Below are 144,179 nucleotides of genomic sequence, written 5' to 3' on the forward strand. Positions count from 1 at the left end.
AGTTCAGTTCTAGTTCAGTTCTAGTTCAGTTCTAGTTCAGTTCTAGTTCAGTTCTAGTTCAGTTCTAGTTCTAGTTCTAGTTTAGTTCTAGTTCTAGTTTAGTTCTAGTTCAGTTCTAGTTCAGTTCTAGTTCAGTTCTAGTTCAGTTCTAGTTCAGTTCTAGTTCAGTTCTAGTTCAGTTCTAGTTCAGTTCTAGTTCAGTTCTAGTTCAGTTCTAGTTCAGTTCTAGTTCAGTTCTAGTTCAGTTCTAGTTCAGTTCTAGTTCAGTTCTAGTTCAGTTCTAGTTCAGTTCTAGTTCAGTTCTAGTTCAGTTCTAGTTCAGTTCTAGTTCAGTTCTAGTTCAGTTCTAGTTCAGTTCTAGTTCAGTTCTAGTTCAGTTCTAGTCAACGCACTAGATTCACATACCAGTTACATAAAGTCAGCTGCCTTACTGTCTCCCTAACTGGTTACTTGGTCAGCTACATAACATGTTATTTGAACATGTACGAATACTAAGTGACCTCAATTAGTCAGTTGAAAAGACATCCAATAATCAGTCAGTCCAATAACCGATTGCTTATAAACAAACTTCCTCCGACAACTCTCCGATAAATTACTTATGGTGGGTAAAATAACTATTTTCTAAAATGCAGTACAAATAAATGTTTACAGTAACTACACCTTAGGTTACTTAGAGACACTAAAGTGGCAATTGTCTTCACACTGGATTACATGGGATGTCTAAAGTAACCAATTGACTTCTCTCTGCTTTAGAAAGACCACATACGTGTCACAGACCGCAAAAAATATAAATTGGAGACAGCCAAGTGATCAGACATTAGCAACAATTACTGGCTATAAGAGATACATTGACTACTTCTCTAACTGCTGGGTAATGCAACGTTGATTTTTGCACGTTTTTCGACTTTGTCTTTTTTTTACACACAAACGACGGAGTCGTCTGTTCGCAGCAGAGCCCTGGGGGCAGACCCAATTTTTCGATATCAGCAAATTTGTTGTTGCTTATAAAATTGTTGTAAATTTCGTTTATTTTGCTAAGTAGTTTAAAAATGTTTGCTCTCTGTTTACTGTACGATCAATTGAGGTGAATTTCATTTTATTTTATTGTATTATTGTTTATCATTGGCTTTAATTTCATGTAAACAAAAAATGCAGTAAAGTTAAATTTTAAAATAAGAACAAGAAATAAGTGGTATAAACAAAAGAAAATCCGACAAGATCCAATGAACTTTTAAGAAATTGAGTTTTAAATAAAATGTTTTTTAATAGTTTAAGTGCTACACTGGAAGTGCGGATTTTTCTTGTTAACTCCAAAAATAAGTACATATTTGGGTTAAGAATAATTTTGTTTTAAAATTTATATCATAAAAATTAAGAAAAATATTATAAGAAAGCTTAAGACATCTGAAAACACGAACTTGATCCTCAATATTTTTGGCGATCGTATTTTCAGAGTTTAACATTTTGAGTTATTTTGGAGATAGTCTTCCTTTTATAGCAACTTTACTATCCTCATTTTATTATCTTTGATATATTTAACCATTCATACTATTTAAAAATAAATATATTCTAATGTTAATGACCTTCCTTGTCCCCTTTCAATGGTTGTATTACCAATCTAAATACTTAAGTACATATTAAACTTTACGCAATACCTTTAAAAGTTTTGAAAATAATAACAAAAAATGAGCGAAAAGATTTGCATTTTCAATCACTCTCATGATATGTTTGTCATAGAACTCACATTACCGTAAATCACATGCGATTCACGCAATAAAACTGAATGTTTCAGTCAATGATCACAGATAAAATATTGATTTGTATTAAATTCAGCATGGAAGCACTCGAATACATTATTTGTATATTTTTTTATCTCTTGCAAATATTCCACAAATAAAAAAATAAAAATATAAAATAAATCTAGGTTGAATTCAAATGAAAGTCAAATAGATATTTAAATTGAAATTGATATAAACAACATCGACTAGATAATGATCTATCTATAAATATAGGGAATAATAAATGTAATAAGATATTAATTGCATACATTTTTAAAAGTCTGAAATAGGAGTACAAAAACGGAGTGATTTTTTAATCTGGGGTGTATCAAAAACTGGCATCGCATAGATTTATTTTATAATTGGGAGCTACATAAGCACTAATTTCAAAACAATTGCTAGCTGCGATATTCATCTAAAAACAGGGAAATTGTGTACCATACGAATTGAAGTTTCCATTACGAAAACCCAAAGCGTACGAGATCATACGTTAAGTCCGGTCAACCAGCCGAATCGACACCAAATCCAAATATCCATGGCGCTAAGTCCCCTTCTACAATGCAGAAATTGAAAGGCAGACATTTTTCTCATTCTCTTTTGACCTAACCTAAACCTGTGTAATACACACTCAACCTCTTGAACCCCTTGCCCACAAACTTCGTATGTCTGCCTTTCAATTTCTACATTGTAAAAGGGGACTAACGTAATGCTCTGATGGGAGCAAAAGGGTACTATCTATTACGCGCTGCTAAAATCTGGCCAGACCATCACATGGAACCTGTACCGAACGCCACTGATTCGTTTAAAGTGAGCATTTGCCGAAAAACGCACAGAATATGGAAGTTTTTCCTCACCCGCCTTACAATCCAGACCTTGCCCAGTCCGAATACTATTTGTTTCGATGCAGAACACTCTCTCTGGGATACGATTCACCTTAGAACAGAGTATTCGAAACTAGCTTGATTTGTTCTTAGCGTCAAAAGATGAGCAGTTCTTTTGATTCGGAATCCATATGTTGCCAGAAACATGGAAAAGGTCATAGTTAACAATGGCCAATACATTGAATAAATTTATATTGTAAAAATTTTTTAAAATAAAAGCTAAATAATCCTCGCATTTTTAAGTCATACACCCAATAACTAAGTTCCAAATATCGTTCGGTTTCGGTAACCTCTCAATGAGTTAATTTCTAGTTCTGTTTTAGTTCTGTTCTGGTTCTATTCTGGTTCTATTCTAGTTCTGTAGTTCTGTTGTAGTTCTGTTCTAGTTCTGTTCTAGTTCTGTTCTAGTTCTGTTCTAGTTCTGTTCTAGTTCTGTTCTAGTTCTGTTCTAGTTCTGTTCTAGTTCTGTTCTAGTTCTGTTCTAGTTCTGTTCTAGTTCTGTTCTAGTTCTGTTCTAGTTCTGTTCTAGTTCTGTTCTAGTTCTGTTCTAGTTCTGTTCTAGTTCTGTTCTAGTTCTGTTCTAGTTCTGTTCTATTTCTGTTCTAGTTCTGTTCTGTTCTAGTTCTGTTCTGTTCTAGTTCTGTTCTAGTTCTGTTCTAGTTCTGTTCTAGTTCTGTTCTAGTTCTGTTCTAGTTCTGTTCTAGTTCTGTTCTAGTTCTGTTCTAGTTCTGTTCTAGTTCTGTTCTAGTTCTGTTCTAGTTCTGTTCTAGTTCTGTTCTAGTTCTGTTCTAGTTCTGTTCTAGTTCTGTTCTAGTTCTGTTCTAGTTCTGTTCTAGTTCTGTTCTAGTTCTATTCTAGTTCTGTTCTAGTTCTGTTCTAGTTCTGTTCTAGTTCTGTTCTAGTTCTGTTCTAGTTCTGTTCTAGTTCTGTTCTAGTTCTGTTCTAGTTCTGTTCTAGTTCTGTTCTAGTTCTGTTCTAGTTCTGTTCTAGTTCTGTTCTAGTTCTGTTCTAGTTCTGTTCTAGTTCTGTTCTAGTTCTGTTCTAGTTCTGTTCTAGTTCTGTTCTAGTTATGTTCTAGTTCTGTTCTAGTTCTGTTCTAGTTCTGTTCTAGTTCTGTTCTAGTTCTGTTCTAGTTCTGTTCTAGTTCTGTTCTAGTTATGTTCTAGTTCTGTTCTAGTTCTGTTCTAGTTCTGTTCTAGTTCTGTTCTAGTTCTGTTCTAGTTCTGTTCTAGTTCTAGTTCTGTTCTAGTTCTGTTCTAGTTCTGTTCTAGTTCTGTTCTAGTTCTGTTCTAGTTCTGTTCTAGTTCTGTTCTAGTTCTGTTCTAGTTCTGTTCTAGTTCTGTTCTAGTTCTGTTCTAGTTCTGTTCTAGTTCTGTTCTAGTTCTGTTCTAGTTCTGTTCTAGTTCTGTTCTAGTTCTGTTCTAGTTCTGTTCTAGTTCTGTTCTAGTTCTGTTCTAGTTCTGTTCTAGTTCTGTTCTAGTTCTGTTCTAGTTCTGTTCTAGTTCTGTTCTAGTTCTGTTCTAGTTCTGTTCTGTTCTGTTCTAGTTCTGTTCTAGTTCTGTTCTAGTTCTGTTCTAGTTCTGTTCTAGTTCTGTTCTAGTTCTGTTCTAGTTCTGTTCTAGTTCTGTTCTAGTTCTGTTCTAGTTCTGTTCTAGTTCTGTTCTAGTTCTGTTCTAGTTCTGTTCTAGTTCTGTTCTAGTTCTGTTCTAGTTCTGTTCTAGTTCTGTTCTAGTTCTGTTCTAGTTCTGTTCTAGTTCTGTTCTAGTTCTGTTCTAGTTCTGTTCTAGTTCTGTTCTAGTTCTGTTCTAGTTCTGTTCTAGTTCTGTTCTAGTTCTGTTCTAGTTCTGTTCTAGTTCTGTTCTAGTTCTGTTCTAGTTCTGTTCTAGTTCTGTTCTAGTTCTGTTCTAGTTCTGTTCTAGTTCTGTTCTAGTTCTGTTCTAGTTCTGTTCTAGTTCTGTTCTAGTTCTGTTCTAGTTCTGTTCTAGTTCTGTTCTAGTTCTGTTCTAGTTCTGTTCTAGTTCTGTTCTAGTTCTGTTCTAGTTCTGTTCTAGTTCTGTTCTAGTTCTGTTCTAGTTCTGTTCTAGTTCTGTTCTAGTTCTGTTCTAGTTCTGTTCTAGTTCTGTTCTAGTTCTGTTCTAGTTCTGTTCTAGTTCTGTTCTAGTTCTGTTCTAGTTCTGTTCTAGTTCTGTTCTAGTTCTGTTCTAGTTCTGTTCTAGTTCTGTTCTAGTTCTGTTCTAGTTCTGTTCTAGTTCTGTTCTAGTTCTGTTCTAGTTCTGTTCTAGTTCTGTTCTAGTTCTGTTCTAGTTCTGTTCTGTTCTAGTTCTGTTCTAGTTCTGTTCTAGTTCTGTTCTAGTTCTGTTCTAGTTCTGTTCTAGTTCTGTTCTAGTTCTGTTCTAGTTCTGTTCTAGTTCTGTTCTAGTTCTGTTCTATTCTAGTTCTGTTCTAGTTCTGTTCTAGTTCTGTTCTAGTTCTGTTCTAGTTCTGTTCTAGTTCTGTTCTAGTTCTGTTCTAGTTCTGTTCTAGTTCTGTTCTAGTTCTGTTCTAGTTCTGTTCTAGTTCTGTTCTAGTTCTGTTCTAGTTCTGTTCTAGTTCTGTTCTAATTTCTTAGTTATTCCCATAGGTACATACCCCCAAAAAGTTAATTCAACTTTTTGTTCCTTTAGCTGAATATTTTGTATTTCCAATAATTCCGCCCATATTTTGTTATGACGGAGAAACTTCAACAAATATCCAATAGATATAGAATAGACATTGTATTTGACTTTCAAAATTCTTTGATTTATTACCAAGCCGAAAATGTATAGACAATTTGTATAATGTTTTTATTACTCGTATTTTTGTTTTTATTTTGTTAAAGTTTCGCCTCTCGTCTTGTAAAAGAAGACCTCTGCTGACTCTCAATATCAAACACAACAATTTCTCAACACGAATGAAACACACAGACAAAATAAAGGTCACCTTGGAACGCCGCATAGAGTAATGGATTCCAAAAAACCAGAAGAATATTACCAACAACAACATCAACAGCAAATATCCAAAAACGTGCGTTAACTGAATGCATTAAACGACGACGACGAGTACGTTAGAATGCCAACCAACCCAGTCATCAAAACCAACCACTAACAAAATAAATTTCAACAACAACTAACTCATTTGTATGATGATGAAGCAGACAAAACAATTTTCATTCAATTCTAAATAAATTTCGTCATCATACTAAACAGTGACGCTGGCGTCGCAGTAGAAGCACGAGCAGCTGATGAGTGTTCGTACGGTGGAGCAGTGGGGGTACTGAGCAAGAGAAAAAAAAAACCACCACTAAGAAAGTGTACGAGGAGGATGATGATTTTGTTCATTTGTTGTATATAAATAACGGCAAAACCGGCATAATTTCAAATTAACAAAAAGTTAGTGAGCGAGAGTGTAGTAAACGAACAAATCAACAAAGTTTACTTCCAGCAAAGCAGCAAAAAAAATAATAATAAAAAATAAATTTCAATAAATATACTTGTGCTACAACAGTATTTCACCACAATTTTCCTTTTGGATTTAACAAAACTACAACCGACAGTACGTTGTCAAACGGCTAACAGAACAGACGTTCTCCTTTAAAATATCTAAATAAATTTTTGGAACTAAACTTCAACAAAAAGTGAGTTTTTTGGGAAAATAGAAAAAAAATATTTAAACAATTACAATTAAAAAAACTACTAAAAAAAAGAAAATAATTAGAGAGAGAGTTTAATAAATTTAATTGCATGTGATTATATCTTTTGTTTTGTGTTATTTGTTATAAAAAAAGTGATGTCATTTAAGTTTACAAAAAAGATATGAAATAAAAAGTAAATGTTTTGAAAAAAAAAAACTGTGTCAAAACCCAGGCTAACAAAAAACATATACATTTGTGTTTAATATAATTAAATGTTAAGCAATTAATATTTAATTTTATTAAATTCTGTCAAGCATTTAATGTGATTTTTGTCAAGCATTTAATGTGATTTTCTTTTTATTTGAATTTTGTAAAAGTAACGACAATTCTGGGAATTAATATACATACACATTTTTCGTTATAATATACTGGATTATTTAGTAAATCGTGTTCATCATATAACAAGGCTTTATTAAGGACTAAAGTTTATGGTACTGTGCATAAATTATTATAGTCTGGGTTTTTATGAAAAAAAAATGGTATTCCATATGGTGATTTATTTTTCATTGCTATAGATTTGCCACATTCCACCATTACAAGTAATCTTTTATGCTTTAATCTGACCTTGAAGAAGGTTTCTTACGGCTTAGTCTTATAAACAACATGAAGCAAACATATATGAATTGTATGAATGTTCAGTTTTAACTTTAATAAAAATAATAATTAAAATAAAAATAAACCTTTATACAAAAGGTAATTTTTTCAGGGAATTACCCATGTTCCACATCAATATTCAATATCGTAATGAAAATAACCTCTATATTTTAAAGCGACATCTGTGAACCACCCATATAACTTATTGCTAATACAATTCATAGTTCTGATTACAAAAGTCTTATACTTATAGGCATTGCAGAACAATTTCAGTACAGTATTTTTAACATTTAAAAATCAGTAATTTTAAGCTTAACTTCATTTGGGATTTAGAACCATTCCAAAATCAAAATTTTATATTTTGATTTCATTAAACAATTACAAATAGGGAACTGTACAGAACTAGTTATGGAAATGGTTCTTTGGGAGCGGTTCTCGCATAAAATGAATAGTAACTTTAACATGGCTTTTAGTTCAGTTCCCTTCCTAGTATAAATAGACTCCCTTAAGGCACTTTGAAACATTTCTATTCTGTTTGTGTGATTAAAATGATTGTTTTTTTTATCATATTTGAGGAGCCGCAGAACAAAAGGTACTTTTTTGAAAATTTAAAAATTTGGGGAAATTGATTTTTTCTACAAGATTTCAACCCAAATATTATAAAAATAACAAAAAATCTATTTGTAAAAAAATTCGAAAAAGTACCTTTTGTTCTGCGGCTCCTCATTTGTCTTAAATTCACAGATTTTGAACTACTTATTTTTGTTTCTTTTCAAGTAATATTTAATTGAACATTTTAGTCTGAATTCTCAGCACAAAAATCTCTAGAAATAAAATTTTCTATAATAATTAAACTTAAACCTTTAAATCTAGGTAGTCAGTGAATATACATATTTAAAGTTTTTAAAAAATCTTCTCGCATACTGGGCAATATGTACATTTTTACAGGCCCGCAATTCAAATTTGCGCAACAATTTAAACTCTCAAACTTGAACTCACATAATTAAATGAAAATCTATTGAAAATTCAGTGTCTTTGGAACAGAATGATGAATAATTAGCGTTGTGTATCGAAAATATTATCCAGCAGCAAGAATATTAACAAAATCGTTTAGACTATGGTTTCCATCGTTTGTTCCAAAGATTTCATATTCTTTAGGAGTTTTTAGAATTTAATTGTATACAATTTTAAAAAAGTATTTTTTAAAACATTTATTGTATTTATTTATTATAAATTTAAAATAGTGGGTTTATGAAATATATTGCGCAAATTTGCACAAAATGGATCAGACCAAGTCGAAGCTACCTGCACACCATGAATTATATGGGAAAAAAGGTCGAAAATTGATTTCTAAAACTCTATCTGAAAAAAGTCTGTATGACCAGATTCTTCAAAAACTGATTAAACTTTTAATTTGATGATTTAAAGCCTTGATATATTTTAATTAGTATTGAACAAGTTTAAAAGTTTTCATAAATTAGAAAATGTCTAAATTTTGGTTTCATCTATAAAACCCTACTTTACACTATCTCAGTTATCATCTAAGTTGTTCTTGCTATTTGTTTACTGTTTCTAGTCACTAGAGAGTCTAGTGTAATGGGTAACTTTAGAAAAATGTCAACTTAATAGTAAACGTTGATAAACAAATCAGCTATATTCGAGCGATTAGCGAGGAATTAGGAATTCGTTACAAATTTTCATATTATGAAATATTACATAAATTTTAAATAGCCAAATATTTGCATTGAAATTATCTAAAATTTATGATAAAAATTTGAGGATTTTTACTGGAATTCAAGTAGAAAGCAAGTGCAAAGCAAGTGCAATTCAAGCTTTGAATTAGAGTCAATCTATTGAATTATAGTTGTAGTACACTTTATATCAATAGCATTCTCCAGTAAAAAGGAAACATAAATTCAAGCCATACGTTTTTTGTTTGAAAAATATTTAATTTTTATAAATATTTTTCAAGTTTAAAACATAATTATATTTGCATCAAGTCAATTTGCAACAAAATTTTTAAGTGCTTGGACTAATTTTAACGAAAATATTTTTTTTTTTTAAATTTTAGCCAATTACAAGCAATTGTTTCAATAAGTATTATTAAGCTGAATTGAATTATATACTTCAATATCGAAAATAAGATTTGACACGCCTCTTCGCCCACCACCAAAAAGTCAATACAATAAGTATTAATCAGGATATTGAGCCCGTTTAAAGTGTCAGAATATCAGTATGATTTGACACGCCCCTCCGCCTACAATAAAAAGGGAATTTTAGGGTGGTTCGCAAAAATAGGCCTTGATATACATTTTTAGAAACATTTTCTTGTTGTGCATGAGTTCTTCTAACATTGTCATATATTTGGCTAAATTTCAACTAGTTCAAATAGTACTAAAATATCGTAGTTTCTCACTAACACTTATTATAAAACCTGTCATACTGACAGCTGATCAAAATGTTTATAACAAATTCACAAATTCAAATATTTATCATAACAATTAATGACGTTTGTTGTCAAGACAAAGTTTAAGTAACACTTATTATAAAACCTGTCATACTGACAGCTGATCAAAATGTTTATAACAAATTCACCCCCTGTCTATACTTCACAAATATTTATCATAACAATTAATGACGTTTGTTGTCAAGACAAAGTTGTCTGAGCAAAAGCACTAACAATTTTGTCATAACGAAGCAATAATACTAATAAATGGAGACCTTACGTAATAATTTTTTATCTTGACAACTATTTTGAAGTTTATCATGATAAAAATTTGTCAGGTATAGACAGGGGGTTAGGCAATAATATCTATATTTTTTTTATACTTTCCATTTTCATATATATATTTGGCAAAATATCAGTAAGACAAAATAGTTCTTAATCATATATTCTTTTCACAGTGGATCCTATGGGTTTTTTATATTCTTTTAGTCGAACCTGTGGATTTAGTCCTGCTGAGTAATTTGTTTTTGTATATGAACTTCAGTAAAACATTGTTCAAAAATAAAATTTTTTCTATTAAAAATAATATTAATTCATTGTTATTATTTCGACCTAAAAAAACCAAGAAAATTCTTCTAAAGCTGCTTAAAAATTCCATTACATTTCAGCTTCTCTTTCCTTCCTACTTCTTCTTCTATACTATTTTGACCAAAAACTTTTCTTTACTTCCCTTAAATCAAAGAAATACGCCACAAATTTTAAAGGTTTATTCACCTTAACATAACCTTGCAGCAAAAGAAAATTGAACAAAAACTCACAAACAAATTTTACTTTCGTAGCAGTCATGCGCTTTTAATATTTAAAACCCCGGAATATGTACAAAAACCAGCTGTTTTCCTGGTTCATAACAAAACAAAATCAAAAATATTTGATTTAGACTTTGACTTTGCTGCAAGGTCATAGTAAAAACTTACAATTAAAGTACTCAACTTTAATAAAAATTGAAGTACCCCCAGTAAATAAATACTTGTACCTTGTTTTTTTTTTAAATGCAAACATTATATGTTTTTTTTATGCCCTGATAAGATAAAATGTCATCGAAGTAGTTTAATACGAGTATTAACAATATTGTTAGTTGCATATTTTAATCTATAGGGATTGGCGATAATTTGTTATGGTAGTTTATTATTAATCAAATATTTATTGATATAGAGACATAAATGTTTTAATATTATTAATAGTAATTAGTAGTAATTATTAAGAAAAAAAATATTTTTTTATATAAATAAATACAGTAATAATGAATCATTTATTTTTAAATAAAAAGGCACGTGAACAAAAATAAATATAAAATAACCATTAATCATAATAAAACAGTAGTAAATAATAACTTTGGTACTTGGTACTATAAAGACATTTTTAACTCAATATTTGGAAAATATTTCAATACAATTTTTTTTTTTAAAAAAACATTGAATATTTAAAGTTTTTCAAAGTGAAGCGATTACATTTATTCAGACATTTGTATAGTATTTCCATTTTTTGGGTTTTTTTTAATTTATGTGTCTTTAATTTAATAATAATTTAAAGTCATTTAATAAAAATTTGTTAAGTCATTTTGGTATTTTCTCTTTACTTATTATTATTTTGATAATATTTTATCTATTGAATGCGTATTCTTTGCAGGGGTATTTGTGTATCTATGCGTTAAAGTTTATTTGTTGTGTGTTGTTTTTCTGTGTGTGCTTTTTTGCTGCTGGTATTATTTTGTAGTCTACAGAATTCCATTAAATTAACCTTGCTGAAGGTTATTTTAACATTAATACAAACTAAACTTTGCTGCTATAAAAACACCCCTCCCTGTGCTCTTTTCCATTCCAAAAACCCTCATAAAATATCTATTTTGAAAATCTTTATTTTTGGCTGTCATTTGTGTGAAAAAAAACAATTCAAAATAAATGGAACACGCGTGATGCTGTTTATTTGGATACAAAGTTCGCTGAAAAATTATTAATAATTTAATAGTTTTCTTTTCTTATTTAATAATAACAAAATAATTTGAATTAGAATGATTGCTTTAACAAATGATCACTCTAATTCAGGCACGAATCCTGGTCAAGGGGGAGGGGGTAAATAAAGTAAAATTTATTTGACATTTTTCTTTTTTTCCTTTTTATATCCTTTACCATGAGTAGCAAAGGTTAAGATAATTTTGTCATTCCGTTTGTTTTCCTACCCTACTCAGTATATACATATATTCTGGATCGTTATAGATAGCGAATTCGATATAGCCATGTCCGTCTGTCCGTCTGTATGTTGAAATCAACTTTTCGTAGCCCCTAAATAATTAACAAACAACATCAAACATCAATATATTCGGAATTCTCCCAGCTCGAGAAAATATGCCCACAAATGGCTGAGAAATAAGGAATATACCGGGACAACCTCGATTTTTGGCCTATTTTTGACTTAAATCTGGATAACCAGTCTTTAATATAGGCAATATGGATACCTAATGATATTTCGAAGTCCATTGCAACGATGTATATAAGGCTATAGTAAGTTGGACCTACAATGGGTTAAAATCGGGAGAAATATTTTTTAACCCGAATTTTTTGTCACCAAAAAAATTTTTGTCATACATTTTTTTCATTAATAAATTTCGAAAAAAATTTAAAAAAAACTTTCGAAAAAAATTTAAAAAAAAAATTCGAAAAAAAATTCAAAACTAATTTTCGGAAAAAATTTTACTTAAAATTATTTCAAATTTGTATTTTAAAGTGGCATAGACTGAATATAGCTCTATTAAAACTTTTCGGTTTTGGGTGCGAAATTTCCTTTTTTCACATCCTGGATCCGCGCCTGCTCTAATTGTTAAATTGTTATTCCCGATCCGAATTATAGTTTGTAGTAAATTTAAATATTAAAACATTTTCCCATTTAAACTAATAAATCTCCTTTCAATTTCTTTCATTCTCTTACAGCCTAAAACAAAATGGCCACCGTTAAGGAAAATCTCATGAACCAAGTTGCCGAAGTATTGCCCTCGGGTGGCAACAAGGTTACCATTGTTGGTATCGGTCAAGTCGGTATGGCTTGCGCTTTCAGTATTTTGGCACAAAATGTCTCCAGCGAAGTCTGTCTCATGGATGTGTGCAAAGACAAGTTGATGGGTGAAATGATGGATTTGCAACATGGTTCCAACTTCTTGAAGAATCCCAAGATCACCGCCAGTACAGATTATGCCGATTCGGCCAACTCCAGATTGTGCATTGTCACCGCTGGCGTCAGACAAAAGGAGGGCGAGTCTCGTTTGTCGTTGGTACAGCGTAACACTGACATTTTGAAGCACATCATTCCTAAATTGGTTGAAAACAGTCCCGATACCATTCTTTTGATGGTCTCCAATCCTGTGGACATCATGACCTATGTTGCCTGGAAATTGTCTGGTTTGCCCAAGAACCGTGTCATTGGCAGCGGCACCAATTTGGATTCGTCTCGTTTCCGTTTCTTGATGTCTCAACGTTTGGGTGTTGCCCCTACCTCTTGCCACGGCTGGATTATTGGTGAGCACGGTGATAGCTCCGTGCCCGTATGGTCTGGTGTCAACATTGCTGGCGTGCGCTTGCGTGAATTGAACCCCAGCATTGGCTCTAGCGAAGATCCCGAGAAATGGAATGAGGTGCACAAACAAGTTGTCGATTCAGCCTATGAAGTCATTAAGCTAAAGGGTTATACCTCCTGGGCTATTGGTCTCAGTACTGCTTCCTTGACTTCAGCTATCTTGAGAAATACTAGCGCCATTGTTGCTGTTTCTACCTCTGTTAAGGTAAGTTATTAAACTTTTATTATTTATCTAATAACATATTTAATAATATCTTCTTTCTGTTTCTATTTTTAGGGTGAACATGGCATTGACAAAGATGTTTTCCTTTCTCTTCCTTGTGTATTGAACGCCAACGGTGTTACCCATGTTGTCAAGCAAATCTTGACCCAAACCGAAATCGATCAATTGCAAAAGTCAGCCAACATTATGTCTGAAGTACAAGCTGGTCTTAAATTCTAAGTTAATCACAAACCCAACCCAAAAACCTTTTAGTAAATTAGAAACAAAAAAACACAAAAATACAACTCAAAGATTTATTTACATGAGTATACAAACTAAACTGTATCTAACTAAAATGTTCTTTAAGGAATATAAATACATATTTTTAAGTTTTAAATTTTATTATTTTTATTATTTATAATTTTTATTTGCTTAAGTTTTCTTTGTATTATTATTTCTTAATTTAATTTTCAGTGTTAAGAGTTTTTATCATTGAAAACAAATAAATTTTATGATTTTCTTTTAATTTAACAAACAAATGAATACATTTTTGGTTTCAATTTTATTTTTATTAAACAAATTATTAAGAAATAAGATTTTTAGTTTTGTCTTAGAAAATTGTCGTTTAGTAAAAGGGAAAAAATTAAATGTACTATAACTCAACCGTTACTACCTCATTAGCAAATTGTTTGAATCAATTACCGAGTTTAAGTGATTAATTCTCGGTGTAATTTGTTTCATTAGCTAAATTTTCTTTATAAAATAAAAATTACAACAATTCAATTGCATGTAATGTTAAAGTATTGTATTTAAAAAGAAAACATATTTAAAAAACGTATTTATTTCCAAGAATATGCACTAAAAATTAATAAAATGATAGCACATATGTACGTAAAAATAATGTAAATATTGAAATTGTTATTCAACGAAATAGAAATAGAGGTATATTATTGGAAATATTATGGTGAAAGGTTAAATAAATAAAAACAAGTCACAAGAAAAGTATTAGTACAAAAGGGATATAAAGAAAGAGATATCTCTCTCACGTCAGATATCAACTAAAGCATAAAAGAATTTAACCTTCCCAGATAAAGATCTGCCATTTCGAACTAACTCCCGAAGAATCATCCTCCCTTAAGAGAATGTAGACAGTTATTTCAGAGATTAAAAATTATCTCCTCATCTTCCACATCATGACAGCTTATGCAGCAGTTAAGCAAGTAGTCAGTAATTGTCACTAATGTCTAATCAATTGGCTGACTCCAATTTATATATTTTTGGTGATTTGACACCTATGTGCTCTTTGTAGTGCAGAGAGAAGTCAATTGGTTATTGTAAACATCGCATGTAATCTAACGTGAAGACAATTGTCACTTTAGTGTCTCTAAGTAACTTAGAGTGTATTCTCTTTGAACGTTTATTTTGCTCAGTACTTTAGAAAGTAGTTATTTTATCCACCAGTCTTAATCTATTGGAGAATTGTCGGAGGAAGGTTTGTTTACAAGCAATCGGTTATTGGACTGTCTATGAGATGTCTTGTTAACTGACTATTTGAGATGTATTAGCATCCGTACATGTTAAATAAACAGTAAGATAGCTAGTAATGTCACTGATTCTGTGCAATCGATATGTGAATCCAATGTGTTGACTACTTTGGAACAGCTATCAGACAGTCTCATTGTAATCAATGAAACTGTACTTTTCAGGTCGTATTATCTGTTTATTACCGATAATAAGGACTGAAAAGTACTACTACTGAAAGACATCCTGATCCTAAGGTAAGTCACACTGGAATGAGCTCAAAAGTTTCTTTGATAACTTGAATTGTAAACTATGCTTCCTCGACGATAACATTGACTCAGCTGCCGAGATGGTAGTGAACACGATTCTGTTGGGGATGTAACTCTTCATACCAAGAAGCAAAATTTCCAGCAAATCGACGGAAAAATGTTGGTTTAATAGAACTTTTCGTGAGGCAGTTAGAACTAAAAATATGATATTACGCAAAATCCCCATACTGATCAACACTGTAGACCGGCACGTAATGACTATACGAACATACTCGATCGCGAAAGGCTTAGCTACGAACATGGCATACGAATTAGAATACTTTGAGCCCCCAAAAAACAGCAAAAGTTTTTGGTCCTTTGTCGAGAGGATTCGGAACAACACCGGTGCTTCAATTCCTCCTCTTCTTACGGGGGATTGTGTTATAAACAAAGCTAAGGAAAAGGCAAACCTTTTTTCAGGGTTCAATTTTCTCGTTTTATTACTAGTTTCCTTTATGGAATATATGGAGAACTTCGTATTGAACTCTGGATCCCCCAGGGCTCTGTTCTTTCTCCTTGCCTTTTTTAATTTTCATGAATGATTTACTAACAATCACTTCAAATCCAATTTATTCTTTCGTGGATCACAGTAATATCTGTCACTCATATTCATTCACAAGAATGAATATGGATGACTCGATAAATCGTGACCGTATAACAATCTCCAGATGCGGTGAATTGAACCGAGTTAATTTTAATTCAAAACTCTGGACTGTCTATTGACACAGAAACGTCTTGAGATTTCACCATAATCAATTCTTGGTATGGGTAATGCAACTGTTGGAGTTTCAGATAACCTTTTGGTTCTAGGTACGAAAATACAGTGTGACGTCCGTTGGAATCATCATATATTCTATGCTGCGAAGGAAACTTTCAGGTGCTTGGGTTTCTTGAGACGGTGTCGGTCATATTTCTCCCCTTCCGAGCTTATACAGCTATATACAGCTTCATTCGTCCTAAAATGGAATATAATTTCCACATATGGTCCGGAGCTGCAATATCAAGTCTAGAGCTGCTGGACCGAGTTCAAAAAAGAGGGGTTGATCTTATAGGTGATGAAACTGTTACCCGGTTTATCGATACTTTAGAACATCGTCGGAATGTGGGCAACTTATCCTTATTTTACAGATATTACAACGGGTATGGCTTAGCAGACATAAGTAATCTTATACTTAATACGTGCACTTCCATTCGGAGCACACGACTATCACGCAGATCGTGCGACCATTTGCTATAAATTTGAGTATCGAATACTACTCCCTCTTACCTCCTTCCCATAACTTTATTTCCTAACACCAACACAATGCACTACATATATAGGGGTATCCCCTGAGTGTTGGTTATACAAAAAAATCAAACAAACTACGAATCATCATAAATAAATTTTATTATATTACACTAAGACCCATTTTCCAAATGTTTGACACTTGGTTTTCATAACGATATAATATATAAGGTTACTTTAACATAAAAACATATCTCGAGAAAATAGGAATCTAACAATTTACAAAATTGTTACCTTTAACACTAAATCCTTCAGCTTATTTCCTTCTACTTCGACTAATATACTTTAAACCCTGCTCCCTTAAAGTAAACGGCGGATAAGGTTGTGTAACACAAAAATATAAACCTCTAGCTGTTTCCGGATAAATAACACCCATATCTAAAGTATTCGTATAATCACAATTTTGTTCTCTAAACTGTAACCAACTTTCACATTTCACCGCGGGTATGCGAACTTCCTCAACCAATGCCTCCATAAACAATAGGAAAGGATACATATGACTGCATATGGATGTTTCACAGCCTGGCTGAAGACGTCTCTTAGGATAGTAGCCAATACCATTAGGATAGATGTCTATGGTGCCCATAGGATTGCGTACACCAAAGACATTGCCTTCGCCATGTATGACCACCACACGAGAGGAGACATTGCGACGTACATACAAATCATTGGAGCCGCAGATATACGAACAAGGATCTATGGCAATAAGTTGTCCTATGTGTGAAATCTGCTTGTAGTTGTTGAAATATTCCTCAGAGTAAGTGGAAATACCCAGAGCCGCCACATTGGCACCCACCGAATGACCTGCTACTGTAATATCCTTAGGATCTATGCCATTTTCGGTTAAAACAGCCAAGATTTTGGAAACAAAATAACCCTGCAATGACAGATGATGTCTCAGAGCATAGTACAGCTGCTGTATATCCTTGGCAAAGTTCACTATAATAACATTGAGTTCACGTCTTCTAGACTGCAGCATATGTAAATGGGATTGTATGCTAAAATAACTATCAGCCGCATAGAAACCATTGACATATAGCAATGTCTTGCGTTTGGGATTTATATCAAAATCCCTTAACTCCGACAAAGCACGTATGGGCAGCTCCACACTTTGATTATTTAAAGTCAAAACATGTATAGTGGTATCACTGGGATTGATGCCATCAAACAAAGACATGACACCCTCATCTACGGGAGCTTCACCTAGCATAAGTTTAAAAAATTTGATAAATAATTTTATTTTGTTAAGATTTTTCTAAACTTACAAAACGCCTTCCATCCTTGTGCAAAACTCTCCGTTAATATTTCTATATTCTCTTGCTGAGTCTTTTCAATCGATTTACTGTTTGCTGTGACAACGATCGTTGTAAAATAAACTAAAATTTTACATGTTTGCCACATTGTTGGGTTGGTTGTCTCTCTGCTGCTCTTTGATCTTGGTATGCGGCTTTGTCGTGTTGTATTAAAGAAAAGTTTTGTTTCAAATTTGTCTTTATACATCAAAATCGTATTGATTGTTGTAGGTTGTTGGGTTTTTAGTTGTTTCTGCAGTTATCTTTATGTTTTATTAAATTTTATCACGTTTTTGTGTGGTAAAAATCTGATAAATTGATATTTACATTCGTTAAGTTTTATTTAGTTGTATAATAATGTTCCGGTTTTCTTTGGATAAGAACGGCGAAAGAGATTTGGCAGATAGGTTTTTAATTTTGCTAATGTTTTATCTCGTTTGACTGTGATTAATTGGTTCATTTTATTTTTTAACTCTGATTAAATTTTAACTTTCAAATTGAATCAAAGTTTAACGCAGCAACTCAGTCGACAGAAAATACTGATAGAGGTAAGACATCAATGGATATAATGTTGAAAACACTTTAGTATTTATAATCATTTGGGTAGTTGTTACCAACGTAAGGTATCAGGAGATGGCTTTGTGTTGTAAACATTTATATATTTTTAGGTGAACAAAATTTATTTTTTTTTGCAGTTTTTTGGAAAAAAAATTTTGAATTGTTTTTTTTAAATTTTTTGTTTTTTAAATTTTTTTTGGTGAAAAAAAATTCGGGTTAAAAAATATTTTTTCCGATTTTGACCCATTGTAGGTCCAACTTACTATGGTCTTATATACTTCGTTGCAAATGTCTTTGAAATATCTATCATTAGATATCTATACTGTCTATAATAATGACTTAGTACTCCAGATACATATAGGTCAAAAATCGAGGTTGTCCTGGTTTTTTCCTCATATCTCAGCCATTTGTGGACCGATTTTGCTGATTTTAAATAGCAAACTTCTCGAAAGCATGTCTTACAAAATTATCCCGAAGATATCAGGGGTCTTCAGAAAATTCATTTCAACAGACAGACGGACCGACAGACACACGGACATGGCTTAATCGACTCCGCTATCTATAAGGATCCAGAATATATGTATATACTTTATAGAGTCGGAAATGAAAAATTTAGAAATTACAAACGGAATGACAAACTTATAAATACACTTCTCACGAAGGTGAAGGGTATAATATAAAGAAATATGAACCGGGTGTTATAGAAAATAATGAAATATGAACCGGTTCTTATAGAAAATATCGCAATAAGAACTAGTTCTTATAGAATATAATAAAATAAAAAACAGTTCTTATAGAATAATTGAAATAATAACCGTTTCTTATAGAATATAATGAAAAAAGAACCGGTTCTTATAGAATATAGTGAAATAAAGATCGGTTCTTTAAGGAAACATTGAACTAACAACCAGTTTTTATAGAAAATATTAAAACAAGGCTTCGTAGAGCCGATCTACCATTCCGCTAAGAATAGGTTCATTTATCAATCAATGCTCTTGTTAGAAAGCAATTAGTTTTAATTTTAGTTATATGATTTAAATACCTATTGTTAGGCCTAATAAATTAAAAAAAAAAATTTCATAGAAATACATATGTACATAATTATATTTGGTAAAAAGTCATGTTTTTGAGAACTGAAATTACGGAATATAGTTTTAAAAATAGTTTTTATCTAAATTATCATTTCTTTTATTGTTTTCTTGGTTAGAAGCTAATTTTTAACCGTCAACTAAGTGCTTAATGTATTAACTATTATTGCCGCCTAAAAGTATACTGCACTAAACAAATGAGAACAGTTTAACAACCACAACAAATCAGCTGTCAAAACAGATGTTTAATCACAAACACTCACACACACAACAATACTGCATCCAAACACTCTCTGTTAAAACTAAAAGTTCGTTGGTATGCCAAAGAGGGAGACACATACAATGTATTAACGGCCAACAAAACAAATGCATTTAAGCCAAGATCTTTATGCTCATTTAGAGCTGTACTAAACCAAAAACAACAATAACAACAACAACTACTACTACCACAACAGCTAATAAAACAACAAAGACTAACAAAAAAAATACTGCTTAATAGCTGTTGCCAACAGGTTAATAACGATATTGTACATACGATTTGAGCACAGTTTCGGCACGGGTTTCAAACGGATGAGTTGTCTCAACTCTACAACTAAAAACAAAAGCGGATAAACTTGAAACCCCCCATTTAAATCAAAAATTAAAATAAAAAACAACAACAATAAACCTAATTCAACTGAAAAAAAGTGAACATTATTGGAAATAATAAAACAAAAAAATACCTAATAATTTTTGTGTATAAACAACAAGAGAAACCCCCTAAAAATACAAAATAATAAAGAAAAAATTGTAAAAATACTGCTGCATATAATTATTTAAATCAGTAAAAAGCTTGTTTTTTATTAAAAATAAATTATAAATGAAAAAGAATTCAAACAGAAAAAAAGTGTAATAAAAAAAGTAAATGCCCTTGTAAAATAAAATTTAAAAGAAGTTTAACAAAAATATACAGATGAAAAAATAAGAGAGAAGGAGAGAGAAAAAGAGTTAAAGTTAAATTAACTGAAATGAAATAAACGGAATTGTTTGTAAAAAACTAAAAAAAACAACATTAAGTTACTAAGAAATACTTAACAAAAGTTTGCAAAAGAAACCATTTAAAGCCAAACCAACGAATTATGCAATTTTCGGTTTAAATCATTATAATTTTTCGTAATTTTTGCATATTTCTTTGGTTTTTAATCTGCTTTACACATTTTAAAGAATTTTTTTAGAGAATATGCTAATTTTCAATTCGATTTCTTGTATAAATTTAAATCTTTGTTTAAAATAGGTATTAATAATGGACTTTCATTTATGACTCTATACCTACTTTGTGATCGATCTCGTTTTTAATTCAAATTTAAATAAGTTTTTTTACTTTCGTTTGTCTGTTTTAAACTTTTTATATTTTTGTTGTTTTATTTTTTTAGTTTCAATATTTTTCACACATTATTATTAAGTTTATTTTATTTTTTTTTGTTAAATTGTATCGTATCGAATTGTTTGCTGTTGTTTTGTTTTGGAAACAGTTGAAATTTATTACTCTCTTGACTTTCGTTGGTAGTTGTATTAGTTACGTAGCATTTGTTTAAAACAATTCAAAACTTTAACAAAAAAATTAAAAAAAAACTATAACAGCTAGTATAAAGTATTATAAAACAAAAAAAATAAACTTTATCCCACCTAAAACTCAATAGTTATTTAATATTTCTCCCATTGACTTGATCAGTATAACCCTCACACAGTGGGCGAAAATAAATTAAAACAGCCAAACTTGAAAAATACTTTCTACGAGGTTAATACTGCAAGTCTTTAAAAATTGCATTCAAAATAACGTTTTACATGTTATCAGTCGAAATTTTTCTTTGAGAACCTCAAATACAAATGATAAAATTATTTTATCAAAATGGGTCTTCTGTTGGGGAAGCGTTCCCCGTGCTACACCCATTTTACAAACAAAATTCTCGAATTTGGGACAATACCAATCCACATGAAATTTAAGAAAGTCCAATGCATCGCGGGCAGTCCAATTGGAAATTCCACACGAGCGATTTGAGGGCATGGTCTTATCACGTGGAGGTGATGTGAACTGGCCACGATTTGACCTCGTTGGCCTTCTTCTTGTGGGGTTTTCTTAACTACAGCAGTCCACAAAGCCAACATAACTCATGTCATCGGTCAAATTTAGACTGATTTATGTGGCAAAGTTATGGAAAATAGGACATTTCAGATTCGCTGACATTTGCACGACCTTTGAAATGAGTAAAAAATGTCGATGATATCTGAAACACACACTTTGTTTTATTTAAATTTAAAGATAGGAAACGCTTAATTAAATACCCTTTAGATTTTTTATATTTTTTTCAGAAGAATCCATTCCATGTTGAAGGGAAGTTCGAGTCTGTTTTCATACTTACCGAACGCCATTTCGTTTCCTATTCACGAGATGTGTACTGCTGGCCATATTTATATGGCTGTCTTGTATGGTTTCTCTATGAAGCTAGTGTCTAAAGATTTCCTTATTAATGGTTCCGATCTGTCCATCAAATGACTTCTGCAGTAGAGTTCTGAAATGTGGTTAGATTTGACTACTCAATATTATATTTTCAATACATTTTTTTGGATACTCGATAGTAGTCAATACTTTTTAGATCTTTAGTTAGTTGTACTTTTTTACTGAAAAACATTTCAGGATTTTCTTCCTCAGGTGCGTAGAAAATTGATGGAAGTGTTCTGGGGAGTTCTCAAGGAGAACGCAGGTCCCGTCCTCAGTGTGATGATGTCGGATGGTATCGTGGTCGGGTGAAACTGATGGCCTGTTCAAACTCAGTTAGAAGGCGGATGGAGCTAGACTGGTAGTGGTCTCTGTTGGCGATATATCACGAGGCCATATGTCCACTGCCCTTGTTCCCGACGAACTAACCAATCCAGATGAAATACTGGAAATCCTTGATATTGGGTATCCTAACAAACTAATAGACTAGCATAATACCAACTCTATCAGTTTGTAGGGTGTATCTTCGATTCACACCAGAGGCTCTTGTCTGTTTCACTACAACGAACTTATATTCCTATTTGTCCTGCTCAATAAATTAAATGGACTTCAGGTCAATGCTTAAAAATCTTTCTAGCTAATCAAAAGTCAAATGTTTGAATATGCAGCATGCACTTCTCAGAATGCTTATTCGTAGAGCCTTTTTCACTCTAAACGAGTTACTAGAAAACGTGGGTTTCTGAACGTATTAAATGGTGTTTCAGAAGTCTTTTAATTCTTGTACTTGATATGTGGAAAAAGGAGCCAAAGCAGATCTGCGGTTTAGAAGACTATTTAAATAAATGTCTGATGTCATTTTGGGGCAAACAAAAGGACCATTCTATGTTTCATACATTTTTGAGCACTCAAATAGCTACATAACTGAAACGAACTGAGAGAGCTCACAATATCGTGATGGAGAATGATACAGTATAGTATATTTATTCGAAAGTCACGAACTCGCTTTACAAAATTAATCATCAACTGATATTTAGAACAAGGTACAATTAGCATCCTTCGAGGTAAAATTTCGAGTCCGTATTTTTCGATCTACAATTTTTCATAGGTTTTATATGGGATTAAGTTCTGGCGATTGGGCGTAACACGTAGAAATATGTTTTGGGTCATTGTCGTGCTAGAATCTCCAAACTAGAGGCATATTTTCATCTGCGTGGATACATAACATCGTTTAAAACGGATCTGTATCCAATTTCAATCATAGTATATTTTATGATATGAAATGGATCCTTACCTTTCCCTGAAATTCAGCTCAAAACCATATTAATGCCACCACCAAACTTGACTGTCTTATTTGTGTACACGTGGTCCAGTCTGCTTCCCTTCGGCCGTCTAACAAATGTTCTTCCATACTGCCTCTCAACCTTCATAGGGTCTTCGGGTCAAATTTGACCAATTTTGAAATTAAAATTTAATTTTTTGTTAAAAGTGAGAGGTTGATATTTTATGAATTTTATTTAATTTCAAATGTCAACAAATACGTTAAGTTTTTTAAAAAAAAATAGGCCAACAAAAATATCTATTACATTTTTTGCACTTAAGGTCTTTGGGTCATATTTGACCTGGAGCAAAAATCTTGAATTTTTGTTACGCGCAATTAAGTTGAATGCTTTCAGAGCTTTGGTAGCACTAATACATATACTTGTATGAAAACTGGCATACCAAAGCTATGTTTTTCTTATCCTTCATAATGTCTTCGGGTCAAAGTTGGCCTAACTAAAAAATAGATATTTATACCCTACACCACATAGTGGGGAGGGTATTATGCGTTTGTGCAGATGTTTGTAACGCCCAAAAATATTAGTCTAACACCCACCTTAAAGTATACCGATCGACTTAGAATCACTTTCTGAATCGATTAAGCGATGTCCGTCCGTCCGTCTGGTTGGCTGGCTGGCTGGCTGTCCATGTAAACCTTGTGCGCAGAGTACAGGTCGCAATTTTGAAGATATTTCGATGAAATTTGATACATATTATTTTTTCGGCTCAAGGACCAAGCCTATTGAAACTGGCTGAAATCGGTCCATTATTTCACCTAGCCCCCATACAAATGTCCTCCCGAAATTGGACTTTATCGGTCATAAATGTTTAATTTATATATGTATCTCCACAAATTCCGCTCCAAATAAGTTTTATATACACAAAATTCATGTCACCAAATTTTGTTACGATCGGTCCATAATTAGTCATAGCTCCCATATAGACCCGCATATAGATCCTTAAATCCGCTTAAAAATGTTGGTAAACACACAAAATTCAACATAGTTAACTTTAATATACACATAAATCACACGACCTAATTTCATGGTGATCGGTCCATAATTGGTCATAGAACCCATATAAGGCCCACCCGAAAATCACTCAAAAATATAAATTATTTAAATCTTAAAAGAAAAATTTTTGTTGCTCTTTTACTTAGTGTAGGGTATTATATGGTCGGGCTTGACCGACCATACTTTCTTACTTGTTTTGTTTGCAATTGTTTTTTTTTTAAAAAGCCTAACGTATTTGTTGACATTTGAAATTAAATAAAATATATACAATTGAAATTTGAAGATCCTATGAAGGTTAAATTTTATGTATTTGGATTCATCATTTGAATTTATTTTTTGCGAGACGACAGCAACCAAGACCAGCTTCATTTGGCTTGCGGCTAATAGTCCAAGAAGTAATTTCCAATTTTAGATTATTGATAACTCAGTATATTTAGGTTTAAATAGTATCGAATATTCAAGTAGAAAAATGCATTGGCCTACTGCAGTTCAGTGAATCCACATTGAAATGATTTGACACTAACAAATTGATATTATTAATATAACATAAATATTTTCCAATCAAACTTTTTATTAAACGCCTCACTGTGGCCTAAAACTATCTCACCAAACTATCTATAACATAAACCTTAAATATCCATACAAAACGAGAGATACATACATGGATTTCTGTATATAATATTTTTTTATTTTGGTTTAAGCCATACTCAAACTATTCGATACTATTGAAAATCTAGCTAAAGCGGAGAGCAGTGCATGTCACAAGTATGCAACATTAATTATACAAACTTAAATTATTAAATCAATAGAGAATTATTAACATAATAATTTTTTAAGCTTCTCTTTCTCTCTCTCACTCTCTCTCATATTCCATATCAATTCAATATCATCATTGTATTTGTTTTCCCAAATAAATTTTCTTTATGTGTTTTAATTATGTAGAGAAGTGCAGGGAGAGTGTGTGTATTAAAAAAAAACTGATCACCAGCCATAGACAATTTAAAACTATTGTTTAATAACAACATTAACAACCAAAAAAAAAAAAGATCGTTAAAACATCGATCGTTCGATTGCGTTGTTTTGCGTTTTATTACATGTTCAAAGCAACAACAACAACAAAAAGCGGTAGTAGCAGCAAACGTAAACAACAACTACATCAACAGAAATTTCATATTGTCTGGCTTATGATTTTATTTTAGCCAAAATTTTGTTTGAAATTATTTATAAACAAAAAAAATATTCAATTCCACACTGAATAAAGTGGAAACAAAATTTAAAAAATAATTAAAACGATCTGCTTGATCGCATTTAAAATAAAATAAAGTGTTTGTCTGTCGTCGTCGTGTTTTTGTTTTAAGTAGTTTTTCGGTTTTAACAAGTGGCTGACTGGCTGTCTCACTGTTTGAGTTTGGCTTTTGCGGTTTTTCTTAACAATTGGCTTTATTTAAAAAATAATTTATTAAAGGTAAGTGTTTGTTTGCATTGCAAAATAAGTGTTTGTTTTCCATGAATTTTGCGGTTTTTCTTACTTAACACCGTCTCATTTAGGGCTAAACTTTGTTATAGATCTTTCTAATGTTCTATATATTTTATAATTCAAATTCAGTGCTAAAAATGGGAAAAAACTCCCTGAATATATAATTGCAATATTATTTTTCAGTATTTATTACATACTCACACCATTATCCTCTATTAAAGATTAAATTTGATCTTTGGATCTTAAAAGATCACTTATGTATTCTCTACAAATTTCGAATAGGAAATACAAATTGTATTTAAATATTTAACAAATCCTGAAGTTTATAGTGTATATAAAATTGCCTAAATTATTTTGCCAGCTTTTAAAAATCACCTTAATTTATCTACTTTTTAAACAAACTTCTTTCCAAATCCCCACAATACTCCATAATATTGTTTGTGTATTGTTGTGATAATTTTTTTTTAAAATTCTTTTTGAGTATTAATAAAATCAACAGAAAAACACGAACAAAGAATAACAAATACTCTATAAAATTGTTAAATATCTAATTAACAATATTTTCTGAAATACTCGTGCTTTAGTTAATATTTGTTTATTTAAATAACATAAACTTGTTTAAATAATCGCAAAATATTGGCAGAAAAAAATAAAACAAAATCGGTTAAGTGACTGACTGACTCTCTTTTTGGACATTTTATTCGCAAAATTTTATGCATAATTTAATCATATAAATAAATATACAAAAATCTTTTATTGATCTTTGAGCTTTTTAGTAAGAAATCTTATTAAACATCTTAATACTGCCGCAAGGTTTCAAGGTTTTCTACAACTTTAAAATTACGTTGAAATATTAATATATACAAACATTAATATAAAAGAAAGATTTTTAAGGGGATTTACCCAATAAATAAATAGCGGAGGAGTCAGTAAATGTGTTTTAAACTTTACATTTCTATATAAATATATTTTTAAAGAAAATTAATATTTTTCTTAGTAAAATTGTGAACTTATTGCTTAAACAAAATGTTAATTTTTAAAATAAAATTATTAAAATAAATATTAAAGTTAATGCTACGTTTAGGGCACTGCTACACGTTCAATATATCTAGCCCTTAGCGCCAAATTATCGTAAGCGACATTTTCTAAATTTTTTTTTTATTGCAAAAATTAAAATTTTATGGACCGACTGATGTTTTCGCGTTCTCAGAATAACTTCAAAATTATAGGGGGTAAGATTTTATCGTAAGTCAATGTTTACATTTTACAGTAAACGAATTTTATCGTAAGCGACACATAGTGGTATAGAAAAAAATAAGGAAATAAATCTGTATGATTGTTTTGATTGGTTTGAATGAAATTTCACATGCGCAAAGAAGAAGTGCTGTAGAGTTTAAGTTCTGAATGTGGACCTCATGGGCCCACCAGGAGCGCGACCAATGGCCCTCAAAGTAGGACACCTCGGGTATGTTACATTTTTAAAACAATCCTATTTCTTCGTTTGTGTTCCGATTTCAAAAAAATTACATATATACAATCTTTTCATCGAGCGCTACAAAAAACCTAGCTATAAATTACCTCTTATATCTTAGGAGATATTCGCATTTGAAAATTAAATGTTCAATATTTTTACCCAACCTACTCCAGTTTTTTGATAACAGCGTATCCAAACATTTTCCGATTTTCTCCAGTTTTTCTTCATTGTACTAACAATATATGTATGTGTCAAACAGAAAATGAACTGTTTAAAAATAATGACTAAGTCCAATGTTATATGCATTTGAATTTAAAAAATTTTAAAAAGCCAATTTTTCGCTAATTTTTTGGGAAAAAAGAATTTTTTTTTTTTTAAGTTATCACACAAAATTTCTAAGAGGATGTATAAGGAATTTATACTTTCTGAAAGCTAAGTTTTCATAAAATATTTTAAATGAAAAAAAATTTAAAAATTTTTGTTACCGAAGGGACCAGATCCATTAAAAAAACTCCTATTTTTTATTTAAAATTAAATTTTAGGGCAAAAGTTCTCAAATCGCATATTCGATATCAAAATATAATAAACGATTTTGGATGGCCCAATATGCTTTTAATTATTTTGTAAAGGATTCCGATAACTCCGACCCTGTTATGGATATTATAGCCAAAAAACAGAAAATTTCCATTTTTGGAATTTTTCAACACTTTTTTGGGAATTGCGGGATTGCTTATAATAAATTTCAAATTTCGTTTTTATTTTTCCATTTTGAATAGAAAATTTTACATAACTGTGAAATTTCATTAAAAACTATTCATAAATAACAATTTCATTTCAATTCGAAAAATTTGTATTTATGCAAAAATTCAATACAAACATTTTTTGTCATATTTTCCAATAAAGTATTCCATAAATTTTTAAGTGTCAAAAGTTATAAAAAATAGACAAATAGCTTGAACGAAATTATATTATATCGCATCATAACATTTTTAATTCTATGTATAAATTTCAAAATAATCGAAAAAACCTTCTCCTGTAAAATTTGTGTTTTGTCGCTTACGATAATTTGGCGCTAAGGGCTCGATATATTGTGATGTTTGGATCGCGATCCATTTTAATTAATGGATCGTGCGCGTATGCTACATGTTCAATATTTATCGCGTCAGTATTTACATCATTTTTGTGTTATGTGGGTTGATTAGAAAAGCAATGTATCGCGAGTAGATCACGAAGTATGCACAACGTTCAATATTTATCGCGTGATCTATGATCCGCGATCCGAATTTCAAAATATTACTTATTTAAATATATTATTGTATATCAAAATATTATTATTTAGTAAAATGTTTAACTTTCTTATTTGTTTAATTTGTTGTACTGCGTATCGCTAATATTTTTATTTTGTTTTTTGATTTTTTCAAAATTTTTGGTTATATTTTCCAACATTTGTACAATATAAATTTATTCAAAGTATTGCTATCTATGACCATTTCATTCTGGATTCAGAGCCAAAATAATGCCTTATCTTTTGAGGCCAAATACGAATCAAGACAATATCGGATACTCTGTTCCAAAGTGGAGCGTATCCCAAGAGCGTTCTGCAACGATCGAAAAAATATTAGTCGGGCGGGTCACGGTCTGGACTATAAGCGGGTGAGGAAAAATTTCCCAATCAATTTTTTCAAAAAATACATTCTTTTTAACAGGTATTGTAACATGTGGCCTAGCGTTGTCTTAATGGAATGTTATGGAATGTTGCAAAATCGTCATGGTCTCTCGGTTTCAATTCGTATGGTACGAATTCAAGTATTTGCCGATAAATTAGCTTCAAGTAAATATTAAAGTTCAAGAACTTTTTATCATTAAATTGTATATTCGTTATAATTAAGACTTTTATTTTCTTTAAAATCTTTATTTATTGTAAATTATATTAATCATACATTAAATTGTATAGATTTTTAAATATTTACGCGGGTATTTCCATATGCGCAGTTACAGCTATGAGTAGGTAAAAATTCTCAAGAGATTCGAGTTAAATGCACGCCTAATTAGAATAGCATTTTTTTTGTTTTTGCTATATAAGCAAATATTAATTAAGTGGTAAATAAATACAAATATAAATTATTGTTAAATAAAAACAAACAAGTGAAAAGGTGCTTTCGTGAAATAAGAATTTTGGGAAATAAAAAAATTTTGCAAAATTTTATACATTCATGGAAGCACCTAAGACAATAAAATAAATGAAAGCAAAAGCTTCCAAGTGAGAACTTTTCATGGTTGATTAACGTTCATTACTGTCAAGTTGAGTCGAAAGTACTCCGTTTTGATTAAAATCGGAGTACTTTCCAATGCAATAGTAGTCACGTTATTGAAAACATTCTCTTTGTCTATGAAGGTTGCCATTTTACCTTTATATTGTTCAAATTCAAGAGATCTCCACATACTTAGCTCTTGCAACCTCAATGTAGAGCATGATGACTACTTGAAATCCTCGCGGTGCCTTCTAGTCGTTGGCTTATATGAGAGTCGATGAGTCTTTCAAACATTTTAATTTGAAAGAATAAAAGATTTATTAGACTAAAGTCTTTCTCATGACTTCTTTTAACCATTAAAAAAAAAAAACAAGTAAGAAAGTATAGTCGGTCACCGACCATATGATACCCTACACCAATCTAATTATGGACTAATCGCAATAAAATTAGGTGGCATGACTTCTGTATATATGAAACCTATTTGTGTTGAATTTTATTAAAATACCAATATTTTTAAGAAATCTACACTCATTAAAATGATTTTCGGAAGTGCGCATTATATGGGAGCTATGACTAATTTTGGACCGATCATCACAAAATTTGTTGAGCCGAGTTTGACTTATATAAAACTAATTTTTGCACAGTTTGGTTTGGATATCTATATAACAAAGTTATTTATGAGAGCTTAACTTTTCAGATAGGGCAATCGTATGGGGGATAGGAGAAATAATGGACCGATTCTTACCAAATTCAATAGGCTTCGTCCTTAGTGTAATAGAAGAACATGTACCAAATTTTACCGAATTATCTTTCAAGTTGCGACCTGTAGTTTGATTACAAGGTTTACATGGACGGACGGACATCGCTAATCCTGAACAGATTGGTATACTTTAAGGTGGGTGTTGGGACAATATTTAGGCATGTTACAAACATCAGCACTAACCCAATTAACCTTCCTCCAGTTGACCGGAACATTGTTAAGAGAAAGGCTGAACGTTAAATTACCGCGAAGCCAGGGGATGATAAGAGAGAGGATATACTTTTAAACAAATCCACGTTTTTCTTAAAGAAACCATGATTTTTGTATGGTGAAATTTCACTTAGAGAGAGGTCCGTGTGTGTTTTATTGTGTTTAATAATATAATTGTTTCTGTTTTCAAGACGATTATTGATCATTCCCAAATATTCAATAGTTAGAACTCAATGAAACCGTTCAGTAAAAACTGAATATGCTCATGCAAATGATTAGTAAATAAGCAGTTTTCTATTAGACAATAAATAAGTCATTACACGACTAATTCCACAAAATGCAGTCGGTATGTAGTAGTTATTGAAAAGTATATAAGTTCAAGTCATTGACAAGTTTTTTCGAAGACTTGCAATACTTATATTTCAATGTTAAGTTTCTTGTTAGTTAATAATAGAAAAGAATTTCGAATACAAAATGTCAAAGAACAAGTTCTTAAAAATTGTTTATAAATACTCGTATTTTAATTAAAACGAATTAAATTGTGTTCGTCAGCATTACTTTTACCTAGTGTGATTTTAAATTAACATTAATGAAATGAATACGATCATAATTTACTGTTAGTTATGAATAAATTATTATTGATCTATAAATTATGGGATTTTGAAAAAATTTATGGTTACAAATAATTTTATTTAAAAACATCCAAAAAAAACTACAACATTTCTGTATAATTTTCTTAGAGGAAATAAAACATTAACATTAACATAAAATTTTATGCAAATAATAATTTATAAATTTTTCAAATTAAAAAAAAGAAACTAACTAGTTTTATAATAATAAACAACACGTTTTTAATCCCTTTAATTAAAATTAAAACCATCATTAGTTTTTGTTTATAATTTATAAAAATTTGATATCGTTATATAGTAATTATTTACGACTGATGGGGTTTTTAAACTTAAATTAATTTTCATCATGAAGTTGAAGGTAAAATTTATAAAAAAAAAATAATAATAATTTAATTCCACAAAACAACATTTTTAAGGTGTGCGAGAGTAGTATGTAGTTAAAAACAAATTTAAATCATTTGAAGAAGATGCTGACTGATTTCAGTTTAAATTTAAATATATTTTTTTGTAATCTCAATACAGTGTTTTTTTTTTGTTAAACTCTATTCATAAATATCACGATCTTAAATTTTTATGACTATTTTTTGTTATTTTTGTAATAATTATATGATTATATGCTTAAATTGTTTTTTAGCTTAAAAAAATTAACTCATTTTCGTCGTGTGTAATTTTAATGTCACCATAAAAGTTTTGTTTATAAAAAAACAAAAAAGCATGAACAAAATGAAGTGTAAATTTTTAGGTTTGAAAAATGAGTTTGTATCTGGGTTATCACCAACGTCAACGGCATTGTCACAATATTTACTTGGGCTATTTTTCTGTTTTATAAAATTTAGTTTGTACTGTCATTTCCGTTTATATTTTTTACTTAGTTTGCTTTATTTTGCGAAATGTTTACATTTTTTTACTTTCATTTAACTCTATTTATTGTGTACATTGTGTACATTACGACCTTAACGCTAATGATCTTATTTATCAACTTCTTTTTTTCTTTGATAAATGATTCATATTTTTGTCTTTGTTTGCTTTAAAGAATCTGTTTAAATATACAGCTAAAGATTCCAGTAGCAGTTACAGTGAGTGTTCTGTTTTTAGTTAAAAAAATCATAAAAGAAAAATAACAAAGTCGTTGTTATGATCGATTAATAGTGATCGAAAGATCAGTAGCAGAAATTGAAAAGAGTGGTTTGATAAACTTGAAATACAAACAATGTGTTATTGAATACTCAGAAAAGTAACATTGCAAAAATTGCTCAAAATATAACTGAAAATTGTTCTACATCGAAAAAGTTCAAAAAGTGTCAGGTCTCTGTACACTGTATATATTCCAGGTAATTTTGAATATAGTCTGAAAGTTTTTCTAAAATCGAAAAACTCTAACCCTTAAATCGAAAGGTCAATTTTTTAAATATTTGGAATTTCTCATGGAAACTTAGCGAAATGTTATTTATTTTTCGGCCGATTTTGATGAAACTTAAAAAATATATAACACAAAGTCTAGTATTTACAAAAACAGCAGAAAAATTAAAATTAAACCTCAATAGCACTTGGGGTTAAAATTAAACCAAACTTCTAAAACCATAAACAAAATTGTAAATTTCAATAGTGCTGATCAAAAATTGTTTATAGGAAACAAACTCTAAAATATTGTATTGTGTATTAGAAAATATTACTACTAAAGCCACTTTGAAAATGTTCACATTTTTGTTTAATTTTGACCACACATTTTTCAAAGGACAAAATATTTCATTTATACCTGATTTTTTCTTTAATAACGTATTTAATATTTTATTGAGGATTTTTGAATAATAAAATTGATTTTAACCCTTTAGTGCACTTTTGATTTATTAGATTTAAAAAATAACTAGAATTATTCAGTTTATTTAATTCTGAAAAACATTAAAGTTAGCACGATTCATATTGACTGTGTTTTTCGTGATTTTAAAAGTTGAGGTTAATTTTAACCCCAAGTGCTATTAAGGGTTAATTTTAATTTTTCTGCAGTTTTTGTAAATACTAGACTATGTTTTATTTTTCTTAAGTTTCATCAAAATCGGCCCAAAAATAAATAACATATCGATAAGTTTCCATGAGCAATTCCAAATATTGATAAAAATTACTTTTGACCTTCGCTATATAAGGGTTAACGTTTTCCGATTTTAGAAAAACTTTCAGACTATATTTAAAATTACATGGAATATAATATTCTGAATAGCTTTTGCTTAAAAATCATAACAATAAAGAAATTCGGCTCATTCGCCAAAATATGGCCAAAAAAATAGTTTTTCTCGAAAATCTCAAAATTTAAATCGCAGGTACCTCCTATAGAAAAACTATAGGAGGTATTTTCATATTTTTATTACCTATTATGTTCTCAATAAATCCCAAAAAATTTTGAAATTTGTTTAACAAAATTTTTAAAATTGAAACTGCCTTTAAAAAAATTAAATTTTTGGTCATACCTGCGAATAGGTTAAAGGTATCCTACGAAGACAAAAACTCATACACAAGTAAATATGGATATATTTTAAGTAAAAATGTACTTTTATTTTAATATTTATCAAAATATGTTAATTTTGTTTCTACATTTCTTGTTCTAGTGGCCTGAGACACGTTAATGGCCTGGCGATTTTTTAATAACTTTAACATTTTTCAACCAATTTTTTTTTTCATATCTTATTAGAACGGCAATTACGTGTACGTTTCGATTCTTTTAAATTAAATTGCAAAAGTAATTATTTAATGCCAACATTTTTACAAAAACTGAAAAAATTGCATCATCCTAATATTTTACACAACGTGTTTCTACAATACATAGAACCATTCTAGAGGGGGACGGTCAAAATTCGCAATTTTATTTTTTTGGAGCACTATACTGTACAGACATCAGACTTGTCAGGTCTCAATAGAAACAGGAAAACAGAAAAAAACATCAGGTCTCAGTGGAGACAGGAGACTTTTTCTCTATAGAAAAATATTTCTCTAAAGAAAAATTTGTGTATTTTTCTGCATAGAAAAAAGAGGACAAGGAGACTATTTCAATATAGGAAAAGTGTCAGGTATCAGTAGAGATAGGAGACTTCTTCCACATAGAAAAAGCATCAGGTCTCAGTTGAAATAGGAGATCTAGAAATAAAGCACGATCTAGAAATAAAGGTGAATAATCTTCAATGCTAAGATGGACCGGTGCTAAAGTAGAGACAAATTTTACTGATTGCCGGGAATCAAAAATGGTCGGGAAATTAAAAACCCTACCTGAGAGTCTCAGGTAGACAGGAGACTTTTTCTACATTAAAAAATGTTATTGCCCAGAGCAAATCAACAATCATATTTTAACTTTATCTAGTAGACAATATCACAAGCTACTATATATTTTTTAAATATTTCCTCAAACTTTTATGGTTTGCTACGATTTTAGCAAATCTATAAAATTCAACAAATACGTGATTGTATTGAAAAGTAGTAAATTATTTACCATAATTTAATAAGTAAATTTATAAAACAAACTACCATAAATATAAACATATGTATAATACAATAATTAAATGAATTAATATATTTTTTTATATTTCCAAAACTTTGAAAAAAGATCAGGATTTTTAAAGAAAAAAAATTATATATGTTTTTTTTTAATTTCAGCAATTTTATTTTATAACTAATTAATGAAATAATTACACAATAATCTATAAAAAAAACCAGTAAGAAAGTATAAACAGTCAAGCCCAAACATATAATACCCTACACTGATTAAATTAGCAAAAACATGTTCCTTTTTAAATCTCAATAATTTATATTCGTGAGTCAGTTTCCGATTCTGAGTCGATAGGTATAGGTGGGTCTAAGACTAATATTTTTAGGCGTTACAAACGCATTATACCCTCCCCTCTATGGTAGTGTAGGGTATAATAAATACTTATTTTAAGAGAGTTATTATTTTGAGATCATTGCAAGTGAATTTTATAATTTTTTATGAATGAATTGTAAATTTCTTAGGAATTCTATTTTTATAGTTATTAACTACATACCCCAACAACTTTTAATTGTTTACTAATTATATTATGTGTTTTTTTTTCTCTATAATTTCAGCTAAAAGCAAAATTAGAAAATTGGTACCAGTCTAGAGCCATTCACCAAATTCAATGGAATAAACCCCTCTTTTTTATTAATAAACAACAACAAAAATTGCAATATTTACAATTTTATTACAACAATAACAACAAATAGCCAAAGAAACTTAAAACACAACAAAATAATCATGAATATTTTTTCAAAAACTCCCGTGTAATTACAACGTGTTGGAATTTTGGTTTTTTTTAACTACAACACAAACAAATTAAATAAAATAAGTATTAGAGGAATAACAAAAAAACAGGGAATTAATAAAACAAATAAATAAATTATTTAGAGAAACAACAAAAATGCATGACGTTAACAAGATGGCATAGCAATTTCAAACTCCCAAAACCAAAAGCAATTGAAATAAAAAGTGTTTGAAAATATTTAATAGCCTGGTTAAAAAGGCACGTGTTAACGTTTAAAACAAAATCATATTTAAATCAATTAGAAATCTCTAAAACTTTGTAATGTCTAAAAGAGTTTGATGGTGGGTAAACACTTGTCCAAATTCAGTTCAACAGTGACAGTTAAAAGTGTAACAACAACAATAATCACATCATGACAGTTTCCTATGCTGGTGAAGTGCCCAATGGCAGTAGTTTTGGCTGTTTTTGGAAAATTCTATGGAAGTAAGTAGTTTTAAAGATTTTTATCTCAATTTTTTTTTCCTTAATTCTAAATACATTATTTATTACTTTTTGCTAGTATCATTTGTAAACAATCTTTAAAATTATAAATTTATTTTTAAACAATAACTCATTTGAAATCAGTTAAATATAAAAAAAACTTTATTTATTTAGAAAAACAATTAGTTATAAATAAAAAAAATCAACATACAATTAAACTTTTACTACTTACCAATTTTATGTTTGTTTTTGTGTTTTCTAAAAACAATTACCAGTAACCGCTTTTGCTTTTAACATTTAAATTATAATTGCAAATTTGTTGTTATTTGTTTATTTAGATAAATAACATCATTTTAAGTAGCTATTGTTTTATGATACTTACAACAAATTGTTGCATCAGTCAAGAATGACGTGACAGGCAACAGCAACAGCATCATCATTTTTATTAACATTTTATGAATTAATGCTAAAAGTATGAATGAATTTAACAAAAAAAAAAATTTATAAAAATTCAATAATTAATTTTGACCCTAAAAGGCTTTCAAGGTAAAAAAAGTATATACATTTTTGAATATATAAAAGTGTGTATTTCAAAAAGGTCAAATATACCTTAATTTCAAATCCAATATCAAAATCTGTTTAAAAACAGATTTCGGCTTTGATGAATCTTATATACCCTTCACCAAATTATACTTTAAAATAAACAAAATTTAAAAAATGTTTATTCAAAATTTAAAAAAAAAAAAAATGGTCGAAATTGTTTTTAATTTTTATTTCAAATTTTTTTTTTTAAATTTATTAGTGACAAAAAACTTATGACAAAAAATGTTTTTGGTGAAAAAAATTCGGATTAAGAAATATTTGTCCCGATTTTGACCCACTGTAGGTCCAACTTACTATAATAACCTCATATACATCGTTGCAATGGACTTTAAAATATCTTTCATTAGATATCCATATTGTCTATATTAATGACTTAGTAATCCAGATATAGATCAAAAATAGGCCAAAAATCGAGGTTGTCCCGCTTTTTTCCTTATATCTCAGTCATTTGTGGGCCGATTTTGTTTTTATACCCTTCACCTTCGTGAGAAGGGTATATATAAGTTTGTCATTACGTTTGTAATTTCTACATTTTTCATTTCCGACCCTATAAAGTATATATATTCTGGATCCTTATAGATAGCGGAGTTGATTGAAATCAATTTTCTGAAGACCCCAGATATCTTCGGGATCCAAATCTATAATAATTCTGTCAGACATGCTTTCGAGAATTTTGCTATTTAAAATCAGCAAAATCGGTCCACAAATGGCTGAGATACATATGAGGAAAAAACCAAGACAACTTCGATTTTTGACCTATTTTTGACTTATATCTGGATTACTAAGACATTAATATAGACAATATGGATATCTAATGATAGATATTTCAAAGACATTTGCAACGACGTATATAAGACCATAGTAAGATGGACCTACAATGGGTCAAAATCCGAAAAAAAAATGTTTAACCCGAATTTTTTTTTAAAAAAAAAAATTTAAAAAACAAAAAAAAAAAATTAAAAATTTAAAAAAAATGTTTAACCCGAATTTTTTTTTTTTCACAAAAAAAAATTTAAAAAACAAAAAAAAATTTTAAAATTTAAAAAAAAAATTTAAAATTTAAAAAAAAAAAAATTTTAATAACAATCGAAAAAAACAACTGAAAAATTAAATTTTGTTTACCTAAAAATATTTAAAATTTTGAAGTATAATTTGGTGAAGGGTATATAAGATTCGGCACAGCGGAATATAGCACTCTTACTTGTTTAAATTGCAACCGAGCCAGAAGAATTCGCGATATATTCAGCGTTTGTGTGAACTGGTTCTGTTTCTGTTTGGCCGGAAACCTATCTGTTCATCACGTAGATTGTTCTCCATTTTAATATGAAGCCTTCCCTCAATTATGACTGCTAGTCTCCAGTTGTAGCTATCTTTGAAGTCGCCACATTTCGGTAACTTTCTCCTCCCAGACTAATCTGATATGCGGTCGTAGAAGTTCAGCTGTGATTTTGATGTCAACCCGAAGAATTTCAGCTGGTATTCCATCTTCACCTGCGACTGTGTTAATTTGTAACTATCCGATGGCCTCCTTTATCTTATTTATACTGGGGGCTGCTTGATATTCTTAGGATATTTTCTGCAGGGCTGTTGTTTTCAATTTCGTTGTCCTTAGTTGCATCTGTGGTGACGTTATTAATTTCTTTGAAATGTTCTCTCCATCTATGTGCCTGTGCATCATTGTTTGTTAATAGTGCACCACTGCGAATGGTTGGTAAGACAGTTTATCGCCTGGTGTAGTTTTCTCATATTTCATACACAGATATATATTTGCTATTATTGCTGCATTGGGACAGTTAAATTAGGTGATCTTGGAAGCAAATTCTACCTGCAGGAACTACATAGTCTCAAAATACAATTCTTAAATAAAGACTGAAGAATCTCGTTCATTATGACATTGTCGGGCTTTCTCGTTTGAATTGTGGTGTTGCTCGGCATAGGTTAGGTTATAAAGGTAGCCGGTTTTGCCAGCTCTCTTAGGTCAATGAATTGGTTTCAATGTGATACCCTAAAGTATCATGTTCAGGTCCTTCACATGTCGGAAAGTGGTTCAATGCCCAACCAACCCGACGCACGAATAAACGCAACAGCTTCCTAATGTCCAGTCTAGGTAGATCCGCTAAACCAAGCATAAAAGTACTAAACATTATCGTAGTCCGTGTCCCCGATAGAGCAGAACAGGAGGTATTCAAACGTTTTCTCCCCGTCTTCGTCATGAGAGCTTCTACAGAAGTCATTATAATGAGTGTTCAATCTCCTAGCTGTTCCCTGTAAGCACGGCTTAAACAATTCGTAGCCGCGCTCCTAATACCCCCATATGGGACGTTGATATATGATGGTCGTAAACGATCCATGTAAGCCTCGATAACGAGCAATTTGTCCAGCTAGACCATCTGAGCTGGGCAGACTCGAAAAATTTGAGCTGTATGAGTAATTTACAACAAGAGAGCGGTATACCGACCAAATGATCGATCTCGTCGACTTGCAGACGTGAGCCTGTTTTGGCCAGTTCATCCGCGATACTATTGCCGAGTACACCAGAGTGATTCGGGACCCAGAATAATTCCAAGTATCGCATTAAGAAACTCCCGGCGTTCATATACCAATATGGATGACGTATAGACGTATATAGATCATAGAGCGGGTTTACTGTCAGTACAAATTCGAATACTTTATCCAGTGTTCCGCCCTTTTGATGGTTGAAATCTCAGAGTGAATTACACTACATTGATCATTGAAGCACATCCCCTTTTGGAAACGGGGAATATAGAAGCTCCCACCCACCCCAATCACACTTGTATATATAACAAACGTGTCCGTAGAAGAAGGTGAACCGCCAGAATGGTACAATTTCTTTCAGTACTGAGCCTTTTGGTCCAATTGTTTAGTCATGAGATCAGCTGGTAGCCAGTGCAACATACGAGATGTAGTGCTGCGCACTCATATTCATTAGTGCAGAGATTCGCAGGATTCTCTCAATCATCCCTCAATAGGTTGATTTACTAGTTTCAGGAATAAATAGTAATAGCTGCCTAGACGTTTGGATATTCAGGTTCCAGGATAGCTTGATGTATAAAATGACAGCCAATTACTTCGCACTATCCGAAAGCCTACGTTCCATCCCGTTAAGGCCGGGTAATGGGATCCAGGTTATGTTGTACCTTCTTGAAAATAGCAAAATCTTAATGGTAAGATTCCACAGAAGTGGCGATAGAACCTCTCCCCACGAGTTCGACAATCTGAAAATAGTTGCATAGAAAAAATAATGATTCTATTAGTCAGAAGTTTACCTATGAAACAGATGATAGACTGATCTATATCCAAACCACCCAAAGGCGTAAGAATCTTTTATATCGTCACATTGTTAAAGGCCCCTTACATATCCAGAAAGACCAACATGTTCGGCATGTTTTGATTAAAAATAGTTGTCATCGCTGTATAAAATTAATTCTGCAACGATCTCCTAAAATGTGATAGTCTAAAGTGTCTTTTTGAAGTATGCTCCCCAGTTAATTACCCACTAACATGCCAAGGATACAAAAAACCAAATCTCTCGATCTGTTTAAACAACAATTAATATTTTATTTAAAGTTTGTTCCCAACAATGTACATGCAATTATTTTCACAAAGATTTATTACTAAAAATAACAAATTTAATTTAAACAATTAGACGCGTCTTACATTTATGAATATTTGTAGAAACATTTTTGAGATGACACTCGTTAAGTTTTGTGATATGTCAGTTATTAGACATGTAAGACGCATAAATGTGTAAACAGTGGCAAGTAAATAAATATGTTTTACTAAATAACTTTTAAATTACGTGGGGAAATGTTTAATTTTAAACAATACAATAAAATTTGATTATTTTATAAAACAACTATAAATTATTTAATAAAAAAAGCATCAATATTTGTTTTAAGATAAAATAGATGTCATTGGTTTAAAAACGCCATTTATTAGTACTAATTTTAAACATTAATTAAAAATCTAGAATTATTTATTTTATTTGTTTTAAATCTTATACATTTATCTTGTTATTCCAACTCCTGCTGGGTTCATTTAAATATCAATAAAAATTTTTTTATAAAATTTGCAAAAAACATGTATGATTATTTCTGTTTTAAACTACAGCTAAATTTAAAGTGTTAAACCTAATAATAAATTAAACTACAATTACCTTAAATCAGCATTTAATCACGTTTCTTGGCCAACGAAAATATTTTCTAGTCGTTGTTAAATGTCCGATTCTGATATTTTTCTAATTTATTTTCAAAGAAAAAACACATTTTTTTCCTACTTAAATAAACAAATGAAAGGCAATTAATTCTAAACAATGACCGCACATTTACACAAACATAATTATAATAGTTTTTTTTTAGTTTTTGTGTTATTTGTAATTTAATTTATTTGTTTCTAAAAATACGGGGAATACTTTGAAATAAAAAAGGTGCATGTGTTAAACATGCACCTTTTTAAATTAAATTGAGATGTTTTGAGTGAGAAAAAACTTTGCTAATAATGTGGTAAATGTTTTAAATTATGTGTCAAATAAGGGGAAATTGTTAAATTGCAGGCGTTTAAAATAATTTTCAAAATATTGCCAGGAATATTTAAAGCGCCGCTTACGTAATTAAAATGTGAAATTTATAAGAACCCCACTACAGCTTGCATTACCAAGTAACCAGTGGTATTTAGTGGAATTTTTATTATATAAATTCATTTATTCAAGAAAATTATGTCGAAAATAATCAATTGTGTCTTAACTTATGAGCTTTTTTGTGTCCTAGCTAAATTTCTTAGTAATGCATATTCAACATGGTGATCTATTGTAAGGAATATTCTAACATTTTCAGTGTTGTAAAGAAAACTCAATTTTACCTAAATTAGTACTGATCACTATTACATATCGAGTAATAAAATAATAAAATTTTGTGATAATAACCATAGAAAATTAAACATGGCCCTAATATACTTAGCTTAGTTCAAACAAAATTTAAATATGTACTTGAGTATAATTTACATAGACATTAAAAATTAATCACCCTTGCTAATAATTAGAATAATAAACTAGGTAGAGAAAATTAAAAAAAAACACAAAATTTTCCCAGTTTTTTTAGTATAATCTCCTAAGATGGAGAGTATTTTTGACTTGCCAATTAATAATCAAATTAGTTAATCTAAATATAAATTTAATTTAACGTTAATTCACTATGATGTTTTTGGTATCTAGTTTAAACTTCATAGTATTGTCATACACAACGTCACACAGTGCTATCTGGTCCGATTTCAAAATCATGTTGAACGAATCGTAAAAACGGACATAAGCATTAAGAAAAATTAAATTTGTTACCACCCTGTAGAATACAAGGAGATACCGGATATCAAAGTCGACCATTTCTGGTTAAGAAAATTTTGTACAGCTTGTAACTTGTACAAATATGGACATATTTCAAATTATAGGGTTTTTATATTGGGTGAATGACTTAAAAATGCGGGATTTATAATGGATGATGTATCTTTTGAACACGTTTTTTTTTCATTTATGACATATCTGTCATTTATTCTCACTTAGTTATTGACCATTGAGGTGTAAACAACAACGTTTTTGTCGAATTTTGTACCAACGAATCGTCATATGCTGGAAGTTTTACTTTACTTCCTTAATTTGAAAAAAAGCTTATGGTGAATGTGTTTCATCGGTTTCAACGTGCGATATATGGTTCGTGCGGTTCAGATGTGGAAGACAAAGATCGCCCAGGCCAGCCAACAAAGTTTGAAGACCAAGTATTGAAGATTATTGTCAAATTCAACAAGAACTTTCAAAATCATTGAGAGCTACTCTAGCAGCAATACCTTTGAGAGCAGCAGGATTCATCCAAAAGCAAAGAAATTGGGTATAATACGAATTGAAGCCGAGAGACCATGAAAGACGGTTTTGCATATCCGAAATGATGCTTGAACGCTATAATGGAAATCATTTTTGTACCGAATCATTTGCGATGAAAAATGGATTCATTACGATAACCCGAAGAATAAGATTCATAACGTATGTGAAGCCCGGCCAACCAGCCGAATTGACACCAAAGTCAAATATCCAGATTAAGTTAATAATCTGTTTTTGGAGGGACTTATTATGAGCTGCTGAAATCTAACCAGACCATCACAGGGAACCTGTACCGAATGCAACAGATTCGTTTGAAGTGAGCATTTGCCGATAAACGCCCAGAATATGCGGCCAGACATGAAACCGTAATATTCCATCATGACAACGCTCTGCCACATGTTGCAATACCTGCTAAAAACTATTTAGAATGAAGTGGTTGGGAAGTTTTGTCTCATCCATTATAGTCCAGATTGTGCTCTATCCGACTACAATTTGCAGAACGCTCCCTGAACGGAGTATCCGATTATTCGGACAGCCCATGACGTCCGAATATGAATAGTGCATCATTTTCCCCACATTCTCCCGACTCCTCCGCAATCACCTGACATGAATCCCATAGAAAATCTGTGGGATAAATTGGCCGAACGTGTAGGAAAGCACCATATTATTAGTAAGACTCAACTTAAAGAAGTCCTGTTACAAGAATGGCAAAAAAATTGGTCGATTCAATGCCAAGACGATTAAAAGAAGTCATTAAAGAGATAGGCTACTCCACAAAATATTAAACTATTAAAAAAAACTATTTTCCTATTAAAAATTAGAAACTGTGTGAATATTTTTGTCCCCTTAAAATCGAACTTCGAAACATTAGTTAAATTTTTTTTCTGAAATGTGCCAACTTATGTTTAGTTTTTCCATATATTTCAATAAGTTATATGTAAATAAATATTTTTTTGAAACCCGTACGAAAGTTGTGGCCTTCGTTTAAAAAATATGGAAGATTAAAGATAAATGTATATGCTGTGTGAATATTTAAGTCCGGCACTGTATGTTGCCAGAAAGAAAAAGTCCATAGCTAACAATGGCCAATATTTTGAATAAATTTATTTGTACAAATGTTTCAAAATAAAAGCTAAGCATTTTAAAAAATTGCGTATTTTTAAGTCATACACTCAATTTTCTTTCTAAATGACTTAGAAATTCACTATTTTCGACCATTGCCTGAAGTAGGGTACATGTCCATATCGATTTAAAGGTTTCTTATTAGTAATTTTTGAAGACTCTTCTTAGCAAATATGTAAAAATATTGAAACATTTTTTTTAAAATCTTTGAGAAATATTAAAAAAAAATTAAGCTCCATTTTGGTCAAAATTTAGCCAGTTTTATTACACTCACCATCATAAAAGATGGGGGTATATTGTTATACCCTTCACCATGAGTGGCATGGGTATATATAAGTTAGTCATTCCGTTTGTAATTTCTACATTTTTCATTTGCGACCCCACAAAGTATATACATATATTCTGAATCGTTATAGATAGCGGAGTCGTTATAGCCATGTCCGTCTGTCCGCCTGTGTGTTGAAATCAACTTTCTGAAGTCCCCAAATAACTTACATACACGAATGATACATCAATATCTCCGAAATTCCGGCTCGGTTGCTATTTAAAATCGAGAAAATCGGTCCACAAATGGCTGAGATATAAGGAAAAACCTCGATTTTTTACCTATTTTTGACCCATATCTGGATTACTAAATAATTAATATAGACAATATGGATATCTAATGATAGATATTTCAAAGACCTGTGCAACGATGTAGATAAGGCTATAGTAAGTTGGACCTACAATGGGTCAAAATCGGAAAAAATATTTTTTAACCCGATTTTTTTTTCACCAAAATTTTTTTACACTAAATATTAAAAAAAAAAATTTAAAAACTAAAAAAAAAAATTTTTAAAATTAAAAAAAAAATTATAAAATTTTAAAAACAATTTCGAAAAAACAACTGGAAAAAAATTAAAATTTTGTTTACCTAAATATATTTAAAAATTTTATTTTAAAGTATAATTTGGTGAAGGGTTGATAAGGTTTGTTTGGAAAATATCGCTTCACAATTTCACATAGTCTCCATTCAAATGTACCCCGGAATACTGATTGAGCTTGTCATAAATATATTGATTATGCGGCAATCCTGAAACATTTTGCTCAACTAAGTTCTAAGTACTCTGAAATTATACTGTAAAGTATGGCGATCGGATCGATAATCGGGCAACATTTGTCCCTAGTCCCCATATAAGGTCCCCCTCAGAAAATGACTTGAACATTCATAAATGATTTATAATTATTAATATAGAGATGAAATGGGACAAAAACCAGTTTTATATGAAACTAAATCTTTCTACCAACTTTTGTGAGGATCGGTTCATAATTGACACTACCCCCATATAAACCCTATATCAGAAAACAAATTGATGGGGGCTAAACAAGATTCGGCCCAGCCGAATATATTAGTCTTACTATTTAAGAATTAATGTGTTTTGTTTATTAATAGATATCTGTGGAATTTTAACAAAACAACTGGTTTAATATATCTGTGGAGTTTTTACAAAACAACTTAAGTGGAATTTTAAAATTTTTCAGTAGAGCGTAAAAACTGTATAATTGTAAAAGCTCTCAAATAATTATACATAGCTTTCGAAATCCTTTAAGGATATTTATTGATCAATTCAATAGTTTTTTCGCTCTCCAGAAAAATTTGAAAATTCCACTTAAGTTGTTTTGTAAAAACTCCACGGATATATTAAAACAGTTTAAATTAAAAAGATAATTATGAATAAATCACAGAATTTAAATACACCTTTCAAGTGAAACCATATTTTGAGTGAACTCTTATATTTTTCATTTTTTTTCTCGAGTTTTAACAAATGAATAAATAATTGTATCTCTAGTTAGCGGAAAACAATACTGCAAATAATGACTCATATTTAATATAATAAAATAAAAAGTGTATTAAATAATGAAATAATTAAAAGAATCAAATGCAAATAAACTTTGTGGAAAAGAAAAAAAATAAAAGCAGAAATAAAGCAATTATTAGTAATTATATTTTAATAAAAATAAAATAAAAACATTAAAAAGGAAATTTAAAAAAGATTACATAGACTCTATTTGATATTTAGTTAAAAACAAAGATTTGCAAAATTTAATAAATATTTCATTTGATTTAAGTTTCGATTCAATTTAAAATATTTTCATTTGACACCCTTCAAAAAGTAATAAAATTAATGATCGATTTGTTGCAAACAATTTTTATATTTTATAGCTTGTTTTCTTTTCATATTTTGCAATTTAAATATTATATTCTAATTAATGTTTTATTTATTTTTCTTTTCTTCTCTTTTTCTGAATTTGTTAATATTTTTCAGGTGGCGTGGCAGTGTCTATAAATTAGTATGGCGTGAATTAGTGGCGTATTTATGTTTATATTATACTATAAATTTTGTATATAGATTTGCTTTAACCGAACAACAACAAAAGTAAGTTGCAAATTTTCAAAATAAATAATATTTAAAATGAAATTAATCATTAAATAATGATCAATCTTTAACATTAAAATGTTTGAACTACAGAATTCATCGGTATTTTTAGAGCCAGTCTGAGGTATGGGAATCATTAATTTAACTACTATTATACTGAGTGATAGTTTCATAAATCTTGAGAACTATTTCCCAATATAATGGGAGTAAAATTCAAATGTTTACAATTTCACACTGGGCGGTAACTGTAGTGTTCCATATATTTCATTCTGTTATATTTCTAAGAATAAATGAATCGTATTTCATAAAACTATTTACTGTTTCTTTACTTTTTAGAATATTTAATAAGTTACGATCATATTTTGGTCAACAGGGCGAAAGTATACCCATGTCGTTTGTGCTGGGTTTCTATGTGAATCTGGTGGTGAAACGTTGGTGGGAACAATATAGATTATTGCCATGGCCCGACACCTTGGCTCTATTTATAAGTGCTGCAATACAAAATTCAACTGGTGGAGTAAATGTAAGTTGATGCCTACATTTTAAAATACAAAATAAAACGCTATTTCTTGTGTTAAATTAAATATATAAAAATATAATAAAATATTTTACTAATTTTCCTTAATTTTCTCTTCAATTTCTCCTTTTCCTCTAGAACGAAACCGGCCGCCTGATGCGTCGCAACATTATGCGCTACATGGTGTTGGCCTATGTCATTACATTACAACGCATCTCGTTGCGTGTCAAACGTCGTTTTCCCACCACTCAACATCTCGTGGATGCTGGTCTCATGCACGAGTCCGAAATGAAAATCTTTGAGCATTTAAATGCAAAAAGTCCCATGTCCAAATATTGGATGCCCCTGGTTTGGGCTACAAATATTATAAATCGTGCTCGCAAAGATGGTCTCATAACGTCCGATCATATTGTGCAAACGATCCTGATGGAATTGTCGGATATAAGACGACGTTTGGGTGGTTTGATCGGTTATGATACTGTGTGTGTGCCATTAGTTTATACGCAGGTGAGTTGGAGTTGTTAGTATAAAAACTCGTTTTTAGTATAAAAACTCGTTTTTAGTATAAAAACTCGTTTTTAGTATAAAAACTCGTTTTTAGTATAAAAACTCGTTTTTAGTATAAAAACTCGTTTTTAGTATAAAAACTCGTTTTTAGTATAAAAACACGTTTTTAGTATAAAAACTCGTTTTTAGTATAAAAACTCGTTTTTAGTATAAAAACTCGTTTTTAGTATAAAAACTCGTTTTTAGTATAAAAAAACTCGTTTTTAGTATAAAAAAACTCGTTTTTAGTATAAAAAAACTCGTTTTTAGTATAAAAAAACTCGTTTTTAGTATAAAAAAACTCGTTTTTAGTATAAAAACTCGTTTTTATACTAGAAACACTCGTTTTTAGTATAAAAACTAAAAAAAAGTTTATAGAATATAACCGGGTTTTAGTTTAAAAAAAATTTTTAGTTTAAAAGCAGTTCTTAGTGTAAAAAATATGTTTAGTATAAAAATTATTTTTGGTATAAAAACTATTTTTAGTATAAAAACGGTTTTAGTATAACAGTTTTTATACTAAAAGCCGTTTTAGTATAAAAACGGTTTTTAGTATAAAAACGGTTTTTAGTATAAAAACGGCTTTTATTGGATCTAGGACTTTCAGATGCGTAATTTTTAGCTTTTATTTGTTCAATATAAATTTATTCAAAGTATTGGCCATTTGTTTACCATGTTTCTGGCACATTATGGATTCCGAGCCAAAAGAACTGCTCATGTTTTGAGACCAATATCGAATACTCTGTTTCAATATGAAGCTTATCCCAGAGAGCGTTCTGCTTCTATCGATACAAATAATAGTCAAACGGGTCAAGGTATGGACTATAAGGCGGGTGAGGCAAAAATTCTCAACCACTTCTTTCTTAATAATTTTTAACAGGTATTGCAATATATTTCCGATCGTTATAACAATGGAATATTTATTACGGTTTCATGTCTGGCCGCATATTCTGGGTGTTTTTTGGCAAATGCTCGCTTCAAAGGAATCAACGCAACTGATTCGTTTGAAACGAGCATTTGCCGAAAGGTACAGGTTTCCTGTGATGGTCTGTTCATATTTCAGCAGTTCATAGTAGAAATTAAGGAAGTAAAGCAAAACTTCCCGCATATGACTCTTTGTTGGAACAAAATTCGAAATTTTCGAAGCAAAAAAAAACTTTGTTGTTTACACTATAGTGTTCAATAACTAAGTGAGAATAAATGACAGATATTTACCCTTCAAAATGATGTATAACAAGGCGAATTTATACAAGGTGGAGTCAGTCAAACAGCTGATAACTTTTTTTTCGCTTTTTGGTTCTAACAATTGTCAAAGCTAGTTTTTATATATTTAAATAACTACATATTCTAAGCTAATTAACAAAATATTTATTGTTTACATAAATAAGTAAAGCCCTCACTATTCAATAATCTATACTATATTAAGTTTAAATACTTATTTGTTTAATTTTTCATTCTAGTTTTTTGACATTTGTTAAGACCAATTGTTGTTTTTGTAGAACTGACACCACCTTGTATGAATTCGCCTTGATGTATATGTTGTTAAAAACAAAAACCGCGTTAAAAAGATACGCCATATATTGTAAATCACGAAGTTTTCATTTTGTAAACGAAATGTGACTAAATTCTAGAGAATATTGGGATTTTTTTTGGAAATTTTTATTTAATTCATAAAAGGTTTTTCTCTTTTTTTACACATATTTGTTTTAAATGTGCTAATTTTCTAAAAAACTAAATATTTTTTTTAGTTAAATGACTCATGTTTATCAGTCGAATTAACACATTCATTAAATTGAACCGCGTTATTGAAGATTTTGTAAAATTACGAAATTTGTTATTAAAATAAAATGATTAGAGTTACAAAAAGCTAATATTATGTATTTGTTATTAAGAAATAGTTATTAATGTAAACTATCAAAAATAGTTATAAAATTATAGATTTTATTAATATGTATGTATATAGGAAATATTTTTGAAGTACATATGTATATGAAAGTTTGTTAAATTTTACTATTTACCCAAAGTGGAAGAGATCAGATCAGATATTTTACAGATTTACGAACTAATGGAAAATACCGTTACTGCTAAATACCATTAATGCAAACTGAAGTTACCTTTTAATCTTATGTTTGACCGTATATATCAATCATTCGTAATAAAATTGATTTATAATTAAATGACTAATATTACTTATTTAATTTAATACAATGTAATACATTGTTTAATTGTTATTATTTATTTTCATTTAAAATTTTCTTTACAGGTTGTAACATTAGTTTTATATACATATTTCATTGCCGCCTTATTGGGGCGTCAAATGTTACCCGATATGCCAGATCACAATGGCCGAAATGACTACGATTTATATTTTCCACTGTTTACAGCGTTACAGGTAAATAACACTAAACTTAATTATACAAATAAACAAACAAATTACAAATGAAACCGCAAAATGAAACCAATATCAATTTAATACCGCAAAATATATATTTAGTACTCAAATGTACTAAATACAGTTGCGTACTTAAATCTAAAATAAAAACAAAAAGTACTTAATACTTTATGTAAAGTGAATTTGGCCAAAGAGTTTGTTAAATTCAAATAAATGCATATAATAAAGGTAGAGTATTTTAAACACAAAACTAATTATTATGACAAATGTGAAATTAAATTAAAATAATTTAATAAAAATCCAAAAAATGCCAGTAAGTAAGAAAGAAAAGAAACACTTTCTTTGTAAACCATGCACGATTTTTAATGTGGATTTTAATTTAAATATTATATAATCTATAAAGTACTTAGTTGAATTAATTTTAAACACATTTTACTTTCCTCTGGCTGTTTTGTTGGTTGGATGGTTGTCTGTGGTATGACAAGTATTATGAAATGTTTGTTAAACATAATTTTTTAGAAAACCCAAGTATTTTTTGTGGCTATATGGCAAATTGCTTGTAGTCGTTTGTATATAAAAACCTTTGTAGTTTTCGTTGTAGGATTGTAATGAACAGATTTTGTACCTTGTTTAAGATATAAAATTACATAAAAATCGAGAGTTTCAGTTATTAAATTTTGTTGAAGTTTTTTATGTATGTTGTAATTTGAAAGGGTTTTGGCCGATTTGCAAGGCTATCAATACGCATATCAATAAAGAAATTGTACCACAGGATGGCTTAAATTCAGGTATCAGTTTGAGTTGTAAGTTATATTGTTATTGACAGCTTTTCCCAGCTAAAAATCTCAACTGTCAGTAGTACCTTAACTCCGCGAAACGTATTGAGTCGGCTTTCGCTTGATCAGCTTTGGAAATAATTACAAACTGATTGCCAAGGTGATGGCTTTGTTGTCCAAACTGTTCCTTTATTGAAAAGTAGTTTTTGTCGGAACGAACAAATGTTGAATTTTGCACAAAAGTTTAACTTGCTTGTAGACAAAACTAGCTTAGGTTAAAAGAGGATCTCACAGTTGACCGATGATCATTTGTGACTTCTCAGAAATTTATAGATTCTTTATCAGTAGTTAAGATTGTTTAAGAATGAAATGTCATTTAAAATTCCTCTTGTTATATCATGTTTTTCTTTTTACTTTCTTTCTCCCAAAGGTTGTTAATAATAATAAACCTATTTTCAGTTATGGTCCTTCCAACTTTTTCTCTAACATTTCGTTTTAGTCCAGACAACAACCATTACTGTTAATTAGAGTTGCCAAGCGGAATTATACATTGATACCGTTACAGGTCAAGTGCATGGAAAATTCCAAAACAGTTTTAATTTGCAACTAAATCTAATACGAAAAATCTATATACTATTCTAAAAAAAAAAATATAATTAAAAAATTAATTACTTATATTTGTAATTTAGTTTTGTAAACAATTAAAAAAAAATACAGCAACAACTGCACATTTGTTATACATATGTACGAATATATTGAATTTTTTGCCCGTCATCCATAACAAATACCAATAGCCAAATATGGAACAACAACGTATCACGTGGGTTAACCATAAAAAGAGAGATTGTTAAAAAAAATAACAAAAACTTCATAAAAGTCAAATTGAACATTTGTTTGAAAAGAAATAGGCAAACAGGGTGGCTACAACATATTCCAACAAAATAAGTTATTAATTTAATAACAAAATAATAATAAATGTAAAATTTATTTTTTAAAATTACTCCTACCCTCTGTCTATACTTGACAAATATTTATCATAACAATTAATGACGTTTGTTGTCAAGGCAAAGTTGTCTAAGCAAAAGCACTAACAATTTTGTCCTAACTAAGCAATAATACTAATAAATGGGGACTATACCTGATAATTTTTTATCTTGACAACCATTTTCCCGTTAAGCATGATACAAATTTATCAAGTATAGACAGGGACTAACAGAGATTTTAAAACTCTTAAAGATAAAACTTACACTGAATAAATTTTAATTTCTTGTCTCTTATTTTTGCTGTCACTGTGTTATCGTTAAAAGCTTAGCTTTTTAACGAATGTAACGGCTGGACTTGCAACGTTTATTAATTTCCCCATTATTTTTATTTTTCTGGTATTAAACAAATCTGTTTGTCACTAATTTGTTTGTTTTTTACAACATTTTATTTTTTTTTAGCGGGATTCATTGAATTATGACTTGTTTAAGTAAATTTATTATTAATATATTTCAGTTTTAATTATTATTTTTTTATCTTTCTAATATATTTTATTATTTTTTAATTGTTTTGAACAGTTTGTTTTTTATGTCGGTTGGCTGAAAGTTGCTGAAGTGCTAATCAATCCATTTGGTGAAGATGACGATGATATTGAACTAAACTGGTTAATTGATAGACATATTAAGGTAAGTCATTTTCAAAGTTGAACACATATGCAAATTAAAAACAAATATTAAATGAATTTAAGGAAAGTAAAAAGAGTGTAATCTTTGATAAAGTGAGAAATTAACAAGAAATGTTTTAATATTTTTATAATATTTACATGCATAATTTTTAATGCATTTATGTCTGTGCATAAATGTCTGAATTTATTAAGAATGATTCGCATTTCAAGCTGTTGTTCATGCTGTATCAGTTCTAGCCCAATTTTGATATTTTCTGAATCCACAACTAATTCGGGATGACCTCAACAAACTTCGTTCGGAATTCGCAAAACCAGCGAAACGAGTGCTTTATCGACAAAATTCTGCGCGAATTGATTCACAGTTGTCAAGTAAATCCAACGTCGAAACGAACAAAAGATCAAACGATTTTTAAATATGTCATTTTGAAGGGTACATATCTGCTATTTATTCTCACTTTATTATGGGAAATTATAGTGTATAAAATAAAGTTTTTTTTTTTTGCTTCGAAAATGTCGAATTTTGTGCCAAAAAGGCGTCATATGCGGGAAGTTTTGATTTACTTTTTATACCCTTCATCTTCGTGAGAAGGGTATATATAAGTTTGTCATTCCGTTTGTAATTTCTACATTTTTTATTTCCGATCCTATAAAGTATATATATATATATCTGGATCCTTATAGATAGCGGAGTCGATTAAGCCATGTCCGTCTGTATGTTGAAATCAATTTTCTGAAGACCCCTGATATCTTTGGGATCCAAATCTTCAATAATTCTGTTAGACATGCCTTCGAGAAGTTTGCTATTTAAAATAAGCAAAATCGGTCCACAAATGGCTGAGATATGAGGAAAAAACCAGGACAACCTCGATTTTTGACCTATATCTGGATTACTAAGTCATTAATATAGACAATATGGATATCTAACGATAGATATTTCAAAGACCTTTGCAACGTATATAAGACCATAGTAACTTGGACCTACAATGGGTCAAAATCGGAAAAAATATTTTTTAACCCAAATTTTTTTCACTAAAAAAAAAATTAAAATTTATATTTAAAAAAATTAAAATTTATATTTAAAAAAATTAAAATTTATATTTAAAAAAATTAAAAAAAAAATTTTTAAATTTAAATTTAAAAAAAAAAAATTTTTAAATTTAAATTTAAAAAAAAAAAAAATTAAAAAGAACAATTCGAAAATTATTTTTTCCAAAAAATTAAAAAAACTACAAAAAAAAATAAATTTTGTTCACCTAAAAATATTTAAAATTTGTATTTTGAAGTATAATTTGGTTGTTTAATTTGAAAATATTAAAGATTAAAGCCCAATCTTATGGTGAACGTGTTTCATCGTGCGGTTTAGAAGTGGTGATTTTGACACGGAAGACAAATATCGCCCATTACAGCCAAAAAAGTTTGAAGACCAAGAATTGGAGGTTGTATTACTCAATGAAGGTTTTTGTAAAATTCAACAAGAGCTTTCAAATCATTGAGAGCTACTCAAGCAGCAATTCCAAAACTTTGAGAGAGTAGCAGGATTCATCCAAAAGTAGGGAAATTTGGCTGTAAAAGAAAATCAGTTTTGCAACGAATCATTACTTGCTATGAAAAATGAATCCATTACGATAACTCGAAGCGTAAGAGATCGTATAATATTCATGGCGCTAAGTTATTGTTCTGTATTTGGTGGGACCAAAAGGGTCCTATCTATTATGAGCTGCTGAAATCTGACCAGACCATTACAGGGAACCTGTACCGAACGCAACTGATTCGTTTAAAATGAGCATTGGCCGAAAAACGGCGAATGACGACTACTCTTGAATTCGCAAAACCAGCGAAACTTGCTGTCCCGCTATACTGCTTCCTCGCTAAATGTAGAATCGAGTTGAATGGAACACAGTTCCAAAGACATAAGGGGTCAAACAAAAATATTGATGATCAAATCACTGATCTCATTACTACCACAAAACATTAGTAGTAACCCTCGTATATATATAGAAATCATTGCTTTACAATGTATCCAAAATAAACATGATCTGTCAACGTCAATAAACTCAAAATAATACACAATGTTTTGAAGCATTTTACATTCATAACGATCAATAAGGTGTATCTTTTAATCGTATCTGTAGTAAAATTAAACACAAAACATCTGCTAAAACAAAAAAATAATAAACAGCAGTACATTTTTTATGCACAATTATTTATTGTGCATTCAATATATTTTATTTATTATTGACTTGCTTTTTCGCCAAGTCTCTCTTACTCAGTTAATCGGTCAGTCAAGTCTGGTTAAACACAACAACAAAAAAGTTTAAATCGCAAAAAACCTGTTCCTTTAGTTACTGTTTTTCACTTCTTCTTTTTTGAATTTTCTGACAAATTTGTCTTAAACATTGCAGTTTAAATTGGAAAAAAAAATAAATTATTTAAAAAAGATTCTTTGTTTTTGTGCTGGTCTTTAAAACTAGAGTTTATTTTTAGCACGTGCCACTTAGCAAACAACAACATAAACTTTAAAAATCATGACAAATATTAAACAGCAACAATGCGGGCTATAAAATACATTTTGGTATGTGGTTTTAAGAAGTTTATTCGTACAAAGCGGCGATGATCATGATGATGTCAAAGTCTGACTTTTACTAGTTGGACTTGGATTATTTGGGAAATAAAATATGTTGATTGATGTGATGAATAACTGTCATTTTATATGTTAGAGTATTGAATAGGTATCATGTGGATATTTGTTAAACATTTTTAGGAATTTTAACATAAAGAAAATCTTTATTTAATGTGAAACCAAAACAAAAGTGAGTTTGTAACCTAAAGAATACTAACCCAATTCAACTAGAGGTTATTTTGGTTGAAAGAGAGTTTAAACTTAAGTTTTTAGTAAAGAGTTTAACTTTGTTTGACCTCATCAGTTTAGTTCTTATAATTAGTGTAGAATTTGTGTTTCAAATAGTTTACATTGTTTACATAATGTAAACATTATTGGTAAATATTGTTTTAATAGTAATTTTCAAACATTATTTTTATTTTAAATAACAAGTATTTAAAATTTTCAATTGTTGACATTGTTTACCTTAGGTAAACAATAGGTAAATAAAAGTTTACATCTCAGTATTACATATTATGAATATTTTCTAATATTTTAATTATTTACATTGTTTACCTTATGTAAACAATAGGTAAACTTTGTTTAATTTAATTACATTCATAAATTTTAATGTTTTTTCATATAAAGTAAATAATATTAAATTAACGTGTTTAACTCATTTCGAAGCTTTTCTAAGGAATATATTAGAATATTTTAATTCTTTACATTGTTTACCTTATGGAAACAATATGTAAACATTGTTTAAAGTTGTTATATAAAAATTTGTTAATGCTTTGCTTCATAAACTAATGTTTTTTCAATAGTTTACATTGTTTACATAATGTAAACATTGGGTAAATATTGCTTAAATAGTAATTTTCAAACATTATTTTTATTTAAAATCACAAGTATTTAAAATTTTCAATTGCTGACATTGTTTACCTTAGGTAAACAATGGGTAAATAAATGTTTACATTTAAGTTTTAAACATTATAAATATTTTCTAAGGAATATATAAGAATATTTTAATTATTTACATTGTTTACCCTGTGTAAACCAGAGGTAAACATTGTTTAATTTAATTAGATTAATCAATTTTAATGTATTGTGTGTTAATTTACACGTTTTACACAGTTATAATGAATATATTAGAATATTTTAATTCTTTACATTGTTTACCTTATGTAAACAACATTTAAATATAAAATAATGTTTTTCAATAGTTTACATTGTTTACATAATGTAAACATTAGGTAAATATTGCATTTTTAAAATAGCAATTTCAAAACGTTACTTTATTTAAAATCTGAGGTATTTAAAATGTTCAATTGCTGACATTGTTTACCTTAGCTAAACAGTAGGTAAATAATAGTTTACATCTCAATTTCAGGCATTATGAATATTTTCTAAGGAATGTATAAGAATATTTTAATTATTTACATTGTTTACCTTATGTAAACAATAGGTAAACATTGTTTAATTTAAATACATTAATCAATTTTTAAGTTTTTTGCGTGTTAATTTACACGTTTTACATATTTCGAAGGCTTTATAAGAAATATATTAGAATATTTTAATTATTTACATTGTTTAGCTTATGTAAACAACATGTAAATGTTGATTAATGTTGTTACATTAAAATTTGTTAATGTTTTGATTCATAAACTAATGTTTTTTCAATAGTTTACATTGTTTACACAATGTAAACATTGGGTAAATATTGTTTAAATAGTAATTTTCAAACATTATTTTTATTTAAAATCAGAGGTATTTAAAATGTTCAATTGTTGACATTGTTTACCTTAGGTAAATAAAAGTTTACATCTCAATTTCACGCATTATGAATATTTTCTAAGGAATATATAAGAATATTTTAATTATTTGCATTGTTTACCTTATGTAAACATTGTTTAATTTAATTACATTCATAAATTTTAATATTTTGTTTCATAAAATAAAATTTTTTTCAATAGATTCTCTACATAATTTAAAGATTTACATATTCTTAATAATTAATAGTAAATTAACATGTTTTCAACATTTCGAAGGTATTTTATGGATAATATGTGAATATTTGAATTATTTACCATATGTAAACGATATGTAAACATTGTTTAATGTTGTTATATTAAAATTTGTTAATGTTTTGTTTTATTAAAATTTGTTTGTTAATGTTTTGTTTTATTAAAATTTGTTAATGTTTTGTTTTATAAAATAGTGTTCTTTCAATACTTTACATTATTTACACAATGTAAACAATAGGTAAATAATGATAAATTACAGATTTCTACATATTTTAATTATGCAGAATTAAAATATGAAATATTTGTAATTGTTTACATACGAAAATAGTTATTTTACAAAAAATCTGTATACAAATGTTTAGAAAAATATTATTATAATTATTTACTTTACAATACATTTTTTTAAATTTTAAATTGTATATGCATAAATATAACTGTTTTCAATACTTTACATTATTTACACAATGTAAACAATAGGTAAATAATGCCTTATCAGCGATTTTATGGATTATAAACAATAACAATTCTGACATTGTTTACAAATAATGATTTATTAAAGATTTTTACAAAGTATATTTATGTAGAATTTTAAAAATATATAGTTTTTATTGACACAATGTAAACAATTCTGAAATAATGTTTTACTCATGATGGTTACAAACTTCGAGGAAAAATGAATAAACGATGGATATATAGTTAAATCAATTGTTAACAATAATTACATTTTAAACATATTTCAAATAAATGATTTCATCATCAACAGATCTTCATTTGCCCAGACTCTTAATGATAATTAGCTTTAAGCCCTTAAAAACCAACTGATTTTACATTTTAGATTTAAACACACTTAAAATACCGATAGCCCTCTAAAACGTTAAGGTCATTTACGTGAATAAAGATTTCAATTTGATATGTAATTTGAAAAGTGTGCTAAAAACATCAGCACGAACTTTTTTAAAAAATACTCTATATAACAAAGTCGTAAAATGCCAACATTTAAAATCAAATAAACGTAATTAATCAGTTCAGTTTTAATTTACACACAATGGCCAAAAACAAACTTTATAGATCAATTTATACTAATAAATGTTTAAAAATAAACTATTTATTTAGGTTTATGGCAACAGTTTAATAACCATTATAATAAATTAAATTATTTTTACATAAAAAAAATTTACAAACGTAACAAAAGTTGAGGTAATTTTTTTTTTAAATTTAAAATTAAATAACAACTTTAACTGATATATGATCATTATGGCTTTTAGTCACAAACTACTAAATGTTGAACCTTTAAGAGTAGCTATTTGAAAATTGAATTGAAATGAAGTCATTTTAAGGCTATGGATTTTAAAATTTAAACTAAACGTAGTTTGTTTTGTAGGTAATTGATTTTTTTTTGCCACGGTTGCAATTAGTTGCATCGTTAAATTTCATTTCAATTTCCAAGGGTGTAGACTAACATTTTTAATAATTGTGAATATTACTATTTAGAAATGGCTATTTGAATAGTTCAATTTAAATAAAAATTAGCTGTAATAGGTAATAAAAATAGTCGTAAATTTATTAGTAATTAGCGTAAATTAAAGGTATTAAAAATACGCCTTAATTTTAAAAGCAAAGGGGACTGACTGGATTTCATAAATTGCCAGTAAATGTTGAGTCACATAAACAAGATCAATCTAAGATCATTCATATTTTTCATATTTAAGGAATAAGACCAATCTGTAATCACCTGTATTTTTCACCTAAGATCGATCTGTGATCACCGATGTTCCTGACTAGATATCGATCTCTGTATTAAACAAGTCAAAAGGATCGGAGATCATTACTAACTTGTAAATATTGTTTTTTAAGCCCGATAGAACTTGAAATCGTAAAAAATATCACAAAAAAGACAAATGTAATCGCAAACATTTTTTTTGTTCGTAAGACCAATAAATGGCATTAAAATTTTAAAATGATTTCGGTCATATGGCCACCGGAACTGTTCTTGACGAATCGCATTCTGGATGTCCAATTTTGGGCCACTTTTTCGAGAATTGCTGAATGAATGTCATGTGCAATATTGGAGTCCAAGGCGTCAATTGTTGCTGGTTCATCAGCACAAACCAGTGACTTTACTTGGCCCATAGAAAATAACGGAGATGTGTCATATCTCACGACCTTGGATGCCAATTTCTCGAAATCAAATTATCGCTAAATTTCGATTTCAATAAATCGATGGTTGCGGTCACCGTATGACACGTTGAAACCACATCTCGTTCGGATCAATGTCATCCTTATTTTCAAACAAAAAATCATTGATCATGGTGCGGTAACGATCTCCATTGACCGTAACGCGAGATCCGACATAATTTTTTTAAGAAAAAAGTTACTATAAGCGAATTGATGACTGATTTTCAAAGTAAATTTTAATAATTTGGTAGCGTAGTTCAACCTTCAATCTATTCATGATCATAAGTATACTGATCATAAATTTCAAATAGTGAGCGAAGCACAGTGGTTTAGAAACGTATGTTTTTTTTGGAAATAATTCGGTATCTCGGGAACTATTTGGGATATTGTCATTAAATTTGACATGGTTAGAGCTGAAGTGATTTCGAGTTGATTTACAGTATGAGGGCCAGTGAGCCCTATCAAAATTGGTCACCTCGGGTTTTAAATTTGTTTAAAAATTCGACAAAAATCCATTTATGATCCGAATGAGCTGAAATTTAAAATATAAATAGTCCTTGAGAAGATCTACAAAAATATACCCTTTCACATGTAGGTTATCTCTTTTAGTTGAAGAGATATTAATTTTTTTTATTCAAATTTTGTTCGACCCTTTTTCGGTTTTTTTGCGGTCCTGCGGAGGGTAGATTTTTTTTTTTAAAAAAATCATCTATATTGGAGATAAACTTCTAAATAAAATAAACAGTTATCTCGTCCCTATAAAAAGTTACAAGCATCCAAAGTTGGAACATGGAAAAAGGACGGTATTTCTTACGTTTTCTCCCAAAAATTCCCTATATTTTTTTCTTTTTTAGAAAAAAATTTTCTTCGGTATTATATAAATTATGTATATGGTACGGAAAGAGAACTTAATGCAGAAGCATGTAAAGTAAAATTTGGTTCACTTTAGCGGACATATTACCCCCCAGACCTAACCAAACTTGGCCAATTTAAAAAAAAAAGTTTAGGTTTGAGTAAAAAATTCTAAAAACGCAAAGCACCGATCCTCGAAAAAGTTCCATATTTGTATAAACCCATATGTTTTTTTAAATACATACAAATTTATTTTACTATCACACGGTAAATAACGTCACAGTAGGCACTTTTCTAAAAGAACTCAGATTTTGGAACATATTTCCCCCTTTAAGGAATTTTGGTATTTTTAAATAATAAATTTCAAAAATTTTAATGCCATTGATTTAAGAGCATTTGGATCTGCATTAGTTCTAAATTTTGTTATGTTACCTTTAACAGTTAAAATTTTACATTAATTCAAATTTTATATTTTTCTTCATGGAAAATCACCATATTATAATGTTTTTAGTTTTTAAGGTAAATGACATCCCAAAAGTTTATAAAAATATTTAGTTTTAATAAAGTATCAATCTTTAAGTCCTAAGGTTTCCATTAATACCAATTACTTGTATAAAAAGCCCTTATTTACTTTACAGAAGCTCCACAAACCTGCTGCCCTTTCCTAAATTTTAAAGTTTAAACTTTTCAACTCCCCTAATAAATATGAAATTTTTAAAATCATTAAATCATTTGCAAACAAAAACAATCGATTAAACCGCCAATTTGCAATCACAAACTTTGCAATGTCATTAAAGTAGCGGTTAAAATTCTTTTATATTTAAAAACTCAACAAATTATTTGGATAAAAAACACTGACAAAGTAAATTATTTAACAATGCAGTCAAGGTTTAAACTGCGTAATTTATCTAATACTTATTTCTACGAAAATAAATCTGTATAGAAATAGTATAAAATTAATTAAGAATAATTTCAAATAATGAAATTTACAAAAACAAAAAGTAATTAAGATGCAAAACTTAACAAAAAAAAAACAACATATGTCAAACATTATTGATTATACTCTAGCAAACACTTATCAATCTAGCATATGTTTAAAAATAAATATTGAATTGTACTCGTAAATTCACTGAAGGACAAAATATGTATATAGGTCTGGCATGTTGTTGAGTTAAATTTAAAATAAGGTTCATGAATTTTATAGCTTTTAATAAATAATGAAGGTTCTTTTTATAAATTTTTATATTTTGCAAAAATTCACACCTTCATAATACAATGAACAAATTGTTAAAATTAAACAATAATAATATTAATATTTTTATCATTATTATCACAATAAAAATAACCGCATCAGCTAAATATGACGTCGACGTCAACGTTACCGGTTTTATGCGGCCATAATTTTAGCTTATTGCCTGTTTGTGCTGGTGTTGGCATTTAAACAAGGCTAAAATTTAAGTACCCCTACAAGTTTGCATTAATTTTTAATAATAATTACAATTAAGCAACAATAAATTATTCATTTAGTTATTAAATTTAAATTTCTTAATTCAATTCTAGGCCGCTTACATGATTGTCGATGAAATGCATGAAGAACATCCCGAACTGTTGCGTGATCAGTATTGGGAATGTGTGGTTCCCAAAGATCTGCCCTATACCGTAGCCTCGGAACACTATCGCAAAGATGAGCCCAAGGGATCGGCGGAAAATTACAAAGTGAAAAAAGAAGATGCCATGTATGCAAATATTGTGCCCGGTGGTGGAAAACGTGTTATATCCGATGATGTTTATGCTGATTATGTGGGTTTTCATTTAGATAAATTAAAAATTCTTCCTCAATTTATATTTATTTTTAACTCTAGGAAAGTGTTGATACACCCATGGTGGAGCGCCGCAAAAAAATGTGGTTTGTACGCCAACTGTCACGCATGGGTTCGATGCGCAGCCAATCGACCGCCTATTCATCGGGCGGTATGGCCTTTAATCGCAATCGTTTGAATTCTGTGTACTCGAGCCCAGAGTCTGGTTTACCCATGACTATTGTGCAACAGCAGCAGCTACAACAACAGCAGCAGCAACAAAATGCTCAGCAACAACAGCATCAACTGCAATCAAAACCAAGTTTATACGATAAGTTCGTGCATCGTAAGTCTCTGCGAGCTCACAGACAGCTGATAAAGCAAAGTAAGTGGTGTTTTGCTTAAAGCCTTTTTGGGTAACTTTTATTTTAAGGTTATGGTAACAGTTTTTGGAGATCAAAACCCCCTGTGTAACTTTTTTAAAAAATTATTAATTTCTTGTTTTTATTTTTAATACTAAGCATTAATTCCTTACTGTTATACCCTTCAGTAAGCAAAATCTAGTAAAAGTCTTTATTCCAAAAATGCAGGAATGAAAACTAACAAAACAGATATTCCACACAAATGTAGTTACATGACTGGTAATTTGGGGATAGAGGACTAGTAAGCTCTTAAAACAATTGTAACGTGCAGTTACAAAAGTAAAACCATATATTATTTTATTTATGTTAATAATTCCCAAATAGTTTATGTGAATTTTAATACAAGACATCTAAGAAAAACATGAACAAGAAAGCAAGAATCGAAGTCTCGATCTAGTTATATTTTGCTATTGGTTAACAAAGCATAATTAAACGAGGCAATAATTCTTACTTCGTACTAATACCGTAGTTAAAATCAGTAGTTAGCCGACCGAGAGCCGAAGCATTTATCTCGTCGCATTATACTCATTTGTTAATCATAGCCAACTAGTTGTAGTTAGCCACAGAGAGCTTAATAATTTATATCATCGGATTGCATCCATAAGCTATATTTACCCATAATTAGTCGTTAGCCGATCGAGAGTCGAAGCATTTATCTAGTCGTATTGTAATAATTGGCTAGCCTTAACTTTTACAACCAACAAATTCAACCCCTTTGATTGCATCCGTTGCATTTACTTTCCAATAATAAGTCGTTAGCCCACCGAGAGCCGAAGCGTTTATCGCGTCGAATGCACTATTAGAAGTTTCGTCCATTAACAAACATACCAGGCGGCTCTGTGGAAAAGAAGATTTCAGAGGAAACAGACCTTTGAAGAACCTGGTCAGACTAAGCATAACCCGAATGGATACAAAAACTGCATCACACAATTCACACAAATTGTATTGGAAACAAAAACAAACAGGAAGGAAAACAGTTATAGTTATAGAACTAGTCACTTGTGGAAGGGGACGGGTTCAAAAGTAAAATTTTATATGAAAAGTGCTAATGATTTTAACTTTTTTTTTACCAAAGACTGCAAAATGTATTGGTGTGTGACCTCAAAATATTGGATTTACAAAATCTTCTTTCAAGATCTCTCAGCTTCAATTTGTATGGTACCTAATTTCCCTGCTTTTGGAGAATACTGCTGCTAGCAAACGGTTTGAAATTGTTGATTTTGCAAGCTCTTGTTGAGTTTGACAACAATCTTTATGGATTTATGGCTCCAGTTCTAAGCTTCGGTAAGCAATCAGTGTGCTTCAGCGGCACTATTTTTCAAATTAATGAAGTAAAGCAAAACTTCCCTCATATGTCGCTTTGTTGGCACTAAATTCGACATTATCAGGATGAATACCATCTCTCCTAGGTAACCTTTTTACGATATTCACTCATGACCCGAAATCAAAGTTGGGAGTGGGGAGGTATTTATACAAAACGAGTGAGGCGTACCGAGTATACATGGATAATATTTGGATTACACTGCCACTGAATAGGCCTCATTGGAATCACTTCACTTGCTCTTGAATGATGAGGTTAACCAATTGATTGGAATACAGCTTTAATCGTGCAAATGGATTCATTTAAATTCTTACTTAAAAACACCAGTTCCACGGAAAGGTCCTAATTTTCTAAGTGTGATCGTCATCGATCTGCATCACTGATACAAATTCTGCGCGATTGACTATAGAATGTGGTTGACCAGGAATCATTTTCTGTTCGGGTTGAATTTTCCATATAATGCCATCTATAGGAAATATGCGGCCAGATATGAAATCGTAATATTTCATCATAAAAACGATCGGCCATATATTTCAATACCTGTTAAAAAGTATTTCGATTGAAGTGGTTGGGAAGTTTTGCCTCACCCGCCTTATAATGCAGACCTTGCCCCGTCCGACTACTTGTTTCGATCGATGCAGACCGCTCTCTCTCTCTCTGGGATACGCTACACTTTAGAACAGAGTATCTGAAATTGACTTGACTCGTTCTCGGCTTCAAAAGATGAGCAGTTCTTTGGCGGAATCTATATGTTTCCAGAAAGAAACCCAATATTTTATACATTATTGATTATACTTTCCAAACAGACAACTCTTTCATAGTTTTAGCTATCAATATCGATGGTTACAATTGTTAACATCTCGAAACTCATTTTTTTAACTTGCGAATCTTGTCAAAACGTTTGGAATAAAAATTAGATGTTGTGTAGTGAGAATGTGTAGGAATTATAGTAACCCTAAATGGGTTGAACAACAAAGTTGAAAACAAATTTTCAGTTAAGAGGTGTTAAAATGTCCCCATCGTTATGAACTACTCTCACAATTGCAATTAAAAATCTTAGCTAAGAAAGGCTAAGAAGACAAATAGGAAATAGCCAATAATAAATTTCAACTCTTAAGTAAACATTTATACTCTTTTATCAAAAATTCAAAATTTTCTTAAATCCAAAATTCTTTTTGCACTATTTCATTTGATTTTTATTTTTGGTTTTACTTTCATTTTCTTCCCTTCCCTCTAAAAAAAATTGTTCACAATGTAGACTCTCGTATGAATGGTTTAAGTGTAAATTCTTCAAAAACTCGACCTCGTATACCTACTCCTGATGTTACCAAGGAAACTTTGGATAAAGAAACGGCAAATGGTAAATTATAAAAAAAAACATTTTCTTAACATTTCAAAAGCTTCACCTATATTTATTAAGCACATAAATTGAATTTAAAATTAAATTAACTTTAAATCAAAACAAAAATTCCAAAATCAATGCACTTATTTATAGCAACCAATGCAAATACAGCGGTTATTATGACACCACCTTTAAATACACAAACCACAATGTATCCTTATACAAGCACAACAATAAATAATGGTCAAGATGGTCAAGTGTTGGGCACATTATTATTATCACCGATTAAAGAAATGGATAGTTCATCATCGAATAACACTTTGATTCCAGGACATCCAAATACAGCGGCACTGGCCCAGGCAGTATTACCCACAAATTTAACTAATAGTAAGTTGAAGCACTAAATAAATAACTTTGCTAAAATATGTAATAAACTACTTTATTTTTCTTACAGACATTCCTGTCACCTCCAATATAACAACGTTATCTTTCCCCTTCACGGTTACCACCAGTCCTACCGACACCTCAGCTACTTTAAATATTCTACCCATCTCCTCTTCACAAATACCCACTATAACTACCACTCAGTCCAACTTTGATGGCAATGATGTCTTAACCTTGTCCATACAAAGATCGCCCTCAGCGGTTTCCATAACCGATTTAAATTTTAACGATAAACTCGATAACAATAATACCGCTACGGCTATGTTATCGGTGAAACCATTAAATGGCGGTGCTAACATATCGCGCAATAACAGTTTCAATGGCAACTTAAATTTAAATATTTCCGATTCATATCTACTAGAACGTAGACATTCAATGCGTTCAGAGGGTCGACCCGACTCCATCGACAACACACTGCAGAATAATGCAACAGTGTCGCTAACTCAAACTGGTAAAGATAAAAATCCTATAAATACTACAAATACCGCTACAGCCACCTCGGCACCATCTACACTGGCTAAACGTCCGCCGGAACAAAAAACCGGGGAGGTTTATGTTTAATAAGTATTTTTAAATTAAATTGTTATGTTATAAATGTATAGAAAAAACCGTTAACTAAAGCCATTCATCCATCCATTTAAAAAAAAAATATATAGTTTTAAATTACTTATACATTAAATAACAAAAAGGTTGTGACAATGAATCTTAAATTATTATGTTTTTTTAAAGAAATATACAAAAATGTATTTTTGTATTTTAAATTTTAGTTGTTTAATATCCTTGAGAAGGATAATAATGTTTATATGTAACTATATATATTGTAATAAAGTTAATTGTATATTTAGAATAAGATATTATAAATGATTTTTTAATGCGTTTAGCTAAAAAGGTTAAAGGAACCTAAGGTTTGTGGAAAATAGTTAATTATCTTGTCTCTGTTTAATAAAAATTTAAATCTGAACTTTTTATGGAAATAAATGCAACTGATAACAGATTGAGCCTGTTATCCCTAAAATCACAATATTTACGAAGTTATTAAGATTTTAGATATTTGAGTTTTTTATACTAAAAATCGATTTTTGGTATTAAATAAGAGTGATCACAGATTAGAGTGCCAAAAAACCGGCAAATATGAAAAACCGGGAAAACTTAGATTTTTCGCCTATTTTTGATCTATATCTGGATTACTAAGTAATTAATATAGACAATATGTATATCTAATGATAGATATTTTAAAGTCCATTGCAACGATGTACACTCAGGTCTCGTTTTATGCGAAAGATGCGTTCCAAAAAAAATCGCATAAAACGATACTCTAGCTTCATATAAAAACTAATGATTCGTTCCAAAATTCTGAAAAACCGCATAAATTCAGATTTTAATTAAAAAATCAGAACAAAATCGCATAAAAAAATCAACAAAAATATATTTATTTAATTTACTTAAATAATAAAAACAAAATACGTTAAAAAAATCAAGTAAGAGTGCTGTACCGAATCTTATATACCCTTCACCAAATTATACTTCCAAATTTTAAATATTTTTAGGTAAACAAAATTTATTTTTTTTCCAGTTGTTTTTTTTCATTTTTTGGAAAAAAAATTTTTTCGGTTGTTATTTTACATTTTTTAATTTTTTTTAATTTAAAAATTTTTTTTTGTTTTTTAAATTTTTTTGTGAAAAAAAAATTCGGATTAAACATTTTTTTTCCGATTTTGACCCATTGTAGGTCCATCTTACTATGGTCTTATATACTTCGTTGCAAATGTCTTTGAAATATCTATCATTAGATATCCATATTGTCTATATTAATGTCTTAGTAATCCAGATATAGGTCAAAAATCGAGGTTGTTTTGGTTTTTTCCTCATATCTCAGCCATTTGTGGACCGATTTTGCAAAATTCTCGAAGGCATGTCTGACAGAATTATTGAAGATTTGGATCCTGAAGATATCTGGGGTCTTCAGAAAATTGATTTCAACAGACGGACAGACATGGCTTAATCGACTCCGCTATCTATAAGGATTCAGAATATATATACTTTATAGGGTCGGAAATGAAAAATGTAGAAATTACAAACGGAATGACAAACTTATATATACCCTTCTCACGAAGGTCAAGGGTATAATAAACAAAAATATTTATAATTACAGAAAAAGTGAAAATGATCCAAAAAAAAAATGAGCTAACACATTTTTTAAGGAAATTCTGTAAATATGCATGATTAATCTGAATCTCTGAACAATTGCCTGCATCAGTTTGGAATTGGTTCAACGTCAATCACTAGATGATATATATTGTCATCATATGGTATATCATTTTCATCACTAGAATTAATCTAGTGAATAGGGGACGAAATCGAAAAATTTTTACGAGCTTCAATTGCCTCTTTTCTTACAAAATAATTTCTCATTAAACTTTACGATTTTCAATTTTTAAGTTGCTTATGCAACTCTTGATATTCGGAAAACAGATCAGTCAGTCCGCGATGAATCTTTAATTCTCTTTCCGTTTCTGAATCTATGTATATTAAAAATTTGATTTTGTAAAAAACAAACTATAACCATTATATCAGTGATGCAAAATTTGGTTTAATTTATAAATGTTAAAAAGGTAATGCCCTTAAGGACTCGGTTATGTAAATGAAGAATTAAAAAAAAGCTTTAAAAACCATCTAAAATTTCAAAATCTTTTAAAATTCAAAAAAAAAAATTTAATTTAAAAATCGCATAAATTTGAATCCGCATAAAACGAGTGTATATATGTATATTAAACTTTAAAGTCCATTGCAACGATGTATATAAGTTGTAAGTTGGATCTACAATGAGTCAAAATCGGGAAAAAAATTTTAACCCGAATTTTTTTTTCAATAAATTATTTTTAAAAAAATTTTTTTTTTTAAAATTAAAAAAAAAATTGGAAAAAAACTTTTTAAAAAAAATTAAAAACCAATTTCGAAAAGAAAAAATTTTAAAAACCTTTTTTATACAAAAATTTCGAAAAAAAAATCATATTTAAAAAAAATAATTATTTTTAAGTATAATTTGGTGAAGTGTATCTAAGATTCGTCACAGCCGAATATAGCTCTCTTACTTGTTATACTAAAAATCGAGATTTGGTATAAAATATGAGTGATCAGAAATTGAGCTTGCTTTCCCTAAAATCGCTTTATTTACGCAGTTATTAACGATTTAAGATATTTGAGTTTTTTTATACTAAAAATCGATTATTGATATGAAATATGAGTGATGTCAGATTGAGCTTAGTTTCCTTAAATTCGTATTATTTACGAAGATATTAACGAATTTAGATATTGTTTTTTGTTTTGTACTAAAAATCGATTTTTGCTATGAAATATGAGTGATCACAGATTCAGCTTATTTTCACTAAAATCGCAGTATTTACGAAGTTATTCACGATTTAAAATATTTTAGTTTATTATACTAAAAATCGATTTTTGGTATGAAATATGAGTGATGTCAGATTGAGCTTGCTTTCCTTAAAATCACAGTATTTACGAAGTTATTCACGAAGATATTTGAGTTTTTTTATACTAAAAATCGAATTTTGGTATAAAATATGATTGATCACAGATTGAGATTGTTTTCCATAAAATCGCAGTATTTACGAAGTTATTAACGAATTAAGAAATTTAAGTTGTTTATACTAACAATTTTCTCTAAAATCGCAGTATTTACAAAGTTATTAACGATTTAAGATATTTGAATTTTTTATACTAAAAATCGAATTTTGATATGAAATAAGAGTGATCACAGATTCAGCTTGTTTTCACTAAAATCGCTGTATTTACGAAGTTTTTCACGATTTAAGCTTGTCAGATTGAGCTTGTTTTCCCTGTTTACAAAGTTATTAACGATTTTATATATTTAAGTTTTTTTACTAAAAATCGATTTTTTATGTGAAATAAGAGTGATCACAGATTCAGCTTGTTTTCACTAAAATCGGTGTATTTACGAAGTTTTTCACGATTTAAGAAATTTGAGATTTTTATACTAAAAATCGAATTTTGGTATGAAATAAGAGTGATCACAGATTTAGCTTGTTTTCCCAAAAATCACAGTATTTACGAAGTTATTAACGATTTATGATATTTGATTTTTTTTTACTAAAAATCGAATTTTGGTTATGAAATATGAGTGAACTCAGATTGAGCTTGTTTTCCCTGAAATTGAAGTATCCTGACATTTCGTTTTTACTTGTAATGGCTACTGTGAATCTTTCTTTATGAGCAATGGGATGTAATTGTCGTTACATGTAACTAGTTTGTAATGTCTTATCTGTAAATGGACGGTGTTAAATTAACGATTTATTTGGTAATAAGCGAATTTGCTTTATTGTTTTGACCCAATTAGAAATTTCTCTAATTAACCTATTAAATTTCAAACGTACAAGGACCGACCGACCCAAAATTCAAATTAAGTTTTTTTGGAATAATACATAAATCAGTACTAAATATAACTTGACTACGTAAAAATAACTCGAAAGTAAACAAAATGTTTATTAAATTAACTATTACGGAACAAAATAGATTCTACAAAGAATTCCATATTATTTGTTTTTTTTTTTGTCATCGGTTAATATGATAAAAGTCTAAACTAATAGAATTTGTAAATTAGCATATTATTGATTGATTGATTACAAAATCTACTAGATAGATATCAGCGAACACTAAAGTAGGGGTCAATTTACTGATTGATCTAAAATAAAACTGAAAAATCAAAGTTAATAAATGACACCACATAAACTTTTCAACCATAAATACCCGTACGTACGAATATGATTGGTTTGATTGTGAATATGTGAACATGAATCAGAATTTGAATTTAGCATGATGTTTTGAAAAACTCTCTCTCTTAAATGAAATTCGAAATTATTTTACTCTTTTAATGATCGTTAATAGTTATGTGCAACTATACTGCGAGTTAAATAAATAAGGTTAATTTAAAATCATGTTTAATCATATAAGTAAGTATTATGTATGATAAATAAATTTACACACAACTAGTCAAGTTACTGGTTCTTCAGGGTCTAGATGGTGGGTAAAGTTCTAATATCCAAGGGACTGAGCTGACCAAAATATACTTATTCCGGTTTGGATACTGGTCACAAACTGTTATTTAAATCAATATTTTATTTACCAATTATGACAACTAAAAACCATGTAATAGAAAATAGTTTCAAAATATTCTTTTTAACCCTTTTCACACAACGTTCAGTGCACTTGTACGACACTTAATTTAAAAATGAATGCAAATCAATTAAAATTGTTCTTCATACATACAGTTTTCATGTACAACGTTTCTGAGATCTCATTCTGTATGAACATTTAATTTAAACATGATCATTTATAGAACAGTTCTCAGTTGGTGTTGGAGCGTCGTGTCGTGAAAAACTTTCAAAACGTCTTCGAAAACCTCAATAAACGTTATAAATTGAATTAAAATTTATTCGCTTAAAGGATATGATAAAATACAATATAAAGGATTAAGTGGTAGTGTCTTACAAAAATTAGATAAAACGAATCCTTACAAAAGTAAATACTAAAGTGATAATATTAACAATATGTAGTAAAAAAAGAACAATTTTTATTTAATAATCAATTCAAACCATATTAAGACAAAGAACTTTACAAATTTAAAAAAAGTGAAATGTTAAAGGACTTTTTCCAACTACATCATTTAAATCAGATCAACAAAGTTTGGTTATCCTTTAAATTACAAACTGTCTAGAAAACTGTTTTTCAAATCGATAAAAATTTTACAAATTTTTTTTTATGAAACTGGAATACAAATTGAAAACAAGTGTAATTCCAGCCTTGAATCCAGTGTCAATCAATTGAATTATAGTTGAATTACACTATATCAATAGCATTATCCAGTAAAACAGAAACGTAAATTCAAGCCACATGATTTTTGTTTTAAAAATATAAAAGCATTCAAGGCAAATTCCAAGAAAATGTTCAAGTGCTTGAGTTTTTAGGTCCTTGGTAGACAGACCCTAAAACAGATAACTTATTTGGGTCCGATAGTGTCACCTTACAATACATGAGTGGGGACATTAGGGTGGCCCTTAATAAATGAAAGTTGGATTTTGGCCATTCTCACCCCCCAGTATATAATAGTTCGCTATCTCTCCATGAAAAATTCCAAATATTGAAAAATTTGACTTTTGACCTTCACGATTTAAGGGTTAACGTTTTCCGATTTTAGTAAAAGTTTCAGAGTATATTTAGAATTATCTATACTATAATATTCTGAATAAGTTTTGCTTAATATTCATAAGAGTAAGTAAATAGAGCTCATTCGCCAAAAAATTGCCAAATAATTGGTTTTTCTCGAAAATTTCAAAATTTAAATCGCAGGTACGGAAAAACTATAAGAGATATTTTCATATTTTTTTCACATTTTTATTCCCTATTATATTCTTAATAAATCTCAATGAGATGATCAAAAAATTCTGAAATTTGTTTAACAAAATTTTTAAAAATTTGAAAATGGTGTTTTGAAACTGCCCTTAAAAAAATTTTATTTTTTTGTTCATACCTAAGAATAGGTTAACGGTATCCTACGAAGACAAAAACTCATATACAAGTAAATATGGACATATTTTAAGTAAAAATGAGCTTTTATTTTAATATTTATCAAAATATGTTAATTTTGTTCCTACCTTTCTTGTTCTAGTTGCCTGAGACACGTTAATGGCCTGAACGACAATTGCGTACACATTTCTATTCTTTTAAATTAAATTGGAAAAGTAATTTTTTAATGGCAAAATTTTTACAAAAACTGAAAAAAATTCCTTTTTTCCCCTTGTAAATGCATCTCAAAACTTCAGAGGGCTTGCGGCACGTCTTAACCCCAACCGATTTACCTAAAAAATTTTCAGGATGATGGCCAAAATCCAACTTTCGCTTATTAAGGGCCACCCTAGGGGACATATACACTAGAAAGATTATATTCTAGGACAGATATCCTGCTTTTTTTCCAAAAAAATCCCTGAAATTTTAGGAAATTACTTCATATGTTTTCTATTTGAAGTTTTAAGTTTTGTGAATAGTTAGTTTAACTTGAAGTTTGTTTTTGTTTTGTTTTTGTTTTCGAATCATTAATTTTGCAGTAAAATGGCATTGATTTGTTAGGGCATATTTCTGCATATTTTGTTATATATTACAAGGGCGGCTCAATAAGTCCGTGACTTTTTGAATGAAACACAGGTTTTTGCATGCAAAATCATTTAATTTTTCAACACAATCTTCTTTGAGCTTTATGAACTTTGTCCAATGTTTCTCCAATTTGTTTATCCCTTCCAAAAAATAAGATTGGTCAAGGTCATCAAAATAGGCAATTGTATGTGAGATGAGTCAAATCACTTTCAGCCGAGCCATTTCCTCAGGTGTGGAAACAAGAAATAGTCACTTAGGGCTAAAGCCGGAGATTAGGGAGGATGAGGGAGAAATTCGTAGCCTAATTCAGGGATTTTGCCATGGAATCTGAACATGTGTGAACCCTTGCATTGTCTGGTAAAACTAACATTGTTCTTGCCCATATGCGGTCGTTTTTTCAAATCCTCATTAAGTCGACCAAATAAGTTGTTTTACCCTTTTGAAGGTAGTCAATGTGGGTACCGCGTGGATCCCAAAAAACTGCCACGACTTTATTGGCTAACAATACCATATTTGCCTTCTAGTTGTAATACTAGTTGCTAGAAACTCTGTTGTGTAATTTTTGAACATTGAACGATCCACAGTTAATTCTTTTATGTTTCTTTGCGAAAATATAAATCCATATTGCATCAAAATCCGCCTCAAGTACTTGAAAAAATCTTCACTATTATATTTAAACAAATGTAGATTGAACGACAACTGGATCTTCGCTCCAGAACGACCCGAGTCTCATTCGTACGATTGTCAACACAGTGACAACTGTTCATACCTTTCGACAACACACTGCCATTACAGCAGTGGCTCGGCATTACCAACTTAATAGGCCAACTTGGGTCTGAGGATCATGTAGTAATCAGCGAGGATTCATTTGTTTTCTAAAAGAGATCCCAGTTTCTTCATGGACACTGAAGTTTCGACGGATCTTCAGTTTAGGATTTTCATTCTAAAACAGCAAATGAAAATCACTACTTTCAATTAGTGACATTTACCTTTACATTCAAGACTGTTCGTTAGAATCCGTTAAATTGTTTGTTTAATATCTTCGTTTTACTTTATTGTACAACTAACGTGATGTAAATTCTAATAGTCGAATTGCCATTGAATCACCACTGGTATCATATATTTATGGGAACTGATCTAATTTTGAGATAAAAATCCCCAAAATCCCGAAACAACCGCTAATCTGGTTGGTCTTCATAGAACTGAAGAGTTGGTGGATAAGGAATAGGTCACCAGGAATAATTGCTGGATAACCACATCTGAGTATAAAGCGCACCTCATTACTTTCCATATTGGTGTCTGCGATAATTGGAAATTGATTAATTGGATATTCCGTCAAACAATAATTATTTCTGTAGGAGTATTGAATTAAGATTCAATACTTTTATTTTAATGCTATTGAAGATTTAAATATTTACTTTTTGCTAGATCTTAATAAAGGGAGATTCAGTAAACAAACAAAACTATGGCGAAAATAAACCAAAAGACGATCAAAATTCACAGCTCAGTGGTCGGCACAAACATAACTGTATCTAATGTTGCATAAAACTAATTGTTACTTATATGATGTAGAATATACAATTCAATTTCCTTTTGATAATTTTAGAAAGTTTTGTTGACATTCGTGTTTTATGCATCAAAATAGTCGATCGCGTTCGGCCCTTGGTGGCTATGAGTGCCGACCACTGTGTCAATGTAACATTATTGAAAATTAGCAAACTTTTTAATCATTTAATGGAGTTGACTTTCATTTACGTAATATAAGTAGTTTGTGAGAATTCTACTCAAAATTGCTTTTCAACGTATTACAACGGCTAAGACATTTTTTGTCAGATTCTGTAAAATGTACGCGAGGCATCCTAGAACATTTGTATGAAAATCACTTAAAAATATTTAAAACACTAAGCCATTTTGTACATTATATGAAACTCAGCATTTTACTAAAAATGAGAAAAAAAATATTTATAAACTTTACATACTTATTAAGTCAGTACCACATCAAAACTCAATATAGGATTATTAAAATAAAACAAAAAAATATAAGCCAAATTTAAAAGCTTAAGCAAATTAAAAAAAAAAGATATTATAACCTAAAAGGTCACTTAAAACAAACTGAAAAACAATAATTGAAGAACATCAAACGCAAATAAAAAATTTAATAAAATACATTTCAGACACTTACAAAATAAATAAATGATCGTTATTCATACATAAAAAAAACATACGTAATACATACTCTCATATTCTACGTACATTCATAAAGTTTAATTAAATTAACCTCTGCTTGAACGAAAAAAAAAATGTGTTAAAAATATTAAAACTATTGAATATTTGAAATAATTGAATTACAGAAAAAGAATACTAAAAGAAAATTGATAATTGCATTTCTATTTAAATGTTTAATTTTTTCATGTGCTTCATTGTAGTTTCATAATGGATCGTGAGGATTCGTCCATATCCAAATCCTCGATGGATCAACCTATGGCTGAGGGTCTGGAGCCATCGAGGCCAGTTAGTTTTTGGAGTTTATTTCGTTTCTCAACACCGCTCGAAGTGTTTCTTCTGTTTATTGGTTTTATAATGTCGGCCATTAAGGCCTTAACACTACCGGCCGTGGTCATTATTTATAGTGAATTTACTGCCATGTTGGTCGATCGTACCTATCGTAATGGTACGAGTTCGGAGACGTATGCTTTGCCATTGTTTGGAGGTGGTAAGACACTGTAAGTAATAATTGTGTTTTGAAAAATTGGATTCGGTACAGTATACGTTTCCTAATGAAACTTTCCCTATTATTTAAAATATTTTACAGCATTTATCCCTTTTACGTAATAATCTCTAACATATACTGACAGTTTTCATAAACATACATACCACTTTTTTAACAGTCGATATTAGTAACGAACAACCATACATTGATATAATTAGTTTTAATCTCAATAGGATAGATTAGGTTATATAGGGAGTCGTCTAACGTCACAGGCTTTGGTGTCTAACTGCTTCATTTCATTATTTCCGAATGTAAAATTACAACACCCATTAGCTGAGATGGTACAATAGCAGCGGAAGAGCTGCATCGTTATCCACATTAGTCCCAAGAACTTACTCTTCTCAGCAACATATTTGTGATGCTGACCATGAGTAATCCCTACCAGTGCAATCGTAGGTAACTTGGCCATATTAATCTCTAAGACATAGTCTACCGCAGACACGCATAAGTTCCGCTCGATAATGAGAACTATACAATAGTAAATTGAACTTTTTTATTTTTCTTCCAAGACCAGCAATCAAGGGATGACCTCTACTCATGCAAAGCATTGTGTTGGGACTAGGAAAATAGGTTATGGGTGGTTGGAAAGAGGGAGTAGTGTTTGTGGATATTTGATTTGACTTTCCTACATTGAACATTATGGAAACACTTCAGCGGGAAGTTTGTTCCACATACGCCCAGTACGGCTAAGGAGCGAATTTCCCCTGTAGTGTGTTGTTCGGTAAATCCTACACGATTTATTGCAGTTGTTTTCGCGTCTCCCCATGTAAGATTGCACTGTCCTAGTTCTTGGAGTATCGTGCATCTCCATGTATTCTTTGGCCGACCACGGCTTCATGAACCTTGAGGTTTCCACTCTAGCGCCTTCCTTGTTATATTATCAGGATTCTATTTACACCACCTATATCCGAGCGTATGACGATTCACCTCCATTTCCTACGTTTTATTTGTCTTAGTATTGGTTCCTCGTAGGTAAAGTTCCAGAGATCCGTGTTGGCAGAATATTCTGCATATGATTCTAAGGCACTTGTTGATGTAGTTATTGCGTGATGGTGTTCGATACTAACCAAGATTCACTTCCGTACAACTGAGCTGTGAGTTTCTCCATACTGGTTATAGTCTTCCGAATGTCGCTCTCGCTTCATTGAGTCAGTTATTTACATCTGGTTCAGCGCCGTCATACTCCGATGGTACTATACTGACTAGATATCAGAAGCATTCTACATGTGTATTAAATAAAAATCAGCGGGTATCAGGAACAAGGATCCTAATTTCATCAGAACACATTCATTGTAGTACCGATATAATAGCTCCAGCGAATCAACCTTTACTCCGTCGAAAAGCTCCAAAATAGTCTTTGAAGCACCAGTCCATATATAGAAAATGTATTCCATTTACGCTCATATATAGATGAAGATTAGCTGGAGTGAAGTAATTTCTACAGCTTTTCAGAAAACCGAGACATTTGAATGCTTCTTTCGAAACATGACAGAACATCAAGAGCGTCTGATTCCACAATATTTAAACCATGAATATTTACAAATGAAGCGAGTCAAATTTTATCCAGTTTCTAAAACCGATGAATGTAAAAGCTTTTATATTCTTATCCAGTCCATTTATATCCGTTCATGTTTGGTATTAAAGAGTAATGGACATTCCATCCATGTCTATCAATTTGAAAGTATATTCCTGAACAATAAATATCAAATTATTAGTGATGAAACTCTGCGGGAAATTTTAGACAATTGTTCAAAACGTAGTAGTTCCCTAACTTCTGAAAATAGGCGTAGTAAACATAGCTATTAATTGTGATTGTTTAAAAGAGGACTCATTACATGACTGATCCAAAATGGTTAAAAAAGAGACAATTTATCGAATAATTTATGCATCAGAGTTATTTCTATGTTTTCTTGGAACAATAATTAACTGCCTGTTTCTCTAAATGCGAACGAAAATTTTCTTTCGTATTTTATATTGAAAACAACAAAAAAAATTAAAATTTATTTGTTGTTTTCAATTTAAAATACGAAAGAAGACGTTCGTTCGCATTTAGAGAAACATGAAGTAAGACCAGTATTAATGTAACCAACATGGAACAAGTTCGTTATGATCTGATCAATTGTTAAAGTGACAAACCCCCTTCATTAAAGGGTGTTGTAGCTTAATTGGTTAGCTTTTCATCATTAAGCGTGATATTGTATTTTCCCAGCTTGAATAATGCGCCTACTCGCCACCAGAGGCGCTGCAACCTGTATTAATAACATACATAACGCGCAATTACAGAGTTGTCAAACAAAAAGATTTTCTTCTCCTTTCACCACCTTTCCTTCTACAATATATCACCTTTCCAAAGAAAGCAACATAATTAATATATAGGCATTAATTGCTGATTATTACTTCTCTTTTCTAACGCACTTTCTTAAACTCTTCCTTTACCAATGTCACTTCTAAGTCTCTGTGGATGTTTTCATTTTTTATGTTTAAGAAAGTCCGTGAGAAATATATTGTAAAGCTGCGAAACCATCCCAATACGCTTGCAAGACAACATGTGCAGATCCAAACCCGATCCAGGCTCCGTAGAGTTGAAGAGCAAATAGTTTTAATTTTAGTTATAAGATTTAAATACTTATTGTAAGGTCAGACAGATTCAATAAATCAATAAAGCGTTAAAAAAAACTTCTCTTTTAACAATCTATGGTCCCTAACTTACAAGTCACGTAACTAGTTTTGTGCAAGTTTAAATCGATCCCACTTTTTTAATCTATTAATTCAAGACTTTGATTCTTGTTCCCTTGGTATTAGTATAAACAAAACAAGTTCGTTTAAAGTAGATCTGAGTATCTCAATTGACCCCTGAAATGACAAGCTCATGGTAAACTGACAGGTCTCCTTTCCATAAAGTGTTAGAACTAGAACCCCCAAGTTGTTCAAGTTTCCTTCCCTCTAGGTCAGTAACAGTTTAAGTCGATCACGCTTCTTTTAATCTTTTATTTTTAAATCTCCTTAATTTCTCAGATCCTACGAATCGGAGGAGGTCAACAATGCAGAACTCTACAATGATTCAATATCGTATGGCATCTTACTTACAATAGCATCGGTCGTTATGTTTATATCGGGCATATTCTCCGTTGATATCTTTAATTTGGTAGCTTTGAGACAGGTAACACGCATGCGCATCAATCTATTCCAATCAGTGATGAGGCAAGATATTGGTTGGCATGATTTGGCAACCAAGCAAAACTTTGCCCAAAATATGACAGAGTAAGTAAGAAAAACTCCTATTTAATAACAAGTAAATACATTTTGATTATTTTTCAAGTGATGTGGAAAAGATACGTGATGGCATATCGGAAAAAGTGGGTCATTTTATATATCTAGTAATAGGTTTCCTTATAACAGTAGCCATTTCATTTGCCTATGGCTGGAAATTGACATTGGCCGTTAGTGTTTATATACCCATAGTAATTGTGCTTAATATAGTGGTGGCCAAGGTAAATATAGATTCAGGTTACCTCTTTCCTATTAATATTTATATAAATTAATATTTTCAGTTTCAAAGTAAACTTACAACTAAAGAACAAGAGTCTTATGGTAATGCCGGCAATTTGGTGGAGGAAGTCTTAAATGCTTTGCGTACTGTGGTATCATTTGGTGGTGAGCAAAAGGAATCGGAACGTTATGATAACTATTTGGTGCCGGCACGCAAAGCCAGTCAACGTAAAGGAGCATTTTCCGGTTTAAGTGATGGTGTATTGAAGAGTATGCTGTTTCTTTCCTGTGCTGGAGCATTTTGGTATGGTGTCAATTTGATTATTAATGATCGTGATAAGGAGGAGAAAGAATATACACCAGCTATATTGATGATTGTAAGTAAACTTTTAAATATTTTAAGCTATATCTTTCCATTACTTGTTCTTTTTATTAGGCCTTCTTTGGCATTATAATTGGTGCTGATAATATAGCCAGAACTTCACCATTTCTGGAATCATTTGCCATGGCTCGTGGTTGTGCCACCACAATTTTCAAAGTTATTGACTCGCAATCTAAAATTGATCCCATGTCCACGGATGGCAAAATTTTAAATTATGGCCTACGAGGAGATGTTGAATTTGCCGATGTATTCTTTAGATATCCTTCACGTCCCGACATTATTGTACATAGAGGTTTAAATATTAAAATCAGGTCTGGAACCACAGTGGCTTTGGTGGGTTCTTCGGGTTGTGGCAAATCTACCTGTATACAATTGTTGCAGCGTTTTTATGATCCCGTATTTGGTTCAGTGTTGCTGGATGATTTGGATATACGCAAGTACAATATACAATGGTTGCGCTCCAATATGGCGATAGTGGGTCAAGAGCCGGTGTTATTCTTGGGAACAATAGGTAAATTTTGAATACATTACCTTTTGTAATACGGGTATCTTAATATATTAATGGTAATTACAGCTGAAAACATTAGCTATGGCAAACCCAAAGCCACACAAAAGGAAATTGAAGCTGCCGCCAAATCGGCCGGTGCTCATGAATTTATCTCAAATATGCCAAATGTCAGTAGGAAACCTCTTTGGAATTATTTAATTATATTAATTTATTTGAATTACTCCTTATAGAGCTACAAAACCACCATTGGTGAACGAGGCTCTCAATTGTCCGGAGGACAAAAACAAAGAATTGCCATTGCTCGTGCTTTAATACAAAATCCCAAAATCTTACTGCTTGATGAAGCCACCTCAGCTTTGGATTATCAATCGGAGAAATTGGTGCAAGAGGCTTTAGATTTTGCCTCTAAAGGCAGAACAACTATAGTAGTGTCGCATAGACTTTCGGCCATAAGAGGAGCTGACAAGATAGTTTTTATACACGAAGGCAAGGTATTGGAAGAGGGTTCCCATGACGATCTTATGGCTTTGGAAGGAGCCTACTACAATATGGTCAAGGCGGGAGAGATAAATGTGCCAGAACCTGAAAATATGGAAGATATTGAAGAAGCTAAAAGTAAGTAGCAAAAATTTTAATTGCCATGATTTGATTTTTCATGAAATGATTTTCTCTCCAGGAAACAGTTTAGCTATTTATGAAAAATCCTTTGAAACTAATCCCATTAACTTGGAGAAGAATCAAAAGAATAGCATACATTTGGATGAAAGCGAAATAATAATGAAACTCCAGGTACCTCAAGAATCAGCCAACAAGTCCGAAATCAAACCAAATTTCTTTAGAACATTTGGTCGCATTTTAAAACTTGCCCGTCCAGAGTCTTGTTTTATTGTTATGGGAGCTATTTGTGCCATAGGTTTTGGTTTTACCTATCCAGCCTTTTCTGTTGCCTTTGGAGAGTTCTATGCCGCTTTGGCAGAAAGTGAAGCTCAAACTGCCATAGATCGTACTGCAGTTCTTTCAATTTGTTGTTTGGTATTGGGTGTTTTAACCGGTTTGGCATGTTTCCTGCAAACATATCTCTTCAACTATGCTGGCGTATGGTTAACCACCAGAGTAAGATCCCTGACATTTAAGGCAATTATGAGACAAGAAATTGGCTGGTTTGATGAGGACATAAATTCTGTGGGTGCTTTATCAGCCCGTTTGTCCGGGGATGCTGCTGGGGTTCAGGGAGCCATTGGTTATCCTTTGAGTGGGCTTATACAGGCATTTTCGAATTTTGTAATAGGTCTAACATTGTCGTTCTACTATTCCTGGAAATTGGCTTTATTGTGCATGAGTACTTGCCCCATTATTGTTGGCTCAGTGATCTTTGAAGCCAAGTAAGTGTAAGGGAAACATATTTAAATCATAATTCCTAACTACAAAAACAATTGCAGATTTATGACCACATCTATGATGCGTGAAAAAGTGGTATTGGAAGAGGCTTGTCGTATAGCCACCGAGGCTATAGCTAATGTTCGTACCATAGCGGGACTGAGAAGAGAACAGCAAGTTATTGATAAATATAATAAGGAGATACACAAAGTAGAAGTTTTAATAAGACAAAAACTTAAATATCGTGGCTTAATTAATTCCTCTGGTCAAGCTTTTCTATTTTTTGCCTATGCAGTAGCCCTATGTTATGGTGGAGTCTTGGTTTCAGAAGGCAAAGTACCTTTCCAGGATATTATTAAGTAAGTTTTCTCATTTTAACAATTATATCACGGTAATAACAGAACTTTTTACTTAAGGGTTTCGGAAGTCTTACTATATGGTTCTATGATGTTGGCTCAATCATTGGCTTTTGCTCCTGCCTTTACAGCCGCCTTAGTGGCCGGCCATAGATTATTCCAAATTTTAGATCGCCAACCCAAAATCACCAATTCAGCTTTACCAGCCAAAAACACTTTCGCCAAACAATTAAATCTTTTTGAAGGAGTACGCTTCAATGATATTGAATTCCGTTATCCCACAAGGCCAGATGTTAAGATTTTAAATGGTTTAAATTTGGAAGTATTACATGGTAAGACGGTGGCATTGGTAGGACATTCCGGCTGTGGTAAATCTACTTGCATACAATTGCTGCAACGTTATTATGATCCGGATAATGGCACCATAGTAAGTATGGAAACAATAAACATTACGAACATAATGTAATCTCTTATCATTGCAGCACATTAACAATGACGATGTCAAAACCGATTTAACTTTGGATACTCTGCGTAGTAAACTGGGCATAGTATCACAAGAACCCTCACTGTTCGAGCGTACCATAGCCGAAAACATAGCCTATGGCGATAATTCACGTGATGTTAGTATGGCAGAAATTATTTCGGCCGCCAAAAGTGCCAATGCTCACTCCTTCATTATGGGTCTTCCCAATGGCTATGACACAAAAATGGGTGCTCGTGGCACTCAACTATCGGGTGGCCAAAAACAACGTATTGCTATAGCTCGTGCCTTGGTCCGTAACCCCAAAGTTTTGCTACTGGATGAGGCCACCTCAGCTTTAGATTTACAAAGTGAACAATTGGTACAACAGGCATTGGATGTGGCCTGTTCGGGTCGTACTTGTATTGTTATAGCTCATCGTTTATCGACCGTACAAAATGCCGATTTAATATGTGTTGTACAAAATGGTCGCATTGTGGAGCAGGGTGCCCATCATCAGTTGATGGCTAAGGATGGCATATATGCCAAATTACACAAGACTCAAAAAGATCATTAAATGTAGTGAAGCAGTAGTAGCAGCAGCAGCCATTTAGAGTAATTAATAAGAATTTTAATTGTATTATTTTTTAACAAACCAAAAGACTATATAATAAGAAAAGTGCACATTAAGTTTTGCAAATAAAACATTAAGAAACCGAAAGAAGAATATTTCAATTAATAAATTTAAGATGTGTTTAATTGGGTATTTTATTCATAAAATCTTGATCAGTTATAACAATAGGCCTAAATGGGGTGCCGCAGAACAAAAGGTATTTTTTCGCATTTTTTGACAAATTGGTATTTTTATAATATTTGGGTTGAAATATTCTAGTTATTTCATAATGAAATAACTCCCAATTAAACAACTCCCAATAAAATTTTTGTTGGATTTTATTTCAATTAATTTTGGGAAATATTAGTTATTTAACTGTAATGGGAATTATTTCATCGAAAAGAAAATATCTTCATATTGGAAGTTATTTAATTTTTTGATACACCCCAGAGGAGAAAACCAATACAAAACCACTTTTCTGAGCGTAGCTAGTTTTTGATACACCCCAGAGGGGCCACGCCACACATTGGTTGAAGAGTGGCCGAAATTCATTTTTTTCATATTCGCCGATTTGGATAATTTTTTGGTATTTTGTTGCCAGATATCTGAATATTATGATTCCGTAATATTAGGCTGATATATTTATTATTTGTTTGAACAGACACGATCGAAGTTCATATATGTTTGCTTGTTTAAAATGGCATACAAATTTACTGTATGTTCAATCTTTTGGTACAATCACAGTAAACTTATCATTTGACTTTGTTGTATATTTTCGTAAATGACAATTGCCATAGATGAGATTTGCATTAAAAAAAGTTGGAAAAAGTGCCATATAAAAAATTTCGTAGAACAAAATATAAACAACATCAAAATTTCAATGTTCATCAATTTCAGTGGACTACATCTTTTTAGCGCTGTGGAGCGCTGTTTAACAAAAGATGTCAAATTACAGCTTGAAGTCTCAGCTAAAAGTTAAACAAAATTCAGCTGCTCCTACCTGCTCCTTTCCAAAAAAAAAAACATTAAAAACTATTAAGTGATATAGTGATAAAGTAACAAAACATGATTTTTCGTTCATGCATGTTGTTGTTGCCATAATTCTTTAGTTGTAGGAAGGAGAAATTTATTTCGTTTCCTGGGTGTTTTGTTATTTTATTATTTTTTATACTTAAATTATTAAGTAACTGTGCATAAGATTCTGGTGCATGGTGGCAAAATTATAGCAGAAGCTATTCTGCCAATAGGTATATCTGTATCTAAAGGCCCTTATTCAAAGATTTCATTTGAATTTTTTACATTTTAATTGATTATTTGTATCAGCTATGCTATCCGAGGAAGCGAGGAATAAAGCCTATAGATTACATCATTCGCGAAGAATTGGACGTGTAGCCACTAATGAAGACGTAATGCATAATATTTTATTGTCTTCAGACCCATTTATAAAAAGATGCAAATCAAAAAATTTATGTTAAAAAATTATTAAAAGACTAGCAAATTACTTATTCATGTTTTTTCTATTGGAGATGCGCGTAAAAGTATGCGGATCAGGTATATATTTTCAGGAGCCCATTCTACAAGTATAATATTTATTTTTTGAGAAAATTGAGTTTATGCATTAAAAATCAAGGGAGTTATGAAACTTTTTTAATACAAGTTGTATGGGAAGTGGGCGGATATTTTCCAAATTTCACACAAAAGATTCTGAGTGTTTAAAAAAGCTATGTGCCAAAAATCAATTCCGTAGGTCAAAATTTAATTTTCTCTTTGTATGGGAGGTGGGCGTAAAAGTGGGCGGATCATTTTGATTTTTCAATTTTTTCTTGATTCAAACAAAAACTGCCTATGTGCCAAGTTTCATTGTCCTTGGACAACCTCTTATATTTTTAGCCGCTCGTTGTATGAACTTCAACCAATGTGCGCCATAGGCCCTCAATGCAAACAATTTTTGGTAAACGAGGAATAGTTTTACTTTTGTATTTCTTTATTTCATTGGGAGTTAGATTACATAAATAAATTGCTTCGGATTGAGAATTATTTCATTTCTATTGGGAGTTATTTCGCTATTTTTGGGACTAATATTTTTAAAATTATGAAACCGCCGTTTATTGGGAGTTATTTCATTTTACTCTTTGGTAGTTATTTAATTTTTCAAGTTTGGGAATTATTTAATTTTTGATGAGAGTTATTTCATTGAGAGTTATTTCATATGGGAGTTATTTTACGGTACCTGTAATAGCAAATATGTATTTAATATGTATGGCTATCCATTTTCTTCGATGGGGTTAAATGAAGCACAGCTGATACACCAATGTTTAGTTTTGACTAATCTGTATTATATTTGTGATATAGTCAACGTAGAGTGAAGCAAACTCTTGTATACACATTGTACAAGTTTTAAGTGGTTAATACGATCAATATGTCCAACGATTCTAAAACGCTTGTCATTCCCCTATTCATATTCTCCCTTGCAGACTCAGTGATCCCAACAAAACAGATGAAGCACTGCAACTACGACAGTAACCTATTTGCCGATTATTCAAAGAGTTCCTCACAATATGCCGCATAGCCTGAGCCCTCATCACATATTCAAATACTTTCGATAGTAGTGGCAAAATTTACACTAATTGGTCTTAGATTTTCTATTTCATATGATTTTCCAGTTTTTGGTCTAGGTATGAATTTTGCCAATTTGAATATTATAGCGCAATTTTGTGCCAAGTTTTACATTACTTCTTTAAATTGAAAAAAGTGCCGCTGAAGCACAGCAAAGGTTATGGTGAATGTGTTCCATCGGTTTCAATGTGCGAGAGATGGTTTGTTCGGTTCAGAAGTGCTGATTTTGACACGGAAGACAAAGACCGCCCAAACAGGTTTGAAAACCAAGAATTGGAGGCATTACTCTATGAAAATTGCTGTAAAACTCAACAAGAGCTTGCAAAATCATTGGGAGCTACTCATGCATCAATTTCAAAACGATTCCAAGCATTATTCATCCAAAAGCAGGGAAATTGGGTAACATACGAATTGAAGCCGAGAGACCTTGAAAGACGATTTTGCATGTTCGAAATGATGACTTATGATGATAATTTGATCCATTACAATAACCCGAGGCGTAAGAGATCGTATCTAAAGCCCGACCAACCAGCCGAATCTACACCAAAGCCAAACATCCATGGCGTTAAGGTAATGATTTGTATTTGGTGGTATCAAAATGGTCCTATCTATTATTAGCTGCTGAAATCTGGCCAGATCATCACAGGGAACCTGTACCGAATGCAAGTGTTTCATTTGAAGCGAGCATTGGCCTAAAACCGCCCAGAATATGCTGCCAGACATGATACCGTAATATTCCATCATGACAACGCTCGACCACATGTTGCAATACCTGTTAAAAACTATTTAGAATGTAGTGGTTGGCCGCCTTATAGTCTAGACCTTGCCCCGTCCGTATACACTTCTTTTGGTTCGGAATCCATATGTTGCCAGAAAGATGGGATAAATTTTTATTTGAATAAATTTTTATTATACAAATGTTTCAAAACAGAAGATAAAAATGTTTAAAAATCCCGCATTTTTATATCATACACCCAATACTATAGAATTAAATATATTATTATATGTACAATATCTTTTTTATTCGATGTTAACCCATATTAAAGGTTAGAGCAAAGTTAATATCAGCTCTGTAGTTCTTCTTTTCATTGCAGTGGTGTTCTTTCTGTTCTGATACCACAATAAAGATTACCTTTGGTTCTACCAGTCGAGCTCTGACTAGGGTTCCTAATTTAAAAAAGTCTGTTCATTCCCGGGAAAATTCTCCTGCTTAGGAACCCTTGCTTTGACACCGACAGTGGCAGTTACGAATTAGTATCCCTATCCATCCTTGTAAAGTAAATACAATATTCTATATACTTATATAAAAAAAATATGTAAATTAATTTCATAATTCACAAAAGGAAATAAAACATTTTATCAATTTAATTACTCGCTGTCCCACATTTCTTGGTCAAGGTCGTTCAATAACTGTCGTCAAAAGGTACTTTGAATGAAAGAAATTCCCATAAGTTTTAATTGTTAAAAAATTAACATGTAAATTATTATATATCTCATATACGCGAATAGTTCTTTTTATAGAACAAAGAAAAAAAAGCGTAGAATATCAAAATACATAGTACATGTACATAACTAGAAATTGTTTCCCAGCAATAATGTCATGTATAATAAATTTTCTTTACAAAGACAGTAAATCAATTTCAATTAATGTTAATAGAATCAATTTTTGTGGTTAAAATATATATTAGAAAAAACGCTGAAAGAAAAAATGTGAATTATTATTAATAGCGAAGACAAGAACCACAACTTTTGACAGTGTTAAGAACTTGCTAAAAGTTCTTAAGCCCAAAATAAAAATAAGTATTCAAAATTTAAATATATATTTTCCTCAATATCTTTTACATAAGTACATAAATAATTTCGTAAGCTGTTTGTCGTGTGATTGCTTGTTAACAGAGCTTTCAGAAGCTTCCCGAAAAACGAAAAGAAATTTGTTATACATATGTTAATACTAATCGAGCAGCAAATTCTAAAGGCGTCAGATTTTTTTATTTCAAAGAGGCAGCGGAGTCTGAACATGCTTTGGAAAGTCGGTGATATTCGCCGAGTTTATTATATATTTCTTTTGCAATTGCACAGACGAGACATTGAAATTCTTAAGGACAACTTCTCTGTAAAAACTCAATAATATTTGTTCATTAATTTTTGTAAGTGTAATTATGCATCTTTAATCAGACCATTGGAATGATGCAATCACTTTTGAATTTATTTATGCACCATATTGCCCCAAAGTTTATAAAAGCTAAACGAAACAATATTTAGTTCCTTAGTGCCGTCACAAAGATACATTTATTTGCGTACAAGTGCTTGGCTGAAAGACATTAGCCGCTAAAAAAACAGTTTGTTTACAAAGTGAAAATACTCGATATATTATTTCCTACAACATGACATTCACTTTTTTTGAATGCCATGGAAATGTTCTAAATAAAAACTAATAAAACATAAACAAATAACGTATTTATTCGAACATACATAAATAAATAAATAAATAAATATTTAGTAATAAAACTTATATTCTCGCGTGTGTTAGAGGGTTTTTAAATAAAAACTTCGAAAACTTATTAAAAATTGATAATAAAAAAAAGGCGCACAAAGTATTCATATTTTGATAAGAATCGTTTATTTATTTGCTAAAACAATAAAAATTTAATTACACAGATTTAAAAGCGAAATATCTATCTATTTGCAAAATTCTAAGCACCTTCCTTTATTATTTTATTGCAACAAGAACTTGTAAAGTGCTTTGATAAGAAAAACTGATGTAACAAAACGTAATTCAAATAAAATATATTCAAAACTAAAAAAAAAAATCTATACAAGTAATAAGAACTAAACAACAGTTATTTATCGATTTTCCTCACAAAAAAATTGTCCTTTCTGTGCGTTAAAATAAAAAAAAAAAAAATAGTTGGTCAATGATGACGCACTTAATTTACATTAATCTAAATTAAATGATCTAATACACAGTGTTTTCTTTGGAATTTATTGTACAAATATTTATACCCTACACCACCATAGTGGGGAGGGTATTATGCGTTTGTGCAGATGTTTGTAACGCCCAAAAATATTAGTCTAACACCCACCTTAAAGTATTCCGATCGACTTGGAATCACTTTCTGAGTCGATTAAACGATGTCCGTTCGTCCGTCTGGTCGGCTGGCTGGCTGTCCATGTAAACCTTGTACAGGTCGCAATTTTGAAGATATTTCGATGAAATTTGGTACATATTATTTTTTCGGCTCAAGGACCAAGCCTATTGAAACTGGCTGCAATCGGTTCATTATTTCACCTAGCCACCATACAAATGTCCTCCCGAAATTGGACTTTATCGGTCATAAATGTTTAATTTATATATGTATCTCCACAAATTCCGCTCCAAATAAGTTTTATATATACAAAATTCATGTCACCAAAATTTGTTACGATCGGTCCATAATTACTCATAGCTCCCATATAGACCCGCTTCCGAAAATCACTTTAACGTGCATAAATCGCTTAAAACCGTTGGTATACACACAAAATTCACCATAGTTAACTTTAATTTAGACATAAATCACACGACCTAATTTCATGGTGATCGGTCCATAATTGGTCATAGCCCCGATATAAGGCCCACTTCCGAAAATCACTCAAAAATATAAATTATTGAAATTTTAAAAGAAAAATGTTTTTGCTCTTTTACTTAGTGTAGGGTATTATATGATCGGGCTTGACCGATCATATTTTCTTACTTGTTTTTTTTTCTGTATACATTTTTTCCCTATAAATTCGAAATAATGAAACAGAAAATACGAGGAAGAATCAAATATTGAAATAGACGAATATATTACTTATTCAAAAACAAGTAAATAGTATACAGAATGGTAATTTAACAAGATCACTAGAACAGCTAAATATTTCGTATATACATATTTATGTCGACAGCTAAATGTGCCTAGTAGAGATGAGCGATCCCGTGATTTTTGAAGAACGTCGTTCTCAGTGAACGTGATTTATAAATCACTGTTCTTTTAAACAGTGACTGCGATCACATTTGGTTTATGTTAAGCAAAATAATAATTATGTTAAGAAGAATCATTATGTATTATTTTCATTCTTAAATCTGTTCTTATGTTAACCAAAAACATAGGAAAATAACAAAATTAAGCTAACTAACTGATATGTTACTTAACATTTTATTTGATACACTGTATTGGAGATATATAAAATTATGCGCCTAAAAATATGCTCTAACTGTTGTTTCCAGTGAATGTTGAAAAATATAAAGAACGACATTTAACAGTTTGTTGAAATACGTAAAAGAACGACATTAAAATATGTACCTGTTACTTTCTCCATTTGTTAGCAGTGATTTTTTTTTAAAACGTTACCAGTGAATGTTGAATAATATAAAAGAACGACATTTAACAGTATGTTGAAAAATGTAAAAGAACGATATTTAAAGTACCTGTTACTACAGTTGTTCCAGTGATTTTTCTAAAACGTTACCAGTGAATGTTGAAAAATATAAAAGAACGACTTAAATGTACCAGTTACTTGCAATATTCAGTAACTGTTGTTACCAGTGATTTTTCAATCACAGTGATTAAATCACAGGTATGGAAATATCGCTCATCTCTAGTGCCTAGTTGTGCTAGTGAGTACATCTTATTTTAATGTACACAATTTAGTTGCGCAAGTCTGTTTTTAATTTTCAATATAAGAATGAAAGAGCATACCAACTTGCCGTGTACAAGCATGTTTAATCTGTACACAAATTTGAAAACTTTTCTTCTCCTTAACCCGACCTACCTCTGACATCAACAAACAAAAAAATTGCGCACAAGATTTGCGCAACTAATTGCCTAATGTAAAACGGATCGAACTTATTATTCTCATAAAAACCGCAAAAACATGCAAAATCCCGCTTAATTTACCCATAAACGGATAGAGTTCGCAGCACTGTCAAAGTTTTATTATCCAAATGTCAATTTTGAGTTCAAAATTTCAGAATTTTTTGACAGTTTAAGATTTTTCTTAATATCAACAGTTGGTAAATTTTATGATTACAATATACAACTGTTCTCCTAAATTGTGAAAATACCAAAAAAATAAATAAAAATCATAAAGTGTTGCGTAACTAGACGATTAAGTATTGAGTCGATTTTGTGAAAAACCAGTGGATTTTATGAACGTGTTTTGGTGGAAAAAGTGTATTTTGTAAATAAGATTTGGCTAATATTTTCAATAAGCAGTATTGCGAAAGTATGTCTAACACATTTCAGTCAGTAATATTATATTTGTGAAAAACTCTGCCAATAGAAAAATTATCAAAAGTATGCCCAACGTACATATATAATTGTACCTAAGATATGTATGTATTTGTGAACTTTTCAAAGTAATTTGTAACATATGTATGGATGTATAAGGAACCAGAATATTTATACCACAGATTACACAGATATGAATAAGCTGGTTCCAGTAATATTTCAATATAAACAAAAATATATATCCCACTCGTTGCCACAACCATTGAAAAGTGATTGTAGAACATCAAAATAAACATACGGTTCGATATTCATTTTTTGAGAACTGTCATTTGTTTCATATCTGTAATAATCTGTGAACAAAAAAAAAACTCAAACAAAACAAATAAGAGTATTATATCCGGTTGTACCGAACTCATGTATTTTTGGCCTGTACATAATTTGATAGAGAGATCGAAATTTATGTTAATATATAAATTATTTATTGACAATAAATACGAGAAATCATGTACCGATATTGCCAATTTTCAATACCACCTTTTCATTGGCACCTTTTGAGTTTTCAACAGACGGACGGACTTAGTTAGATCATCTTAGAATCTTATGAGGACCCAGAATATATATAATAATGTGGGTCTTCGACAAATTATTTGATGTGTTACAAACGGAATGACAAAATCAATATACCCCTCAACTTTTTTGATGGTGGGTATAAAAATTACTCAAAATAATCACACAAACGAGTGTTGTTGTTTTCACAAAGTTTTTTTTTTACTAATACATTCTCACGTCTTAGGTTTTTGACAACTGAGATATGTATTTGACAGTAGAGTTTCTGATTTTTGTGTATTTACATTATATAGCAATTTAAACGAAATGGCAAAGGAAGGAAACCTGGAGACAAGCGTCTCTAAGTCGCCAGTTTTGTAGACGATTTTGGTGACTTTTTGTCGACATTGACAACGAAGTGTCTATATTTTTATATTTGTCTTTGATGAGAAAAAAAATAAGAAAACCATGAATTTGAAGACAACTATTCCAAGTCGTTTCGAGAAAAAATTACATTTTGCTATTTCTTAAATAAATTTTCAACAAATCATGCGATTTCAGACATAAAACCTGATTTAAATAGTAGATACCATAGAGAATAGACATAGAGCGGAAACTCTCCTGTCAAAGACCTAATTCAGTTGTCAGAAACCTAAATGGTGAGAATGGTGATGGTGGTAGTGGTAGAAAAAACTATGTGAAAACAAAAACAACACTCTATGTTTCTCTATGGTAGATACTAATATCTTTCTATTCTGTATTTAACACAAATTTTTACTTGCCAAATATACGAGAAAACATGAATTTTCATTTTGACGTCTACAACAAAAAAAAACACTCTCATACGAAAAACAAGTAAGAGAGCTATATTCGGCTGTGCCGAATTTTATATACCCTTCACCAAAATATACTTTAAAATAAAAATTTTAAATATTTTTAGGTAAACAATATTTAATTTTTTTTCCAGTTGTTTTTTCGAAATTGTTTTTTAAAATTTTTTTTAAATTTTTTTTTTAAATTTAATAATTTTTTTAATTAAAAAAAAATTTTTTTTTAGTTTTTAATTTTTTTTTTTTATTTTTAGTGAAAAAAAATTTTGGTGTTAAAAAATATTTTTTCCGATTTTGACCCATTGTAGGTCCAACTTACTATGGTCTTATATACGTCGTTGCACAGGAAATATCTATCATTAGATATCAATATTGTCTATATTAATGATTTAGTAATCCAGATATGGGTCAAAAATAGATCAAAAATCAAGGTTGTCCTGGTTTTTTCCTTACATGTCAGCCATTTGTGGACCGATTTTCTCGATTATAAATAGCAACCGAACCGGAAGAATTTCGGAGATATTGATGTATCATTCGTGTATGTAAGTTATTTGGGGGCTTCAGATAGTTGATGTCAACACACAGACGGACAGACGGACATGGCTATATCGACTCTATCGAAAATGTAGAAATTACAAACGGAATGACAAACTTATATATACCCTTGCAACTCATGGTGAAGGGTATAATAATTGACTTTTTTTTAAACTGATAAAACTATATGAACGACTAAAGAACGGCGCATATTTTGTATTACTCAGTTCAAAACACCCAGATTTTCAGTTATGACGTTGTTGCAGCAAATGAGCGATATATGATTTTTAATACAACGCACAGTGGTATAGAGGGAAAAGAGGGAAATAAATCTTCAACATCTAAACGCTTAATCCGGTTTGAATGAAATTTCACATGCGCAATGAGCAATGTTTTCGAGTTTTAGTTTTGAATTTGGACCACATTGAGCCACCAGGGTCGCAGCCTGGGGTCCCCAAAGTAGGAAATCAAAATTTGAATTTTACATAAAAATAGGCGTTTTTGGGATGGATCCGGTCCCCTGGTTATCAAAATTGGGAAATATTTGAATACGTTGTTATCAATAAACTGGAGGAGGGTGGGTAAAAATGTTGAAAATTTAATTTTAAAATGCGAATATCTCCTAAGCTATAAAAGAATCGGAATACAAACGAAGAAATATGATCATTTTACAAATTTAACATACCCGTGGCGTCCAACTTTCTTGCAGGGTTATAACCATAGGTTATAACAAAAATAATTTCTCTTAACCCCTGTCTATACTTGACAAATATTTATCATAACAATTAATGACGTTTGTTGTCAAGACAAAGTTGTCTAAGCAAAAGCACTAACAATTTTGTCATAACGAAGCAATAATACTAATAAATGGAGACTATACCTGATAATTTTTTATCTTGACAACGATTTTGACATTTATCATGATAAAAATTTATCAGGTATAGATAGGGGTTTAGAGAAAAATTATTATTCTTGTGATATAATTTATCAATATTACTCATACGTAATTTTAAAGCATTGAAAACCACTGTTAAATACATATATTTATATTTAACTTTTGGGAATAATCAACAAAAATACCTTAATTTGTTGAGATAGGTTAAACAATTTTTTTGGCAACAATTGCTAACAGTGTTCAAGTGTATGTATGATATTCACAGCTGTGAAATTATTTTGAATAACGTCATTAAAATTGTTGAAAGTTTTTGTAAAAATAATATTACAAAAATACTATATAATGAATAGAAAAGAGCTTTTTCTAGATTTCAATCAATAATAACAATATTTATATTGTTCTGATAAGTCTTTGGCGCTTATTTGCTAATCAAATAACGAAAGTATGCACAGCAAATATTTGAAATATTTACCACTTCAAAATGTGTTGGGGCAGTTTTTGTTTACATTCAACAAAAAACAAAAAACAGGAGTTGTAAAATGCACAGCTGGAATGATGAAATTCAATAATTAAGAATATCATACAACAAAATATTTGAAAATAAATTTGCTTTAAAAAAAAGTACTGTCAACGAATACTCGATACTAGTGTAAATGCTACAAATTAGAAAATAAAAATTCGACATAAGAATTATGATAGAACAAACATATATAACATCATGTCAGCATCATATTTAATTGACATTTCAATTAAGTATTTAGATTTGTATTTCACGTTTTATGTCGTCATGCTGATAAAACGTGATTGATTCTAACGTTTTTTAACTAAATATGTAGTTTACTACGAATATATAATGTTGCTTATAATAAAATATTTTGATAAGATTTGGGAATAATAATTTAAACCTCACCTTAGTTTATTGGGGCAGGTTGAAAAGCTCTATATAAACGTATATGAAGTTTCTGTGAAAAGTATACGGAACTATATTGTGAGATAAGTCAATTAGGGCGCAAACGTAAGGAGCTAAATAGCTGAAATTTTGGTATTTGTTTGGTACAATCACAAATATGTTGATTATGCGTCAATCCTGATAAAATTTTTCTCTGAAATTATACAGTAAAGTATGGCGAAAATCGAGCAACGTTTGTCTCTAGTCCACCTCAGAAAATTTCGTTATGAAATTGGAAATAAACAAATTTTATATGAAATCTTTGTACCAACTTTTGTGAGGATCGGCCCATAATTGACCCTACCCTCCTGTCTAAACCTAAGGAATATAATATATAGTCATATACAAGATTCGGAACTGCTTAATATAACACTCTTACTTGTTAAATATTATTTCGGGCATGTGGCGTCGCGGCTAGCACGTAAACCGTAACCTAGATGTCCAATTTTCACACATCTTTCGTAGTAAATCAGTCGTTGAATATTCACCTGCAAGTGCTCGATCGTTTCTGGTTTATCTGCATAGACCTGAAACTTTATATAACCCCAGTTGTCAAATCACATGGAGGAGGTGACCAGGTAACAGGTCCATTTCTTTAAGTTATTCGTTCGTCAAATGTTTCTCTCAGTAAATTGATTGTGTCGCGCGCTGCGTGACAGTGGCACCATCATGGTGAAACCACATGCCTTCGAATTAAGGCACGAAAAAGTTACAAAGCTCACCTTTGACCATCGTTATTTGTGAAGGCAAATGATTGCACCGAACCATAAATTGCACCAAACAGTGAGTTTTTCAGGTTGTTAAGTTTTTTTTACAGTTTTTCGTTTTTATCTTGGGCATAATATTGAATTCATTCCTTTTACTAAAATGCTTGAGAAAATGTTTTTCAATTCATTTTGTAAATAAAACTGAATGAAGAAAAAACACTTCAACTCAATTTGTGGTAGATTTGTGGTAGATTTCTGTTATCAGATTTATTCAAAATTAATTAAATTTAAATTAAGCTTTTGAATGAAGCTAAAGAATTATATATTGTGAATGGATTTATGGAATGAAAGGCAGACAGTTTTTAATTACGTATTAAGATTTTAGTGAATTGTTATATATTCCGGGAATAGCCGAGTACCCGGGAATGTAGAAACAAATTTCTCCGATTCCCGGGAATCAAAAACGGTTAAAAACCCTATTGAACACTGAACAAAATTTTCAATGAAATTGTGAATCAATGACGATCTTTCTTTCGGCACATTTACCAAATGTACGGCGCGAAATATGATCATGAGGCTTTGATTTTTCTCTGGCTGATACCCCTTTGAGCTGTATAGGAATCTAATATAGTTGATGTTTCCAGGTGTGTGGCTTTTATTGTGACTCGTTGTGGTTTGCAGAGTATGTGACCAATCCAGAGCAATTACCGTTTAAGAATATTAAAGTGGATTCGGCGTAGGTATGATTGGTTCCAAAATAGTTTAAGAATTATTCGCAGACCACGGTTGACGAATACTCGGATCGCGTTAATATCATGTGATGACGTAAAGCAGAAGGTAGAGCAAAACTGATTTGAATTTTTTTTATTTGTTCCATACAGGTCGTAAAATATCAAATGCCTATTATCACTACAGCCGTAAATTTTTGTTAGTAAGAGGGTGATGAAACAAGAAATATTCAGAAAATAGTAGGGCGGAAAACGGAGCATTTCATAGCCTAATTAATGGATTATTTCAATGGAAACTGCACATGTGTGTACCCTTGATCACCCAATTGTGAGCAAACGCGGCAGCCATCTTACGGACAGCGTTTTCATACCCAATTGATCATTCAAAATTGAAACCACTGATCCATGTGATCCACAACCAATCGCACTTTCAATCTCCAATCGCACTTTCAATGCCAACACCATATCGTAGAGACCTCAACTGGACATCTTTTTTGCCATTGAAATTGATAGTGTAGAGTTCCCATAGTATTTATTAAGCTTAGCCTTAGTTTGAGTGAAGTTTTTTTCCGCTTAATGAGCAGAGAAATTCACTTTTTTCCAATTTCTCCTCCAGTCACGAGGTAGTCTGCTATCAATGGCTGTCAAACACAAACAAAATGACGTTACTTGTTCAAATTTTGACAGAAGTCATCTGACAGATGCAAATTGACAATAGCAGTATTGCCCTTTCAGTTAAGATCCAAATTCAGGTGGTAAAACTTCCCAAAAACTTCATTCTAAATACTTTTTAACAGGTATTGCAACATGTGGCCGAGCGTTGTCTTGATTACGGTGTCATGTCAGGCCTCATATTTTGGGCTTATTTCGCCAATGCTCTCTTCAAACGAATAAGTTGCGTTTGGTACAGGTTCCCTGTGATGGTCTGGTTAGATTTCAGAAGCTCAAAATTGATAGGACTTTGGCTTTGGTGTCCATTCGGCTGGTTGGCCGGGCTTCACATACGACCTCTCTCGGGTAATCGTAATGGATCCATTTTTCATCGCAAGTTATGATTCGGTGCAAAAATGATTTTCTCTTCGGACATGCAAAATCGTCTTTCAAGGTCTCTCGTCTTCAATTTGTATGTTACCAAATTTCCCTACTTTTGGATGAAGTAGCTGCTAAAGTAGCTCCCAATGATTTTGCAAGCTCTTGTCGAGTTTTACAAAAATCTTCATGGAGTAATGCCTCCAATTCTTGGTCTTCAAACTTTTTTAGCTGGCCTGGACTATCTTTGTATTTAGATTAAAATAAAGTACGAGAGTTTTATAAAGCATTTTGGGGCCTGAGTGAAAAAACAGTGAAAAATAACAGTTTGATTGTAAAGGTTTATTGACACTTTTCGCTGATGACTTGTAAGTTTTGAATTATAGTACGTACTAAAAATAATTCGAGTACCTCAAGTCAATGCCTTGAAAAAACCCTTAAGTTTTTTGAGGCAGGCTAAGAGCACCCATCGAATTCAATACTAGTAGTAATAAATAACAAAATCATGGCACTAAATGGTGAAATATTTTTAAAATTTTCGACATGAAATTTTCAAGAGGTTTTTCTTAAAATGATAACAACCGTGTTAAGTATTACAATAAATGATATAATTAACAAAAGAGCTTTTTATAGATGCCTAGAACTAATAAATTTGTGATAAGAATGCTAATCAAAAACCAACAAAAAAAAAAAGGAAAGCAAATATTCGAAATGTCTACTATCCCCTTCATGAAATAAGAATTGCTTAGCAAAAAAAATCGCTAAATTAAATAAAAGTTTTATAGTTTTATATTTAGTTATAAAGTGAGAAATGTGATATAATATAAATTTAATAACGAACTCCACAAACCGTTGTAAATTCAGTCTAGTCATCACGTTCAGCGGAACACAACGCGTTCTTGAACCCTAGATTTTTTTTATTATTTCTAACTTGTACTCTCGTCATCGCGCATTAACGACTACGTACCACTAAATTGTATTTAACCAAAAGTTACCATTAATTGACCCCTAATGAATATCGAATTTAGAAAGAAGCATCACTTGAAAATAAATATTTCTCAAATAAAAAAAAGAAAAATCAGCAACTAACTGTTCGTTCCTAAGCATTTTGCTATTAATTGATTGTGTTGTTTTAGTTAGCTGGGCGATCCGATTGTGTATTTCTATTATTCGTTTGTTATTTGGAGACAAAAATACGGTGTACATTGTTTGATTTGAATAGAACGTATTCATTTCTTAAGCGTACATCATGGGGCAAGAACCTACATCGAAAACAAAGAAAAAACCCAAAGTGGTGCAAAGAAGTGTAGGATTTTTTGAACTTTTCTGTTTCGCTACAAAATGGGAATATTTTCTATTGGCGCTGGCCTTTGTGGCGGCCTTCCTGAAGTCCTTGGTATTTCCCATCATCATCGTGGTGTACAGTGAATTGGTGTCTATGTTTGTGGATCGCAGTCTGTGTCTACCAACAACTACCACGTATACATTACCCCTGTTTGGAGGCGGCAAAATATTGTAAGTATAATGGAATTGTGTAAATAAATAAAATTAGTGAAGTTCATGATTATTAAAAGGGGTTGGTTGCCTTTAACTAAGAATTACTACAGAAACTATTTGTGTATTGGAAGTGCAAAGGAAATATTCAAGTGTTAAAATATGTCGCAAAAAAGTATCTAGAATGGCTATAAACTATTTCTATATCATGAAATCCCATTATCTGTATTATTGCAGCTGTTTAAATAGTTTATGTTAATATTTAATTTGTCAATAATACTAGAAATATTTAAAGCATTAATTATTTACCCTGCGTATATTCTAGTGCAGGATTATGTCGTTAGCTTAGTGAGCAAACATGATATCTCCACTTTTTATGAAAATTTTGATTTTAATATAAAACGTTAGAATGAATAAAAACAGGCTGTTTGCTTAAAAACGTATACAATATTTAGTTTTTTCTCGTTGTTATACGGTATGCAAAAGTGCATTTTGAGATACACAGACATGCTAAGTCCAAGTTTTAAAAAAAAAAATTCCAAAATTTTTATCTCGGTCAAATGGTATTGAGTAAACTTATGTTATTTAGTATATAATAACGTTAAATATGTTTTAATTATTAATTTATTCATTTAATTTTAACCAAAAAAAAATATAAATTATTAATTTTTATGGTTTTATGGCCACTAAAAATTCAAAATAACTAATAGAAAATGTGGTATGTTACAAAAAAGAACTTATAAGCAAGGTTATACCCTAATCCTACAAAAATAACTCATCTTGCGATACAAACTTTATCACAGCTTGCTTCCAAGGTTCCAGTGTGGGAACATGTTCCTTGATCCATTGTGCTGAATCGTTATCCTTGCAGTTTAAAACATGCCAATCAGGTTAAAAAGTGCAGCCTGAAAGTTGTGGTTTTATAGAGCCCTTTTTCAGCTCCACAATTTTGTCCAGGACTGCTGCTTCTATAAGCAATATTTGAGCTGTATAATTTGAGCCACATCCCTGTACAAAGGTAAAGAAGTTTTAAACGTGTCTATGCTTTCTGCTATCTGCACTTGCACTAGCCTCTGTTTTTACCACTCTTCCTGGGGATTTTAATGCCACGCAGCTCGCTTCGAACTTCTGTCATCGGCATTAGGCACATTATTCTTGCCTCCTCGATGTCCATGCATTGCACCATATATAGCTTTATACGTTTTCGTGCAGCCCCAAATAATGTTGGTCTATTGTTCACAATTTTAGTCTGGTGCACCGTTACATCGCTACTGGATGGGCGTAGAGGGTTGCGTGTTAGGCGTTGGATAAAGTAACGCACCAAGGTGTCACATATTACTTCGATGAGAGAGTTAAGATCATGAGATCCTTCAATGGGTTCAATTAGGTCCATAGCGACCTGTTCCAATTTGTTTTCATTAATTATATTGTTTAATTTATTTTCCATCTGGAAAGAATATGTATAAATGGGGTAAAAAAAGAATGTTATACAATAGAGCTCCTTATTTCTGACGACACGCAGCGGATTACATCCGGAATTACGGGCTTTTATCGATAGTTCGCTCTAGATCCGCCATGTTCTTCTTTAAAAACGGAAACACCTCGTGTAGAGTGCGGCTCTACACCGCGCATGAACGGTCATTGCATACCGAAGAGGCTTCGGCATTATCAACCGATTAGCTATGTTGCTCATGCAGCAAACGCTGCTTGCCTCGATATAACAGCAAATACCGTTACCGAAATAAGCAAAACGTACCGTTACCGCGGATGTTCTTGACGAAGCGCATTCTTGACGTCAAATATGGTGCCATTTTTCGAGCGTGTCACGAATAACACGAACAATATTGGCTTTCAAGGCTTCAATTGTTGCTGGTTTATCAGCATAAATCATTGGCTTCACGGGGTTCCACAGGAAATAATCGAGAGGTGTCAAATCGCACGACCTTGAAGATCAACTGACAGGTTCATTTCTCGAAATTAAGTTATCGCCAAAATTTTGATTTCAATAAATCAAAATTTCAGTAGGTACGAGTTACATACTTTTGAAAAAAATTCATTCAGTCGACTGCTGTTTATTTTTAGACATTTTGGAATGATTCATGATCATCGCGATCCAACATGGAAATTTATTTTTTTTATAAATAATTACATAATTTTATATAATTTTACGGCAAAAAATTTCGTAGAATATTTTAATCCTTGAATGTCCTTTTTGAAAGGACTTTTTTTTGATTTTCTCAAAAAAGGGTCAAATTGACCCCTAAAGAGAGGAGATAGGGGATTAAGATCTTCCACAAAAATGATCCCCATAAAATTCCACAATATAACTCTGACAATAAGAATTCTCTCAGATATTAAGTTACAACATTTTTTTCAGTTAGTATAATGCTACCTTCGATCAAAAAATTAAAACTTTGACCCACTGTAAAAAAAAATTCAGACCTGCTGGACTATAAGTTTATTCTACAAAAATGATCTACGCAACATGCCCTTTCAAAATTATAGGGTCGCTAGTCTGTTCCAAAAATGCTATTGGAAAGTTTGTCGTTTCCTCTTATAATGCATTTTAAACTCATGAACCGTTTCCTTAAGGCGTCGAAAATCATAAACATTGCTATTTATTTGTTCTAAATGGTTTTAAATTGTACATGCGACCACCCATTAATTTGGTGTTGTTAGTGCTAAAAAAGTCTCTTGCTTGAGCTGAATAATGGAAGTTCATGATAGGTTTTTGTCAGCTACTTTTCTTTGAATAAGCAGATTATTTGCTTAAAAATTAGTTTGAGATATATTCATTGATACATGATCATAACATCTGCCAAATCTTTCTTTATTATTTTAATAAACTAAAAATTATCTTAATAAAGAATTTGGTTTGTCTCGAAAGATGCATACAGTCGACAGATGTTTATGCATTGATTTATGAGCACTGCGTCCAATCATTTTGCTTTAGTCTTTCTAAAATAATTCATGAAACTAATTATGCCTCAATTGCACGATAAGTCACGTGGTGATCTTGCATGATCAGATCTTCATCTAAAAATCGTAGATAATCCAACTAAAAATCAATATTCCAAAAACAAATTAAGCACATCAATTGTAATAACCGAATAAGTCGATTATTATACATAAGTATAATGATTAGACATTTCATTGCAAAAATTTACAAGAAATTTAATAGTTGTCAATTTAATAGAGCTGTAATTTGTAATAGCAAAAGTTCAGTTAATATTAAACACTTTTTATCACGCTACTGATATTTCTTTGTAAATAAGACATTAAATTTAAATTTAATTGTGGATGAAGCCAACCACTTCCGATGCATACTTCACTAGCTTCTTCACACTTTATTAACTGCCTTCCTCTACTGATCATAACACATTTAACTCAAACATTTCTTCCAGAATCAATGGTACTTTTGAAGAAAATATGCAAGAATTGAAAAATGACTCCAAGGCATTTGGCATTATTTGCGCCCTCGACTCGTTGCTTATGTTCGTAACTGGCATTATTTATGTCGATCTTTACAATCATGTGGCGCTCAATTTAGTTGTACGTATGAGACGAAAATTTTTCGAATCAACCATACGTCAAGATATTGGTTGGCATGATATGACGCAAAATCAAAACTTTGCTGTGCGCATAACAGAGTAAGTTTACAGCGAATTCTATCATTTGGTTACATTAATTGATTTATAAAATTGTTTTGTATGTTTTTTTTTATTACAGCAATATGGAAAAGATTCGTAATGGCATTGCGGAAAATATTGGCCACTTTGTAATGATGTTTTTTGATATCGTTATCAGTATTATAATATCATTTGTGTATGGTTGGCGTTTAACATTAGCTATTTGTGTTTATATTCCGATAACAATGGTCATTAATTATATAGTGTCTAAGGTAAGTATTTAGATGTTAATGTGATTAGTTTTAAGGAATACATTTGAATTTGTGATAATAGGATTAGTGACCTAAACGTAATATTGAATAATATTTAAATGTTTAATAGTTTGTATTAAATGGTGTCCACGTCCGCTTAACGGAGATAAATTTGTTCTAAAAATACTATCAAAAGTATGGGACCGGGAAATTCGTATGTTTTGATCCTTTATCTTATATAATTACACTTCAACAATTTGTCTTGTCTCTTAACATAACTTAAATCACCAACCAATTTATGATCCATCTAATTTAAATTGTGCAAAACCCTAGACATACTTTTTCTAACCACGTTCACAAACCACTCTTTAGTTAATTCATTCATTCTCTTTAATTTGTTTATTTATTATTTATCTCAACTCATCTAAAATTCACTCCACTACAACAACAATTATGCACACAGAATAAGGCGGTCCAAGATAATGTTTTTATTTTTATTGCAATTTTCACACTTTATATTTGGCGAATTAAATTGCCTTATTCATTCACATTGACAAAAAAAAACTTTTATTTTGTTAAACCAACATTATTTAATAAATTTTTTATAACTTAGGTCCACATTTTTATGCATTTATTATTGGAAAATATAATGCATGAAAAAAGTTTTTTTTTATAAAGTGTAGAAAAGGTGTGTCTTATTAATCTGAATATTACAAATTTTGTCAACTAACTTCTTTCGACATCGAGAAACTGGCAGTGATTTTCTACTGGGTATACCTTATATTGTTGTGTGATGGAATAAATCCATATTTATGAAATATTTAATTTTGAATATGTTGTTTAACATTATTGTCTGTTACATTCAATATTGACGAATATTAGATACCATAATAATTTTCTTTCAATATAAAATATTTTAATGACTAATAATATTTTAATATTTTTTTAAAATTTAAATTTGAGTTTTTAATACTCCAAATTTCTTTTAGCATTTCATTTAAAATTTCTCATTCTTTAATTTAGAGAATTTTATTGCTTTTTATTTAACATTTTTTTATTAAATTTTTGATTATGAATATGGGGGTAAATATTCATAAACAATTTTTAAATTTATAAAAGGTTTATAAAACAAAATTTCCATACAAAATCTGTTTATAAACCTTAGATAAATTTAAAATTTAATTATAAACAAGTGACTTTATTCGGCTGTGCCGAATCTTATATACCCTTCACCAAATTATACTTCAAAATTTTAAATATTTTTAGGTAAACAAAATTTAATTATTTTTCCAGTTGTTTTTTTCATTTTTTGGAAAAAAAATTTTTTCGATTGTTATTTTAAATTTTTATTTTTTTTTTTGAAATTTAAAATTTTTTTTTTAAATTTAAAAAAAAATTTTTATTGTTTTTTTATTTTTAAAAAAAAAATTCGGGTTAAAATTTTTTTTCCGATTTAGACCCATTGTAGGTCCAACTTAAAATGGTCTTATATACGTCGTTGCAAATGTCTTTAAAATATCTATCATTAGATATCCATATTGTCTATATTAATGTCTTAGTAATCCAGATATAGGTCAAAAATCGAGGTTGTCTTGGTTTTTTCCTCATATCTCAGCCATTTGTGAACCGATTTTGCTGATTTTAAATAGACAAATTCTCGAAAGCATGTCTGACAGAATTATTTGGATCCCGAAGATATCTGGGGTCTTCAGAAAATTGATTTCAACAGACAGACGGACAGACAGACAGACGGACATGGCTTCTATAAGGATCCAAAATATATATACTTTATATGGTCGGAAATGAAAAATGTAGAAATTACAAACGGAATGACAAACTTATATATACCCTTCTCACGAAGGTGAAGGGTATAAAAAGGCTTTTATTCTTTTAATTATTTTTTTTAGCAATCACAATATTAATTTAACTTCTCATAATTTATTACTCTACTCCCGGGATCGGCAACTCCTATGCACTGTGCATTGTGGGCGTTACTAAAGTTACACAGACTTCTCACACGCATAGAAAACACAATTCAGTCTCATATGAGTTGTCACAGAAGAGGTTGTGTTGTCGCTCGTTTCTTGCTTTTGTTTATGAATAAATGTTAATGCAGTGGTGGATAATTCATAATATTGTTGTACCTTTTTAGCATCTACACTACATATTAAGTAGTTTTTAGAATTATAAACTATTTTAAATGTTTTTTCTCTCACCTTTAGATACTTAATTGGGTTTTTAGAAGTTTCTTGTAAATTATTATTTTTTAATACACAATAATTGCTAGACAAATAGGTTAGTTAACATGTTCAGTTTTCCATGCCTGTTTTGTAGTGAAGATGAGAGTACAACTATTTCTCATTTCTTGTTTTTCGCTCTTACACTTATATAAGTGCAAAATGTAGTAGTATATGTCTGCCGATCCCGGCTCTACTCCAAAAAGGGGCATCACATTATATTTATTCAATACACAACCCTAGACATACTCTTGCTAACCAGATTCACAAACCACTCTTTAGTTTATTTATTCTCTTCATCTTTTTCTATTACATCCATCTCATATTATCTATACAACAAATATTCACAAACAAATATGGCGACGCATGGCAAAATATATTGCTTGCAGTTTTTGCACTTTTCATTTCCCGAATGAAAACACCGCATTGATAGATCTGGACAATTAAACACTTTTTTTATTTTGTTAAACAAACATAATTCTATATATTTCACAAAAGTTTATTTCCGTGCACTTTAACTATTATTTTATCCGTTTTAACTTACCAACTAAAGAGAAGATTAAAAGGAAATATATTTAGAAGAAATTAAGGACAAAACTGCTTGGTAAAATAAAACTTATGAAAATGTCTCCAATTTGTTACTGAATTCAGAAAAATATTGGCAAATTAATGTAATTTTCACATTTTTAATTCATGAACATTTTTCTTAATTAATTTCATTATTTAGTATCAAAGTGAACTGACAGCTCGAGAACAGAATGCTTATGCCAAGGCTGGATCCATAGTGGAAGAGGTAATCAGCTCCATACGTACGGTGGTGGCATTTGGTGGTGAAAAGTCTGAACGTGAAAGATACGACGAGCTATTGGTGCCAGCCTGTAAATCAGGCAAATCCAAGGGCATATTTTTAAGTTTGGGAGATTCAGTATTAAAATCTATGTTATTCATATCAAGTGCTGCAGCCTTCTGGTATGGAGCTCATTTAATTCTAGATGATCGTTATAAAAATCCAGAGGATAAAGAATATACCCCAGCTATACTTATGATTGTAAGATTTATATAAAAAAGAAAACTAAATTAAATACAATTTAAATTAAACTTTAAACAAAATTACAGGTAATTTGCGGCATTTTAGTGGGAGCTGATCATATTGCCCGAACTTCACCTTTCCTGGAGGCTTTTGCCTCTGCTCGCGGTTCAGCTTTGGCAATATTCGAGGTTTTAGAAACAGAATCGAAAATTGATCCTCTCTCAAAAGAGGGCAAAATGAAAAATATTGGTCTTAAATGTAATATTGAATTTCAAGATGTATTCTTTTCATATCCCTCTCGTGAAGATTCTATTGTTTTGCGAGGTATTAATATCAAAATCAATGAAGGGGAAACGGTTGCCTTGGTAGGTTATTCGGGTTCGGGTAAATCTACATGTATACAGCTGCTGCAGAGATTTTATGATCCCATCTTTGGTAAAATAATGCTGGACGAGGAAGATATTCGTAAATACAATGTGAACTGGTTGAGATCGAATATGGCGGTAGTAGGTCAAGAGCCAGTGCTGTTCTTTGGAACAATAGGTAAGTTGTTAATAGAAATAGTTTAATTTATATTTTTAAATCTGTTTCGGCTTTTTAAATATGAGGAATTCTCTTTCCTCAGCTATACTGATTATTTTAAATTATTTACTTACTTTGTCTTCTTTCGCAGAGGAAAATATCCGACATGGCAAAATGGATGCTACTCAAAAGGAAGTGGAAGAGGCTGCCAAGGCAGGTGGAGCCCACGACTTTATTATAGGTCTACCCGAGGTAAAATTTTGTATAAAAACTCTTCAAAAAGTTGTAAATTAAAATTAATTTCTACCAAAATTGTTTCCAGGGTTACAACACCTTAATCAGTGAGAAGGGTGTGCAGCTGTCTGGTGGCCAACGTCAACGTATCGCCATTGCTCGTGCCTTAATACAAAATCCCAAAATTTTACTGCTAGATGAGGCTACCTCAGCTTTGGATTATCACTCTGAAAAGCTAGTTCAAGCTGCCCTAGATAGAGCCAGTAAAGGACGCACCACTTTAGTGGTTTCCCATAGATTATCAGCTATTTGTCATGCCGATCGTATTATTTTCATAGACAAAGGCAAGGTGGTGGAGGAGGGTAACCACGAGAGTCTAATGAAAGAAAAGGGACGTTATCACGATATGGTAACGGCCCACGAATACGAGGGACTACTCGATAGTGTGAATGAAAACGATGGTGACAATAATAATTCCTCCTTGGAATTGGTGGAAAAAGAAAAGGATGTTACGAGTGAGAAAATTCTCTTAAATGGTTTGATACATGGTCCCCGCTTTTCGGAGGCATCACTGGATAAAAATATTCTTCAGGCTTTTGCCGGACGTGCTGTAACGGATCCCTCCGAAAAGGATCTAGCTATGGAAACCCAAAACACTCAGTATATGAAAACATTTTTACGTGTTTTGCAATGGGCTAGACCCGAGTGGTGTTTCTTGATTATTGCTACAATTTGTGCTTTATTGTATGGCTGTGCTCAGCCCGCCTTTGCTTTTGTATTCGCTGATCTATTTGGTTCTTTGAATGATGAGGATCCAGAGGTGGTCTTAAGTAATACGGGAAGATCGGCTATTATAGCCGTAGTTGTGGGTATTATAGCTGGTATAACATGTTTGACCCAGACATACTTCTTTAATTTAGCTGGTGTTTGGTTGACCACTAGAATGAGGTGGGTTTTTTTTGTGATAAATAATTATATTTTTAATAACCATTCATTTTTTTGTAGATCCATCACGTTTAGCAAAATTTTAAGCCAGGATATGGGTTGGTTTGATCTTAAGGAAAATAGTGTGGGTGGTCTTTCGGCTCGTTTAGCTGGTGATGCTTCAGGGGTTCAGGGTGCCATAGGTTTTCCATTAAGCAACATATTACAGGCTTTCTCCAACTTTGTATGCAGTTTTTCCATAGCCTTTTCTTATTCCTGGGAATTGGCCTTGATCTGTTTGACCACAGCTCCATTTATGATAGCTTCGGTTATTTTCGAAGCCAAGTTAGTATAACAAATGCTTGTGCCTTTTAAAATAATCTTAAAATGTTCCCCTACTCCCTGTAGATATACCAACAAAAGTGCCATTAAAGAAAAGGAAATTTTGGAGGAGACCAGTCGCATTGCTACCGAAACTATAGCCCAAATACGCACAGTAGCTGCTTTGCGCCGTGAAGAAGATCTCATTAAAATCTATGACAATGAAGTGGAGAGATACCGCAGTGAGATCAAGATAAAATTAAGATATCGAGGTGTGGTCAATTCTCTGGGCATGTCTATTATGTTTTTGGGTTATGCCATTACTTTGACCTATGGTGGTTATATGTGTGCCGATGGTAGAATTAAATTTGAAAATATCATGAAGTAAGTTTAACAACATTCCAACTTTAATGCAATATGTTGTAATACGTTTTTGTTTTTAGAATTTCAAATTCCATGTTATATGGTTTGTTCATTTTGGCCCAGTCTTTGGCATTTACACCCATGTTTAATGCTGCCTTGGTCTCAGCTGATCGCATGTTTTCGATAATTGATCGTGAGCCGAAAATTAAATCACCTGACATCAATGCTTCGAAGAAATATTCTTTGGTGCCAGGCAAAACAAATGCCATACAGGGTGTCAGCTTTAGAGATATAGATTTCCATTATCCCACCCGCAGGGACCAAAAAGTTTTAAAAGGTTTCAACCTGGAAGTATTACAGGGTAAAACAGTGGCTTTAGTGGGAGCTTCTGGTTCTGGCAAATCCACCTGTGTTCAGTTATTGTTGAGATATTATGATCCGGATACGGGAACTATAGTAAGTGTTTTTTATATAGCAACTAAACAAGTTTATCACATACATATTCCTTTTACAGCTCATCGATCAAGAAGACATACATCATGACATGACTTTAACAGGTTTGCGTAAGCGCATAGGTATTGTGTCTCAGGAACCTTCCTTATTCGAAAAGACCATTGCTGAAAATATAGCCTATGGCGATACCTCACGCACAGTACCCATGAATGAAGTCATAGCTGCTGCCAAAATGGCAAATGCCCATGACTTTATCTCCGCCTTGCCGTCTGGCTATGAAACCTGTTTGGGTGCCCGTGGTACACAATTATCGGGTGGCCAAAAACAACGTATTGCCATAGCTAGAGCCTTAGTTAGAAATCCCAAAATCCTACTCTTAGATGAAGCCACCTCAGCCTTGGACTTGCAGAGTGAGCGTATAGTTCAGACAGCTTTGGACGAAGCTTGTTCGGGTCGTACGTGTCTGGTGATTGCTCATCGTTTGGCCACCGTTCAAAATGCCGATGTGATATGTGTCATACAGGGTGGTCGCATTATAGAGCAGGGCAATCATCCTCAGTTGTTGGCCAAGAATGGTATTTACGCCAAACTGTATCTCAGTCAACCGAACACACATTAGTAGTTGCAAATAGTTATATAGAAATTGTTGTCACAAAATTATATTAATTTTACTACATATAGTTAGTATATATTTAGTATAGTTATAATTATATACTTTGGTTATGAAAGTGATTTTTGAATATTTATGTACTCTTATGTATATCTATATATATGATTTATGTTTAGTGAAGTCTTTTTTAATTTACAGAAAATAAAATGAAAAATATTTCTACAAAATTAATGATGTCTGTGATTTGGAATTGTGTAAATTGACGGTAGCTAGACAGAGCTTCGAATTAAATAGTAGTATTCATTCAAACTTTAAATAAAAAGTTTGTTAATTCAAATTGAATGAAAATATTGTATATTCATTAATGCTGGACTGTTCTCATGCTGTTGATTTATGTTTGGCATTTAGAGAAGATAAAATCGTTTAGTATATCCTGATAAACTCATTATGTGTGTCTCTTACAAGGGAGTTGAATGACGCAACTGGATAGGAAGTTTACCGTTTCCATATAAGTGACACCACCGGATGTCTACTCATCTCGTTCAAAGTAGCCATTCTCTAGCTACTTCAAATTTCACTACTATTTTTATACCCTTCAGCTTCGTGAGAAGGGTATATATAAGTTTGTCATTCCGTTTGTAATTTCTACATTTTTCATTTCCGACCCTATAAAGTATATATATTCTGGATCCTTATAGATAGCGGAGTCGATTAAGCCATGTCCGTCTGTCTGTCTGTCCGTCTGTCTGTCTGTTGAAATCAATTTTCTGAAGGCCCCAGATATCTCCGGGATCCAAATCTTCAACAATTCTTTCAGACATACTTTCGAGAATTTTGCTATTTAAAATCAGCAAAATCCGTCCATAAATAACGGAGATATGAGCAAAAATCCGAGACAACCTCTGAAAATTTCATCAAAAAACACAATGTATTGCATGCTTTGACAAAAAAACAACAAAATGTATGGTTGGATGTGCAAGCTTTGCGTATTTTGTTTTTTTTTTTGTGTTTTGTTTCTTTTGGCGTTGTTGTTGTTTTTTATACAACTAACCGTTTGTTTGGTTGTGTGTTGGTTTTTTTGACAAAAAAACAACAAAACGTTGTTTGGATGTGCAAGCTTTGCGTATTTTGTTTTTTTTGTGTTTTGTTTCTTTTGGCGTTGTTGTTGTTTTTTATACAACTAAACTTTTGTTTGGTTGTGTGTTGGTTTTTTTGACAAAAAATCAACAAATCGTACCCAGCGGGAAAAAATGATAGGACTTCAGTTTGTAGGCCTTCTAAAAGGCATACTTACACATTCTAAAAGATCCGATACTCATTCCACACTGCCTGCTCTTAGAAGGTGTTCAAGAAGGCCTATGAATCCCCTTCAAATAACAAGTGGTTAAATAAAAATAGTCTACATCAAAAAATAACATACTCTGCATCTCTTTGATTAACTCTCTTTACAAAATTTACAACAATAAATTGCTTGATGTGGCTTCTTATTTATTTTTGTTGTTTTTTAAGTATGTAATCAGAAATTATCATGTTTCAGAAAATTAAACAAACAACTTCATTATAATTCTTATTTTTATTTTAGATCTTCTAATAAGACTTTAAACAGGTCTTCCATGGTAGACGTTCTATAAAACTTGAAAATGCACGACTTTTCATAGGCCGTCCTTTGATGTCTTATTCTAATGCTTTTTTCTCTTTTAGGCACTTTATTAGGCCTTCTCATGTAGCCCTTCAATAAGACTTTGCAGGATTTGCAGTAGTCCTACCTTTCTAGGCATTACATATGACATTCCTCTACAGGCCTTTCATTAGATCAGCAATAACAGGTTTTTGTACAGGCATGAGACCATATAGCAGCCCTGCGAATAGCCCTTCCAAAGTAGACCTTCTAATAGCTCTTTCTAATTAGGCCTTCTAGAAGCCCTTGCAAAGTAGGCCTTCTAGTACCCCTTCCTAAGTAGGCCTTCTCTCAGCCCTCTAACAGCAGCGAGTGTGCAAGGCCTTGGCTCGCAATGACACGCCGTGTAAAATTGAAATGATTTTGCAATGCGGCTAGAAGTCCTTGTGTCTGCAAAAGAAGGCCTTTAGGAAGGCCTCTTTACTGCATCTTTTTCCCGCTGGGGTATGTTTGAATGTACATGCTTTGCGTATTTTGTTTTTCTTTTGGCGTTGTTGTGGTTTTTTATACAATTAAACGTATGTTTGGATGTGTGTTGGTTTCATTGCCTTGCGTATTTTGTTTTTTCTTTTGGTGTTCTGTTTCGTTTGGCGTTGTTGTTGTTTTTTGTGTTCTTGATAAATTTAGGATGCTGTAAGCTGAAAGTGGGCAATGTACATACATACCTATATACTAATTATAAAAAATAATGATGCATCCACAACAAAGGTGAAGGGTATATAAAATTCGGCATAGCCGAATATAGCACTCTTACTTGTTTTAACTAAATTTTCAACTCATCGCTTTTAAAAATAGCATTATCCTAAAATAAAACATTTGATTTAAAATTGTTTACAGCAGAACTGTTTTTGTGTGTGTTGTGTTTTTTTATTTTTAATTAACATTTTGTTTTTACTTTTTATTATTTGGTTTTCTTATTACATTATGGTTTTATGTTCGTTTTTTTACATTATTTTTAATAGAAATAGTTACTACAAGTTCAATTAAAAAGAAGTTACGACAAATTGCTAAAGCCAACAAAAGAACGACGACAAAAACAATGCATGAATGAAAGAAAATAATACTAAAAACCCAAATTTAAACAAACAAAGTTCTGCCAACGAACAACAAAAAAAACTCATAAAATAATTATTATATAATTAATATTACATATTTATAAATAAGTAGTAGTCGAAGAGGAAAAGTAATGAAAATTTTGAATACAAAATTTTCCGGTTAAACTAAATTATTTAAAATATACAAAAAACAAAAGAGAAAATATAATTAAGACTATGCGACATTATTAATTATTGTTTTCTCTGGCGTTACGGATTTCTTAAACTAGTATTAGAAATATTTTTTTTTTTTTTTTTTGTTTTTTCATTTTTATTTTTTGTGTTTTTATGATAAACATTTTGGGAGAAATAGCAAGAGCAGATAATTAAAGTTTTGTAGTCGGCATTTTTATATATAAGACAAATAAAAAATATATATAGCTGGTACGCTTAGAAGAGGAATTGAAATGTGTGTGTGGGTGTGGGAAGGGTTGAAGATGTTGAAGTTAATTATCTAGTCTATTTTAACATTGGAATAGATTTTGCGTACAAAAACACTTGTGCCTATATAACCAACAGTACCGCATATAATACCTAAAGCACCACTAAATAAGGCCATATAACCGAAATAGAAAGCGGTCTGGAATAAACCATACATTCTGCAATAAAACAAAAATACATATTTAAGAAACAAATTATATATGATGCACAACAATAGATTAAAGAAAACTTACTTCGTTTTAAAGAAGAAATAGTAAAATGAATATGCATACACATAGATGGAGGTAGAGGCAGCTGACATAAAACTAGTCCATTGCCATCTATAATCTTCAGCGTTTAATAAGAAATATGTGCAAACAATGGTTACGCACACCGTGACTATGGTTAGAATGGTGAATACCAACAGCATAAAACCATAAACGTAGTAGATTTTATAGGCCCAGAATGAAGTAAAGATGAAATACCTAAATAACATAAAATTGTAAAATAAATTAGTTTTTTTTTTGGTTGGACAGGGGTTTGTTTTTAACTTACATTTCTATGAATATAGAGCCAAAAGGTAAAATACCACCCAATAGTATAATAATGGCTGGTTCCATAAACCACTTCTTTTCCGGTATGGGTCGGGGTACAGCATTGACACGGCAGGGATAATCCGGCTGGCCATCCAAGTTACGCCCCACCACAGTGCCAACCAACGTCAATGGTAGTATAACAAAGAAACATATACAGGTGACAGCTACCATGGTGCCAAATGGTATGGCTCTGGAGGCATGATAACCAATGGCAATGAAATTTATGAAAAACGCTGTGCCACAAACAAACACGGGCACCATAAACGCCGACACCAACATTTGTCTAATCCACATGCGTCCACCCAAACGGGCATAAAGAGAGCCACCAAAATAGCCATTGATGGGAGAAGTAGCAGCATAAACAAAAATAGCAGTAGACAGCATAGAACCACGTCTTGAAAATTCAAATGTAATTTAATAAAATTATAGTTTTAAAAGCAAATTGCAAGTTTAACTCACTCAGTGTATAGTTCTCCAACAATGGCAAAGATAATAACGCAAAATACTACCGATATCAATTGATAGCCAGCACCAATTAAAGCCGAAAATAATAAGGTATGTGGTGGTGAACGGAAAACATCACCATGTACTTGTTTCCAACCATATTCATCGCCCAAATCGCGCTCCTTTTAAAATATAAGTTTTTTTTTGTAGATTTTTCTGTTAAAGATTTAAATGTTTTCTTGACTTACCATATCATCCATTTCCTCATCTTTACTGTAACGAGCATAATCTTTGCGTAATGTACGCATTAAAATCATGGATACTAGACCCACCAAGAATATGACCATCATGAAACTGTTGAAAATACTGAACCAGTGAATCTGTAAAATGAGGAGTTTTAAAAGTAAATTGGAAATAAAACATACAGTTGAATTTTTTTTTTTAATTTTTTACTACAATAAATCAAATGAATATTCTAAATTTCTTGTCGGACCAAAACTTTTATCATTTTTCACGCATACTAGAAGGAATTCTAGGAAATTTGTATCGTCCTAAACAATTTACATTCACCCCTATCGGCAATAACATGTGAAATTTTGTTCCCATGAAATATTCATTTCCCTCGAAGGGAAAATTGCTATCGGGAATATCACGATGAACTTTACATTCACAATAGTTGATTTTGTTCGTAACAGCTGTTTATTGTTTACAAAATTCCATCTAAAAATTTCACAACAAGGGGAATTTTTTCACGTGAACAAAGTTGAACGAAAAAAGGAAAATATTTCACGTGAAATATTGATTCGCGATAGGGGTGATTGTCTTTTATAGAGATCTCGCATTTTTCAAAATCTTCTATAAAAATCTTTTCGCATTCTACAGAACGTTCTATAGAGATCTCTCGCATGATACAAAATCTTCTATTGAGATCTCGTATTCTACAATATCTTATATAGAGATGTTCTCGCATTCTATAAAATCGTCTATAGATTTCTTCTCGCATGCTACAAAATCTTTTCGCGTTCTACAAAATGTTCTAAAGAGATCTTCTCGCATGCTACAAAATCATGTATAGAGATCTAGCATTCTCTACAATTTTCTAGAGATCTTCCCGCATTCTACTAAATATTCTCTCATGCTACAAAATCTTCTCGCATTCTACAAAATCGTTTATGGAGATCCTTTCGCATTCTACAAAATTGTTTATTCTACAAAATGTAATACAGAGATCTCGCATTCTATAAAATCTTCTATAGAGATATTCTCGCATTCAACAAAATCTTCTCGCATTCTACAAAATCGTGTACAGAGATCTTATCGCATTCTTCAAAATCGTCTATGGAGATAGTCTCGCATTGTACATTCTACAAAATGTTCTAGAAAAGTTTTCTCTTACGCTACAAAATTTTCTGGCAAGCTAGAAATGTTTCTGTAAAGATTTCCGCAGACATTTATGGTATGATTCAAAAATTATAGTATGTTGAAAATTCCAGAAACATATCTTCTCTTTTAAATTTATACTAAACTTACCCGATGTTGAAAGAAATTTGGATCCAAATATTTATCAAAACGATCCTTAAATTCCACCACACTTGGCTTCCAATTGACTTCATACGAAAATTTTATTTTCGAACCAGCCACCAATAATTCCTTCTTCTCGGTAGTCAAACTAATGTCCACAATTTGTTGGCCATTACGGCCAATATCGAATTTCTTATGGGTGTAAATATAATATTTGCCATCCTTTTCGTCTTTTTCGCCTACCTTGCCCCAAATGGGCAGGCCATCGATATACATTTGATACCAATATTCATTCATGACGGCATAGGTGAAGGCCTTGACTTTATCCTCCGTCAAGTCAACCATACAAATGACGGTGGTAGCAACTTCACCTAAAACAAACAAAAATAAAATTTTAAATATATTATGTTTTATAAAACATATATAAATATAAAAAAACTTACGATTGAATTCAATTTCATAACCACTGAATTCCAACTCCACACCCTGTAATGCCTCACTAAGGGTTTCATGATAATGTGATATGCTCGATTTGGAGCCACTGCAAAAGGGCAAACTAAAATAGGCATAAGTCTCTTGGCGATTGTGATAAGGACCCACAGTATTCATCCATAATACCACCTCTTCACCATCATTGTACTACAAAAATGATTAAATTTAATTCAACAACAGATTTTTTACTAATCTCTTTTGAAACTCACTTTGTGATTATGTTCATCGCCCAAAACCCGATAACGACTACTACCGGCCATTAACAGCAGAGACACTACATAAAGTTTAGCCGCCAACCCCATAGCGGCTTCGTTGTGTATATTACTGTCGTTTTGTTTATTTTAATGGAAATTATTAATTTTTTATCTTTCTATCTTTTTTTGGTATTTGGATAATAAAGTTCTTCGACGTGGCTTGTTAAGCTGCCGCTGCTATTATTGTTGTAAGAATCTCATTAACAATGTTCTGCTGTATTTTTTTTAATAAACATTTGTTACGTTTCTAGGTTATTTATATTTAATTGCACTCAATGTTTTATTATTTATATAAACAAAATAAAGATGTTTATTTGTTAATAGTTCGGCTTAAAAAACTAATAAGATGAAAAATTCTTAAAAATTTTTGTTGGTTTGTAGAAAAAAATTGATTCGTCTAGTCAATATATTTGTGCTTCTTCTTCTTGTTTTATTTTGACACTTCTACAACAGGGATGGAAAAATTGGTACTATTGTACTTTTTTTTGGTACATTTCGATATGGAAAAGTATAATAGTACACTAGTGACTCATTTTGTGCAATTTTAAAATTATACATCAATTTTGAAAAAAAAATATCAGAGAAAAAAACAATCCTCAATACTCAACGAGTGTGATATATATAAGTCCCTCTTTCCAAACCACAACCATTTTGACATTTTCTTTTGTTAGTTTTCTGTTGCCATATTACTGGAACTGATTTTCTATTACTAGTATCGATAAAATCCACAGATATCCAATCATTCCATTTGCAATAAATCACAAAAAAACTGTTTTAGCTGTGCAAAAATTATACTGCAACTATAAAAGAAAAAAAGTCCCGAAAATTCCCGAAAAAAATTTTATAAACAAATATTCCCAGATCCCATATAATAATTATTAATGTCTATAAATTCGGAATGCAATTAAAAATTACACTGCCTAATTTTAAATAATCGGTTCATAATTTGACATAGCTTCTTCTATATATAAATTTTATACTTTTTGGTTTTTGTATAAATTGTACAATTTTTGGCACAATTATAAAATTTAATTTGCCATCCCTGTTCTACAGTGATGGTAATATTTTTCTTTCAAAAACCCGCCAAAATAATCTGTAAATTTATTTTAATGAAAGCTTGTCAAACCGGTTTTCAAGTTATTCAACAAACCCTTTTTTAAACCGGTTTTTTACAAAAAGATGGTTTTCGAGTTATTCGACAATCCGGAACAAAAACAAAAAAACTACTATTGCAACAACTAGCTACTAGCAATTTTAACAGTTAATCCCACTTCTACTTTTAGAATTGAACATGTTTTTCTATTTCTTCTTTAATAAAAAATAAATTAATGAATCGTATGTCCTCAAATCATTTAAATTGAATGTTTAAAAGATTGAAAGATATTTGTTTTAATAAAAATATAATTTAAACTTAATTTATACCTCAATTCTTAAAAACCGGTTATTCGAACCGGAAAAGGCGGTAATCAAAACCAGAAATATAACGGTAATCAATAAATAAATTGTTAACATTGTAAGTAAAAGTGAGAGCATTTTATTGAATTAACAGAAAATACATACATACATAATTTAAATAAATTTTAATTTAATACAATAAATTTGTAAACTAAATTTCAGGTGTCAGCTGTTTATAGATGCGTTTTCAATTAAGTACGAGTATAAATTAAGATTTCACACGTTATCATTAATCTTTAAATACAAATACAGATTGTGTTTAGAAATAAATTAATCCATAAAACTGTGAGAGCAATACAATAGTTTAATAGTTAATAGTTTTTTTTTTAGTATATTCAATTACAAACTATGGCCCAACAACAACAGAAACCATCTACCTCAAATTCTAACGAATCAACGAAAACCTCCAGTCCTCCCTATACACATTGGATCCATTGTAATCGTTGCTATGAGCAGTACATAAACAAAGCTCGGCAATTTTATTTGCTCGCCTGTAATCATGTATGCTGTCATGAATGCATACAAAATATCAGCGAAACTACGGTTAATGGTCCACAAATTTATAAATGTCCCATGTGTGGTAGATCAACACGGGCATGCAAATTGGGCAACGATATGCCGGCACACCTCAAGGAACTTTTTCATCCAGAACCCTCTTTGGATGGTTTGAACACATATCGCATAATGATGTTTCAAGAGAAACATCGCCATCGTTTTATGGATCATCTAGACAGAGAGGTGAGTGAGTGTTTATTAATTTTTCAAAAGCAATAATTAACAATTGAATGTTAATTGTTTGTGGTTTAGTATTCTGCTATACGGGAACGTAAAAAGGAGGCGATCAGAATCAAAGAACAGGCGAAAAAACATTATCAAGAACTGGGAGAACTGAAGACAGAACGTAAGGAATTAGAAAAGCGAGTAATTGCCATAAATCATCAGCGCAAGGAATTGGAAGAAAAAAGGTATGGTTGCAGTCATGTTCTGTAAATCGAGTGATTTTAAAAACATAACCGTTACTCTTATACAGTTTAGATAACTGCGTAATTTCGTAATTCGATTTACATTCAAATTTTTCTTTGTAATTCGAATATGTTTTCTTCCAAAAGAATATAAGATTTGCGGTAGCCAGATTTTTAATTGATATTGTTAGATTTGCAGTTTTTTGTCTGACTAAATATGTACACTGTGATGCAAAAGTGAGTCAATCTTTAAAAAGATTGTCAATAGGTTTCCGGTGCATTTTAGATTTTTAAAACTGTGTTTAGGGTAGAACTAAATATTCAACACAGACAAATGAATTGAATGAAATTTGAGTCAATTCAAATGAATTTGGTAAAAATTATTTGCAATTCATTTCCAATTCAAATGAATTGCAATTTGAATTTGTAGAATGAATTGCAATTCGTTTCTAAAATTGTCAAAGTGAATTGTAATTCATTGCCAGTTCATTTGAATTGATTTTGAATTCAATTCATTTTACAGATTCATTTGAATTGAAAACGAATTGCAACTCATTTTTACAAATTGGAAATGAATTGAAATTCATTTCTGCCTAATTCGTTTGATTTGATTTAAATTTCATTCAATTATTTTTTGTTGTGAAAAGGATTAATTCAAAATTTAGCTCTGCCTCACAATAAGTATTAAATTTTAATTAAAATTTAAAAATTTTTATAATACAAAAAATATTGAAAAATACAGTGAATTCAATTTCACTCTATTAAAATAAAACTTTCTATTGAATTGATTTTTTTTTTTTGAAAATAACAATTTTGAAATTCTAAACATACAGGCCTGTCACAGAATTTCCGATCGAAAGTGGAATTAATTCCGCATTTTGTTTCTTCAGAAAAAGTAAAACGAAAATTTCTTTCGGAATGAAACCACTTTCAGTTTTCAAAGTGGAATTGATATTTATTTGTTTTTCTACAAATTTTAATCAATTTCTGTACCAAAAACTTCAGTTTTGTTTTAATATTAAAAACGTTGTCAAATTAAAATCAGAAATATGAAATTATTAAATATTTTTTTGAATTTATAAGTTACACGGAATCTAAAGAACCTAAAACGAAATCGATCGGAATAAAAACTATGGAATTGAAACCATTCCGAACAAAATGTGTGACAGGCCTGAAAATGTAAAAATTTTAAAATTCTTTGAAACGCCAATTTTTGAAAAGTGCCTGAAACTACAAACTTCACCTCTCCATGCATTGTACATTTTTTTAAATTCGAAATTCCATGAAATAGAAAATTTTTAAATTTTTATAAAACTGAAAATTTTAAATTTTAATATTTCAAATTCAGTGTTTTAAAATTAATATACTTTAAATTGTCTGTTATATTTAAAACTTGTAAACATTACTAAATAATCATCCATGCTTTTTTTAACAATATCGCCCCCCATTTAGAAAATTGAGACCAAGTCAAAAACGATCAAACTCATCCGATTCCACCAGTCATTCGTCAGGATCTAAAACGTTACTAGCTCCGCCAGCTAAAAACTTCAATAATAGTGAAGGCATAACATCATTCACCCATCATACCAGCAATCATTCATTTATGTTATAGAAACATTTATTATTGTGTTTTATTTTTAGTACTTTTTTGTTTTTATTACTTTGATTTTAATGAAATTAATTATTTTTTGTTTTTTCTTTAAAAGTTCATATTTTTTTTCTTTTAAAACTACTTAAAACTTTTTTAAAGTGTTTATAATAAGTATGTAATTTTGTTTTTATTTATCTATATAGAGATATTGAATTAACATACATACATACCAAATATGAAATAAAAATAATAATTAAATAAATTTTACATAGTTAGAACTACGAGCTAAATTTAAATTCAATGAACACTTACAAAATTGTATTTTTCAAGTTTTACGTGGTTTTGTTTTACAGTAAGTAATAAATTAAATTATTAAATAAAATAAAAATAAACTAAATTTCAATTTGTTTAGGAAAAATTAACAAAAAAACTAGAAAACAATTCAATTAATTACTTTTAACAAAGAATAATTGCTTCGTTTGTGTAGACGAAAAAAATATTCGATATTTGAATACAGTTGTTTTTTTTTTTTTGTGAGCAGAGAAGGGGTGACTGACAGGGTGGGGAGAAATAATACTAAAAAAATTACACCAATTTCAGTTATTGTCACAAAGCTTGCCGAATCCTAGTAGAACCTTAAATAATTTTAGGAAATTTTGTTTTGCTAAATAAATCCTTAAAGAAGTATGAAAAGTTCTATAAAATAATGGCGAGTTTTAAAAATGTATTTGATAAAAAGTGTCGCTTCAACTAAAAAATAGAAATTATAATTCAGGATTATTATTATTAAAATAGCGTAAGATAGAAAGTAAAATATATACTACGAAATAATTACGAAAATATTTAAATACAAAAAGAGTTTGGTTTGGGTTTGTTACGTCTCTTATACACTTTGCAGCTGTGTGTGTACGACGAAATCAAATTCATGTTATGGACTTTAAAGATAGCATTTACGACGCTTATTAGTTTGGTTGGTTGGTTGTTTAATTTTAATTCAATTAACAGTCTTTTTTACATTATAGGGCGCTATCATGGCCTGGGGACTAGCAGCAACCACACTACTGCCAATAGGCGGGGGCAGAGGAGGCGGATGTTTATGCTGATTATGATGATGTGCCTGATGTTGCTGTGGATGCAGGTGCGCATGCGCATGTGGGTGAGGATGAAGTGGATGAGGATGATGGTGGTGGTGCTGATGTTGCTGCTGATGGTGATGAAGCATATGATCCTTGTCCTTCGCGTGAGTATTCGCCGGTATGGGAGGTGGCGGATGCATGGTGTGAGTTGAAGCTGGCCCCATAAAGAAGCCTGGATTCATGGGACGTTGACCGTAGCCATGGTAGCCAGGTGGCGGTTGTGGCATTGCTGCATAAGGTGAGCCGCCTCCCACCGAACTATATTTGGCTTCTGGTGGCATGCCCGGTGGCATTAAATTTGGTGGTGGCATACTGTATTGGGGATGTCGCATGCCTGGCGGCAAATTAACCATATTTGGTGGTGGGGTTTGCATTTGTGGCGGTACTGCGGTAGCTCTTGTCAAGGGCGACGGCGGTAGGCGCATGAAGTTGTTGATGCGCATAGGCCCAAAACTTACAGGAGATGGAGGATGACGTATGACAGGTCCATGCAAAGGAGACATTTGCGGCGATGTCTGTGTGGGTGTAAAGTGCATACCACTCGGTTTGTTCATTGTCATTATGGGTGATTGTTGTGAATTTGGACTTTCTCGTTTGTGTTCACCCATTTTGGGCGAATTTAGGGCGTTCTCATTTCTTCCCACACGATTCAAAGCCGCCAAAGTAGTTAATTCTTTTTTAGTAGCGGCTGATACACTGGTCATATTAAGATTCGGTGAACGATTTGCCGCAGCATTCGCTGAACTACACGGGCCTGTATTTCCTGTTGCCGTTGAGGGCGGCCCAGCTCCTGGCACACATTTGGGATTTAGTAGACGTGGTGGTATGGGTTTTTCCAACTGTGAGACATACATTGAATGCACTACCGAATCGAAATGGAAATAAACCAAAGGTACTGGAGTTGGTGGCCTTAAATAGATGGGCTGTTGAAGAGTTGCTGTCGGCATGGTTGTGGGCGGTGGCGGTGGTGGTAATTTTTCCAAAGCTGCATCTATTTTTGGCTTTCGTAGTTTCTGTTTCGATTTCTCTTCGCCCAATTCTCGAGCGGCCGGCACATCAATGCCGCGCTTTTTACGCAGACGCAATACTTTTCTTCGAATTTTGTATTCAATTAGTTTGCGATCTTCATCATCACTGTCGCGGCTTGGATAAATGCCATCTTCAAAATAAACCTTTTTCTTTTCAGAATTGCTGTAATAAAGAATGAACAAAGAAAAAGTTAAAACAAAAAATGAAACTTATGCAGTTAATGTTAAAAATAAAGCAGTTTCATGAATTGCTTCATAAATAATTCGAATCTTTATAGAATTTTTAATTTTTAACTGAATATTTTATAAAATAAAAATTTTCTATTTAAATTTGATGCATTAAAAAATAGCGTGATCAACTTACTCAGGTTTCTCGGTTGCATCCGATCGTTTTAAAATGCTTCTCGTCACATTTTCACCACCACGATTTAGCCGCATTACGGCTGACTTAACATGACGGTTATTGACTTCATCTTTCCACGAGATAGATGAAATTTTATCAATATGACTTTTAATGGTTTCGGCCAAAATGGGTGAAGTTTTTGTTTTGTGGCTTAATTGAGGAGATTGCGCCGTTTCCACATTTGAGGGTACAATTTCCAAAACATTTCCCTTTTGTACAGCCACCGAAAGTGGAGCTTTGGGCAGCTCTTTGAGCACTGGATTGCTGGGTTGGTGTACCATATTAAAATCATTATAATAGAAGTTGTTCGGTGGCAGTGGGGACGAAGGTCCGGCTACACCACTATTTATGGTGGGTATATTTGAATATGCAGGAGAATGCGGCTGTTGATGGAGATGATGCGGTAAATTAGGTGGATGTGAGTGTGGAGCGTGTTGCAGGGCATGTGTGTTAGGCGGTGCTAATAAATGATGGGCGTCGTGTGCTGACGGCATCAATGGTACATAGGGATTTGGATAATAACCCATATTATTAGACGAATCCGGCATGGGTTGCGGTGGTATAGACATATACGCCGCTCCACCATATTGAGCATAGTTTGTGTAACCTTCATAACCAGCAGGCGGCGTATCTCTACCACCTGGTGCGTTGAGGACAATATTTATGCGTGCGTCCAGTGATATGCGATTCGGTGAAACATTGTAGTAATATGATGAGGCTTGTTGTGATACACCGGCCGCCAAGGAGTCTGGTGCATAGTACTGGGGATGTGGTGACATGGATGAGTGCCTTTCAAAGCTGCTATCACGTCTGTATCTATGATCGTCATATCTGTGCGAGGGTGGAGAATCAGGAGATCTTGGGGATCTGGGTGAGCGTGGTGATAAGGGCGATTGTGGTGATCGGGGCGAACGTGGAGATCTAGGCGATCTTGGCCTTCGAGGTGAAGGTGGAGATCGTGAACGTCTTGTTGGGGAGCTGGGAGAGTCGATTGGTGACAAACTGCGACGCATGGGTGGTGAGGGTGGTTTAAATGGCAGCGGTGATCTCGAATATGGATCTGGACTGTAGGAACGTCTTCTAGGAGGCGGAGTTCTGGGAGATCTTGGTCTGGTTTGTGGTGATCTGGGCGATCTTGAACGTGAACCCCGATGGCGCACAAACTTTTTGTAATGAGGTTGCAAATCCTGTGGTTGCCCACGTTTTCTGCGAAATGGACTGCCCTCTTTGCCACGCCTATTGCCAAATTGGCGCAAAGGACTGCGAGAACGCGATCTCCTATTTGCAACACGAAACCTACCGCCAGGAGCTCCTCTTCGTGGCGGGGTGCCATGACGTATACCACCCATACCTCCTCTCCGAGGAGGACTTATCGACAATGATCTACCTCGACCTCTACGCTGAGGACTAAATCGGTTCCGCGAAGCAGATCTGCGATTTCGCTCTCTGTAATTGCTGGGCGATCTTTGTCTCTCACGACTACCTGCATAGACCGGGGAACGCCTATGACGATGAGTATCTCTGGATCTAGATTCCTTGGACTCTTTAGTTTCCATCATTGGCTTAACAATGGCTACCTCTTTAGCTGGTTTTACCAGCTTTTCAGTGAAATCAAATTCATCTTTATCCTCTACAGTTTTCTTTTCCGTTTCCTCTGTTTGAGAGATATTAAATATGGCTGGTTTGGAGGGTAATTTCATGGGAGATATGGTCAGCTTAATGGCTTCACGATTAGCATCAAATATTTTATTGGGTTCTTCAGGTAATGGCGGTGGTGGTGGTGGTAGTAGGCCATATTCATTAGCTGGCAAAGCGGGTACAAATTCAGTTGTGACTGTTGTGGCAGATATTACTGCTGGCTTTTCAGCCACTGCTGTATTCTTGGCGTATTTCTGCAGTATGATTTTCTTTTCTTGCAAGAATAACATCTCCATTTTATGCAGTTCCTCACTGATTTCATCATTTGAATCATAGTTGGCCCTCATCATTTGAATTCGGGATAAGTTCGCCTCCAAATTCTTGAGTTTTTTGAAATCTTTAGCTACATCTGATTTGGGAGTGGCTTTGCTATGAGAAACTGGCGTGGGAGGTGTTTGTGCTATAAGTAAACTCTTGTGCAAGGGTGTAGGAGAAGGTGTTCGCGGCTCTCTTTCGACTATGGGGGATTTAACAGTAATATTTTCAGTATCGCTTGATTTTTTATCCTGAATTGAGGAATTGTTGGGTTCTATGACTTCCTCGAGTTTAATTTTTTTGACAGTCGGTTTATTGGATACTTTGAATTTATCTCCATCATTGCTGTCCTCTGAAGACGAATCTGATGAAGATGAGCTTGAAGAGTTGGATGAAGAATTTGACTCTGATGATGACGACGAAGAGGAGGAGGTTGTGGATGAGGTGGAAGTAGATGATGTTGATAAGGGGTCCTCACTTTGATTTTGTGTTTCATTTACATTATCGCTGGAAATATCAGCTTTCTCCGGAGCATCATCTTCGATCACTGCAGCTGGTTCTTTATTATTAGAATTCATATTGACTCCTGAAGCCTCAACACTTTTTATAAATTGATCATACAATTCCTGCATGCCAAACAGTTCAGGTTTTTTGGTCTCTTGGCTGTCTTTGTTTTGTTTAACGTTTTCTTGTTGTCGTTCCTTGGCTTCCAGTGCCGCTGGTAACTTTTTCAGCAAAACTAAAGGAGGTGTAAGCGGCATTGCTTCCACATCTTTCTGCAGATCTTCTGTTGCTTCTTTTTCGCTGTGCTTTTTCAACAACTCTTTAGGTGGACTGGGGTTAACAAAACGTGTTACAAACGAATCTTCCTCAGTAATGTCGGGAGATGATTTTCGTGGGGTTGACAAATCATTGGGCATATTTGAATTCATATCGAGATCCACATCCTCATCGTTTTCCCAATTATCCATATAATCATCTGTATCAGGACTATCTTCTTTATCACTGGGTGATTTCAGGTTTTTAAATGAATCGTTGGTCTCCTCATCATCGCCCATTATGAAATCGTCTTCATTGCCTTCTTCGGGGAATAAAAATTCAGTTTGCGTAAATGAAAGAGGTCTCTTCTTGGCAGCTGTCTTAACGGGCGACTTGGATTTCTTGCTCTCTTTCGATAGGGGCTTTTCTTGAACTTTATCCTGGCTTTTAATTAACTTAGGTGGAGGTGTGCTTGATTTCAAATTCATTGTGGGTACTTTATCAATCGGTTTTAATTTAGTTGCAGTGTCTTTTTCTTTGTCACTTTTACACTTTGGTGAAGACGAACGTTTACGTTTTTGTTTCAATTCCGGGGTTTTTTCTCTTTTTCTATCTTTGCGTTCCTTTTCCTTCGCATTTAGTGAATCTAAAGATTCTTTGATGTCTCGTTCACCAGATTTTGAACGATTGAGTATGGTTGAGGTTGAACTGCTGCCACTTATACGTCGTTTTGAGGAGATTTTGCTGGAACTGTAGCCGGAACTATCGCCTCGTTTACGGTCCTTAGAGAGACGTCGCTTCATAGAAAAATCACGTTCACGACTTTTGGTACGTGTACGACGCCGGGAGTCAATTTTACCAAAGAATCTATCACGTGATATGGATCTTTTAAAGGGATTACGATAGGTTGAGGAAACTTCTTTGCGCGACTTATCTTTATCTTTATTATCATAATCCTTTTCCTTGTCCTTATCATAGCTTTTAGGTTTTTTGTCATCTTTCTTATCTTTCTCTCGATCTTTAGAGGAAGTTCTAGTTGTATCCATAAGTTTGGCATCCTTTTCCTCTCTTTGTTTAGAAGAATCTCTTCGTTTTTCTTTTTCTTTGACGACCTCTAGGGGTTTTTTGCTCGATTCTTTATCTTTATATACCTTTTTTTCCTTTGCAGTTGAGCTATCATCTTTATGTATTATAGCTATTGCTTTTGAACTTTCTTCTTCAACTGTTTTTTGTTCAGTGGCTTTGTTCAATTCCCTTTCAGGTGTTAATTTTTCCTTTGTACTTTGATGTTTTTGAGTTTTCTTCATTAAAAGTTCTTTGGCCGCTTCAATAGCCTCCAATTTGATGTCGTCTTGTTGTAATAATTTATCTATACGTTTTTGTATCTCTAAAGCATTTTGTAAAGAGGAAGATTTTAGAAGTTTAGCATCATTTAAGGGCGGCAAAGGGGGAGTTACACTACCAGTCAGTTCAACAGCGGATTCTTTTTCATTGTGTTTTACCGCCAATGCAGAAGAAGCTGAATGCCGAGGTGGTGATTCAGCAAATATATCAAATCCTTCATCAACTTCATTTTTATTTCCGGATTGAGTTTCTTTATTATTCTCTGTTAGTTTCTCTATTTCCTGCTCTACCGGTTCAATTTTGATTATTATAGGTTTGACTTTAAGTGTAAAATCTTCGAATTTCAATTCAGTAGTTTCAACTTTTTCTCTTTTAATATTTTCCACTTTATTACGTATCTCTGCTTCAGTGGGCATTTTTTCAACTTCATCTTTTTGTTGCTGCTGATCGTTGTTATCATCTTCTTCATGCTCATCTGGGGGATTTTCATTTGTCGTCTCCGTATCTTCAGAAGAATGTTCTTGTTGTTGCGTTGGTGTTGATCTGTTCGATGATCCATAGGATTTACGTATTTTTTCAATTTTTCTTCTGCTCGATTTATTTGATTTTTTCTTATGTTTTATTGCCGTCACTGACGACGATGACAACGATGTTCTGGACCTTTTCGATTTCCTATTCTTAGCATCTTTTTCTTTGTGATTTTTAGATTTTTTCTTTTCTTTCGAGAGAGATTTGTGCTTTTTGTCTTTCTTACGTATTTGTTCATGTTGCTGATGTTTATGATGATCATCTGGCTTTTGCTCATTGCCAGCATCTGCCTCAGCAGGAATGTCATCATCCCAGTTTTCTTCTGAGGGGTCTCTATTTAAATTATGTGGCTGTTTTATATCTGCTTGAATGCCATGGAATTTGTTGTGTTCTTTATTAAGTTTAAATGCATACGATAATGATGGTTTACACTTTGTCCATCTGTTGGGAGTAAAAGGAATAAAATTGATTTTGTTTAAGAATATGAAGAGGTATATTTTGAAGATTTTATTAAAGAAAAAAATTTTATGGCAATTTGTTTAAAAAATATTTTGAAAAAATTTTATAAATAAAAAATTTATTAAAGAACCCCTTTTTTAAAATTATGTGTTTGTAAAAAAAAAATTATTTTGAAAAAATTTTATAATTAAAAAAATAAATTAAAGAAATTTTTTTTTTAATTTATTTATGAAAATAAAATTAAAAAAATTTTTTTTTTGTTAAATTAATAATTCAGGGTCAAAATTTTTCCCGATTTTGACCAATCAATTTTCTTTGGCCTTATATACGGCGTTGCAAAGGTCTTTGAAATATCTAATATTGGATATCCATATTGTCTATATTAATGATTTAGAGATAGTTTCGCAGTTAAACGTAGCTTAACACGCTATTGTATTAAACCTGAAACATATTTAGCTGGGATTTAATCAATGATTGTCGCATCAATTGATTTGGAACAATTCACAACTTTAAGAAGAATATGTGCAGTGAAAAAATAGCATAAAGTTTAACAGATTTTCACAGACTTAAATGGCTAGGAAATAGATTTCTGGATGAACTTGGTAATGTTGCTGGCTGCAAACTAAGCAACATACTAGGTTTCATTAAGGGAATAGGGTGGCTATTTAAGGGACGTTCTACGGCAGGTCCAAATCCGTAAAAAGACAAATCTTTCCTTTCTTTCTTATTCTTTTTATCAGACGGAATTTTGGACTTCTTTTTTGCTTATTCTAATGCTATCATCTTTATCTTTATCTATCTATATCGAAGGGAATCACAATGGACCTCAAGGTCTCTGGGTGGAAGTACACTTAGTGTACACCCTTCTAAACCTAACCTAACCTAACAGATTTTGGTAAAACAATGTTTGTTTTGAGCTGCCCATAACTTTCAAAGAAATTATAAAGGAAATCTATAATTAATTCTTATTAGAATTTGATAAACATTTTCAAAAATTAAAATTCGAGTTGGGAAAATGCTTATCTGTCTATAATTGGGATTAGCTATAGGTTATTGTATTCAAACAAGAATTTCTATAGCAAAAAATCGTATAAAAATAGTCTTATATTCAACAACATTTCTTATTTTTGTACAAATACAACTCAGATTTGCGAATAATTTCCGAAATTGACAAATACTAACTAAAACCCGCAAATCTGACTAATGCTGGATTATAAATAAACTATTTTTGTGGACAATAAACGAATTAAAAAAATTAAATAAATATGTACTCACTGTAAATCCGAAGTTGGTGGCAGTATAGGTGAATGGCCGCGATTTGGTGGCGGTGTATGATGATGACGTTGCTGAAGACCATGGGGCACATTAAATTTAAGTGGGCCAACCGCACTGTTGGGAATGCCCGAAAAAAATGGCGGTCGAAAACCTTGGAACGGCATACGACCGCCACGCATACCACCACGACCACGCGGTATAAAACCACCACGTCCATGGGAAAAATCTGGACGGGGACCACGCATAAAAGGATTCATAGGACGAAAACCACCCATAAATGCATCGGGTAATAGATGAGGCGGCGGCAAATGTGGCGGATAACGGGCCGGTTGCATTGATGGTATTGCTATAGCTGAATTTAATATGCTACCATGTTTTTCTGCAGTAACATTATCCTCCCCATCTTCACCAGAAGAACATAAACCCTCGCTGTCTTCCGACTCGTTGGCATTTTTCACTTTACGCTTCTTTCTTTGAGCCTTATCTTCATTATCCTCCTCACAGCTATTTAAGGCCTTATCAGCTGCCTTCTTGGCTATTCATACAAAAATAAGTACATAACTCATTTTTTAAATTTCTAAATATTTCTTCCAAAAAACACCTACCCTTTTTTAATTTCTTTAGTTTTTTACGCTCCTCCTTATCCTGACGTTTGCGCTCCATTTCCAAATCAGCTTCTCCCGATTGTCTACGTTTTTCAGCTTCTAATTTACGTTTTTCCACTTCCTCTTTGCGCCGTTTAGCATCTAATTCTAAAATTGCACGTACTTTCTCCTCACAAGCTTCCGCCTCCAATTGTGATACAGTTTTTAAAGCTTTGGCTAATGATTCCTTGGCCAATTGCTTGGCCGGAGGATCTGGTCTCTCCTGGGCCAAACGTGAAGGTGTTAATTCCTTAACCGTAGCCGGACTAGAACCAGGCGGTGGTGTCTTCACCTCACCCGGTTCTAAACTGCTGTCGCCACCTTGCATATCGTCTAGAAAACCAAATGTCAATTTAGCTACACCCTCCTCAGACACTTTGATATCGTTTTTGCCGTTATTACCCCCGACAACCTCCAAATCGACGGCACTGCTGCTGCTAATGTTGGCGTCGGCCACCTCTTCATTCTCTACAAAAACGCTGTCGAAATCTTTTGTGCCCGATTCCGTCATGTAGTTTTCTTTATATTAATAAATTTCTTATCTTAATCATTTAGTTATTAATACTAAAAACAAAAATTCATAGTTTTTCAACTTACACAATTCACTATTTTATCATTATTTATATGTATTTTGGTTTCTTTTTTTCAGTTCATTCAATGCTTAGAGTTCCACTACACACATTTAGTAATAGTTATAGCTTATTTATCATCATTGTGATCATCATCATCATCTTCACCTCAATATGTATATAAATTTTCCAAGTGCACAATACAATATTGTGTGTAGTTGTGTGTCTCGAGTGTGGTTACAAAAAAAAAAATTAATCAATTATGTAGCAGAGTAGACCGTGCACGAGTTGGAGAAATTTTCATTAGCAATTTTAAGTGCTTAAATCACAGTTTTGTGTTACAATTTCATAATATTATTGCAATAAAGTTCTTATATTTCATTTTTCTATAAATTAAATATTATTTAACAAGTTTTTAAGGGGTGATATTATGATTTGAAAACTTATCAAAATTAATCGCGTCTAAAAAATTTCTGCTACTATTAATGATTCTTCTTCTTTTTCTCGTGCATGTACAAAAAGCAACAACAACTGGAAGAAATCAAATGTCATTCGGTATATATACAAAAGCTAAATATTATGAAATTAAAGTTATTGCCTACTTTTAAGCATAAAATAAAAATATTTTCATTGAGTATATATACAAAAGCTGAATATGAAGTAATAAAATGTGTAGCATAACTTATGAGGGTAAATTTTGTCAATTAGAATTTTATTTTGTATTCACCTCTATATCATTTTTTCATAGCAAAAAATTCACATTATTTTTTTCCATATAAAAAATCGATTGTTTCTATATCGATAATTTTGGTAAAATAGAACTTATAAAATTAAAAATCTTATTGGTTTTCATAAACAAATTCTAGTTTATTATTTAAGATTTTTATTTTATTGGAGATTTTTTTTTTAATTCGTTTAACCCAGTGTACATATTTAATTATTTTTTTTATTTTTTTATACATATTTTTTTCATTAATAATTAATTCAAATGTTTGTCAAAAATTTTAATAGCGTAATTTGAATACATATGTATGTGTGAATGAATGTACAATGTAATTAAACAAAATTATAATAAAAGCTTTTTAATTTGTATCGATATTTTTATTATGTTTTTGTAATTTATTTTACTTTCCGAGTGCATGAACCAATTAAACAGTTTTATTAACAAAAATTAATTTCAAACAATATTTTGGAGATTGTAATAAGTTCAAATTTCCATTACATTTATGTATTTCAAAATCGTAAAAAAAAATCTTATTTTAACTTCATGTTTTGACAAAATAAGCCAATATAAAAATTGTTTACTTCTACTCAAACGTTCAAAAGAATTATTTCTTAATTAAATTCATTACGAATTAATTCATAGGCTTAATTTCATTAGTTCATCAAACGTATTGAATTCATTATTCATCCTTATTGTATCATTTAAGTTTTTTTAATATTAATCCATTTGAAAAATACTTAACCAAATTTATTGAATGATTAATTCTTTCTTTAATTCAAATCTATTACAAATAGCCTTTATACAATTTTTAAGAAATTATACGTTCATTTAATTTGGATTAATCCGTATGACAGTCCATCTACGAACAGTAGGTACAGGGATTCTAGGGATTGTTCTATTATAATTAGTGTTTTTATTTCCGCACTTTTTCATTTCCGGGAAATCGGGATTAATTTTGAAATTTCCCTGGATTCCGGGAATTCCCGCCTAGAACAAATTATTAAATTTTAAGAATTGTAGACTTCGTTAAAAAGCCTAAAATGTCTTTTAAAATGTAATTGAATACAAATAAAAAAATCCAATTAAAATTTAATGTAATGAAATAAACTGACTAGATTTCTAATTTTGATTATAAAAAACCAGTCAGCATTCTTCTACCTTCGTTAGATTCCAATTAATTCTGTTAATTCGCAATAAAATAAATATTTTTTTTTATCAATTTTGAATTGCTCATTAAATCAAAAATTAAGTAAAGATGTTAATTAAAACTTGAAGAAAACTCAATAATATTAAACAAAATTCAATTCCAAATTCAATTTTAATCTTTGTGAAAAAGAAAAATACTATAATAATTCCACATTCGATCAGAATAGAATTCTGTGACAGCCCTGAACATTCACGAGTTTTTGGAATAATTTGAATAATGAATTTGTTATTGGTCTATTTGGGTTAAATTTTTTTTGTTGTATGAAACTTCTGCATTTGTTTTGGAGCTTTAAGAATCTGTTAGAGAAAGTCAAGTTTCAAAAACATCACATAAAACTATGGAAAATATTTCCCGGGAATTCTCGCACAATTTCGGAAATTTTGCGGAATTCCCGGGATTCCCGGGAGTTCTCGTCCCGGGAATTCCCGTGAAAAACTCTAATTATAATGCATAAGCTGTGGCCTGGTAGTACAATAATATTGATAAATACTTATAAAACAATGACTTGAATTATTTTATTTAGATAAATATTAATTATTTTGGTGTACAGCATTTCAAAGTAAACTTCAATGAACACAATTGTTCTAAATTGTTTCCTATTATTCATTGGTTTTGTATTGCTGTGGCAACGATAATTATAATTGTTTTATAAGACTCTATTTTATTTAAAACGTTTGTTCAAGCATGACGTTTTCAAATAAATTTCTAATAATTTGTTTTTATATTTTATGCTAATTTCGATGGTACCACAATAACAACTTGTTTTTTATCTACTTAAAAGCAAAAAATAGCTAAAAAAACTAATTATTTTAATATTAAAGTTTATAATGACAATTAAAACTCTATAAATAATAAATATTTATAAAATTTTTTTGATAATAAATAAATAAATTTTCCGGGATTTAATTGATTTTTTTGCTCAAATGTATTCAAATATGTACGTTGTTGTTTTATCACGATTTCAGTTTTATCTTATAGGAAAAATAGTTTCATATCACGTTTAGACATCTATTATTAACCAAACAGAAACGAAAACTAAAGAAAACAACCAAGAAATATAAGAAAATATTTAGAAAAAGTAGTAAAAAAACGAAAACTAGAGCATAATTTTTTTTATAAAAAAAATAGTGGTTATGCAAAAATCTATGTTTTTTCTTTACTTTTTTCAAATCTGTGAAATGCAATTTCATCGTTGGTTACTTATTTTTAGTCTTACTTATTATGAACTCTTTGACTGTTAGAGAGTCTGTCTGTCTATTGGTCTATTTGCTGGTTTGACGTTTTGTCTGTTTTTATGAATATTGTACAAATTTTGTTGTGTAAAACTAAATTAGTTGATGACTGACTGCTGCCGCGCTGCTAAAGGAGTCAGCAGTTTTTATTATATTTTTTTTTTGTTTAATACTTTTTGTGCACCTTTACTGACTGACTGACAAGTGTGTGCAAATTTGTTTACGTTGCATTGGGTAAAAAAAAATATATTTAATTTTCTCTATTATTAACTTTCACTACTGCATTATGCACAATGTAATTAATGTTTGAAAATAAAAAAAATTTTCTCACATCTATAAAACATCGGAAAAATATTGGGTTCAGTCTTACATCAGAAATGAGGAGAAATTTGAATATTTATTTAGGGTTTTTTTTATAATTAAAAAAAAATTATTATTTGCCAAAAATATATAGTTTAACGTATTTCTTGCCTGAAGAAACCTAATCAAACCTATGGGGACTTGAATCTGTTATGGTCCGAACTGTACAGAATTTTATAGAGTGATTAATTTCATAAAGGATTAGGGTAAATTATTGACCGATCCTCACAAAAGTTGATAGAAAGATTAAATTTCATATAAAACTTGTTTATATCCAATGTTATCGAGATATTATTTATTATAAGACAATTGTGAATGCTCAACTAATTTTCTGAGGGGGGCCTTGTATGGGGACTATGGACAAAAAGCAAACTCTGAATAAAAAGGTTCAAATTTTCAAAATTAAATTAAGTTTTATCTAAATTCATACGCTTATTTCGTTAGAACCTCAAACCTTAGAGAATTAAATATGTATGTATATTGAATGATTCAATTGTTCTCTTCCAACCAATCAATTGTTATCTTCTAACCTAACCATTAAAGAGATACACGCTTTTTTTGATGACCAATCATTATACTTCTGTAGCTCGTTTCTGTATTTCTTGCATCGGAAAACTTCTCACATGAAGTGTGAAACAAAAAATTCCATCGTTTCTCGATGTGCGAGAAAAAAGTGTTTCTCTATTTGAATGCGAAAACAGACAACACAGATTCTGTTCTTACTGGAATATTTCCAGTAATTTAGTGTCAAATGCAAGACAAACGTCAACGAAAGAAAGAAATTATAATAAAACCAAAACAGTGAAAGGCTAAAAAAATTTAAAATGCCAAAATATAACAATTGTGTTTTATTGATTGTCATCATTTAAAATTAGGTCACGTGTATTCTTTCTATATGACACTTATTTTTGTTAAATTATATTTGGATTTTAACATTTTTCAGAGAATAATGCTCGTTGAAGTCATTTTTTGGAAGTGGGCCTTGTATGGTCAGTTATGTGATTTTAAATGTGATTAAATATTATATAAAACTTATGTGGAGAAATGTGTATAGATATCTATATAAATCTGACATTTATGACTAACAAGTCCTATTTCGGGAGGACATTTGTATGGAGACTAGGTAAAATAATACACCGATTTCAACCATTTTCAAAATTTTATCGAAATATCTTCAAAAAGTACAGGTCTACTTTGCGCACAAGGTTTACATGGACAGCGAGCCAGCCAGACATAGTTAAATCGAGAAAGTGATTCTGAGACTATCGGTATAATTTAAGGTGGGTGTTGGACTAATATTTTTGTGCGTGCCAAATATCACCGAAATAGTCAAAAATAACTTTACCATTATTCCATAAATAATTTTTAATTGTAAAAATAAACTATCTGTGATATACATAATCAGATTATTTAAAAACCATCTAATTTATTAGATTTGTATTTCCCTTAAACAATATAAGATTTTCTAAATAAATGTTTGTAAAATCTAAGGACCTACAGTTGATGTTTAATAAAAATATAAATAATCACAGATTATCATACTTTAATCTGTGATTAAATTGTAAAAAAACTCGTTTTTTTACAATTTAAAATTTTCACATACAAATTTTTTTTTTGTGTAATTTTTATTATATTTAAACAGTTAAAGTAAGTCATGTATGTGAAAATTTTAATGAAATAAAATTTCCATTTTATTTTCCGTTTTAAAGATCAATTACTTTAAGCAGTTAAAGTTAAAGTTTTTCTTGACTGTGTTTTTGTTCATTTATTACATTAAAAACATTGTGACTGCCATTTTAAATTAAATTTCATTCATTATTCATTAATTCACATTATTATTATTAATAATCTTAATGATCATGTGAACTTGTCAAAAGGAAAATTATAAATTTCAACAAAATCAGATAAAAACAAAATATATTCAAACTTAGATAAATTAATAATAACAAACAGCAAGAGAAGAAGATTCGTGTAAAAAGTGTTAATCAGTGTTTGTTTTCAAAGTGAATTGTTTACACAATATTGTTATTTAGTATATTAAAGCAAACCTCTCCACATTCGTTTTCGTGTTCGTGTCTGTCTATGCATGTTGTCTCTTACATAAATCATAAATTGCCCTTTGACATGATTTGTAATAAATTCACTAAATTTATATTACTATTGCAAACTTGTGCATAAATTTTATAAATAAAATAATCAAGCACACACCATCTAAACCAAAAAAAAATAAATAATAAAAAGAAAGAAATAAAACAACTTGAAACTTAAATCTGAAATCTTAAACCAAAGCCCAACAAACACTGCACAAAATTAAAAACGAGAAAATAAACCCGGGTACCAAAATGATGATGATAATAATCATTATATTTGTATGAAAAATATAGAAAAAATACAATAATAATAAAGAAAACCAAGACAACCAAACTATAAAAAAAACAGATAAAACTACAAATTGAGGAAGAAGATGTATTTTTATTGCATAATAGAGCTGGGAAATTGACTGGGAAAATAGTATCAAAGTACCAAAACCAAAAAAAGAAAAAAACTGAACATAAAAAAATAGAAATATGGCCACAAATACATTTATAATTATGTTAACAATTTTTAATAACAATAATAGTAATGATTATGATATTATGTATAATAAACATCATAAAGTAATATTATATTCATTTATTAATAATAGGGTGTTGTTTTTAAGACCGATAGAAATTACGAAAGTGCGATCACTTTTGACACTTATGATCAGTATACTCTTGCAAATAACCATCATGAATAGATTGACGTAGAACAAAAAATTCATGAGCCCTTAAAAAATATTGAATAGATCTAATTTACAGTAAATTATCCAAAGATTTTTGGTTCAGAAGATATAACCCTTCAAAGTTAACTGATTTTCAGTTTTCAAAAAAACAGAAAATTTTTAGGTAATTCGGTCCGCTTTCAGATTCAATATATCGAAAACTATGTAACGGATCATCATTATTTTTGATTCTATTGATAGATAGATCTATTTATTAGGAAAAGAATACAAAAAATGGTACAGTTTGCTTTGTATTTGTCCAGGTAATTCGATATTTACCAACTATCCATTTTTTCAATATTTCTCAACTTTGATGGAAAATAAAAAAAAACTATCAATTTCTATATTTGCCATATTTTCAAAATAATTTTTTTGATAATTCCTTTACCTAATGCAAAAATTTCCAGCTGCCCGCTGCCAATTTTGAAAAAAAAATTCCAAAATTGACATAAAATATAATAAATTTTTTTTTATATTTTCTGGAATAATTTTATATCATAAAAGCCTTTAAAAAACATGAAAAAGGTTAGTCCTATTGGATGTTTTAACTCAAAAATTTTATATTTTGCATCCTACTAAGCGACCAAAAACCTCTTCAAGGAAAAAAATAAAGATTGAAGAAATAGCTATCTAAACTATTAGAGACACATTTTGATAAAAATTTCAAAAATGTCTGAATTACTATCCAATAGGACTAACTTTGGTGCAGGTTCATTGACATGAAATCCCCCATATATATTCTGCGTTATCATAAGATTCTAAGACGATCTAGCTATGTCCGTCCGTCTGTCTGCCTGTTGAAACCACGAAAGGATCTAGCTGGCTGAAATTTTCCATAAATACCCTCTGTTGATAAAGTTTGTTTGGTATTGCAAAAAAAGCAATATCGGTCCCTGATTTCAGCTAGCCCCCAAAACAAATGTCCTCCCGGAATATTGTTTGAGTAGTAATAAATATGTTGATTAAAAGGTCCCCTCATTAAATGACTTCAACATTCATTATTATATTATAATAATTAATATCGTGATGAAAGTGAAACAAGTTTAAACTAAATCGATCTATCAGCTTTTGTGAGGATCGGTCCATAATTGACCCTAACCCCTATATAACCCTACATATATCAGAAAAATATTTTATTGTCAATAAATAATTTATATATAATGATATTAAGACAAATTTCCACATAAGTCATTTAAAGATTTAAGAAATTAATCACTTTATCAAATTCTGTAAAGTTCGGACCATAACTGATTCAAATCCCAAAGGCCGAACTACATATTGATGGTTGGTATACAGCCGATTACAACACTCTTACTTGTTTGTTTAAAATTTACTTTTATGTGTTATTTTTTAAAATTTCAAGTTCTATCGGTCTCAAAAAACACCCTTTACTAATAAACAAACAAAAACCACAGTTTTTATTTCATTGCTGGCAAACACTAAATTTTCCATGAACTTTTCAAGTGAACTTTTTAAAGGAGGAAAATTTTTACTTGAGTTTCAATATTAATTGAAGTTTTAATTATTAATTAAATTTTATGGTTTTATTTAATTACGTTTTTTTTCATATTCAACAGTAGGTTTTATATAATATGTATGTTGGTTTACAGTTACTTAAATAAAAATCGCTGCAAGGCAAAAACGGTCGGTTGCAATTTCTAATTAGGTTTTATTATTGTATGCAAAGTAATAAATTTCGTGAGTGTATGGAACTTATAGATATTTACATTGAATATAGAAACTAAATAATGGAACTGTTGAAATCTGGTAGGAAAATTATCAACTTTCATCACTCTAGGGCAGACGGACATAGCTAGATCGTTTTTAAATTGTGGGTCTACGACTAAAATTCCGACTTATGTTGAACTCATTTGAAAGTTTGCTACTTAACCTATCCCAACTGCAAATTATTGAACCACATTTAAAACAAAGTTTACAATTTTATAAGCACCACTGTATAAAGAAAATAAATAAATATATTGAATTTCCCTTCCATTGAACTTTATTGTTTTTTGAAAACTGATTATTAACAACCTATTGAAAAGTGAATTTTCACAATTTTACACTAAATACAACTTAAAACATATGTATTATAAGTACATACATATGTATATAGTTTTTAAACATTTTTTTTTAAATGTACTCGTCGTAAATCCATACATAAATGTGTATCTCTATATACTTTTTATTTTTTTTTTTACATTGGTGCCACGTTCAAACTGGTACTGCAACGATATGATAGCAAGTAAGTACCAGTATTTGAACATTTGAGTATTTGAGAGTACAAGTACCTTGTCAGTCGGTAATAAAATCATCATCACAAAAAACAAAAAAACACATAAAATAAAAGTAAATTGAAATCCCAAGAAAACAGCTTCATACAACAAATAATGAAGTCCAGGTAAATAAATAAATGAAAAAAAAAATACAAATTAAAAAAATAAAAAACACCTTAAGACAAAATGTAAATAATTTGCACATCATGTGAGTCAAATCTTTAGTTCAAGTTACGGATTAAGACAAGTTAAAAAAAACAAGAGACAAAAAACTAAAAAAAACACGAAATATCTAACATTCGGATCTTTGCTTTTGTAACTTTTGCCTTCTTTTTTTCTTTAAATTATTGTAAACAACTTTGAAATATTAAAACTTAACAAAAAAATATAAATAAATAAAAAAAAAAGTTGGTGAAAATACACAATCATTATTGTTAATAGTTGTTGTTTTTTTATTGTTTGATTAGCAATAATTTGCAATTGTTTTCAATTTCAATTTGTATGTCTCTTTTTGGTGAAAAATAAATAAATAACACTATGATACACCATGCAAAGGTATATTTTATATACTGGTAGCAATTCTGTTTTATTGGAGTCCATAGATTTCGGAAATACTTGTTGTTTTTAAATTCACCATCAAATAGATGAGTTAATTCCAGTTGTAATATATCGAAATAATGGTCGTAGAACCAAAAAGTAAACATATATATTCTGGATCCTCATTAAATTCTAAGATGATATGGCTATTTCCATCCGTCTGCCTGTCTGTTAAAACACGATAGGGCTCAAACGAAAGAAGCTAGTTGGCTGAAATTTTCCACAAATACGGTAAGTTTTTTTGATATTGAAATTGAGCAATATCGGTCCATGACTTCACCTACCCCCCATAGAAATGTGTCAGCGATTTGAGGGCATGGTCATTTCATGAGGTGGTGATGTGAACTTGTCACCGAAATCATGCGATTTTGTGCGGTTTTCTGTAGTCACAGGTCTATGCGGACCTCAAAGCCTAATATATTCGCTAGAGCAATGGAAAATTTTACATTTCGGATGTGCATTTGCACGATGTTATATTTCATACATAATGACATCGATAGGTCTTTCAAAAGAATAAAATGTTATTACGATCGGAGCAGCCGTTTAGAAATACCAGATTTATTTACAAAAAATTTTGATTCTGCCCCACTGTGTGGGCGCGCAGCTTCGAAGACTATTTTGAAGTTACTCGACCGCTGTTCACCGATATTACAATGATAAGTGCTTTGCAGAAATTAGGAAACTTGTTCGCGAAACCCGTAGTTTTTTATGCAACACAAGTTCTTCGGCAAGGGCTCATCAATTCGATGTCGACTGGGCAGTGGTTCGCACAACTCATTAGAAGGAAAATTCGAATTGAAGCTGAGAGACAGACCCCTGAACTGAAATGCTGCTTGAACGATTTAAAAGAAAATCATTTTTGCACCGAATCACTTTCGAACACAAGATCCGATATTGGTTTAATTCGTTCTTGGACTCAAAAGATGAGTAGTTCTTTTGGCTCGGAATCCATATGTTGCCAGAGAGATGGGAAAAGGTCATAGCTAACAATGGTCAATAATATTTGTTATGTTGTTTATTTTTGTCATTAATAAATGCACAACACTTGTTTTATTATTAGAAAGTTTAGTTTTAATTTGTTTAAAACAAAATTTACTTTTTAAGCATTCTGATTATTTTTAGATTTTATATGCTACGAGTAGAAACATGAGAAATAAATTAATTAATTTTATCTGTTAGAACACTTTTTTTTAAAATTAATTTTCACACATCATTAAAACATGGCACTATTGCACTGTGGTCCAATTGAACAAAATTTTGTGAAATTATCAAAATTTCGCATTTAAAATTATGTTAATACAAAAATAAGAACAAAATAGAAATGATAGACAGAGATTTTTCAATATGATGACAAATCTGATACCTTATCATATAAATAGTTTGACAATTTTAAATGACACTGGATTTCAAAACGTTAGTTTTCCAAGTTCAATCGAAATCTTTTGCTCCCGGACGTTCGACGATATGCCGGAACTGATAATGTACTTCTAAATTTCACTAAAATAAAAGACATAATAAATAAGTACAAGTGCTAATCTATTCTTTTTTTAAAAAAGTAGTATTTCTACTACTATTTAAAAAAAGTAGTATTTCACTACTATTTAAAAAAGTAGTATTTCACTACTATTTAAAAAACTAGTATTTCTACTACATTTTAAAAAGGCAGTATTTTACTACTATTTAAAAAAGTAGTATTCTGCTACTATTTTAAAAAAGTAGTATTTCTACTACTATTTTAAAAAAGTAGCATTTCTACTACTATATTAAAAAGGTAGTATTTCTACTACGTTTTTAAAAGGTAGTATTTCTACTACTACTATTTTAAAAATGGAGTATTTCTACTACTATTTTAAAAAAGTAGTATTTCTACTACTATTTTAAAAAAGTAGTATTTCTATTACTATTTAAAAAAGTAGTATTTCTACTACTATTTTAAAAAAGTAGTATTTCTACTACTATTTTAAAAAAGTAGTATTTCTGCTACTATTTTAAAAAAGTAGTATTTCACTACTATTTAAAAAACTAGTATTTCTACTACTATTTTAAAAAGGTAATATTTCTACTACTTTTTAAAAAACTAGTATTTCTACTACTATTTTAAAAAGGTAATATTTCTACTACTTTTTAAAAAGGTAGTATTTCTACTACTTTTTTAAATAAGGTAGTATTTTACTACTATTTAAAAAAGTAGTATTTCTACTACTATTTTAAAAAAGTTGTATTTCTGATACTATTTTAAAAAAGTAGCATTTCTACTACTATTTTAAAAAGGTAGTATTTCTACTACTTTTTTACATGCTAGTATATAAAAAAGTAGTATTTCTACTACTATTTTAAAAAAGTAGTATTTCTACTACTATTTTAAAAATGTAGTATTTCTACTACGTTTTTAAAAGGTAGTATTTCTACTACTACTATTTTGAAAAAGGAGTATTTCTACTACTATTTTAAAAAAGTAGTATTTCTACTACTATTTTAAAAAGGTAGTATTTCTACTACTTTTATAATGCTAGTATATAAAAAAGTAGTATTTCTACTACTATTTTAAAAATGTAGTATTTCTACTACTATTTTAAAAATGTAGTATTTCTACTACTATTTTAAAAAAGTAGTATTTCTACTACTATTTTAAAAAAGTAGTATTTCTACTACTATTTCAAAAATGTAGTATTTCTACTAAGTTTTTAAAAGGTAGTATTTCTACTACTATTTTAAAAAAGTAGCATATCTACTACTATTTTAAAAAGGTAGTATTTCTACTACTTTTTTAAATGCTAGTATATAAAAAAGTAGTATTTCTACTACTATTTTAAATGCTAGTATATAAAAAATGTAGCATTTCTACTACTATTTTAAAAAAGTAGTATTTCTACTACTTTTTTAAAAGGTAGTATTTCTGCTATTATTTTAATAAAGTAATATTTCTACTACTATTTTTTGAAAAGTTTTCAAAAGCTAGTATTTCTACTACTTTTTTTGAGGAGACAATTTCTCAAAATGATTGTCCTGGCATCAGTATTTGTTGAGTTGGAATAAAGGTCCTTTTTAAGGTTTTTATGCACTTTTTCGTTTATCTCGCAAAGGAAACACATAAAATATTGCTATCAAGTGAAAGATTTGTAAATGCCTCCTTCAAGAAATCATACAAAACAAAAAGTTTCTTTAAATACCAATAATTTAAGGCAAAAATAATACTTTCTCTCCCTATGGCTTAGTGGAAGTCAATAGATTTAATACATAGTGTAAATATAAACATATATTTATTTATTCAACCATATCATCTGGCTTATTATCTAATATTTATTTAACTTTACAATGCATTGATATTGACAATGACGGATGTTGATTGTTAATTTTTTGCAAAATGCCAGTATTAAATTACAAATAATCTCTGTTAACAATGTTTAATAAGTTATAATGTAATAAATAAATTATATTCATAACAAAACTCACATAAACATAATTATTTCAACATTTAAAAGAAAAAATAAATATGAAGTAATTTTTAAATAGTTACTTGTAGTTTTAAATAAAATAATGTTAAGTCTATTTAGTAGAGTGTTAAGTTTTTAAGTAAATAATTTAATTTACCCAAGAAAGAGAAAAACCTAAAAGTGTGACTATTTTAGCAATAAAGTGCAAAACATTTTAACAAAATGATACAATTTAAATAATCGGCAATAAATAAATTTATATATTTTATAAATGAAGGTTATTTTAATTTTTTTTATTGAGTTAAATAATCAAGGGAATAATAATCAAAATAATAACAATAAAAAATAAACACTTGGAATAGTAACATAATGTTAAAAAAACATGCCACCAAAAAAACTCCAGACGACTTCCTTTTTAACATCAAAAATTGTCATACTTAAAGCACTTCTTCTATATCTATGTAGGTGTGTGTTTGTATATTTGGGTAATCTATTTGATATCGTTGTCTATGGAATAGTTATGTTCACATTATCGCCAACATTATTAAAAGTTAAAAAAATAATAAGTTTAAAATGTTTATTAGGTCTAGGCCGTTTCTGTGATACTCTACATTGAATTATTCATAAAAAATTACTTTGTTAGCGGAATTATTAAAATAAAACAATTTACTGTAACTGTCAATAAGTTATTTTTGCTAAAGTACGACTTTGACAATATTTAAGTATACGATTCCATAATGCAAATAAGTTGATTTTAGTCGGTTCTCACTTGATTCAGGTTCATTCTAGTTTTGAGTTAAGCCAAATTTCATTAATTTAGTAAATTTTAGAAGAACTATAAGAATAAGTTCGTCAAATATCACAAATTTTAATTTAAATAATTTATTATATTAAAAAAAAATACCCTTTTCCTCTTAAACACTCGTTTTGTGATACAGATATTTCTCAAACGATGCAAATCTGTGCTCGAGAATATTTTTTATAAGAATAATTTTGTTTTGTCCCCATTGAGATGATATCAATATTATTGAAATAAATTTTAGTATTGTGAATTAAAAAAAAAAAACATATTTTATTGTATGAGAAAAGTACCAAAAATAAATACAATTTTAGGGGCTTGCATTTTCGAAAGTACCAACTTACCTTCGTGAGAAGGGTATATATAAGTTTGTCATTTCGTTAGTAATTTCCACAATATAATTTTCCGATCCTATAAAGTATATATATTTTGGATCCTTATAGATAGTGTCTGTCCGTCTTTATGTTGAAATCAACTTTCCGTAGCCTCTAAATAACTTACATACACGATTCATACATCAATATCGGTTGATATTTAATATCGAGATATAAGGAAAAACCAGGGCAAACCTCGATTTTTGACCTATATCTGGATTACTAAGTCATTAATATAGACAATATGGATATCTAATGATAGATATTTCAAAGACCTTTGCAACGTTTATAATAAGTTCGACCTACAATGGGTAAATTTTTCGAATTGTTTTTTAAATTTAAATTTTTTTTTTTGTTTTTATTTAATATTTAGCGAAAAAAAAAAACTTTTGGTGAAAAAAAAATCGGGTTAAATTTGTTTTCACCAAAAATTTTTTTTCGCTAAATATTAAAAAAAAATTGAAAAAACCAAAAAAAATTTAAAATTTAAAAAAAAAAAATTAAAAAACTTGTATTAGAAAAACATTACGAAATGTTTTTTAAAGAACTAAAAATAGTTTTACCCGTTAAAATGAGCATTTAAATTTCTTATTTAGTATTTATTAGAATAGAAAAATGCGTTTTTTATTCTAAATTAATGTCCGCCGATGATTCGTTGAGTGCCGCGCATCCGAAATTTCCAATTTTCCATGACTTTGGCTCACAAATCATGCTGATGATGACCGATGTTATGGGTTATGTTGACTTTGAAACACCACAAGAAAAAGTCTAACGGTGTTAAATCGCATGATCTCCGTGGCCAGTTTACATCACCTGCATGTGAGATGACCATGTCCTCAAATCGCTCGTACAAAATGTCGAATGTGTCATGAGCTGTGTGGTACGTCCTATTAAAACCACATGTCTTGCTAGAACATGGTTTGTTTTATGAAAATTTTCAAAATATTTTGGTTCTTGCCTTTAAGGTATATGCACTTTGTCCAACGTTTCTCCAATTTTTGTATCCCTTCCAAGTTTTGTCGAGGTCATCAATGTAGGTATTTGTTTGTAAGATGATTTCATCGTTGAGACATTGATAGAGTCATTAACATTTTTTCAGGTTTGGAAACAAGAAATAGTTACTCGGGGCTAAATCCGGCGAATATGGCGGAAGTGGGTGGATTTCGTAGCCCAATTTATGGATTTTTGCCATGGAAACTGCACATACATGTGTACCCGATTGTGAACAACAGCGGCAGCCATCTTGCGGAAAGCTTTCTCATACCCAAGTGATTTTTCAAAATTGAAACCACTGAGCCATATGAGAAGCTTATGGCTTCCACAATCTCTCTCCCATCGGCCATTTTCTGCATTTTCCATGTTTGTACGACCACAATGAATTTAAGCAAACCCCATTTTACCATTGAAATTGATGGTGCAGAGTTTTTATAGGATATCCTTTATTTGAGTGAGGGTTTATTACAGCTCAAAAGTCCGACGAAAGACACTATTTTCCAATTTTTCCTCAAGTCACTAGGTAGTAGGGTAGAAGCGGGATCAATCGCCATAGGGGCACATCGGCCAACACCAAATAACTTAAAAACCGAGTAACCGATTTTGTTACATTATCATGTTATGTTTTCGTTTATCAATTATTTACCATCCCTGAAACTTGGAATGTTTAATTTTACATATGATGTGAGGCAGACTCGATTAATTGTTTTTCAAAAATCTGTTTATTATACTTTGTTTTGTGAATTAAGGTAGAAAACATTAATAAAGAAGTGGCCACTTAAAATCGGTACGCACTTTAGTAATCATAACAACGCCCCCTGTTAACAAAATGGAAAAAGATTTACATACGTTTTTAACAACAAATCTACCGTTATTCTACAATGAATTTCAAGTCATTATGTTTAGTTTTAAAAAGTGTAGACACAATGGGAAAAGAAGCTAGAGAAGCA

The 144,179-nt window shown here is 30.9% G+C and overlaps 8 protein-coding genes across 14 annotated transcripts; 5 read left to right on the forward strand and 3 right to left on the reverse strand.

Moving 5' to 3' along the window:
• The first annotated feature begins 6,154 nt into the window (after nucleotides 1–6,154).
• Ldh (Lactate dehydrogenase) lies at nucleotides 6,155–13,777 on the forward strand. The gene is made up of 3 exons (XM_065504382.1): nucleotides 6,155–6,311; nucleotides 12,393–13,237; nucleotides 13,310–13,777. Exons 2-3 carry the CDS (start codon nucleotides 12,404–12,406, stop codon nucleotides 13,472–13,474), a joined length of 999 nt encoding a protein of 332 aa, XP_065360454.1. The 5' UTR covers nucleotides 6,155–6,311; nucleotides 12,393–12,403; the 3' UTR covers nucleotides 13,475–13,777.
• Nucleotides 13,778–16,604: 2,827 nt separating this feature from the next.
• LOC135954093 (lipase member I) lies at nucleotides 16,605–21,695 on the reverse strand. The gene is made up of 3 exons (XM_065504158.1): nucleotides 21,686–21,695; nucleotides 17,614–17,697; nucleotides 16,605–17,551 (listed from the first exon to the last, which is right to left on the reverse strand). The coding sequence occupies exons 1-3, from the start codon at nucleotides 21,693–21,695 to the stop codon at nucleotides 16,605–16,607; spliced, it is 1,041 nt and encodes a 346-aa protein (XP_065360230.1).
• Best2 (bestrophin 2) lies at nucleotides 19,727–65,398 on the forward strand. Of its 4 annotated transcripts, none has more exons than XM_065503589.1 (13): nucleotides 19,727–20,186; nucleotides 25,035–25,557; nucleotides 34,981–35,639; nucleotides 45,552–45,662; nucleotides 45,999–46,185; nucleotides 46,318–46,686; nucleotides 48,989–49,117; nucleotides 51,453–51,560; nucleotides 60,770–61,009; nucleotides 61,072–61,393; nucleotides 64,010–64,111; nucleotides 64,424–64,480; nucleotides 64,548–65,398. In XM_065503589.1, exons 3-13 carry the CDS (start codon nucleotides 35,569–35,571, stop codon nucleotides 65,096–65,098), a joined length of 2,247 nt encoding a protein of 748 aa, XP_065359661.1. In that variant the 5' UTR covers nucleotides 19,727–20,186; nucleotides 25,035–25,557; nucleotides 34,981–35,568; the 3' UTR covers nucleotides 65,099–65,398. The 4 variants fall into 4 exon arrangements, with proteins under 4 accessions (XP_065359661.1, XP_065359660.1, XP_065359659.1 ...); XM_065503587.1 differs by having other exon boundaries at nucleotides 19,730–20,198; nucleotides 64,247–64,480; XM_065503585.1 differs by having other exon boundaries at nucleotides 19,730–20,186; nucleotides 64,247–64,480.
• A 4,547-nt stretch (nucleotides 65,399–69,945) lies between these two features.
• On the forward strand, nucleotides 69,946–81,820 carry Mdr65 (Multi drug resistance 65). Its single transcript, XM_065502861.1, has 12 exons — nucleotides 69,946–70,090; nucleotides 74,146–74,442; nucleotides 77,505–77,750; nucleotides 77,809–77,980; nucleotides 78,041–78,355; nucleotides 78,415–78,871; nucleotides 78,935–79,035; nucleotides 79,099–79,483; nucleotides 79,545–80,250; nucleotides 80,308–80,604; nucleotides 80,662–81,028; nucleotides 81,084–81,820. The coding sequence occupies exons 2-12, from the start codon at nucleotides 74,153–74,155 to the stop codon at nucleotides 81,636–81,638; spliced, it is 3,891 nt and encodes a 1,296-aa protein (XP_065358933.1). The 5' UTR covers nucleotides 69,946–70,090; nucleotides 74,146–74,152; the 3' UTR covers nucleotides 81,639–81,820.
• Nucleotides 81,821–96,614: 14,794 nt separating this feature from the next.
• On the forward strand, nucleotides 96,615–108,056 carry LOC135953150 (multidrug resistance protein homolog 65-like). The gene is made up of 11 exons (XM_065502860.1): nucleotides 96,615–97,272; nucleotides 100,656–100,901; nucleotides 100,981–101,152; nucleotides 104,096–104,416; nucleotides 104,485–104,941; nucleotides 105,072–105,172; nucleotides 105,243–106,102; nucleotides 106,160–106,423; nucleotides 106,487–106,783; nucleotides 106,843–107,218; nucleotides 107,277–108,056. The coding sequence occupies exons 1-11, from the start codon at nucleotides 97,007–97,009 to the stop codon at nucleotides 107,832–107,834; spliced, it is 3,918 nt and encodes a 1,305-aa protein (XP_065358932.1). The 5' UTR covers nucleotides 96,615–97,006; the 3' UTR covers nucleotides 107,835–108,056.
• Nucleotides 108,057–110,318: 2,262 nt separating this feature from the next.
• On the reverse strand, nucleotides 110,319–114,730 carry TM9SF3 (transmembrane 9 superfamily protein member 3). The gene is made up of 8 exons (XM_065503242.1): nucleotides 114,280–114,730; nucleotides 114,022–114,217; nucleotides 113,588–113,949; nucleotides 112,306–112,437; nucleotides 112,073–112,239; nucleotides 111,573–112,007; nucleotides 111,272–111,502; nucleotides 110,319–111,196 (listed from the first exon to the last, which is right to left on the reverse strand). Exons 1-8 carry the CDS (start codon nucleotides 114,370–114,372, stop codon nucleotides 111,052–111,054), a joined length of 1,761 nt encoding a protein of 586 aa, XP_065359314.1. The 5' UTR covers nucleotides 114,373–114,730; the 3' UTR covers nucleotides 110,319–111,051.
• Nucleotides 114,731–116,063: 1,333 nt separating this feature from the next.
• Nucleotides 116,064–118,353, forward strand: vilya. Its single transcript, XM_065504159.1, has 3 exons — nucleotides 116,064–116,517; nucleotides 116,587–116,744; nucleotides 118,194–118,353. Exons 1-3 carry the CDS (start codon nucleotides 116,128–116,130, stop codon nucleotides 118,351–118,353), a joined length of 708 nt encoding a protein of 235 aa, XP_065360231.1. The 5' UTR covers nucleotides 116,064–116,127.
• A 5-nt stretch (nucleotides 118,354–118,358) lies between these two features.
• On the reverse strand, nucleotides 118,359–129,032 carry l(3)psg2 (lethal (3) persistent salivary gland 2). 4 transcript variants are annotated; one of them, XM_065505243.1, is made up of 5 exons: nucleotides 128,459–129,032; nucleotides 127,823–128,380; nucleotides 127,218–127,752; nucleotides 120,861–125,924; nucleotides 118,359–120,659 (listed from the first exon to the last, which is right to left on the reverse strand). In XM_065505243.1, the coding sequence occupies exons 2-5, from the start codon at nucleotides 128,370–128,372 to the stop codon at nucleotides 119,327–119,329; spliced, it is 7,482 nt and encodes a 2,493-aa protein (XP_065361315.1). In that variant the 5' UTR covers nucleotides 128,373–128,380; nucleotides 128,459–129,032; the 3' UTR covers nucleotides 118,359–119,326. The 4 variants fall into 4 exon arrangements, with proteins under 4 accessions (XP_065361315.1, XP_065361317.1, XP_065361316.1 ...); XM_065505245.1 differs by having other exon boundaries at nucleotides 127,823–128,398; XM_065505244.1 differs by having other exon boundaries at nucleotides 127,823–128,403.
• Nucleotides 129,033–144,179: the final 15,147 nt, after the last annotated feature.

The sequence above is a fragment of the Calliphora vicina genome, chromosome 3 (genome assembly GCF_958450345.1).
Source record: "Calliphora vicina chromosome 3, idCalVici1.1, whole genome shotgun sequence".
Taxonomy (NCBI): domain Eukaryota; kingdom Metazoa; phylum Arthropoda; class Insecta; order Diptera; family Calliphoridae; genus Calliphora; species Calliphora vicina.

Coding starts and splice junctions, on each gene's coding strand:
- Ldh (XM_065504382.1), top strand. CDS start 12,404: ATGGCCACCGTTAAGGAAAATCTCATGAACCAAGTTGCCGAAGTATTG. Junction 13,238..13,309: donor CTGTTTCTACCTCTGTTAAG/GTAAGTTATTAA, acceptor TTCTATTTTTAG/GGTGAACATGGCATTGACAA.
- LOC135954093 (XM_065504158.1), bottom strand. Junction 17,552..17,613: donor ACAAGGATGGAAGGCGTTTT/GTAAGTTTAGAA, acceptor AACTTATGCTAG/GTGAAGCTCCCGTAGATGAG.
- Best2 (XM_065503587.1), top strand. CDS start 35,569: ATGACAGTTTCCTATGCTGGTGAAGTGCCCAATGGCAGTAGTTTTGGC. Junction 45,663..45,998: donor TTAACCGAACAACAACAAAA/GTAAGTTGCAAA, acceptor TTTACTTTTTAG/AATATTTAATAAGTTACGAT. Junction 49,118..51,452: donor CACTGTTTACAGCGTTACAG/GTAAATAACACT, acceptor TGTTTTGAACAG/TTTGTTTTTTATGTCGGTTG.
- Mdr65 (XM_065502861.1), top strand. CDS start 74,153: ATGGATCGTGAGGATTCGTCCATATCCAAATCCTCGATGGATCAACCT. Junction 77,751..77,808: donor TTTGCCCAAAATATGACAGA/GTAAGTAAGAAA, acceptor TTATTTTTCAAG/TGATGTGGAAAAGATACGTG. Junction 79,484..79,544: donor AGATATTGAAGAAGCTAAAA/GTAAGTAGCAAA, acceptor TTTTCTCTCCAG/GAAACAGTTTAGCTATTTAT.
- LOC135953150 (XM_065502860.1), top strand. CDS start 97,007: ATGGGGCAAGAACCTACATCGAAAACAAAGAAAAAACCCAAAGTGGTG. Junction 104,942..105,071: donor GCTGTTCTTTGGAACAATAG/GTAAGTTGTTAA, acceptor CTTCTTTCGCAG/AGGAAAATATCCGACATGGC. Junction 105,173..105,242: donor TTATTATAGGTCTACCCGAG/GTAAAATTTTGT, acceptor AATTGTTTCCAG/GGTTACAACACCTTAATCAG.
- TM9SF3 (XM_065503242.1), bottom strand. CDS start 114,372: ATGGGGTTGGCGGCTAAACTTTATGTAGTGTCTCTGCTGTTAATGGCC. Junction 114,218..114,279: donor GCGATGAACATAATCACAAA/GTGAGTTTCAAA, acceptor TCATTTTTGTAG/TACAATGATGGTGAAGAGGT. Junction 112,008..112,072: donor GTTGGAGAACTATACACTGA/GTGAGTTAAACT, acceptor TGAATTTTCAAG/ACGTGGTTCTATGCTGTCTA.
- vilya (XM_065504159.1), top strand. CDS start 116,128: ATGGCCCAACAACAACAGAAACCATCTACCTCAAATTCTAACGAATCA. Junction 116,518..116,586: donor TGGATCATCTAGACAGAGAG/GTGAGTGAGTGT, acceptor TTTGTGGTTTAG/TATTCTGCTATACGGGAACG. Junction 116,745..118,193: donor AAGGAATTGGAAGAAAAAAG/GTATGGTTGCAG, acceptor CCCCCCATTTAG/AAAATTGAGACCAAGTCAAA.